Genomic DNA, 144,179 nt, shown 5'->3' on the forward strand with positions numbered 1-144,179 from the left:
ACATTATAGAGATACAGACTCGGATAACTAAACTAAATGTATAAGTCATCAAGATGAGGAATAATAACATAAATAAAGGCAACAGTAGTATACAGGTGTTCAAAAGTCATAAATTGATTGAGAGAAAACAAATCCGGGTTACAAACTTAAAGTCAGGGAAACACATCAAATATAAGAGGAAAACAACGAAACAACAAAATACTAAAGTGCAACAAAAAACCAAACGCCAATGCAACACACACAGAATCTAACTATAAGATAACAATTGCAAATTTCCTGACTTGGTACAGAAAATTTTAAGAAAAAAATGTTGGGTTGAACATGGTTTTATGGATAGCCAAACCTTCCGCTTTCATGACAATGTTAAATATAACACTAAAATGACAACATCAAATGACAGGACTACAATACAAATAAATGAATAAACATTCAGGATAGAGAAATACACAAATAAACAATGCAATAGAACATTACGACATGCTAATAGTTATTAAAGGTACCAGGCTTATAACTTAATATGCCATACGCTTGTTATTCTACACCAGATGTGCATTTGGACAATCAATATCTGTTCAGTGATGATTATGAATATTTCAGGATCCGCCTTTGCTCAATAACTCATTATAATGCAGCTTCGACCGAAATTTCATTTCTCTTCTGCGCTCATACAAAATATAATATGAAGACTTCCGACAAAATAACAATTGACGGTAAGATATACAGACAAGGTGAAAATTATATATAACTTTCATCTTGATTCGAGACCATAAGTACGATTTCTTATATATTTATTTTCAAAAGAAAACTACGGATGGAAAATACAAGACTAAAATTACGCAAAAAAAAAATAAAATATTCTGCTAAGTTTCTACCACTGCGTTTTTTTTCTGAGAAGTCAATAAATAACTTGTTTTACTATTATAACTTTTTGCACTCCCCCTTTTCTGCCAAGCGCCATCAAACGAGACGGAAAGTAAACATTCAATGTCCACATCATTGTCAGTAGAGTTTTCTATGGATGTATATCTGAAGGAAGGTTTGTCTCTTCTGTTGATGTTCTACATTTGAAATACAGAAATAATGGGATTGTTATCACTGAACATACATAATCAATTTGTATGATAAGATATAAAGAAAACGGAAATTCATTCAGGTACTGATCTTTAAGATTAAAATTTTGAGATGTAGCTTCATGTAAAGTTCTATACATTTAAAATTGGCATATAAATCCCCCTTATCTAACATTGTTAATACATTCATAGATATTTATAATATAATTCGTCTTAACATCAGCCAAACAATGTGATATCTGTAAATCTAAGATATTGTGGCACCAAATCGCTTTGCACTATGCCCGATTATTATAATATATATTTATATATACATGATTGAAAATTGGGAATGTGTCAAAGAGACAACAACTCGACCAAAGCAGAAAACAGCCGTAGGCAACTAATAGGTCTTCAACACGGAGAATAAATCTTGCATCCGGAGGCGGGGTTTAGCTGGCCCCTAAACAACATTGTCTACTAGTTCAGTGAATAATTGCTTGGTTATTTATTTTTCCTCATCGATTCTTTCTTAACAAGTATCATCAGCCTTTTTCTCTATCGTCGATCCTATTTCTCGTTCTTGTTTTCTTAGTGCTTTTACAGTTATTGAAGGACATTCATGGTTGAGAACAAATATCAACCGTGTTCGGGTCCTTTACCAGTATGTATCATTGCTGGAAACAAATAATAACTATTATAGAGTGTATGGCAAAATTATTAGTACATCCCATAATTACATTTAATGGCATTCACCACTCGGTATAAAGCTAAGATCACTTCGTTTGTTTAAACCCGGATTTCATTTACTTGTTGCTGTTGAAAAAATGTCAATAGCCAATGAGTTTCTTTTAAATAATTATTCATTTTGATTCAAAATAAGGAATTAAAACATCATTATAAAATGTAGATGCAATTTATTTTTTCTATTATTACTTCACGGAGTATTGACGAAATGAAGTGAAATATGCATGACATAAAAGTATCTACATGCACGACTATGTTTCTTGGACCAAAAAAACAACGTTTTTTTTAACTTATCTAGAGAACTTTTGATATTAATATCCCAGATTCCAAAGCCTTTTTTCTTTCTTTATTTTCATCTCTGTGTTGTTTTCCCCTGTAAACACTATTGACGGGTTTACATTGATGACAATTTATCTTCTATGTGCTACCGAGTACGTATCGACTACTTATTCATTTACATATTCTGCAATATCATTCTGAATGTTGCCGAAATGCTCCTTTTTTCATTCAAATAATTGTTTCTTTCTTCACAAGGTATCATGTTCAACACTATTCATTATTAATTTTTTATATACATGAAATTATAATTCTCTCGGTGCCATGGCATGACGTCATCTATGATGTAGTTTAGCATCTGCTAATTAAACTTTGATCATTTCCAGCTCATGACTCGTGCCATCCAGCAATAGTTCATACGTATTATGCTTCTACGTTAAAGTTGGTTTTTTATGCCCCACCTACGATAGTAGAGGGGCATTATGTTTTCTGGTCTGTGCGTCCGTTCGTTCGTCCGTTCGTTCGTCCGTTCGTTCGTCCGTCTGTCCCGCTTCAGGTTAAAGTTTTTGGTCGAGGTAGTTTTTGATGAAGTTGAAGTTCAATCGACTTCAAACTTGGTACACATGTTCCCTATGATATGATCTTTCTAATTTTAATGCCAAATTAGAGATTTCACCCCAATTTCACGGTCCACTGAACATAGAAAATGAAAGTGCATGTTTCAGGTTAAAGTTTTTGGTCAAGGTAGTTTTTGATGAAGTTGGAAGTCCAATCAACTTGAAACTTAGTACACATGTTCCTTATGATATGATCTTTCTAATTTTAAAGCCAAATTAAACTTTTGACCCCAATTTCACGGTCCACTGAACATAGAAAATGAAAGTGCATGTTTCAGGTTAAAGTTTTTCAGGTTAAAGTTTTTGGTCAAGGTAGTTTTTGATGAAGTTGAAGTCCAATCAACTTGAAACTTAGTACACATGTTCCTTATGATATGATCTTTCTAATTTTAAAGCCAAATTAAACTTTTGACCCCAATTTCACGGTCCACTGAACATAGAAAATGAAAGTGCATGTTTCCGGTTAAAGTTTTTCAGGTTAAAGTTTTTGGTCAAGGTAGTTTTTGATGAAGTTGAAGTCCAATCAACTTGAAACTTAGTACACATGTTCCTTATGATATGATCTTTCTAATTTTAAAGCCAAATTAAACTTTTGACCCCAATTTCAGGGTCCACTGAACATAGAAAATGAAAGTGCATGTTTCAGGTTAAAGTTTTTGGTCAAGGTAGTTTTTGATGAAGTTGAAGTCCAATCAACTTGATACTTAGTACACATGTTCCCTATGATATTATCTTTCTAATTTTAATGCCTAATTATATTTTTTATCCAATTTCATGGTCCATTGAACATGGAAAATGATAGTGTGAGTGGGGCATCCGTGTACTTTGGACACATTCTTGTTTTTCCATGCTTACAGCAACTTGATACTACAATAATTTTTCTGCATCTCTAATAGACTGCGGATTACATAAAAAAGGCCGTTAGTTTTCTTGTTTGAATTGTTTTACATTGTCATTTCGGGGCCTGTTATAGCTGACTATGGGGTATTGGCTTTGCTCATTGTTGAAGGCCGTAATGTGACCTATAGTTGTTAATGTCTGGGTCATTTTGGTCTCTTGTGGATAGTTGTCTCATTGGCAATCATACCACATATTCGTTGTTTTATATTTGACCAGTAAGGGCTGCATGAGGTCGGCCTGTGTTTTTGTCCATCATTGCTTTGTCAAAGGCTTTAGGGTCAAATGACACATGTTTACACTCTAGTGGATGTTGCAATTCGCTTCAAAATTTGGTTATGATCACCTCTTGCATAATATATAGTGTTTGTTGCTGGATCGACCACAGGAACATACAGATAGCATGTAAAGTCTCTACGCTCATGTTTCAATTTTTGAAATGCGTCTCTCTATATATATAAGTGACAACAACAGTTCTAAGCATGTCCAAATATGACTCTGGTGTGTCTTTGCAGAATGGATATCGTTCATAACAATCAATCTTCTCCGAAAATTAACAATACTGTCTTGAAAGGACAATCCTCCATCCTGCAAAGTTTTAATCTAATCTTCTGGAGAAAATTTCAAAACTTTAAAACAATGAGTTGATGAATTTTGGTATAAAACTGTAAGATTCCCAGTACTGAGATTTTCAACTAGCGTTGATAATTCTGATGTTGATAATCCAAATTGGTCAGCTTCATGTGATTCGTTGAAATATGATGTTGTAGATGTGCGTATATTAAAGCATGACTTTTTGGCAATGGCACCGGAGTGATAACTATGGTCAATGTCTGCTATAATTGGTATAGAAGAACTCTGAGGTTTTGTATTTGATGACTTTTGTCTTTTACTGTTAAAAGGCTTTTCTTGACAATAACCATGTTCAGCTTGAGGTTTGGGTTGTCTATATTTATGTGTTATGGTCAATCGTAGTACAAATTTAATTTTAGATGAAGTTTCAGAAGTAGAAGAAACTGCATAGCATGATCTAAAGACAGTAAAGTCATGTGCTAGAACAACCTGAATCTCATAATTTGACAAATCAAAAAATGGCAATGAAACCTGTGAATTTAAATGGGAATGAGTAGCTTTACATAATTCTTTAAAAGATTTTCTGTGGCATATAACACATAGGTATCCTTCAGATATATCAATATCTGTATATAACTTGAATAGATTTGACAGATTCTTTTCATTCCCTGCTTTAATGTTTAGCCATCTTCTTTCCTTCGAAGTTTTGCCACAGGCAGCACAAAGTATTATCGATCAGCTGTGTTTACATTAACGACGCCCAGAAAAGATGTCATTTGACAGGTGCTTATTACATACCTAGACACCAGAGAGAACACGAAAACAAAAAGGACAGCATTTCAAACGCTATAGGAAGACACCCGAGAGTAAACGAAATATAAAATCAGTTCAAAATTTTGATCGGATTCAGTGCTGGTGACCTGACGAACCTGATCATTTATAGTGATTAAGAAGAATATGATTCAATGTGGGCTGCTATACTCCAATTTATAACAATTTTACATCTCATGTCTGGTTTTTTTCTCACATATTGTTGTCAAAATAATAGAAATCTAAGTGAGAGGTTTAGCTAGGTACAAAACCAGAGTTGTTGAAGTTTAAAACTTTGAATTTACAGTTCTAAAATACAATAAGGATTTCAAGATATATTGATGTCATTTATTGGTATAAAATTCAAATATCTGATCTTTTATATTATCAAGACATATAGAGAAAGACAATATTTACAAATATATGCATATGTGAATTTAAAAAAATGCGATTCTAACAAACATTTAAAAAAAGTCATTATAAAATATAAACTCGAGAAAATAAACAAACATACATGGATTTTAAATGCATTCATTTGCCTGAATTCAATTTTATATATGAACAAACAGTAACAATTGGTGCTCAACTATTTAATTATATATATTAAATATGTAATAAAATTTATTTCAGCATAAAATCAACAAAAATCTTTTCTTGCAGAAACTATTGCATTATTTTGGGGATTATCAAGAAGTTACATAAAGCTTGCATAAATCAGCGTTAAAAATCATTTACTGGAATAATTTACAACATTGAAATTGACAATTAATGATTACAGATGTTTTAAAGTTATCCTTCGGGTATTTCGTGCATGCTTTCTTTAGATGATTGAATACTCTGAATAAATCATCTAAAAATTTATCATTTACATGTTTCAAAATGTACATCATGAATATAATTATCAAAGAAATACATCTAATGATTTATAATTACATATTTTTTTCTGAATGAAAACAATATAGTTAGTATATACTTAAGATATTCCATGAGAAAACAAATAATGAAGTGGTTTCAGACATTTTATGACAATATATTCATTTCTTTCTTGGTGTCTTATGTTACACTGAGCAAAACAAGTAAAGCTGTTGGTATGGTTTTAATTCAAGATCCAACTAAAATTTTGTATTTAATAAACCAAATTTAGAAAAATTAATCCTATACATAGAATATAAATTTATAAAAAAGTAAAAAAATTAACCAAAGTGTTGTTAAAATATGTACGTCCATGGTAAAGTTCATAAGTCATAAATCATTTTAAGTCGATTCATATGACAATAAAACTTTGAATTGAATTGAACTGAATTATTATGGAATAAACTGTTAAACTAATATCTTTCAAAAAGACATACACCAACTACAACTGAAACAGGTGCTAGATATCGATAAAGACAAGGTTAGCTCTGAGAGTAAACACTGAATCAGTACGGTATCAGATCAGTCTGAATATCAATACTGTATCCATAAAATAAGTAACTATATCAACCTGTCTAAAAACAAGTTTTACTGAAATGACAGTAGAAATACCATAACAAATTTGGTAAATCAGATATAGGAAGATGTGGTATGAGACAATTCTCCATCCAAGTAACAATGTATAAAAGTATACCATTATAGCTCAAGATACGGCCTACAACACGGAGAGTTTGCTCACACCGAACAAGTAACGTGTGAGAAATTATTGGTAATGTACCCTACATCTGTTCTTTTTCATATTCTTATGAATCTCTGGTAAGAACACATACGTTTTATGTATTCAGTTATATGTCAGAAAAGAAAATGATTAATATGATTTACTTTCATCAAATGGAGTTTGAATGAAAAAATAATGAATAAAACATAATGTAATACAATGAAATGCAATTCGGGATCTAGATCAAAAATTAAAAACAAATCAACAATTCAGTAAACAAATTTCGAATTCGGTGCATTTCCGTCAAAAACTTTGGTTTAAGTGAACATCATTCATCCGTTTAGGGGCGTCGTCACTTCCGTTCCAATGTTGAGCGAGTGGTTGGAAAACTATAAAACTATATTGCACGAACTATTCGGCAAATTAAATACTCATAATTGTCTTTCAGCACTGCTGTCATTAGGGAATCGTGATAAAGTACCTACAGAACAAATTTTATTTCTAGTTCATCCTGTACAATGACGATCACTAAGATGCTTGATGAACTTTACAGTGCAGGGATACAGGCAATCCGCTCTATCTGGTAAATGACGTCTCAAAGGCGCGCATAATTGACGAGTTTTTTTCCGGTGACGGACAAACTCGAAAGTTTTCTATTAGTCAACAATAAAAATATTACAAAATTTACTCTACACTAATTCGTGTACCTTTGTATAAAAAAATAGCGTCAATCATAATGCCCGAATAAAAAATGTCATCACTAAAATAAATTAACCAGATGTTCATTACTTTTTAGTCAAATCAAAAGAGCCTTTTTCTCCTCTACAACACTGAAAGAATATAGCTAGCAAGTAAAACAGTGCCGAAAGTAGACAAACAACAAGCCACCACACCATAACACCTAACGCCATCGAATCGTGACTGTATAACAAACAGTTTCCTTTGTGACCGCATGATCCTTCTAGAAATATTAAGCATGCATTGTCAATAGCCCATCCTACTAGAAAAGGCCCAGGTATTGACCCTGAAATGATATGTGGATGCAAGTTATTAATGTAACATAAATTTAATAATGTGGTTCTTAACAATAACAATTAATGTGTATACAATGAAATATAATGTTACTTAAAATACTATTTCGATCAACTTATAAAAATTGGTACAAAATGTAATTGTTTTAAATTTTCGCTACTTTCCAATATTTGCTTTATTTGGAGTGGCAGTTTTACTTTTCTAGTAATCCATTGTAGTAATCACTGGTGTCAACGTGATGATCGTAACTGCAGTTACAATCATCCCAATATGGCGGACTCAAATATAGTGAAATTTTATAAGGCTGATATCTCCACTTTAATAGCGTATTTTCAGATTTATTTTATGCCAAGAAACATCTTTATAAGCATTGCCATTTAAATATTTGTTTCGGTCAGGATGGAAAAGCAACAAGAAGAATGAAAATCAAGATAAAAAAAAATCACTTTGATGATCGTAACTTTTATTTCTTTTTATCAACGATGATCGTAACTTTTACTTAAGATGATCGTAACTGTCTAATCCAACGAATCGTTTCCTGATAAATAAGGACAAATAAAGCTGTCTAGTATAGCCTATCGAGGTTAATGTAGCAATCGGAGATTAGACGGATCGGCGGAATATAACGACTGACATTATTCAGGTAAGTTAATAATGAGGAATGATCACTGAGTGGAGGATGAATAATTTTGTCTTGCATTTTTTATGTTGAAATCTCTATCCTGCTTTTTTATTAATACTCTATTTGGTCCTGCTTTTTTCATCCTGATTTTTATTTACATAAATTGTCATCCTGCCTTTTTGTTTAGCCAAGATGTTCATCCGGTCTTTTTTTACTCAAATCTCCTGTCCTGCCTTTTTCCAAATTGCATCCCCCTTATAAAAATCAAATGGTAGATCCCTTGATGATATGTTTGGCTTAAAACAACTTCTTCGACTAACTTCAATAATACATGTCATATACCGTATAAATGTAAGGATTTATAGCTTGAAAAATCTATTATGATCTATTTCAACTTTTTCTTCTTCACATAAATAGCCAACCCATGGTAAATATAGGTATCAGTCGTCCAGTGACGTACCCATTGATTTTCATATAGGGATAGGGGACTGGCTGCCTAAGAGTAGACCCGCTACAGTCATACTTTATTGATTCCCTATACTATCAAACAAATTTTCCCCACAGAAAGGTGATGCGAGCACCTTGACTTAGTCCGCCTCTGTAGCCTACCAATGTTTAATAGTCATAGTTTGATTGAGAAAAAGAAAGACGATAAAAAGTCATCAAAATAATGTAACTTCATGACTTGCTTTACTTTATTCAGTGAAAGTTTTGGCCTGTATTCTTAAACTGTATCATGAGAATGATATTTATATATCAACTTCATATCAACGTAAATCCATTTTGAATTTTAACTTAATTACTCATAAGAAAAAAATATTGAGGACATTTGAATATAAGTCTGATTATCCCCCTTATGTCATTTCTTTTAAAAGAGGGACGAAAGATACCAAAGGGACAGTCAAACTCATAAATCTAAAACAAACTGACAACGCCATGGCTAAAAATGAAAAAGACTGACAGACTAACAATAGTACACATGACACAACATAGAAAACTAAAGAATAAACAACACGAACCCCACCAAAAACTAGGGGTGATCTCAGGTGCTCCGGAAGGGTAAGGAGATGCTGCTCCACATGTGGCACCCGTCGTGTTGCTTATTTAAGAAAAGCAGTTTTCTTTGTTTTATTTTAAAATTATAATGTTGTTGTTTTTTTTATCGTGACTGCTAAATAGGGTGTTCATTTAATGAAAACAAATCGTAAATTTTGAGTTCGATCATCTTTTTATAAAAACAAATCAAAGTTACGATCATCTATAGACGAAGTTACGATCATCATCGTGATTTTTTGAATCTCGATTTTCGTTCTTCTGGTTGTTTTTCTTTTATTTATGAAAAAAATATTCAATGGCAATGCTTATAAAGATTTTTCTTAATATTGTAACAAACAAAGTTTTGGGGCTCTCGTGAGGAATATTCTGCATCTTGGGGTTTTTCCTTTTTCTACCTCTAAAGACGAATGGATGCCAGGCAATGCACTCATATTTCTCAGTCCAAAGACGATAAGTTCGAACGTATATTATATTTATTATTACATGTTCATATTATATACACGGACAAATGCAGACATGCAGACGCTTAATCAGTAATCAGTTTTCGGGTCATTTTGGTCACTCAGTGTGGTGCAGGATAATTGCCGCTATATTAATATTTCCTTAAAAATACTTCATCTTATATTATTAAAGCATATTAACCTGCTTGGCTTTTCTGTTGGGCTAGGTCTGGTAAATATAAACTTTCAGGTTGTTAAGCTACTAGTTAGACTTGAGCGAACAAGTTATCCGCCATTTCACTGAGTGGAACCTTATTTATATACTTTTGAGATCCCTGAAAGCCAATCGAAAATAAGCCAGGGATCCCTGAGGGCCAATGAGAACCCTGTCAGGACTGACAGGAGAATGTCCGATAAAATAGGTGCTTGACAGGAAATCCTGCACATTTAAAAATCACACGTAAAATGGACAGTAAAATGCCTGTTCTTTAATTATTATACAAATGGGCCAAAGTCCTAACTTTTCCTTTATTTAAATTTAGCAAAAGAAGCTTAAAACTTCGTTACTACTTGTTTCCAATTTCTAGCCGTGCGTAGGACTAGCAGACGCCGGGAGTACTGATATTAAATTCCAGCAGTAAACTGGTTACAATATAATCCCTAAGAAACTAATCTTTAACAGATATAAATAATGGAGCCTTAATAAAACTATTAATGTTATGACTTATTTGTTACTCTTATAGAATACTTAAGAGATTTTAGAAATATAATGACAACGACAAAAATATTTCCTACTATGGTCACATGACCTGTAAAATGGCTCTTCACGGAGAAACAACAAAAATGGTTTGGACCGATAGTAAAACTTAAATATTTCCTTACTGAGACACTTTGAGGACTTATAATGGGTTGAAATATAATTTCAGGTATATGCATATTTGTGCCAGACACCTTACAATCTATAAAAATATGTTATCAAGTAAAACGAGTTTGGTAAACAAGATGAAGGGGCACTTGCCAAACAAAATGCCTAAAGTTAAAAAGTTGAAAATATAACAGTATGTCCAATTCAATTAAATGTTCATAAAGTCAATAATATTTCTGTTGCAGGCCATCATCCAATAAAGTTTTCATCCATCTGTAGTTTGCATAGTAAATTCCAGGTTGTAGAAATTATTAAATGTTATATTGTTCCAGTTATTACACTATCCCCTCCTTAGAAACGGAAATTCTCCTGAATTTTAGATATAATACAGTTAATGTATGAGACATTATTTAGAAACGCTAACAGATATATTACTTCCACTGTGATTTAAATTCTATCTGCTATATATGGAAAAGTAAGTACATGGTATGTTATTTCACAAAAAGCGTAACAGTATTTTGCTATGGTTGCACAGATCAGTAAATTTGTCGGTTGAAGTGTCCCTCAGATCCCTTGTGGTATACAACTGGTTAACTATTATTTGGAAGTCGGGGTTGTCTTTGTTGATGGTGGTTCTAAGGATTTCGTAGTTGTAATACCTACATTTCCTAACTAGGTTTTCCTTGCCTTTGATCTTCTGTTCTTTTGTGCCAGGAAGGGCCAGGAAATTGTACTTGTCCAACAAATCAACCCTATCCAGTTTTGGAAATTTCCCAGTGGAGTGATACTCCAACTGGGACGCGGCAAATTCCCAGGCCAACAGCTTGCTGTCTGGTGTTAGGGTTTCCCACTCCCTAGGTGGCCACTGCAAGAATGTGGATCATGTTGGTATCTTAATAGCTTTGGTTTTCCAGTCCCTTCTGGCAGGTGGTATGGCCGGCATGGAACCCAGGGTTAAGATCTCCCTGGCTTTCTTCTGGATAGGGGTTTCCTCTGCAACGGTCAAATCTGTTGAACTTGAAGGGGGTTGGACCACTAGAAGGCTGGCTATCAAAGAGGATAGTGTGGTGGGGGATAACTTGTTAGGTCAAGCCTAACTAGTAGCTTAACAATCTGAAAGTTTATCTTTACCAGACCTAGCCCAACAGAAAAGTCAAGCAGGTTACTATGGTTTAATTATTAGATGAAGTATTTTTAAGGAAATGTAAATATAGCGGCAGTTATCCCCCACCACACTGAGTGACCTGAATGACCCGAAAACTGATTACTGATTAAGCGTCTGCATGTCTGCATTTGTCCGTGTATATAATATGAACATGTAATAATAAATATAATATACGTTCAAACTTATCGTTTATGGACTGAGAAATATGAGTGCATTGCCTGGCATCCATTCGTATTTAGAGGTAGAAAAAAGATGCAGAATATTCCTGACGAGAGCCCCAAAAACTTGTCAACAGACCCTTCCACAATTACTACTGTGGCGGCGGTTTGTAACACTATCAAACAAATCTGAAAATAAGCTGTTACGGTATAGACATCAGCCTTCTAAAATATCCCTATATTTGTGTCCGCCATATTGGGATGATCGTTATTGCAGTTATGATCATCACGTTGACGCCAGTGAGCAATGGGACTTTGTTTTAAGACATTCTTTAATGCAGAGTATCTCATTGTCCTCTATATGCATATATTTACTTTCACACACACATGCTCATACCATAAACATGTTTTGACTTCTTTTTTGGTGTGACATAATAATATCCTAATAAATCAAAAGTAATTTTTAAAACATTTGTTATACAATAAAACCTTTACAATAGTTATTAAAGGTACCAGGATTATAATTTAGTACGCCAGACGCGCGTTTCGTCTACATAAGACTCATTAGTGACGTTCATATCAAAATATTTATAAAGCCGGAACAAGTACAAAGTTGAAGATTAATGAGGATCCAAAATTCCAAAAAGTTGTGCCAAATAAGGCTAAGGTAATCTTACCTAACAAACGAATAAACACCCACTGTACTCCTAAAGCAAATGGTCGTTGTTCATCTTTGACAACCCTAAATATAAAATATTCAAACTATAATGTGCACAAATGTTGCAATACTTTCGACTAAAATGAAAACAACAGCAACGATTTGGTTAATAAGAGTTTTGTCTTTTTACTTTAGTAAATGTCTGCAGTAAAAAGATGTAACGGCGGGTGGGTTTTTTTTTTTGTTGTGAATATACCTTTATGTGTTTAATCTAGGGGCCTCCCCCTTCTAAAATATTGAATCACTAGAACACACCCGCGAAATCGCGGGCATTTACAGCTTGTGAACTGTTGTAGAATGATTTTTTGTAAAAGATAGTATGCAAGGAGAATTCATAAAAGGTATCAAAAGCCCTCTTCCTTTTCTCCAAAGTCCGATATTTGTTTCCTTTCTGTTAAATTCAATTATTTTCGTGTGTCTGGCCTCAGACCCCAATTATTCTTTCCCTTTGCTACAATGCTTTTTTGGGGTAAAAGTCAAATCAAATTAAAAATTTGCACCGTTTCAAACATGAAATAAATGTAACTGCTTATATATAGATCATTATTAGTTTAATAAAATATCCTTCTAGGACAATCCATCAGTGCATTTTCTTTTCAGAGTTTTATTAACATGCCAATGGTAGGATATGAATCATGTATAAATGACCAAGACCGACTAAGGCTAATTTGTGGGATGGTCGCAGGGGTCCTGATCCCGAAATCCCGGGCTTAAAACCATGAAATCCCGAAATCGAAAAATATATTCCCGGATCCCGTAAGGATCAATCCCCAAATCCAGAGCTTAAAAACACCCGATCCCGACGCCCCGAAAAAGGTCCTGTCTGCCTCTTACCTCTACCTTACTTTCATTTTTGCCAAATCACTATTTTCCCTTTCAACAATAAATGTTTATGCCCCATTTATTTGCATTATGTTTTCTAGTCTGTGCATTCGTGCGTTCGTCTGTCCCGCTTCAGGTTAAAGTTTTTGGTCGAGGTAGTTTTAGACAAGTGATGTCATACAAGTGAGAGGTTAAGCTAGCTATAAAACCAGGTTCAATCCACCATTTTCTACATTTGAAAATGTCTGTACCAAGTCAGGAATATGACAGTTCTTGTCCATTCGTTTTTGATGCGTTTTGTTATTTGATTTTGCCATGTGATTATGGACTTTCCGAATTGATTTTCCTCCGAGTTCAGTATTTTTGTGATTTTACTTTTTTTAGATGAAGTTGATCATGTTTTACTTATTTTAATATATATGCAAGTGGTATGACCCCTTAAATAGTAAACATTTCAAAGAAAACTAGACAGAATCAGGGACTTTCTATTCTAACATGGAAAGTCCCTTACAGAATACAGAGAATCTCTATCTATTAAAGTAGTATAATCGTTGTGTACATGTAGATAAACGCGAATAATAATTGTCCTCTCTAAGGAGGTATAATAGTTGTGGTTCTTGCGATCTAAACACCATGATATGAAACGCGAAAAATAATTGTTCTCTAAGGAGGTATAATAGTTGTGATTCTTGCGATCTAAACACCATGATATGGAGAACGCACTGAATGGTTTATTTATTTTTCATTTTTGTTATCTATCATACGATTGGTTGTATCGTATCAAAGAAAACAGTAGACAGAATACAGAGAATCTCTATATATTAAAGTAGTACAATCGTAGTTTACATGTAAGTAAACGCGAAAAATAATTGTCCTCTATAAGGAGGTATAATAGTTGTGGTTCTTGCGATCTAAACACCATGATATGGAGAACGCTCTGATTGGCTTATTTATTTTTCATGTTTGTTATCTATCATACGATTGGTTGTATTTGTGCATGTTTCAAACCGGAAGTCTTATCTATGACTAAAAGTCAGTCCGATGACGGAATCATATCCGGACTCCTTTTTTGTCGTTTATCTCCCAAAATAACTCAATCGGAATAATTATAAGAATGGATGACAACTGCGACTATGCATGTTACCTATAGGACACGCAGGCATGATGATTGATTTATTGTGGAAGGAAGAGAAGCGACACACACAATGAGGTCTTCCGTTTATTAGTATAGATACACAACATAACTTTTATCAAATTAGAATATTATCTTCTATCATCACAAGTGATACTTAGAAAAATAGAAAATATACATCCTTCCTGACATTGCAAACTCTCCTTGTATCTTAAAGGAATAAAATAAATTACTGTAATTACAGATAGGCTAACAAATGGAAGGGATATTCTTTAAAAGGATACTAGTATACATATCCTCTTTTTAGGACCTAACTAATGTTAAATGGGCATTTTCGCAGGTGCAAAGTCGGAATATTTAGACTAAAACATTATTTGTTTTCACTCATTTTGTGTGTCTATGCATTTGTTTCAAAGTGTTGTGCTATTGACTGAAATATTTGAAAACTGTTATTATCTTCAAATATTTTCCAGCTGGAATGCAAAAAGCTAATACTTACCGCATGAGAGCCATGGAATTAGGAGTCACAGTGGTAAGTACACATATCATAGATATAAACATTAATGGCGCTACTATGTATAACTTGTCACATCCATCTTCACATCGTCCGGCGCTAACCATAGCGTTAGCGTGATCTGTTGGAATATTTAAACTAGCTGCTACACAACTGCAGTTATGATACGTCATCTGTCAAAGAGTCACATAAAATTAAATTAAATTAAATATCATTGAAAGAATATTGGACATTCCAAGCGAGATAACCCAAGTTGATTATGAAATGTTTATTAAAACTCTGACAGTTATAAATTGCTTACCGAGATATAATTTTTCATAATTTTGGTGAATTGACATAACATCGGTTTTGAATGTATTTGTGTTATTATATTGTTTATTTTTTATTGAAATATACCACGGTATATCAAATTCATATACAAAATACGTCATTTTGATTTATTTTTCCGTACCAAATCTCTTAAAATTCGATAGAACTTTCAATAACAATTACCACTTTTTATTTCTTAATAATGAAAGTGGGAAAAGCAGAAATTATTATTAAGTCAACCTTTCTTTTATGTCGATCCATTTGTATACGGTATATACGACATCTGTCGAACGGAGGTTTAGAGTTTGCATTTCAAAATGCAGTTGACAACAGAAAACATTGATTTAAAATATTTTTTTCTTAATAATTAGATTGTTTCATCATTTTTCAATCTTATCTGCTATGGAAAAATTAACTGCGACGAAAAATAGAATTTTAATGATTTTTTTAAAGCATGAATCCCTAGTTAAAGGTATAATTACCACAACAGAAACATAGGGAATTATTTTTTTTTAAATATCATTGTTATTTTCAAAGGCCCATTGACAACAGTACACGCTGACTTAAGTATATTTTTTTTTTAAAGAATCATATTTGGAAATCCTTCTCAAAGTTCACTTGCTTTGGATTTTTTTTTATCACATTTAAGGTAAAAAAAAAAAAAAAGATATATCAAAACTTATAACAGGGTATAATTGTTTTCCGTCTAAATTGGGCGAAAGATACCAAAGGGACAGTCAAACTCATAAATCGAAAATAAAATGACATTGTCTGGCTAAAAATGAAAGAAGACAAACAATAGAACACATGACATAACATAGAAAACTAAAGAATAAGCAACACGAACCCCACTAAAAACTAGGGGTGATCTCAGGTGCTCCGGAAGGGTAAGCAGATCCTGCTCCACATGTGGCACCCGTCGTGTTGCTTATGTTATAACAAAGCCTGTAAATAGTCTAATTCGGTATGTCGCATTCACGAAAGGGGAGGGGATTGTAGTTACGACGTAAGGAACATAACCGATATCATTTGTGAAAAGGTTATTCCATAACGGTAAACCAACTCGTGATGGCGTCCGTAAAATTTACGAAGGGATGATTTCAACTTCACCATTTGGAACTCTTGGTTTAATAGCTTCCTTGTGTTTAATGGCTTTCTTATAAAATAACCATTTATAAGCTTATAAATAACTTTATAAGATTTATCAATGACATATCACGTGTTCTGATTAATGTAAAAAAAAAAAAGTCCTTCATTCTTGTGTATGTCTGAGAGTTTTGCATGGCAAAACATAGTCACCAACGGTTCAAAATTATCTGTACTGTAATAAAATGATAACTTGATCTATACATTGTCTGTATGTAAGCTGTCAAACATATATATTCAAACATAACGGAAAAAAGAAAACATTGTTATTCGCGTGAATTCTCTATAAAGTCAATGACATTACTTCTGCTCAAAATCATCAGACCAGAACAGAATTCGTACTAGAATTGTAACTTGGCATGGATAAACTATTACTAAATATCAAAGCAATGTCTCGACGTTTCAAGAGCGTGGAATGCTATTTACACGAGGCATTGAATTTAAAGTCCAAATTCTAAACGAACGTGGCTGCGTACTCGTATAAATCCCGCACGATAAAACTCGCACTCTATTTTAGCAATGGTTTTCTGATAATAATTCTATACATATATCCCTTGTTATTGAAATTTTTAAGCGTAACAATTAATAGCAAAAAGTTCCTATAGAAAACGTAAAAATTGTACACTAAAAATCCACTAACGAGGTTAGGGACTTTTAGTGATTTTTTGTGTTATTAAAATTTGCTGTTACAAAATATTAGAAATTATTATAAATTAAGGAATGTATCTCCCTCATGCAAAGCTCTGATTCCTTTCACGAATTTGGCTATACTTTTTTGACCTTTTGGATTATAGCTCTTCATCTTTTATATAAGCTTTGTATATCAAATATTTTGGCCACGAGCATCACTGAAGAGACATATATTGTCGAAATGCGCATCTGGTGCAACAAAATTGGTACCGTTGATTTTATTAGTGTCGATTTTTCCTCTTCGTTCGGTATACTTGTTTTACTTTTTATGTAATTACCATGTGTTTATTTTTAATAAGTTTTCTATTTAACTATACCGCTAGTCACCAGATATCATCCCCTGCCATTGAATTAAAAAAAGGAAGCGTAACGTTATAACAGTATACTACTGATACATGCAGACAGTTTTCTGTAAATGGACCGTATATATACACGTGTTGGGACATGACATCATTGGCTCATGACTTCCTTGTTTTTGGAAAATTTTCCCTTTTGAGTATGATAAAAAAAAATATCTTATTTTACTTGAGAAATATACAATTTCTTTCAAAATATTTGTTTATCCCAGTAGTTACAGCGAATAGAAATATGGTTACTTTTGATTTACGGGACTTATAAATACGCAGTCGCGTGTGATATTAAAAAACGAATGGTCTTTTAAACGTGCTTCGAGATATCTGGGTTTATTTTATAGATATATTAATTTAACAAAATTGTGTATATATTGTAGAAAATGGTGGCTTAAACATGGTTTTATAGTTAGCGAAACCTCTCACTTGTATGAGAGTCGCATATAATATATCCTTCGTTCAAAGGACCAACCAAACCGTGATGGCGTATGTAAACTTTCGACGGCATGATTTCAACTTTACCACTTGAGACTCTTAGTTCGATAGCCTTTTTGCAAACAGTATTTGTATCAAGGAGGACATTATAGGAAATGTAAGATCTGTAATACCGCATCAACTGGGATATATATATATATACTCCATCTGCAGGCGCTGCTGGAGTATTGCTACATAAAAATGGAAAGTGCACAATTTGGAAGCTGAAGCAACCGGCCGGTCAATTTATGGATGCAAGTCAAGATATGAGGCAGACTTAACTATCCTTTGTTTCATTTAATTCCAGTTCGGTGGATTGAATGCGTTGAACACTCACCACATTTGAAATAAGAATTAGTATGAGAACACGTAAATTGCTTTGTCTATATGCCTTTTTATGTTTTTTTGTTACATATATGATGTGGCTCTGTACTTATACATCCCATCATTGTGTTATTGTTCTATGGTAAATTTGTGTATTCTTGTCTTTAATTTTTACTCAAATGCTTAGTTTGTATGCCATTTTGTGCTTCTTTGTTACATGTTTGTATGGGTTTTTTTTCGTTATTAGGATTTTAGCACAATGTTGCCTACTGTATTTTTTGACATTTTTCTATCTATAATGTCCGTTTGTTATGTTCACGCATCGTTGTCAATATAATGGAATTTGATGCGACTTTCGTACAAGATACAAGTGGGAGGTTTAGCTGGCTATAAAACCAGGTTCAATCCACCATCTTCGACATAAGAAAAAAATGCCTGTACTAAATTATGAATATGACAGTTGTTATCCATGACGTGTGTGAGGTTTTAATTTTGACATTTATTGACGGACTTTCCATTTTGAATTTTCCTCAGTCCAGTACTTTTTTTAGATTTTAGCTGTTTTTGTATTTTTTACATTTTAATCTGCAAATTTCTCACGACGAAAATATTTCGTAAGATTATTATTAAGCTTAATGTGTGGTTTACCTGTCCTGATTGAGTTGCGCATCCTGCATGACATGGTGAATGATATACAATATTATCTTTTCCACAGACTAATGACAGACCTTCATACTGGCACTGACAAGATCCTTGACAAACGTCATTATATCCAGCTAATGTACTGAAATAAAACAATATCTCAATTGATTTTACAAGTGTTAATTAGTGCATACTGATCAACCTCAAGGTTGACTTGGGTAAAGAAATATTGTTTTCCATTGTACTACAAACGTCTGTGGCGTTCGTTCGGTGATGCTCAGTGTATAAATATGCAGCTAAGTATGGTAGCAATTATTCCGATGGCTCGTATAGGATGATTTTCATGCTCTCTGTAGGTTAAAGGATCATTGCAATTACTTTTTGAGTTACCAAAAATACAATAGGTAGGTTTTGCCAGGTTTGGTGAAGGGCTAAAGTTTTACCTGTCTCTGGTAAACAGTAGAATGTTTGATTGGGGGGAAAAGTAAACATAGCAAGAGGGCATCTAAACACCTCACACAGATGGTATAATGGTTCATTTAATAGCAGTGAGTGTTACAGGATTTTTTGTGTTATTAAAATTTACTGTTACAAAATGATATAAATTATTATAAATTAAGGAATGTATCTCCCTCATGCAAAGCTCTGGTTCCTTTCACGGATTTGGCTATACTTTTTGGACCTTTTGGATTATAGCTCTTCATCTTTTATATAAGCTTTGGATTTCAAATATTTTGGCCACGAGCATCACTGAAGAGACATGTATTGTCGAAATGCGCATCTGGTGCAAGAAAATTGGTACCGTTAATTTTATTACTACCACTGGGTCGATGCCTCTGCTGGTGGACTATTAGTCCCCGAGGGTATCACCACCCCAGTAGCCAGTACTTCGGTACTGGCATGAAAATACGGATTTTTTGTGTTATTAAAATTTACTGTTACAAAATGATAGAAATTATTATAAATTAAGGAATGTATCTCCCTCGTGCAAAGCTCTGGTTCCTTTCACGGATTTGGCTATACTTTTTGGACCTTTTGGATTATAGCTCTTCATCTTTTATATAAGCTTTGGATTTCAAATATTTTGGCCACGAGCATCACTGAAGAGACATGTATTGTCGAAATGCGCATCTGGTGCAAGAAAATTGGTACCGTTAATTTTATTACTACCACTGGGTCGATGCCTCTGCTGGTGGACTATTAGTCCCCGAGGGTATCACCACCTCAGTAGCCAGTACTTCGGTACTGGCATGAAAATACGGATTTTTTGTGTTATTAAAATTAACTGTTACAAAATGATAGAAATTATTATAAATTAAGGAATGTATCTCTCTCATGCAAAGCACTGGTTCCTTTCACGGATTTGGCTATACTTTTTGGACCTTTTGGATTATAGCTCTTCATCTTTTATATAAGCTTTGGATTACAAATATTTTGGCCACGAGCATCACTGAAGAGACATGTATTGTCGAAATGCGCATCTGGTGCAAGAAAATTGGTAACGTTAATTTTATTTCACTCAACACGAAGCATCTGATTCAAATTCCCAAAATTTAATCGGACGAGGCAATGTATTTATACATCCCGCATTGTGAAACGAAATATCTTTAGCAAGGGTTTGACTCTCGGTCGAAAGAAATTCAAGGTGACAATATTTCTATATTCTTGTCGCATTGTGTTTAATTAGGTTATATTTTCCTATAATTTTAACATGGTTTAGAATGCATTGTTTACAAGTTAAAAAAAAGTACCCCAAAAAATGTTAGTGTTGTTGTGTTCTTTGATTGCCTTTACGAACGCTACAACTGTCACGGGAAAGCAGTGGTATGATAGCTAGGGAAAATAGTCTACCTCGTAACAGGACACCAGTCTATTTTATACCATTTTCTACATTTGAAAATGCCTGTACCAAGTCAGGAATATGACAGTTCTTGTCCATTCGTTTTTGATGCGTTTTGTTATTTGATTTTGCCATGTGATTATGGACTTTCCGAATTGATTTTCCTCTGAGTTCAGTATTTTTGTGATTTTACTTTTTATACTATTTTGTAGCGTGACACTACACGATTCAAATTTCAAAATGTAATCAAGACGTGGCAACGTAGTTGTACATCCCGCACTTTCAAACGTAATCCCTTCTTTAGCTAGGGTTTAACTGTCGATCGGAGGAAACTGAAGGTGACCATATTCCAACAACTTAGTCGCATTGTGGTTAAATAAGGTTATATTGTATTTTCCTATAAACTTAAAGAGGTTTTTATTAAGCCTTATACAAAACTTCAATTGTACGTTCCAAAAGTACGCTAAAAATTGTTAGTGTTCTAACTTTTTTCATCTGCGCGTCACTGGTTAGTCTTGTGTTGACGAAACGCACGTCTGGCGTATTAATTTTAAACCTGGTACCTTTTGTTAGCTATTTTTCGTGTTTTCCTCTGTCCTATATGTTCTCCCAATTATTTGTATTGTATTATGTTATATTTAACATTGCCTTAAAAGCGGGAGGTTTGGCATGCCACAAAACCAGGTTCAACCCACCATTTTTTTCCTTAAAAATGCCTGTAACAAGTCCGAACAATGGCCATTGTTATATCATAGTTGTTTCCGTGTGTGTAACATTTTAATGTTGTGTTTCTGTTGTGTCTTTGTTCTCCTCTTACATTTGATGCGTTTCCCTTAGTTTTAGTTTGTAACCCGGATTTGTTTTTTTCTATATCGATTTATGAGTTTCCAACAGCGGTATACTAATGTTGCCTTTATTTATATGTTCTTTGGTTGTGTTTTGATACTTACTTTATTTTATTCGGATATGGAACCTCTAACCCTGCAAGCTTTACTTCTGGACATCCTGCGATAAAAGCTATTCCAAGAACCCCAGATACAAATGACGCGATGAAACACATGTTCAGCATTCCCTTGATACCGAGTCCACACATTTTGATTAATAAACCACCTCCAAACATTCCAACAGATCCGACTAATATCAATCCTCCTGAGAAAAATGGTGAAAAGCATTAGGTTTTTTTTTTGTTGATGTTCAGCGTCCAGTAAACATCTAAAAACTTTATTAAGGGCAATTACATGTTCACTTGATATGCATACATTACATGAACTTTTCTTTGTACTAAGTAAACTGCTTAAGCTCACAAGGTAACAGTTATATAATGGCATGTATCTTTATATTCAGTCTATGGGTTTTCTCTGAGGTTATCGTAACCGTGTTTAGGGAGGGTTACATAAACGATTACCTTTGGAACAATTGGTGGTTGACCGTTTAAGTCAAGACATTGTAAAGGCGTTTTAAAATTAAATTGAACTCTTCTTATCGAATAGGTTGTGACTGCGTACTTATATATCCCACGCATATAAAATATTTTTGTGGTTATTTTTTAGTCTCCAATGGACTCTAATTAAACCGAGTGTGATTGTTTTCTTATACAATTCAAACAACCAAATGCTACCCCTTCGCAAGTTTTGAAGAGAATACCATATATGTCACAGCACGACAAAGCGAGTTTTGCATTAGCGAATAAAATGTCCAGATAACTTGATGATTTTAGACACAAAGCCGGAAGGTATTTTTTTTTTTTTTTAATAAATGTTTTTCTTTCAAAAAATAACTTCGTGATTAATTGTTTGCTAAATATCAAATGTCGAAGGAACGGGCGATCGAAACCAGAGGGATAGTCAACTTCACAAGTCGAAAACCATCTGACAATACCATGGCAAGATACGAGAAATGATCAAAACACAACCCGACAAAGTATGCTTTCTGTAATTTATCGTCCAAGAAACAGCAATTTTTGTTTTCTATGGATGACCTGTAGTAAAAATAAAACATTCGACTTTTTCAACCAACGGGACAAATGAAGAACATATGTATTATTCCTGACTTGGAATATGCGTTTTTCAAAAAATTGTGAGTTAATAGCTAGCTTAACCTTCAACGTCTAAGGCATTATTTTTTATGTAAGTGAGAGGTTTAGCTAGCTATAAAATCAGGTTCAATTCACCATTTATCACATAAGAAAATGTCTGTACCAAGGCAAAAATATGACAGTTGTTATCCATTCGTTTGAGCTTTTGATTTTGCCATTTGACTACGGACTTTCTGTTTTGAATTTTCCTCAAGAGTTGTTTTTTTTTTTTTTGTGATTTTACTTTTTTTATATATATATATACATCCGTTAGTTTGACAAATCCACACTTACCAATTAAATAACCTACAACGTCAAACTGCATGTTATACTGTTCCATTAGTAATTTAAAAGAAAATGCACCAACGCCAGAAATGATCAGTGTGTTCGTACTTCCTGCAAATGTTAGCATCATAAAGGTAGGATTCTTTATCTGAAAAAGAAAAGTTTATTATAAACTGATCCAAATCACGTATCATTAAATAGTGATCAAAGGTACCAGGATTATAATAAAATTTCATATTTACGCCAGAAAAGAGTCATCAGTGACGCTCGAATCAAAAGTAGTTTAAAAGGCCAAATAAAGTACGAAGTTGAAGAGCATTGAGGACCAAAAATTCCTAAAAGTTTTGCCAAATACAGCTAAGGTAATCTATTCCTGAGGTAGAAAAGCCTTAGTTTTTCAAATATTCAAAGTTTTGTTAACAGTAAATTTATAATTATGAACATATCAATGATAACTCAAGTCAACACAGAAATGCTGACTATTGAGCTTGTGATACCTTCGGGGAAATTAATCTCTACCAGCAGTGGCATCGACACCGCTGTTCGAAAGACATAATTGAGAGAAAACAAATCCGGGTTACAAACTGAAAAACCGAGGGGAAACACATCAACTATGAGAAAATATGTTATGGTCATGATTATGCATAAATTCTGCGACTGGCCATTTATTAATTAAATTGATTAAATAAGTAAGAAACCATGTTTCTACGATTGAATAAATACGGAAGAAACAAAGTAGTCATTCTCACTTAAATCGTGAGGGAAAAAAAGCACTAGCATTTGACTTTATAACTGCGTAAGTCTAGTTTTAAGTCTATTTTTCAGTTAGCAACCTATCATGGTACTGAGTCTGCTTACCGTTCCAGAACATCTGCGATCAACCCCGGTTTTGGTGGGGTTTGTGTAGCTTTGTCTTTATTTTTCTATGTTGTGTTTTTTTTTATAGTTTTCTTTATCATTTCGATTAAAACTAATCGCTTCTACGGGTAGATTCAACAAATTGCAAAGGCAACTGTCGCATCTTAAAAGGGTTCTTATGTATCATATTTCAAAATATCGATACGATCTATGAATTATATTGCATATATGAATATGCAGTTACATACCAGGTCTATAAATGAAACAAAAAATTGTTTGAAAATGTTTTCTGTTGGTGGTTTCTCCTGTTTTGGTTCTAGTTCTGTGGATTTTTCTTTTCCTATAATGTATACAGTTGGAATGCATTTATAGTGGATATTATCAAAACCGATTTCAAATTGATATCGAAATGTTTTATAAAACAATGAAGAACACATTTTTCATATTAAATATAAAATGTAGTAAATATTTGTTTAAGCTAGAAAGAGCTTTACTTGGCGTCCGTCTGGTGTAAACTATTTCAAGCATCTTCTTCTCTGAAACTAATGAACCAATTCCAACCGAACTTTAGCTGAATGTTCTTTAGGGTATCTAGAATATAGTTTGTGCTTCATATTTTGTTTCGTCAAAAAACATGGCCGCCATGGCTAAAAATAGAACATAGGGGTAAAATGCAATTTTTGGTTTATATCTCAAAAACCAAAGCAGTTAGAGCAAATCTAACATGAGTTCAAAGTGTTCATAAGGTAAAGATCTATCAGCCTAGAAATTTTCAGATGAATCTAACAACCAATTGTTGGGTTGCTGCCACTAAATTGGTAATTTTAAGGACATTTGGCAGTTTTTGGTTATTATCTTGAATAGTATTAATGATAAAGATAAGCTTAAACAGCAAATATGTTCAGCAAAGAAAGATCTACAAATAAGTTTTATATGACCAAAATTGTCAATTGACCCCTGAAAGAGTTATTGCCCTTTAAGGACAATTTTACACAATTTGTTTATCATGTTTTTCTAACTTTAAAAAATCTTCTCCTCTAAAACTACTGAACCAATTCCAACCAAATTCAAGCTGAATGATCCTTAGGGTATCTAGAATAAAGTTTGTGTTTTATTTTCTGTTTCTTTCCAAAAAAAAACATGGCCGCCTTGGGTAAAAATAGAACATAGGGATAAAATGCAGTTTTTGGCCTATATCTCAAAATCCAAAGCATTTAAAGCAATCTGACATGGGATAAAAGTGTTCATAAGGTAAAGTTCTATCAGTCCTGAAATTTGCAGATGAATCTAACAACCCATCGTCAGGACTCTGCCACTAAATTGGTAATTTTAAGGAAATTATGCAGTTTTTGGTTTTGAAGAAAGTATGACAAAAAAAATGCATTTTCAAACACTTATTAATATACATTAAACAAAAAACACAAACTACGATGAAATTGGACACTTAAACTCTTAAACGAAAGATAAATGCCAAAAAATCAAGGTGAGCGATTCAGGCTCTTCAGAGCCTCTTGTCTGTTTCAATTTGTCCAAAGATTAGCATGAATATTGCTATTACTATTTGGCATCAACTAGTAATTGCTAGCGAACGTTTGCGATTCACATGTTGTATGTTGGAACCCGGGACAGTGAGCTGATCATTTTCAGTATTACTTTCATTATTTGTCTATAGAGTGTCTATACGCAAATGTCTTGTTGAAATAATTAGTTGTTGTTAAAGTTATTGAGATTATAACACAATGTTGATTGCTGTTCCCCATTTTTGACATTTTAACCTATTATGTCTTTGTTTGGCTAAAACATTTTTTTTTCATTATAATGGAATTATAAAAGATTGTCCTACATATGAGAGTTTTAAATATCTATTAAACCAGGCAAGGTTTAATCCATCATTTTTATACTAAACGAAATGCTTGTCTTTCATTTTTTGCCATGGCATTGTCAGTTTATTTTCGATTTATGACTTTGACTGTCCCTCTGGTATCTTTCGTCCCTCTTTTTTGTACCAAGTCAGGGATACGTCAAATGTTTTCCAATTGTTTCAGCTTTTGATTTTGCCATTTGATGAGGGACTTTCCGTTTATAATTTCCTTGAAAATCGGTACATTTGTTATATTACTTTTTGCAAAATATAATGGGTTGATCGGTGTTTAAAATTGTGGAACACGCATGAGCCAAAGAGGGGTCCGTTTAGCATAGCGGAATGTATAAATACGCAGCCACGTACGGTAGAATTAGGGACTCTCACTATTATTTTTTTTGTATTTCGTTTTCTTCCTGAATGTGAATAAAGTATTTGTAATTGGAAGTAATAGTTATCGTTCAAATTGAGCTTTATTAGTTAAACCATTGATATCAAATTGCTTTATATGTATCAGTATATATTCACTAATTGTTGCTCATCTTAAAAACAGTATTCATATAATATTCATCATCTTCGCAGTAATATAGCATTCGTCTTATTTACCTGGTAGATATTTCGGATATCCAAAAATTGGAATGGCTATAACAATGAATCCTACTATGGCTATAATAAATCCAAGCCACCAGGCTCCGATCCACCTACTGTCTTTAGCATCAAAACCTAGACTAAAAAAATATACATGATTGTTGTTTGCTTAACGTCCAGAATCAATTATTCCATGCATATTAAAGACAACGTTGATGGACAAATAGAGCTGATACTGTAATGGTAAATGAAACATGTTAAAACAAGAATGTACCCAAAGTACACGGATGCCCCAGTCGCACTATCATTTTCAATCATCAGTAAACCGTGGGGTAAACTCTCTAATTTGACATTTAAATAAGAAAGATCATTATAGGGAACGTGTACTAAGTTTCAAGTTGATTGGACTTCAACTTCACCAAAAACTACCTTTACCAAAAACCTGAATCGGGACTGACGGACGGACACTCATACCAAAAAACATAATGCCCCTATGTTGGGCATAAAAATTCACTGTAAAAATACATCCAAAAAAAATTGTATCAAAGGAAGGAATTCTATTTCGTAATTCGAACGCTTCGACAACACCATCACTAGGATTAAACTTGTGTCCAGATATCAAAAGATTGCGGACAAAAAATAATATAGTATTAAGCACATTATTTCTAGATGTTATTGGTGTGTAAACCGGTGCTATTACTCACAAACTTAACATATCGGACCTAGGATATTGATGTTTAAACCGGGGCGATTAACTCACAAACTGAATAAAAGCTTTGATTTACCATCGAATTGATTATATTGAGGTGACGATATTTCTATATCCCCTACGGATCCATGGGTTGCGATAGGTATCAGGTTTATTTACCAATTTAAAAAATCTATAACAATATCTTGAACATACTGGTTATTTGCCTTTATTATAGACCTTTTGACTGGGCCGTCAACCGTTTGTTTTTTTTCCAAATTTTCAGTCTTTACGAAATCTGCTATGCCAAATTATGTTTTTGGTTGTTTTCGTCAAATGTGCCTACGATTCAAGTGAGGAAATATAATACATTACCTGTCTTGATCTACCCTGTCAAAATCAACAAAATAATTCTGACCCAGTTCCCCACCGACGAAAAATCCTGCAGCAACTCCTATGGCTGTCAGTGCATAGGTCAAGCCTGAAATGAGATAATAAGAACAAAAAATCTTAAACCATAAAGTAATATCTAATAACTTGACAGGAGCAAATTTACCCTAAGGTTAGTTGAAAGGTATAGGTATGGTTGAATGGATTTCGCCTAACACTATAAGACATGTTCTAATGTTAAAAGTCTCAAAGTTCCTGCTAAATCATGTTTATGAGCTGATTTTAATTCCCCAAACTCGATTGAGATTCTGAAAGGTTTAAATAATGTAAAATAAAGTTTTAAGATTGCCACAGGATGTAAAAAATGTCTTAACGAAAAATACAAAAATGTACGAACTCAAAGGTGAATTCCATAAAATATAAAAAATTCAAAAGCCCGGCTAAAAAATACATGTACATGTAAAAAGACGGTACTTGGAATCATATTTACCGATAGAATTAAAAAAAATCCTTTTTCTGTCTTTGATTTCTTGAAATTTGTAGCAAATTGTTTAACTTTCTGGGAAGAAAATAGTTTCCTGTATTAACGATCAGTTTATATCGCTTCGATAAAAATACAAATAAAACTGTTTTGCTTTACTCACTTTAACGATAAGTTCGCAACTTCCTTTTTAGGTTAATGGAAGAAATGAGGGAAGACTATACATTATTTTAAGTTTGATTAACTCGTGTTTCGTCCATTTTGCATACTTTAGCATAACTCTTGAAATTTCATGTTTTATTCTTAACTTACCTATATATACTGCTGCTAAGGAATGCTCTTCATTCTCGTCTATATAAGCTGTGCCTAGGGTGAACATCGGAGTAAAACCCACTCCGTGTACGATCTGTGCTGCTATAAACACGACAAGGTACTGTTCTCCTCCTACGTCACAATCTCCCGATGGAGGGTTGCTTATTGTACAGTTATAGGATGACTGTGTTGTGGACTCTGGAAACGATTAATTTATAAACAAAAAAGTTAATGTACTATAATAGAAGTCCAAAAACATGATTTTTAATTAAACCCAACAGTCATTTTCCACCATGTGTAAATAGGGACAATACCACCATTGACTTCCCCTATCAAGTCTTTGATAAATTGGGAATTTTTCAAACCGTGAAAATTAACAGAATGTTTCTTCGTTTTAAAAAAGAATAAAGTTTTATTCTGTCCAGTACTACAGAAAAAAAAAGTGAATCTGTAAAAAAAACTTTTCACCTAGAAGATGAAACGCTTGCCATGCACTCAACATCAGTTCTTCAGAACGACATGTGTATATTTCGAACAGCGGTACACTACTGTTGACTTTATTTATACGTACCTGGGTATACATATTTTTCTAAAAAGTGTGGAACCATAAATAAAAAGGATCCAACAGCCATAATGAGTGATCCAGAGGCTACCCATGATGCTTTATTGTATCGGCCACCAATAAAACTAACAAACAACACTACTACCAATGCCCCAATATCTTGTGAACTTGGAATCAGTGCCGACTTTGTGGATGGTAGTTTGAACTGTCTTTCTATCGCTGGGATTGCAGCATTGGCGACACCGTTTACTGCGAAACCTTCTAGGAAACACATTATACATACAAATAATGTAAACAGTGACATTCTGTTTAAGCCTTGGAGACATCTGAAAATATAATTGAGAGAATGGATGAGGTTCAAGGCTTAAGGGCAGACGATACAAATAAATACGTAATCAAACCTAATGCAATTTTAAAAAAGAAGGGTCCATGTATTCGTTTTCAAGTTAATTCAGTTTAAATCATGAAAAACAGTCAAAAGACGCATTTTCAGCCCCGAGAAAGTAGGTTTCAGAAAAAAAGACATTAATTTGTAAGCTTGTTAATAGATTCCCAAAACTGCGTGGAAAGAATTATGCAAGTGCATAATCCTTTACCGAAAAAAACAGTGAATCTTTCATCAACACAACATTTCCTAAATACAAAAAAAACACATTAAAAATACAACAAAAGACAGCCACTGACGACGCTCATGACTTGGGTAGAAGTATTTGTACTACTGTGACATCAAATACAGCCATGTCATTTATGTGTGTCAAACCAGTAACATGAGTCTTTTATTTACTGTTAAATAGCTTAAAATTTTATTAAGATCAAATCTTTTTGAAAAAATAAAGGTAGACTTCGTGTACCCATAAATTAATTTAACCTGAAACGACAAGTATAAACCCAAACCATGGTCGACTAAAGTAGAACATAAAAATTATATGATGTCAATTAAAAGGTTTTCTTCAAATGAAATTTAAATAGTCTATATAAACCGAAATCACCCATATAATATCGACCTTACTTTTATACACCCATATAATATCGACCTTACTTTTATAACGTATGGTTGACTGCTTTTGCCTTTACTGAGGACAATATTTCTTTTTTCTTTTTTTTTTTTTTGAAAATAAAGATCTGATGTCACCACATCCAGAAAAGCGTCTCGGACGCATGACATTTATATTGTGTTGTTTTTGTTTTTTTAAGCACTGGGTCAATGCCTCTGTTGATGAACTTTAAGTATTAGATGGTAACATCAGCTCAGTGGTCATTACCAACGTACTGACCTAATTATAACAAACTCTGAAAATGTCCTTTTATAAATTTTGAAACTATAAAGAAACTAAGGTTTTTAACACCCTCAGGCAAAGTTGACCATAGATGGTTTTTGCTAAAAAAAAAATTTAAACTTTATTTTTGGTCACAAAGCTCTGATAGCTGTTTCTGTTTTTTGTACAGCCTTCACGTTCAAATATAAGGATTTCAGCGTTCCTGGTGAAAATAAATCCAGAAAAGTGCATCGATCTCAGATTTTAAAAGAGGGACGAAAGATACCGGAGGGACAGTCAAACTCATTTTATATAACAGAAAAGTCGTTTAGAGTCGGTTTCACACACAAAAAACTTACGACTGAGATTGATCGCAAGTATACCGAATCGTTCATGACTTTCAATCAATCTTAGTCATATGTTTTGTTATTGTTGTTGAGATCTGTAATTAACGGTTGTGTAATTATGACGGAATGTTGATTAAGTGATGCATGTATAGAAGGTCCATGCGACCTGTCGCGGTCTTTTGTTCGAGTTTATCGGATCTCTCAGTTTTTGTGTTGGTTTTCTTTTCTTTAGTTTGTATCTTCTTAATGAAAATATGAAATCTTTTAAACAAATATGGCAGACACAACCACTGAATTATAGGCTCCAGGTTTTTGGATAGACAAATAAAGGATATATAAGGTGAGGATGTTTGTGTACGTTCAACCTAAATCCTGGTACAATGGTTTAACAGCACAACATAAGATTAAACTGAAAAATCTTTTAAAATGGTCATAAACTGTCTGATAGGTACTAAGCACAAGGATAAAACACGTAACAAGAAAAAGTACAGATCTAAGAGTATCTACAGTTCCTGAAAGCTAATTCAAATCTAATTACAACTAATAACTAAATAAAATTGAGAATGGAAATGGGGAATATGTCAAAGTGACAACAACCCGACCGAAGAGCAGACAATAGCCGAAAGCCAACAATGGGTCTTCAACGCATGATCTCCACACATAAGAAAAGCACTTGTTATGCGTTTTTAATTATTCATTTACTGAACAACTCGACAAAATATATTTTATTCCAAGTTGTATATATTAAAGATAAGAGTGCAAATTTTAAGCAAGGTAAGTTATTTAAGAATTGAATGGGTTTTTATTTTAATTTTTATCAGGGTTTTAAAGCGTTGACCGAAGCACAGAGACGCTTTATACATACATATTAAACATGATGAACACTTTTAAACCGCTATTATAAAACAAAAAAGCAATCAAGTCTCATCATAACAGTTGTATGTTACAACCATAAAACTACCATAAACATCGACTAAAAAGTACAAAACGTGCAAAGAGAAGAATAAATACATGTAAACCACAGCTACTATACATGTCGACAAAAAGGGTCGAAAATGCCTATTATGATTGAACGTGCAGCGTTTTCGAGAACATACCTTGGTCTGAACGAACAGCATCCCCATCTTGATTCCCCTGTTGTAGTGTCACTTTTTGGAGGCAGCTAAAAATGAACCAAACGTCTAGTACAATGAATTGACAAGGTGGTGATATACGAATGAAACATGAAAGGAGTTACAAAAAAAATCTTCATTGAATTTTGAGTAATTTACCGATCACCAAGAAAAAAGCCAGAAATGCTGCCGACAGTGTTTACTAATCAAATAAAATTTGGATACAGAAAGTGAAAAAATAACAAGAAAAGATCTTTTCTTCATAGTACTTAAAAATATAATGTTCAATCTTGCGAAATAACATTATTTGAGAAATGTTTGTCAAGAACTTTAGCAATAAAAAAAATTGTATTTTTCTTCAAATTTTCAATAAAAATCGAGATATTATTTTTTGTTCACAAATATTTCGGGAGGGGCCGTTTCGAGATATCCGACAAATTGATGAATTAAGAAACATGCCGGACACTACAAATATAAATGTGCATAAATGCATAAATTTGATAATTGAACTCTTAAAATATGCTGTATTGTATTGTTATTGTATTGTTATTGTATTGTATTGTATTGTATTGTATTGTATTGTATTTATTGTGTTGTGTTGTATTGTGTTGTGTTGTATTTTTGTTGTATTGTATTGTTTTTGTGTTGTGTTGTTTTGCATTTGTAATTGTATTGTATTGTATTGTATTGTATTGTATTGTATTGTATTTATTGTGTTGTGTTGTATTGTATTGTTGTTGTGTTGTGTTGTTTTGTATTTGTAATTGTATTGTATTGTATTGTATTGTATTGTATTGTATTGTATTGTATTGTATTGTATTGTATTGTATTGTATTGTATTGTATTGTATTGTATTGTATTGTATTGTATTGTATGACTCTTGAAATCATCTCTTCGTAAATTTTACGGACGCCATTACGAGTTGGTTGACCGTTATGGAATAACCGTTTCACATATGATATCGGATATGTTCCTTACGTCCTAACTACAATTCCCTCCCCTTCATGAATGTGACCTACCGAATTAGACCATTTTCCGGATTTGTTATCACATAAGCAACACGACGGATGTCACATGTGGAACAGGATCTGCTTACCCTTCCGGAGCACCTGAGATCCCCCCTAGTTTTTGGTGGGGTTCGTGTTGCTTATTCTTTAGTTTTCCATGTTGCGTCATGTGCACTATTGTTTGTCTGTTTGTCTTTTTTCACTTTTAGCCATGGCGTTGTCAGTTTATTTTCGATTTATGAGTTTGACTTTCCCTCTGGTATCTTTCGTCCCTCTTTTATTGGTGTAATTTTGCTATAAAGGTTAATAAAAAAAATTACTTACACTATCCTTTGTTACTATAAAGTTAACATCATCAGTAGACGCTGTGTAAGCTGCGTTGTCGTGAGCTTTTACACCGTTCTGTCAAATAAATTATACAAACATTTTATATTTGCAACAAAAACAAACACCAATGCAACATACATATAAATGAACTTTTAAATAACAACTGCCAAATTCCTGATTTTAAAGGGACAAAATGGTTGGTTGAAATGGTCTAATGGCTAGTCAAACCTTCTGCTTTTATGGCAATGTTAAAACAATGCTACACATTGGACAGTACAACAGATAGCTCGACTTGGTACAGATCTTTGGTTGACATGTGTAAATCCCTACTTTGTCAATGACGTTTATTTTATTACAGTTCCATACACGTGCTGCACTGTTTAAAGGATTTATGAAAAGTAAGCAGATTCATACTTTTAATAGGTATGATGAAAGAAATAGGGCGTAGTGTATTTTCTTAAACATGTGAATCTATATAAAATTCAAAAGTGTTGAATTTCCTGATGTTTTGAATGTGTAAAGTAACCAAATCCTTACAAAAGTTCAACTGGGTTATATTCATTTTCCTTTAAGTAAATAACAGGCACTCCAATACATTAAGTAGTGTATAGATTTATTCATAATTAGGTTGTTTACATCTCTGAAACCTGAAAATTTGCTACTCCTTAAAGCTCGACCTTTTTAACAGTGAATAAACAAAATTATATAAATAACATATCAACTTACTTTTTTTTAAATCAAACATTTTGAATGAAATTTTGTTCAACCCAGTTTTTCTTGTTATTGCTTTAGCTAGTAAACATTCTGCGGTAATACGGTCAATAAAAGGTGTCAGAGCACCAATTAAAATTCCCTATCTGTTCAACCAAATTTTTCAATTTTCACAGCTTTATAAATATTTTGCCTTAAGTTTAACTTCACAGAAACCAGGTATATCCTGAATTATACATGTACCACCTTTATACATGCCAATTCTCAACCCATGTTTAAAATCTTCTAAGAAAGAAATGCCTTTGGGAAAATAACTACATGTACTCCAAAAAATAACCCCTGGTTTCCTGGAAATCTTATATTAGTATACTATGTAACGCATTAATCCTGATTTTTTAATGCAAACTCATAGACAAGTAAATTTTGACTCAAAATAGTCTAAATATATTTCTCTTTCACCAAAAGTTTCATTTCTGCAAATTTGTTAGTTAGTTTAAGTAAACAATGACATCAAAAGCACTATTTTGTGTCGGGTTAGGGCTACTTTTACATACTTTTTAAATTGTAGGGAGTAATTTGTGGTCTGACACCTAAAAGGTTAAGTTCAAAAAGAAGGAAAAAAATCTTCTGATCAGTTATATCTCTTGTTTGTTAAAATAAATGTATCATCTCGTAAGGCAAGAAAACGAAACTCTGGTCAGTGGGCAACCAAGAGAGGCAAAAGATACCAAAAGGACCTTCAAATCATAAGTCGAAAATAAACTGACAACGCCATGGCTAAAAAGAACGGAGACAAACAAAAGTTCACAAAACACCACAAAGAAAACTTAAGATTGGGATCACGAACTCCACCAAAAACTAGGTGATCTCATGTGCTCCGGAAGCCGGGTTAGCAGATCCTTCTGCTTCACATGCGACACCCGTAATGTTACTCCTATAAAATATGTTAATAGGCTTTTTCAATTAAGTTGGGTTTTTTAAAAGTTGATAAGAAAATAGTTTACAATCAAAGTTGTAATTATCTTGAAGCCTTAATTTGATAAATATTTTGGTAACCAAAATACTACTCTCGGTTTCTGACGAGTTGTTCCGACAGTCTTTATTTATGTGAACTGTTGTTTGTCTGTTCATCTACATTTTTAGACTGCCTTTGGTCAGTGGCCATTCGTGTTATGTCTCTTTTAGTCATATAACTCCAAACGTAATGTTTTAAACATCCTTTGCTTCCAACTCTATAATATTGAACGTTCCTGTCACAGTGAAGGTCGGGCGAGAAAAGCGGTTGGGTTTCGCGAAATTTTAAAACGTTGGGTTATTCATTTAACCCGAAAATGTCCCGGTCATGATCTGCATCGGTAGTTTTGAATGCGTTCATGGCGTTGATTCTTTGGAAAATTTGTTATGTTATTGCAGTCGTATGGAAATTATATTATTTAGCTATGTATTAATGAAGGTGAGATGTATGATGATGTAGGTATGCCTAAGCACGGATTATTTAAATCGCGTTTAATATTATAAAGCCAAATTCTTACCACTATAGTAATTGTCACAATTAACAGTTATATAAACTTTTGTTATGATAAACTCTCGCGACTAAGATATTAACCCCTATTAAAGTTTACAAAAAAAGGGATGAAAGGGAACTTTCGATTAACTGCTGCATTGCACGATGGCTTTACATATAAACACAGCTTGGTCCAGTCTTTTCAGAGCTTTTGCATGTAAAAAAAAACCGAACAGCAATTATTTCACCAAAGTAAAACGGTGTGGTGTTTTAATACTAGGTCAAGTCCTGACTTATTAGGAATGTAGTTCAAAGTCACGTATCCTCGAGAATTGACTGTGTATAGAGAAATTGTCATCCCTGGACTTCTCATGGTCGACAGGAAAACCCCGACTAATGTCGCATATGCCTTTAATAGTGTGGTCGGAATTCGGACGTTAAATACGATGATCCCTACGGGTGAGTGGCGCCCTCTCTGTTCGTTGTAAAACAAAACAAAAACTTGCAATAACACTGAGATCTCCTCTATCGGCCTCTTACCAGACAAAACTATTGTCTTCACTAAACATTCACTTTTTACAAGCAGCAGGTCAGCCCTACATCTATGTAGACTTATCTTGTCAACCCTAACTATTGTATTAATTGTTCCAAATAAGCATGAAATATTTGCCACTGGACGTTAAGTAAGCATCAAACAATCAGTTAAAGTCACGTGTCAAGAGAATGTCCGGCTCCTTGTATTATAATTTCCAAAAAATAATGCGAATACGTAATTTTTGTAGATAACCCAAGCTGTATTTTCCAAAACCTTTAGGAATTTTTACTTTAAACATATATACATATTTTATTTCAAAAAATCATGTACATGACATCCACATATAAATACAGTGATACAATATTACAAAGGGATTCGGAAACAAGGTTTCCCTTATATTAATCCGTCTCCCTGTAGGAATTTTTTGGTCCTCAATGCACTTCAACTTCGTACTTTATTTGGCCTTTTAAACATTTTTTGGTTCGAGCGTCACTGGTGAGTCTTTTGTAGACGAAACGCGCGTCTTGCGCCAAAACAAAATTTCAATCCTGAAATCTATGATGATATGAAAAAAAAGAAGATGTGGTATGATTGCTAATGAGGTAGCTATACGTCACCGTACGGCCTTCAACAATAAGCAAAACTCATACCGCTTAGTCAGCTATAAAAGGCCCCGAAATAACAAATGTAAAACAATTCAAACGAGAAAACTAACGACCCAATTTAAATACAAAATATGATCGAAAAGCAAATATGTGACACATCAACAAACGACAACGAGAATAGCACTAAATGTTAGGTTGAAGTATAAACCTGGTGCAGAAAGGTGTGCGTCAAAAACTTATAACTTGTACAAAATCCCTTATTTAATTTGTACAAACTTACAACTTGTACACAACATATGCATAACATTTAATTGGTTATTGCCTTTGCTTTTGAAAACAGATATCTTAAATATTGCAAATTTGCTTCTCTTTCTACTGGATTTTTACTATTGATATTATATCTTTTTCCCAAGTTTCCTATAATAAAGGTGCTTCAATCCATTTTCCTTAAAGGCTTTGAATAAACAGTAGCACATGTTATCACAAATGTTGTTTTGGTATATTTCTGTACATAATACAGATATGATCAAAAAGGACATTACCCGCTTCACAAGTGAACATAGCTTATTTTGTAAATATAACAATTCATATCCTTGGGCTGTGTTTTAATGGACATTGGTTTTCAATACAAGTCTACAATTAAATTCATGTTTATTTAACACCTGAAGTACACAAAAGAAATAAGTGGTCATTAATTTTTTAAAAGCTTTGTCTTGGCATCCTTAAACGACGGTCCAGCCAAAAGATTTTTCCCACCTTGGTTTGATTCTGTGTGATTTTTTAACGACTAAATTATAAAGATTGTGAATTTTTACGGCTTTTTTGTACCCCGTGATGGCTTAGTGTCCAATAAAACGAACGAGTGGTTTTAATTCATTAACTTTAAAGTAATTTTATAGATATATTAGGTTTTATTATTTTACTACGCAGGCTCTTGTCTGTGTTCTGCTATTAAGGTATTATAAGACCTTGACTTCTTATGAGAGACTAACACAGTCGGTTACGGTTATATTACGAAAGACTTCCTTTTAAATATCACTTCATGTAAAAGTCTAGCCAGAATTAAAAAAAAAGTCGTTAACATTGTTTCATAATCCATTAATATACCATACACTAAAGCAGAGTTTACTTTGGATGGTTATAATTTAGAAAAACTTAAGTATTAAAATATAAATATTTAGGTAATATTATAGAGGCTTCTGGTAAATTCCATACATCATATATGGAACTATAAAAAAAATGGCACAAAAGTTATATTCAGTTTGTTTAAATATTTGAATAATATAGAAAATATACCTATAAATATACATAAAAACAATTTTAATCTTTAATAAAACCAATTTTAATGTATAACTCATAAAATTTGGTATATGGACTACTATGAAAAAATATTAAGATCTCAGAGTAGAGCAATAAATAATGATATAGATTTTGATTTACTTACATCAATTAATAATAGCTTTATTGAAAAGGTGAATTTAAAATTCTGCAAATTAATTCTAGGTTTAAGTAAAAAAGCAGTAAAGAGTGCATCAAGGTCAGAGTTAGAACAATATCCAATAGATGTATATGTAAAGGTTCAAGCACTAAAATATATGGCAAGGGTATCTAACACAGAAATTAATCCGTTGTTATATGATGCATATTGCACAGCTAAACTGTTGGATAAAACAGGAACCTATTCTTGGTATGCCTTTGTAAAAAAAAATAACCCATGAAAATAATTTAAATATATCTGATATACAAAATATTGACTTTATAAAAGAAAAATATAGAATGAATAAACACATGAAAGAGATTATGCATTATTAAGAAAACTATAAAAAGCTGTTCTTTAAAAAATTAAATTCTTTAACAGAAAATAATAAATTATTTATCTATAGTAAATTCAAAAAGAAATATGAAACTGAGCCTTAGTTACTTAAAGAGAACAACTTTGAAATAAGGAAAAAATTTACTAAATTATGGGTAAGTGACCATATTTTGGAAATTGAAAGGGGTAGATACAAAAATATAAAAAGGAAAGAACGTTGATGTCAACAATGTTGTCTAAATAAAATAGATGACGAAGAACATTTTTTATTTACATGTACAAAAAAATTAAGATTTGAGATTTGAATTTTTGCAGAAAGTTAGAAATATCTATTCCGATATAGATAATATGGATAATTTGGATAAATTGGTTTTATGTCTTTCGTGTCCGTCAATTATACAGTATGCTGCTCCATTTGTTAAAAAGTCATGGTCACTGAGAGGAGGGTGGACTCAACAACTGCATGATTGATACATATATGTATATAATGTTTTGTTCTTTTGTTGTTGTTTTTTTGTATGATGTATTGTAAAATTATTATGTTGATTTATGTATGCCTTCAACCCATATGGGTAAACATGTGCATTTATTCAATAAACATATTAATAAATCAATAGCATTTATATAAATGGAAATCAGTCATTTGTTTCAAGATCTACATCAAGATGTCCGTTGGATTATTACATAACAACAATGGCCTATCATAATAACAGAGTCCGTTTGCTATTCGTGATATATAAATATTCAACCAAGTTGGTTTGTATATGCCGATGTAAATTGAAAGGTGCGTATTATGAGAATACCACAGTAAGCGCATAAAATAACCTAAGCAACGACTTTTTGGGGCTTGTCTTCAGGTAACGGTGACATACATGTATTAGGAATAATTTTGTCACTCTTCCAAAAATTCTTGGCGTAACCATTCCCCGAGGAAATTAAAATAATAAATGAAACCATATTTGGTATAAGTCAATTAGACAGCATCTCGTTAATGAAAGAGGATGAGAATTGGGTTTACATATAATAAAGAATAATGGGCCAAAAAATAAAGAATAGAGAAAAATGGACCAAAATATATAGGATGGGGGTGCTAAGATAAACTGATTACAGAATAGAACAATGTCCGGAATTTAGTAATCAAGTAATTTCAGAATAGCCATTATTTTAATAGAATAGAGAATTACCCTCCTCATTCAATCTAGAGGGCCAACTTTTTTTTTAATTTTGTCTCCTGATATCTTGTATGCTTTTTTTCTATGTCAGATAGATGAACCAATTTCCCCGGAATTGGTGTCACTCTAATGCCTTCAAAAAGTTGTCAAATCTTCAATTAATTCACAGTAGCACAGCTCCATCGATGTAATTTAAAAGTTTAGCAGAAATATGTAATTCTTTGAAATTTTGTATCAAATTGCCTTTAACAGCAATTGTAAACCACTACATCACATTTGGACATAATGGTAAAATTTATTAAATTTGTTAGAAAAATGATTTTAGAATAAGATAAAGTTTTTGTAATATTCCAAATCCAGAATAACTTGTCACTTTTAAGATTGCACCATATGAGTCAAACAAATTCAGAAAATTTACCCTACCTCTTTATTTAAGGCGTTAATCACTCATCATCTAAACGATTTAAAAAAAAAAGTACGGGCTTGACCCACAAGGAATAATCACTGGTGCCCAATCCTTATCTTTCTTATTAAGCGATGCATCAAATATCTTTATATTGTACTGTATACACAATACAAACTTATTGAAATGTTTTACTACACCGACGAACATGTGCATGTATAATAACATGTATAATAATGGATAAATTAATAAACGCTAATACTTTCTAGTTACATAATCTTATTTGAAAATACCTGTAAATTTTCAATTTTACATACAAATTAATCCTGTCTGCAGGTAAAATAAGAAGAAAATTAACAAATAGTATGTCACAATTGATTTTGTTTTAAATATTAATAGGTTTTAGTGTTGGGTTTCTGTTTATTTTTATAATTAACGTTTGTTCAGTCACGTCTCGTCGATATGCTTCAATTTATAAAACGAATAGTTCCCATTACTTCACAGGCCAATTTTTTATAACGAATAACTGGATTTGATGACTAAAATTTTGGACTGAAATTCGTTTCGTACGACCAAATGCAAATATGTTGTAAAATTATCCCTAAGGGTATAAGGTATAAAGAAGCAACATGCACTGGAAAAGGGCGAACGTTACCTTCGGGACTGGCAGTCTACCTACCGCTGGCTGCTATACGAGTTTTACTTTTAGACAACTGTACCAGAAATCATATAACTTATCGTTTTCTTTCCTTCCTTTTTTCTTATTTTGAATTAACACAATCGCTCCCTAATAAAATAAATAAATGTATAACTAACCTGCGACATCTTTATTCCAGGTGTGAGACATGAATTGTCATATTACGTTAAAAGTAGAGGTTTTGTTGTACTGGTTACGGTTGACTGCCTCGTAAAATTAAAGCTTAGGGTTAAGAAAAGAAACAGAAACATCTTTATTTTCTTTATTGTAATTTGGTTAACGGTATTGTGTAAATATATATTTATTTTAGAAGATCAACACACCTTTATGGGACTGTTTATTAGTAGTAATTGGTATACATATGAGATGTACATGTATTGTTAAATGTAGTTTTAATATCAATTGAAAGACTATAAACAGACATGGTTGTGTAATCTTCGATACATATATATTTAACAAAATAATTGAATTCGTCTTTAACTTGAAAAAAATAGTCCAGTATTAATGACGGTCTAAGTTGTTTAGTTTATAAGTCAATCACTGTCTTTTGGGGGGGGGGGGGGGGGGTAAGTTTTTGTTTCTGTTTTGTTGTATTAGGTTATAAGATGTATTTATAACTTTAGAAGAATGGGAAAAAGCTTTTATTCACTAACCACTTTTGTTGAGTCTTAAGCTTTATGCATCGATACCAATCAAAGATAATAATATGTGCATAAGATGACAAACTATCGTATTGGAGAGGCATCGGTGACTAAGTGGTCATAGTAAATTATCCACTGTATTCATTAGCCTGTCAACTCGTGCAGGTTAATTGGCGGTGATTGCCACTTTTCAGCCTGCCGATGGATGGTGGTTCTTTCATCCGGGCATTCAGCATCTTCCACCATGAATACAGATTGGAAAGTCTAACAAGATTAAATTTCATAGTATCGAATTGACAAATATTTCAACACAACGAATGACCTTTGTTAATGTCATTATTTTTAATCAAGTTTTACTTTGTGGTATATAGGTCACTTTAGACTATATTTTTCTTGTTTGTGCATTGTTATATGTATATAATATTTATCATCAATGATACTGTCAAAGAATGTCTTACCATGCTATTACTAATTAAATAAGTATATATTTGTTTTATTATAGTGACATGTGTAATAACAGCTTAACACAATATACAAATACAACAAAATACATCGTAATCATTGGGTCTATAATATATTAAGTCACTTTCAAAATCATAAAACATTTTCTTTTAACAAGATTTTATAGTAGGCTAAATTGAATTAAATTGATATGCATTTTAAACTTAATAAATAAAAGTGTCTTTACAGGAATATGTGTGTGTATTAATTCTCTTGAGTTTGTAAAGTTTACATGTAACAAATGTGTCAAAAATACTTATTTGAATGCTAGCAAGGTGTTGTATTGTTGCTTGGTCTAAAAGAAAGAGTCTTTTGATACAGTTTTTTTCTTAATCTTTTGATAAACAAATTTGTTAGTTTAAATTATAAATCACATATAGCCAAATCCGGAACAAAACACACAGAAACAATGTTTGATTGAAACTTATCTAAAGATCCTGAATTTCTTAATAGATAGATTATTCAATGCTCCGATTCAATAATTCCAAATTTCGATTTACAATCTTTATTTACTTTAATGACGTAATAAGTTTTGATAACTAGTATATTGTTGATTGACAAATAAGCAAACACTAGGACAAAGGGGCCATACATCACTTGACAATGTTTTTTTAACAATACAAGTCACTTGTTCTATTCTTTTATATGTCTTGTGTCCTAATTTTAATAGTTGAACAAAAAAAAATAACAAATTTTAATCATAGAATCATATTCAAAACAGTGTAGCTGTGGCCATTGATTGACAACCTTAAATTATCCCATTGACTGGGGCAGATTAGGTGAACGCGTGTCTGTAACGACAACTGCTCACCACTTACTTATTATAGAATTTAAACTGTGGGGTCACCAAAGGTTCTTAACGCCTTTAATATTAAAATAGTTCGAAAAATTAATCAGGAATAACTTCATGTTTTGATTTATATTATTGATATAAATCAAAACATCGTGTTATTCCTGATTAGTTTTTCTAATTTCTTTATTTAGGTGTTGAGAACCTTTTGTGACCCCACAGTTTAAGTGCCTTTAACAAGTACATAGTGAGCAGCGGTTGTTACAGACAAACGTTCACATAATCTGCCCCAGTCAATGGGATAATTTAAGGTTGTCAATCAATGGCCACAGCTACACTGTTTTGAATATGATTCTAAATATCGAGTGAGGTTTTTTTTGTTCATTTTCATATGAAAACACATTATTAAAGGATGTTTTAATTTGTGTTCCCTTTGATATGCAGTATAATATTAGTCTTGCATTATTTTATTTCATTTCATTTATATGCTATGGAGTTTAATAAGACGTCCATTGTCACTGAACTGATATACATATTTTTGTTAAAGGACCAACTGAAGCACTCCTCCGGGTGCGAAATTTTCTCGTTGTGTTGTACACCCATTGTTGGCTTTTGGCTGTTTTCTGCTCTTTTTCCCTATTTCAATTCTCAATCTTATAACTAAATTAAAAGCGATGTTCAATGAAGTAATTGTAGATCAGCAGAATATATTATTCGTGTTTTAAACCATTCTGAAAATAAATGGTGGCTTGAGAAAACGAATAACAGTAGAGAATACTCTTTGAAATCTGCTTGTGATTTCGACACCAGGTCTACGTGATCTGCATCGTGCTTTAACCTGTAATTCAACATGACGGAGAAAGTTTTACTTATACATGATACCTCTGTACACTTCATGGTCGCTTCTTGATCCTCTATTTTTGAAGATTCTGTTACATATTCATTTAATATTTCATCCCTACTTGAAGCTTTGCCACTTTTAAATTCAAGCCACTTTTTAAGGTTTCTTCTTTTTTAACTGGACCAGACCATTCAAGATCAATACTACAAATATAAAAAAGATGTGGTATGATTGCCAATGAGACAACTCTCCACAAGAGACCAAAATGACACAGAAATTAACAACTATAGGTCACCGTACGGCCTTCAACATAAGCAACGCTCATACCGCATAGTCAGCTATAAAAGGCCCCAAAATTACCATGTAAAACAATTCAAACGAGAAAACTAACGGCCTTAAAGTCTATTTGATATCGGAGTAAAAATCTGATTCAATCCTTTTAAAAAAGAAATCGATTTTTTCATTTTTTTTACATTTGGTGTTTTAAATTATCATACAACGTTTGTAATAGTATTAAAACATTTGACTTTTCTACACTTTACATAAGTATTCCCCATTCCGAACTAAAAGACAAATTGAAAGAGTTGGTATTGCTTTGTGCCATAAAAAGAATGGTCAACGTAGATACAAGTATCTTGTCTTAGGGAGGGATTAATCCTACTTTGTAAAAGATAACTCTGATTCAAACAAAAAATTCCCTGAAACTGACATTATGAAGATGCTTTATTTCTAGATTAACAAAAATGCCCATTATTAGTCAGGAATATGACAGTTATTATCAATTCGTTTAATATGTTTGAGCTTTTGATTTTGCCGTTTGATTGGGAACTTTCCATTTTGAATTTACCTCGGTGCTCGGTATTTTTGTTATTTTACTTTTTAAGCTTGTTGGCATTTCCTAAAACATATTCAAGATCTCGATGATAAACGAATCTTGCAAAACATTCTGTTGAATCCCCTGGTTCTAAATCGATATTACCAGACCTCGTAAGACCAGATCCAGCAATATAAGGTGAAGAAACTTAAAAATTGCCCGGAATATATAGGAGACCCTCAGCGAGAAAGGCGAAGCCAGTGACCTTCCTGCAATCATGTTTAATGTCTGTGATGAATATTAAATAGTTTTTGCTGCTGAATCCCAATTATTGTCATCCCAATAAAGTATATCTGTTTGGATTTATCATCCAATGTTGTCGTTAGGACGGAACTTTTAAACAATTGTCATACAAGTAGGAGGTTTAGCTAGCTATAAAACCATGTTAAACTCACCTTATTTTTGGAAAATACCTGTTCCAACTAAGGAATATGATGATTGTTTTTCACTCGATCCGTTGTTTGATAACGTTTGATTTTGTCTGTTTTTATGGACATCCCTTTTTTAAATTTACCTCGGTTATACTTATTATGCACCTGCTATTAACTACATAACAATACCAACTGTATTTTAAAACTTCTCCGAAAGATGTAATACAATCAGAATGGGAGTTAGCCAGTTGCTAGTATCGCACGAAATAGTGTTTTATTAATTTACTAGCACTGGATACCTTCAAACACTAGTCGTGTCGAAAACAAAATGATCAAAGAAGCCAGTTCATTTAATTTCACATTCAGCTAAATTGATGGTGTCCTTTCCATTAACAATCCAACTTTTATGATTGAGTTCCGTTAATATATTCTCCAAGTCAGGAATATGACAGTTCTTGTCCATTCGTTTTTTTATGTGTTTTGTTATTTGAATTTGCCATGTGATTATCGACTTTCCGATAAGATTTTCCTCTAAGTTCAGTATTTTTGTGATTTTACTTTTTTCTCAAGAACTAATAACTAAACGAACAACATACACGGCTTCCTCTGCCTCATTTAACACTTATACCTCGAATTGACTTAAACAGCCTTCTCAGTGCTAGAATCTATGAGAAACGAGATAATTATTATTTTGAAATTATCAATGTTCTTCACCTTAGTAGCAATATACCAGATTAACCTGCATCTGGGATATATATGTCCGAATTCATTCGTTATTCGAGAGCTTGCAGCTGCTATCCATACTTTTTAAAACGTCACCAGTGTCTAAGCAGAAAGTTGATGAACCAGGGGCATGTCAAAGAAGACGTCTCGTCCTTTTCTAAAACAAACATTTCATTAGAAGATGAACCAAGACATTGTTTGTTAAAATTCCGTATCATCTTCACAAATAATACATGGTATAGGTTATAAACACTGACGTTGTTTGTCGTCTTATAAATACGCGTTATAGGGATCTTTTGTTTGTCTTTGTAAATTATTAACCTTAACTATTTTGTCCATATTTGGTAATATCTTTTTGACCTGGCTTAGTACTTATACATCCCCTTCCATGTGTTGTTGTGCTGTGGTAATTTATGCACTATTTTCTTTCATTTTTAGTATGTGCTAATTTTATATGTCATTTTGTTTTTCTTTGTTGACATATTTTTTTTTCTTCCTTTAAAGTGATTAAGATTATAAAATAATGTTGACTGCTGTAACCCTATTTTGGAATTAATTACCTGTTTTGTGTTTCTTTTGTTCACACATTGTTTTCGATATAATGAAGTTTTGGGAACTGTTAAATAAGTGAGAGGTTTAACTAGCTATAAAACCAGGTTGAAGCCACCATTTTCTACATAATATGAAAATGCCTGTACCAAATAAAGGCAACAGTAGTATACCGATGTTCAAAACTCATAAATCGATAGAAATCAAAACAAATCCGGGTCACAAACTAAAACCGAGGGAAACACATTAAATATAAGAGGAGAATGACGACACAACATTAAAATGTAACACACACAGAAACGAACTAAGCATTAGACAAAATCCGACGAGAATAACAAATATAACATCAAAACTAATTACATGAATTTGGGATAGAAAAGAACCGTGACATGTCTTATAATAATGTGAATTCACACTCAAATATAAGAGGAAACAAACGACACAAAAGAAACACAACGTTAAAATGTAACACACACAGAAACGAACTACAATATAACAATGACCATATTCCTGACTTGGTACAGGACATTTTTTAAAGAAAAAGATGGTGGGTTGAACCTGGTTTTGTAGCATGCCAAACCCCCTCATTAATGGCCATGTTAAATATAACATTAAAATGACAGGACTACAATACAAATAAATAGGAGAACATATTTGAAAAAGAAACACACAAATAATAGCTAACAAAAGGCATCAGGTTTAAAATTTTAATACGCCAGAAGTGCGTTATGTCCAAATGAGTCTTACTAGTGACGCCTAGATACAAAAGTTTGAAAGCCAAAACAAGTACAAAGTTGAATAGCATCGAGGACCAAAAGTTAAAAAAAGTTGTTCCATGCAAAAACGGCCAGGGTTTTCTGTTTGGGACCAGAACATCCCTATTATTTAGAATAATTTATACTTTTGCAAACAGTAAATTTTTATAAAATGACTATATAAAAGATATACATGATAAAACTGAAGTATTAACTCATTACAGAAAACAAAGTCAGGACTAAGACAATTGATATTTGTTTCAGCTTTTGATTTTGCCATTTGATTACAGACTTTCCGTTTTGAATTTTCCTCGAAGTTCAGTATTTTCGTTATTTTATTTTTAACTTTACAAGAATAACAAAACGAAACAACACACTTCTCTGGAACAGACGAAGGGGCAATGATTCATTATTTTGAAGAGAAGATTGTCAAAATATCTAATGGAAGAAATTTATACATGGCTGACTTATTATGGCAAGGCTAAAATGGAAACATGTCAAAATGCCTGTACTACAGTCATGTACAGAACAAATGCACATTTTTTTTCTTAAATCGCCTGAAGGGAGTAATCAACAATGCCCTTCAACATAAAAATGAAAGCATATGCTATTAGTTAATTACTTTGGAATAACATAAGGCATATTTTGTTAATAGGGAACAAAAGAATAAAGCATGCTATAAAGGGGAACAAATGATCAGTATGCTGGTCTTTCTTATCGACAACATATTTGTTGAATTTAAAGGCAAGACTTTTTCAACAAATTGTCGGCATTCTTATGGAAACGAACTATGCACCTTTCCTTGCCGATCTCTTCTTAATTTCATATCGGAATCGGAGTTCCTTCAGACAGTTGTCAAAAACAAGAAGATAAAAAAAGCCAGGTTATTTGATTTCACTTTCAGATATATTGACGATGTTATTTCCATTAACAATCCAAACTTTTTTGATTGGTTTCCATTAATATATCCCCCAGAACTAAAAAGTAAAGAAACAACAGACACGGCTTCTCCGCCTAATTTTTAAACTTATACCTCGAATTTGACATATACAGTCATCTCAGTACCAGAATCTATGACAAATGTGACGATTTTGATTTTGAAATATTTAATTTCCCCCACATTAGTAGCGATATACCAACTTCACCTGCATATGGGATATACATTTCTCAACTTATTCGGTATTCAAGAGCAAAAACGTCACCAGTGTCTGATCAGAAAGTTGATGAACCAGGAATATATCAAAGAACGTGTCGTCCTTTTTGAATTTCTAAAAAAAAGTTCATCGGAGGGTACCAAGACCTTTTTGATAAAATAATCCGCATCAACTTAACAACTAATATACGATAATTTTGAAGTATCGATTCTGCGTACTGACGTTGTGTATCATCTTAATACATGTTAAAGTGTTCTTTTATATGTCTTTATTGATTGTGTTGTTTGCATTATCTTTCATATTTGCTTTGTCCGTGTGACTTTTTGTGTTTTTTTTTTTTTACATATGACGTGGCTCTGTAATTAAACATCCTGCTATTATGTTATTGTTCTATTATAATTTTTGTATTCTGGTCTTTCATATTTGCTAATGTTTTGCCTAAATGCCCCTCAGTTTTTTGTTTCTTTTTTACATAATGACGTGTCTCTTTTTTAGAAGAAATGCACAATAAGCATATAGACAAGCGACAAGAAGGAAAGGTAAACTTCTATTTTACTTTCTACAGAGGTTATGCCTAAAGAACTATAGACTATATTATTTTTCATACTTTGAACGAAAAAATTATTTTATATCTATCTGTGTGACGTTTACATTCTGACCTAAAACGTGCGATTCTACGTTAGAGTCAATGTTAATCTTACCATCCGGTCCCAGTACTCTGAATCTTTCTATCGTTTATGGGTGGATTTAACATACATAAATAAAATAAGAAAATAAGAAAACAATGAATGAGGTTGTTAAATCTTTCTGTGCTCCTTTATTAAATATTCGTTTGTTTTTATTGTGATTAAGATACATGTGGTACTTATACATCCTGTCATTATAGTTTATGATATTCTCGTAGTTTTGTCTTTCATTTATGCTAATGTACTTTGACTATATGCATTTTGGTGTTACTTCGATACATATAGTGTGGTTCTGTACTTATACATCCCGTTATTGTGCTATTGTAAAACTTGTTTGTTCCTTGTTTTTCGTTTGTTTGTTTTTTTGCTATGTGCTTTGTATAAATATGTCTTTTTATGTTTCTTTGTTACATATATGACGTGGTTCTGTACTTCCCGTCATTGTGTTATTGTACTGTGGTAAATTTGTGTATTCTTGTCTTAATTTTTTGCTGATATGCTTGGTCTATATGTCATTTTGTACTTCTTTGTTACTTATTTGTTTGATTTTTAGTGATTAAGATTATACCACAATGTTGGCTGCTGTAATTTTTACATTTTTACCTATTATGTCTGTTTGTTTTGTTCATGCATCTTAAACAATTAAATGGAATTTGATGTGTACTGATTCATCATTTAGTCTTTGATGCATGATTTTTTTTATATTAGTTGTTATTGGCTTTGAACTAGCTGCCAGTAACTGCGAGTACAAGTACCCAGTCACGTCCACATGCTTTTGTTGTATGTATTTCAGTCTATTTGTATCCATCTGATGAGTCAAGCCTTTTCAAACTGATTTTTATAGTGTGTTTTTATGGTGTTCTATTACACCGTTGTCCCTGGTTAGGGGAGGGTTGGAATCCTGCTAATATGCTTAACCCCACCACATTCTGTATTCATGTGCCTGTCCCAAGTCAGGAGCATGAAATTCAGTGCTTGTCGTTTGTTGCTGTGTTACATATTTGTATTTCGTTCATTTTTTTTATACATTAATTAGGCCGTTGGTTTCCTCGTTTGAATTGTTTTACATTTTTGATTTCTATAGCTGACTATGCAGTATGTGCTTTGCTCATTGCTGAAGACCGTACGGTGACTTATAGCTGTTATCTTTTTTTTGTCATTTGGTCTCTTGTGTAGAATTGTTTATTGGCAATCATACCACATCTTCTTTTTTATACAATTCTACTTGTCAATAAACAATTTCATCAAGGAGACCTAATACTAAGCATTTTATAGACAAATCCAATCCAACAGGAAAACGACACAACACCAAAAAATAAAATCGAAATTATCATGAGAGATATGAACTCAAGGGAGGAGCTGATATTGGAAGTGATTATCACTTGGTAGCAAGTGACTTCAACTCAAACACAGGCCTAGTTGAAAGTGCACAAGATTTTGGAAACAATTTTACAAAGTTCAAAAGGAATATAGATCTACATAGTTACGATATTTTGGAAAAATTTAACGACAAAGAAGATATCGAATCCATTGATGATAAATGAGGGAAATCTCTGAAATATTCAGTCAAAGATTAGAAGAACGTATTAGATTTAAACAAAAAACTTTTAAATAAAGATTGGATCCCACTTGGAATGTGGGATTTTACTATTAGAAGAATAACAAAGAAGAATTGAAGTAATGAGGCAAAACCGCAGTTTGGAGCAAAAATTCCAACACGAATATAACCAAATATCCGGAGATATCAGTAGAATGGTACGTAACGACAAAAGTGCATACATGGATAGTGTTGCTGAAAATCCAGAAGAAGCGGCTAGCAAAGGTGAACATAGCAATCTCTATAAAAACACTTAGATATTATGTGGCAAAACACAGCACCATCAAATGTTCCTATAAAAGAGGGACGAAAGATACCAGAGGGACAGTCAAACTCATAAATCGAAAATAAACTGACAGCGTCATGGCTAAAAATGAAAAGGACAAACAGACAAACAATAGTACACACGATACAACATAGAAAACTAAAGAATAAACAACACGGAACCCTTCAAAAACTAGGGGTGATCTCAGGTGCTCCGGAAGAGTAAGCAAATCCTGCTCCAAATGTGGCACCCGTCGTGTTGCTTATGAGATATCAAATCCGGTAAATAGTCTGAATCGGTATGTCACATTCATGAAAGAGAAGGGGATTGTAGTTACGACGTAAGGAACATATCCGATATCATTTGTGAAACGGTTATTCCATAACGGTCAACCAACTCGTGATGGCGTCCGTAAAATTTAAGAGATGCTTTCAACTTCCCCATTTGGAACTCTTGATTTAATAGATTCCTTGTGAGCAACAATCCTCTATCAAAAAAATCATAATAGGAAATACAAGCACAGGAATATCGTATCAATTGGAAGATATATATACACCATATGTAGGTGCTGCTGGAATGTTGCTACTTAGAAATGCAAAGTTCACATTTAGAAAGCTGAAATCATTTCTTTTGTCGTAAAGTTTTGTTTTTAATCGACCCTCATTGTCAATTTCTAGATGTAAGTCAAGATATGAGGCCGACTCAACTGCATATGTTGTATCCTTTATCTCTAGTTCAATGGGATAGATGCATTCGATATAGTCACCAAATTTTGAATTATTTAGTGAAAGAACATCATCTATATAGCGGAAAGTACAGTTAAATGATAATGCTAACTTCTTATCTTTCTTCCTAAGAAGTTCCTGTATGAAGTCAGCCTTATAATAATAAAAAAAACAAGTCGGCAAGAAGAGGGGCACAATTCGTTCCCATTTGAATGCCGATAGTCTGTTGAAAAACACGTTCTCCGAACGTAACAAATATGTTGTCAATCAAGAAATCAAGCATCTTGATAATGTTAGTTTCAGAGAATTTTTTGTTTGAATCAGAGTGATCCTTTACAAAGTAGGATTTATCCCTTCCTAAGACAAGATACTTGTATCTTCGTTGGCCATTCTTTTTTATGAAAAAAAGCAATACAAACTCAGTTAACTGCTCGTAGTCTGATGTTATTTATGTATTATTGTCATTTTGTTTATTTTCTTTGGTTACATCTTCTGACATCAGACTCGGACTTCTCTTGAACAGAATTTTAATGTGCGTATTGTTATGTGTTTACTTTTCTGCATTGGCTAGAGGTATAGGGGGAGGGTTGAGATCTCAGAAACATGCTTAACTCCGCCGCATTTTTGCGCCTGTCCCAAGTCAGGAGCCTCTGGCCTTTGTTAGTCTTGTATTATTTTAACTTTTAGTTTCTTGTATACGATTTGGAGTTAAGTATAGTGTTCATTATCACTGAACCAGTATATATTTGTTTAGGGGCCCGCTGAAGGACACCTCCGGGTGCGAGAATTTCTCGTTACATTGAAGACCTGTTGGTGACCTTCTGCTGTTGTCTGCTCTATGGTAGGGTTGTTCTCTTTGGCACATTCCCGATTTCCATTCTCAATTTTATCTTTCAATTTGCCTTTTAGTTTGGAATGTGGAATACTTGTATAAAGTGTAGAAAAGTCAAATGTTTAATACTATTACAAGATGAAAGAGGTTTTGATTGTATGTACTTTAAAAGATCTTTGGAATTTTTAAGTATCCACATCTGATTCACGCCACCTCTAGAATAGGCAGTTTCACAATAACTTCGAAGCCCGTCTTTGATTGCTGACAATAGACAAGCGAGGGAATTTGTTAACATCGGAAAGTGAACGAGAAAAGATGGATTCAACATTTCAGTGAGCTGCTAAATAGACCAACTCCTACAGAAATTCCTATTTTAGCAGGGAATTATAATGAACTAGAAATATCATGAAAAAAGTAAAATCACAAAAATACTGAACTTAGGGGAAGATCAATTGGGAAAGTCCATAATCACATGGCAAAATCAAATAACAAAACACATCAAAAACGAATGGACAAAAACTGTCATATTCCTGACTTGGTACAGGCATTTTCAAATGTAGAAAATGGTGGATTAAACCTGGTTCTATAGCGCTAACCCTCTCACTTTAATGACAGTCTCATCAATTTCCGATATATTTACATTGATGTAAATATAATAGTCAAAATATGGGTACATCAGTCATCATCGTTTAACAATTTTAAAAGGAACAATTTAACAGAACACAAAAACATCTACTATCTACGAACACATTTATTGAGTGTCTGACGTCAGAAAATTTTATACGTCACATTAATTTGTCGTTCAATGTGCGTACAAACAATTTTAAAATTTTCATGGGAATGTTAGCATACAGGGTTAAAAAATCAAAAGTATGTAAGAATAAATTTAAGAAATAGACCGAGATTTAAACTAGTCCAAAAGTTATATATAGAATTTATAAGAATCCAAAAATAAATTAATTCCACTACGCGATTGAATGGTTTTGACGTTTGTGGTTCAACGTATATTGTAATTCACAATAAAAATATATCATAATGACATATGTAAACCAAAACATGAGTTAATAGAAGCAATTAAGTTTTTACAATGGAAAATCACATGGAAATGACAATCTGAATGCCAAACTTTTTTTGTTTTTTAAGTAAACCAGCTCTATAACATCTTTAAAAACATACAACTGGAAAAATGGCCCTATAATAAAAATACCATAAGGGGAGCACTAAGATGACTGTAACAACTGGCGCGGCAACATACTACTTTTGATCCCAATTTAGATAATGCACTTAACTTTTTATCAGACGAATTGAACTCAATTGATGACATCTGCCTTAAAAAAATTTGAGAATAACTTTTAAATTATCAATTTCACCACCTTGGTAGCAATATACACACCTCACCTATAAATGGGATATACATTTCCCAATTCGTGCGGTATTCAAGAGCTTGTAGCTGCTACTCAGACTTTGTAAAAAGTTACCAGTGTCTGAGCAAAAAAGTTGATAAACCAGGGTTGTATGTCAATGAACGTCACATCCTTTTTCTAAGAAAAATCATAGGAAGTACCTAAGACTTTGTTGATTAATATTCTGTATCGACTTTACAAATAATACTCGATGATCTTTAGATTCTTGGTACTAAAGTTGGTTATCGTCTTAATAACGTGTTATAGTGTTCATTTTTTTGTAATTGTAAATGATTATTTTTAATGTTTATCACTTTCGGTGATATCCATTTGACTTACCTCTGTTCTTAATTTCTTATACATCCTGTCTTGTCTTATTGTGACATGGTATTTTATTTTTTTTTTCATTTTTGTCTTTCATTTTTGCTAATGACAAATGTGCTTTGTCTATATGCTTTTTCGTTATTCATTGTTGACATCTTTGTTTGTTTTATAGTTATGAAGATTATAACACAATGTTGACAGCTGTATCCCTAATTTTGACATTATACCTATTATGACGGTTTGTTTTGTTTACATATTGTTGCCAATTTAATGGAATTTATATGCGACTGTCATACAACTTAGTTGTGTGACAGTCACATAAAATTGAACTAAGAGGTTTAGCTAGCTATAAAACCAAGATTAGTCCACCATTATCTCCAAAGAAAATGCCTGTACCAAGTCAGAAATATGACAGTTGTTTTCCATATGCTTAATTTCTTTGTGCTTTTGATTTTGCCATTTTATTAGGGACTTTCCGTTCTGAATTTCATTTGGAGTTCCGTATTTGTATTATTTTACTTTTTTTGCATTGACGGAAATCTTTACATTATTAAACACTTAAGAACAACTTGCAGAATGACCACGGAAACTGTATTTAAATTTTATCGACTTTGTGTATACGTTTAACAGCATCCACAAGGACTGTCTTTTGGAGCTATGCATTCCACTACCTCTTAATTCACTCAAAAAAGCATCATACAACAGCTTCAGTTGCAAGGATTTGTACAGCGATATATGCTTTGAAGTTTTAACAGGAGTAGGAGAATGATGTGTAATGTCATCCACAATTTTGATTATACCAATATACCGTAATGGATAAAAAGACAACAACTGCTGAAACCTCATGCTGAAAGGCATTAAATGGGTAATTTTTACCATTGTTGATGAATAAATAAAGGCAACAGTAGTATACCGCTGTTCAAAACTCATAAATCCATGGACAAAAAACAAAATTGGGGTAACAAACTAAAACCGAGGGAAACACATTAAATATAAGAGGAGAACAACGACATAACACTAAAATGTAACACACATAGACAAAATCCCAGATGTTGCTGACGACCTATCATTTATATCTCATGCACATCCACATATTCAAGTCTACAAAAATACTTTAAAAGAATCCAGGAGAATTGGGGCTGAAAACTGAAATCATTACCCTAAATGTATAAAACCCAGGGCTAGTTGAATCAAACCGGCCCTCTATGCACGCTGGATTCGCTACTGAAGACTGAGAATGACATGAAGGCGTACTGTAGAAGCAGATGCTAATCATCATCAACAGACACGGGGCATATTGCAGAAAACTGCCAACAAAACTTGAAGATATTGTTACTGCACTACGTGCAAATGGCATGCAGGACAGTTAGTATGTAAGTAGATTACCAGCAGAAGTTTTCAAGTCTTACAATACATCAAATAAAAAAATTTAATAAATAATTGCTATACTTTTTTTTACAGAAATTTCCTAGTCTTATATTACAACAAACTTAATTAATTAAACTATTACTACATTTGTACTTTCTTTAACACACATTTTTCAAATTACATACATAATTGAACTTTACTCATTTAAACTCGTTACAATATCACAGTCAATGAAAAATGAACAAGCATTCTGAGAGTATTGCATGGCAATACATAGTCCCCTACCGGATAAAAATTACATTATACTAGAAAAAAAATGCTAACTTGTTCTATAACTTGTCATGGTGTAAACAAAATGTAAATATCAAGTCATTATATTAAAGCATGACTATAAACAATGTGAATAACTGATTATATGAGTGAATTTTTCAAGGCCAATGACCATAACATGAAGAAAAATGTCAGACCAAAACAAAAATTTGAACTTGATCTGGAACTTGTCATGTTAAAACTATATACCAATTATCAATCAATATCTTCAAGCATGATGAAAAAAAATGTGGGTAACAATCTTAACATTGGATATAATTAATAGTTCTCTAAAATTAGATATGATGTAATACAATGTATATCTATTTTCAAATTATAATCAAATATAATTAATCTATTTTCAAATTATAATCAAATATAATTAATATTTCCAAATTTGTTTTTTCATTTGTCACAAACTAATATAGATTTGTAACTTATCTATAAAGTGTCATCAACTGTTATCTACATAATGTAATGTAATGAAATATATACTTAATAAAAATAGATTATTATCTAATTAAACGGATTTCACTTAGTAATATTTTATATATATATTTAGCATTCAGAAAATTAGTTAATACAAAATAACAAACAAACAAACTGGCACAAATTTTTCAAACAATTTACTAAAGAATTTCTTTAAAAAAAATGAGTTATCTCTCTTTGTATAGAAATATGGTTTAACATCGTACTCTAACATTAGATATGGATTTTTTTTATGGACCATAACTTGGAACTAAATCATCAGAATGGAACAAAATTCGAACTTGATCTATAACTTTTCATGATGAAACCATATAACAAATATTTAATCAATATCTTTAAGAACAAAGAAAAAAAGTGTGGAAAGCTGATTTGCTGGACTGACAGATGGACAGACAGACAGACGGAGTGCAAACCTAAAGTCCCCTTCGACTTTGTTGGTAGGGGATTAAAAACATAACAGCAATTGGTCAATTAATTAAGACATAACCTCATAATTAGCATATAACCTGTCAATTGTGGGTTTTTTTCATAAATGTAACCTCATAATTAACCTGTATTCCATAAACATAACCTTGTTCTTTATTCCATGAATATAACCTCATTATTTGGCTAGAGTTAATAAACATAACCTCACTATTAGCTGTTAATTTTTAAACAAAGCTTCATAATTAGCTGTAAATTTATGAATGTACCCTCCTTATAATTAGCTGTTAATTTATGAACAAAGCCTCATAAAAAGCTGTTTATTTATAAGGATATCCTCATAATTAGCTGTTAATTCATATACACTGTATATAGCCTCATAAAAAGCTGTCAATTTATATACATTGTATATAGCCTCATAAATAGCTGTTAATTTATATACAGTGTATATAGCTTCATAAATAGCTGTTAATTTATATACATTGTATATAGCCTCATAAATAGCTGTTAATTTAGATACATTGTATGTGGCCTCATGAATAGCTGCTAATTTATATACATTGTATATAGTCCCATAAAAAGCTGTTAATGTATACATTGTATATAATCCCATAAATAGCTGTTAATTTATAAATGTACCCTCCTTATAATTAGCTGTTAATTTATGAACAAAGCCTCATAAAAAGCTGTTTATTTATAAGGATATCCTCATAATTAGCTGTTAATTCATATACATTGTATACAGCTTCATAAATAGCTGTTAATTTATATACATTGTATATAGCCTCATAAATAGCTGTTAATTTAGATACATTGTATGTGGCCTCATAAATAGCTGCTAATTTATATACATTGTATATAGTCCCATAACTAGCTGTTAATGTATATACATTGTATATAATCCAATAAATAGCTGTTAATTTATAAACATTGTATACAGTCCCATAAATAGCTGTTAATTTATATACATAATATTGTATAAAGTCCCATAAATAGCTGTTAATGAATATACATTGTATATAGTCCCATAAATAGCTGTTAATGTATATACATTGTATATAGTCCCATAAATAGCTGTTAATTTATATACACTGTATATAGTCCCATAAATAGCTGCTAATTTATAAACATTGTATACAGTCCCATAAATAGCTGTTAATTTATATACATTGTATATAGTCCAATAAATAGCTGTTTATTTATAAACATTGTATATAGAAGGATTTCATTTTCTAATAAACTGGCTAATACTAAAACAATAATTTCCATTAAAACTACATATATCTAGGTAAAGAAAACAACTATCAATATTCTTATATATAAATTAAATATCATTAAAAAACATAACAAAAAAAATAGCTGCCATATGAATATCACAATTTGTATCAAAAATCCTTTCTCTCCAACAATGTCATCAACACAACATAAATGTTTCTTAAAAAGCATTACATTTTTTTTTATTTTTGGAATATTTATTCCAATCATATCATGAATAATATTATATCTTTATTCTGGTAAAGTTCATGGCACACATTCAACAGCACATAAATTATAAATTTATGTATTAAATACAAAAAAGTTGTTTTGTAAAACAAAACTTATGACTTTTGTTAACAAGAGTGCACACGCTGAAATGTCTCGCCTTCTATACTAATCATTGATATTATGTTGATAGTCCTAAGTATAAAGCTAAGCTTTATAACAACTGTACCATAAACTTAACATTAACCAAGATAACTAAACAAAGACCAATGAACCTTGAAAATGAGGTCAAGGTCAGATGAACCATGCCAGGCAGACATGTACAGCTAACAATGCTTCTATACAACATATAAAGTTGACCTAGGCCTATTACTTATAGTTTAAGAAAAATAGACCAAAACACAAAAACTTAACACTGTGCAAAGAACCGTGAAAATGAGGTCACGGTCAAATAAAACCTGCGCGACTGACATAAAGATCATTAAATATTTCCATACACCAAATATAGTTGTCCTATGGCATATAGTATTAGATAAAAAGACCAAAACTCAAAAACTCAACTTTGACCACTGAACCATGAAAATGAGGTCAAGGTCACATGACATTGCCCGCTAGACATGTACACCTTACAATCATTCCATACAACAAATATAGTAGACCTATTGCATATAGTATGAGAACAACAGACCAAAACACAAAAATTTAACTATAACCACTGAACCATGAAAATGAGGTCAAGGTCAGATGACACCTGCCAGTTGGACATGTACACCTTACAGTCCTTCCATACACTGAATATACTAGTCCTATTGCTTATAGTATCTGAGATATGGACTTGACCACCAAAACTTAACCTTGTTCACTGATCCATGAAATGAGGTCGAGGTCAAGTGAAAACTGTCTGACAGACATGAGGACCTTGCAAGGTACACACATATCAAATATAGTTATCCTATTACTTATAATAAGAGAGAATTCAACATTACAAAAAATTTGAACTTTTTTTTCAAGTGGTCACTGAACCATGAAAATGAGGTCAAGGACATTGGACATGTGACTGACGGAAACTTCGTAACATGAGGCATCTATATACAAAGTATGAAGCATCCAGGTCTTCCACCTTCTAAAATATAAAGCTTTTAAGAAGTTAGCTAACGCCGCCGCCGGATCACTATCCCTATGTCGAGCTTTCTGCAACAAAAGTTGCAGGCTCGACAAAAATGTTAATAATTCTGACATTCATGCAGAGGTATACAACTCAAAAGTTCCAAACGAAATTTGAAACTTTGTTTATTTTCCAGATGGATATATAACTAGCAACATCTATGAATAAGGCATATAAACAAGTTTGATAAAATTACATCTCCCATGTGATCAAATTTTGCTAACAAGGATATGTATGACACTTGTTCTGTTATATCAGCCAATGAAATTTCTGTTATCCAATTTTTAAAGGTGAGTACATTGTATTTTGAAGGAAAAAAACAGAGGATCCTGAAAGGTCTTTAAAACAAAGAGTAGAATGTATCTTTTTAGATGGATCCTTGTAAGCAAAGTGTTGAACCAAGATTATATTACAATCAGATTTTGTTGCACACAGCATTTTTTAGTTGAGATGTTGCTGGTTGGAAAAAGCATCATTGGAAAAATTTCCAATCCTGGCAATAATATTGGTTGATTTGGCAGATTTTCTAAAAACCTGCGTGAGGGGTCTCATAAATTTATGCAAGGAGGGATTGGGGTGTCAAAGTGATCACATAATCACTTATGTTTTGCCAATATAGTCACACTATCAGTAATTATATTTTTAAACAAGAAAATCAAAAAAATCAAATAACCATGAAATATTTGGTTTTGTGATCAAATAATGACTATAAAAACAGGTAAGTAATCACATGATCAAATCAAAGTGCTTGAAAGTACTGAAAGGTAAAGATTGCTTCAATTTATTAGTGAGAAGTAAAATTAAATATTGCATTGGTTGTTGTTGATTTAACAGCTATTCTAGACAAAGGAAGATAACTCCATTTTTTAAAGAGGAGGTTAACAATTACATAATTTATATTTTTAGAACTGATATTGGATTCCTGCACCTTGCAAAAGTTGGAACATTTAGATATCAAGTCAGTCCCTTAAGGTTTTAATTGCATTTCATGCAATCTTTACCTAAATACCGAAGAGTAGCCTCAAGTATAAAACATACATTTAAATAAAACTCAATTATATTATTTCTGATATCTATCTTTCATAATCATCCATGTCATCATCATCATCATCATCTTCATCGTATTCTTCATCTTCATCTTCCTCTTGAGCAGCAGCAACTACAATAGCAATAAAATACTGTCTTTATCAGCTATAATAGAGGGTCAGGATGGGGTTCACAGAATATAGATTAATGGGCAACAAATAAAATAAGGAAAAGAAAAAATAGACCCAATAAGATTTAAGAATAGAGAATATTGAGGTATAGAGGATAATCTTCCCAAAAAAAGGAATACAGAAATATGCTAAAAATAAAAAAATACAGAAATGTAGACCCATCCAGGCCCTCATATAGTAACAAACAATTAGATTTATGAAAGAAATATAATATATAACATATTAACAAAATTACTTCAATATAAAATACTGTATATTGCCATTCTTATACAATGTAAACAAACCTACCAGCACAAAATAAGGACCCATCAGACCCAACAGGACCAAATAACTAACACAGAAAAATCTTTGGCAGGACAATCTAACCATATTGAGATAGAAATGTTTATATATACAGAGCTGCAGATTGTTTATTTTGGTATTTTTCTTTACTTATTTTCAGCTTTAAAAAAGGAGGATGCTTTCATTGTAGTGGACTAGAACTTATCATGCAATTTAAATTTCAACATATTTTTAGCATACATGTACCTATTTACTGTTGTAAGTTGTTTGTCAAAACATGATGGCAATACAATATGATACAAAGATGACTCATGAAATGACAGACAGTCAAATTTCAGATAACTCTTTTTCAGTATTAAGCATTGACTTTAGTTCATGCTGTACTAAGATTCATAGATCAATTTTATACTTACATTCTTCCACAAGTTTTATAGGATCAAACTTTAGGTCAATTTCAGCACATTCAGGATGATCATGTAGATATTTCTCTTTAGCTGCTACTGCTGCCTCTTTCATTTCCTTCAAATGTAATTTCTTCATACTGTCTTCATTACAACTAAAAAATAAACACACATGATTTTTTTTTTTAGCAGCTGCGACCCTGACCTTTGTCCTTTGTCTTTAAATTGATTTCTTCTCTTCTTTATATTGTTCGTCTATGTTTCCCCTTTAAACCAAGAAAAGGAAACCAAAAGAACCATTCAGAATCCATTTTTTTCAAATATTTCTATTGTCTTAGTAACAGTGACCTTGAACTTTGAGCAATTGACTCCAAAAATCGACAGAACCCTTCCACTTTTTTTCTATTTTAAATGTGGTTATGTTTCATTCCAATAAAGCAAGGATATGCAAGTTAACACCCAGAACTGTTTGGTTTGGACACAGGCTGATGAACTGTTTAAGTTATGACTAAAGGACTATCTTGAAAATGATTCAAAAGCCTGTATCAGACATTAAATTTATAATTAAGTATTAACATTCCACTATTATGGAAATATACTGGTATAAATACAGGTTGGATGCAGTGCAGAACATTGGTGAGAAGATATGCATTATGTGACATTCATTGCAGCTGAGACCAAAAACGTAGATATTTACTTACTTATCACCACTAAAGTGATCATATCCAATGCCTGGCTCCCTACACACATAACACATATGTGCACCACATACACATGTCATCATGTTACATCCCACTTCTTTCATAAATCTTTTGCCACATTCATGACAGGTTCGTAACATGGCTTCCGTGAGCATGTTCTCTATAAAGGTCCTCATATTTGTCTCACCTTGCTTCTCAACTTCATCACAACGGTAGGGAACATGATTAGGTTCCTTACATAATCTGTAAATAAAATGATTTTTAATTATTTTAAAACTTCCTGGACTATACATAAATTAAAAGATGTGCATTGAAGATAATAAAATGTTTCCCTTTATTTTCAGCCTCTGACATAAAAATACAGGTTAACCTCATAAGGGGCAGGAGGATTTTGAAAATAAATAACTCAGCCTTGATAATCACAAAAATAAATGGTTTGTTCTGTGGTAGTTTGAAAATAAATTACCTGACTTGTAATGTATGGAAAATAAATAACTCAGCAGATCTATTCAAAAGTATTAGATGACACCAGATTCTTCATAAATTCATCCTTTTTCCACAAAAAAAAATCGGGAAACACTCCCCAAATCTTTTAATAATAAAAGTATAAATATTATTTAAATACATACTTGAAATGTCTGAAAATTGGTTTCATATAAATTTTCTCAGGAACTCTTACCTCACTTTTATTTAACAGGGCCGTAACTAAATTGAGGCAAATGCCTCATGTAGGAAATTTCAAAACCAACGCTTGTCTCCATATCAAATATTATGTTCACGGCGAGTGCCTTGCAAGAAGTAAGTTCTGTTCTCCCTCAGACTTAGCCCCTGATTTTTCGAAATCAATGGTTCTTATTTATTTGTGTTTTGTTCATTGATTGCCCTTCTGTATTCTGTTAGTGTTGCATTCCTTTTGTAATTTAGTAATTTTGTTATCAACTTGATCATGAGTTTAAAGAAAATCAGCAGCCACAGACTTAACTATGTGAATTACAATTTTGCTTTATCATGCATATTGGTCTTTTGATGTTGTCCAGAGAAACTTAAGTCTTACACTGAATCTATACATTTTACTTTGAGATCAAAATATTGCCAAAAAATTATTAAAACAGAACTTGCATTTTCAGATTAAAAAAGAGTCTGGGGAACACCCAGAAAGCATGATTTAGCATAATTTCTTCTATAGCTTCTTGAGCCTTCAGCGGCTCCAAAACCCTTCAAAAATTTTTTTTGCCTCGCTACGCTTGGCGAAACATGTTTGCCAATACTTTTAAAACAGCTAGTCATAACCAAACTTTAATACTGTCATGACTATGTATACATGCATGTAGTAAGGGATTATAGAAGATTAAATCCTGCAGAGGATGATGATTAATTCTGATTAAATGGTACATAATAACTTGACTATACATATTATAAATAATACAATAAAAATAATATAATTTACAAATTGTATGTTTTCGAATATTAATAATATAGTTGTGAAAATAAATAATCAGTCCCTGGCTTTTATGAAAACGAAATATCTTGCTTCAAAAGTGCAGAAAATAGATAATCTGTCCTCTTAGTTTACAAAAATAAATAATCAATCCAAAACAAATCCTCCAAACTTTAGTGTGTCCATCCTATCCAAACCTTACCTGCATGATTCTTTTAAACATTCTGGATTCATACACTTGAAAACCTTATCTTCATCAGACATAATGGTAGCAAAACTACAAAATGGACAACTAACAAGGTCAGGAATGCCAGCTTGTTTTATCTCTTCCTCTTGTAGTCGCCGTAATAATATAGAAAACATATTTGTAGGTAATATTTGCTGCAGGACTGACACAGGAAATTCCTCCGTACAAGAATCCAGCAGACATGGGAATTTTGTTTTACCATCTCCTATGATTACTTCAGACGACCTTCGAATGCACTCTTTACAGAATAAATGACCTTCAGCACAGACTGACATTTCTTCAAACATACATTCATCATCAAAACAACATCCACATTCGAATAGTTCTCCATTTTCTTTGGCTTGTTTCCTCTGTAGCTGTAGAAATCTTTCCTTTTCTTCCAAGTGATCTACAATGTTAAGGTTTAAATGTGCAATTAACAATTTATCTAATAGCAAAAATAAATCCATTGAGGAGAAGACAAGTAAGGAGCCTGTAATTCAGTGGTTGTCGTTTGTTGATGTGTTTTTTATATCTTTTTCATTCATTTTTTGTACATAAATTGGGTTGTTTGTTTTTTCTCATTTGTATTGTTTTACATTTGTCATTTCGGGGCCTTTTATAGCTGAATATGCAGTATGGGCTTTGCTCATTGATGAAGGCTGTACGGTGACCTATAGTTGTTAATTTCTGTGTCATGTGGTCTCTTGTGGAGTGTTGTCTCATTGACAATCATACCTCATCTTCTTTTTTTATATTATTACATGCATATGAAATATCAACAACTATCAAATTTTAATGATAGTATTGTTTATAGATATCTTCCATTCATTTTCATGTTATATTTAATTCAGGATAATTTTTACCACTATTTCTTTTGGTTTTTTTTGGATTCTCAATATGCTACAAACATAGAAGATATTTGATTACAAATCATAAATTTAAATGAATAGTTTGTATATTGCATTTTGTAATTTGTATTTCATGCACATAGAAATCAATTCTAAAAAAATCTTGTCAGTTTTCACCCTTTTAGGCAGATTTTTTAATGCATTACTGTCACACTGTGTGGCTTGATGAAAGGGGCATTAGCTACAACTTAGACAAAAATTTAACATACTTTTTTTGTTTGTTTCAAATATCTACAAAACCTGAAATGTGAAATAATATTTGTTAAAATAGGCTTTAAAACATTGCTTATGTATTTTAGGCTTGCAAGTCAATTTCTCATTTGAAACTATATCATGTATATTCATGTGATCTTCAGTTTTTCCCTTAGCTGGAGATTGTTATTGCATGAGATAAGTACATAAAGAATGCACAGTTATTAAAAAGAAATGAATGTCAACATTGAAAAGTGAAACAAATTTTAAATGATTAATCAGTCGAGAGCTTCCAGTGTAAAATACACATGAAATGCTGTCTTCCTGTATGGACAGTGAGCATTGAGGTTAAATAATTATAATTGGGTTACAGTAATATTCACTCTTTTATTAAATTCAGTTCTTGACAACTTATTCCTTAATCTTACCTTTGATTAGAGGTTCATGTTCACAGTACAAAATTTCATAATAGAAGAACTCATCTGGGTCTTCTGGAAGGTTAACTGTCTTAGTTCTAGGTTTGGATTTCATTTTCTTTCTTTGGTTTCTCACTAAATATAGACAAGCAATCAATTAACTGATGGTGCAAATAAATTTAATATCATAGTATTACACAACAAACCTTGATTCCTTTTTTATAGCTACAATATAAGGTAATATAATTTGTCAAAATGTGTTTTTATTTGCATTGTTCATCACTGATTATGTTAAAATTTAAACATTACAAAAATTACTAGTTGACTTTCCTGTCTTTCAACCTGTTAAAAAATGTACTGTACCCTTATCAATCTACATATCACCCTAAATAAGATTGAGAATGGAAATGGGGAATGTGTCAAAGAGACAACAACCCGACCAAATAAAAAACAACAGCAGAGGGTCACCAACAGGTCTTCAATGTAGCAAGAAATTCTTGCACCCGGAGGTGTCCTTCAGCTGGCCCCTAAACAAATATATACTAGTCCAGTGATAATGAACGCCATACTAATTTCCAAATTGTACACAAGAAACTAAAATTAAAATAATACAAGACTAACAAAGGCCAGAGGCTCCTGACTTGGGACAGGCGCAAAAATGCGGCGGGGTTAAACATGTTTGTGAGATCTCAACCCTCCCCCTATACCTCTAACCAATGTAGTAAAGTAAACGCATAACAATACGCACATTAAAATTCAGTTCAAGAGAAATCCGAGTCTGATGTCAGAAGATGTAACCAAAGAAAATAAACAAAATGACAATAATACATAAATAACAACAGACTACTAGCAGTTAACTGACATGCCAGCTCCAGACTTCAATTAAACTGACTGAAAGATTATGATTTCATCATATGAACATCAGGCACAATCCTTCCCGTTAGGGGTTTAGTATCATACCATCATAAAATATATGAGAAGAACATAACCCGTGTCATGCCAACAACTGTTTTTAGAATAAATGTGTTTAGTTCCGATGCAAAGACCTTATCAGTGACTCAATATTAACGCCAAAATATGCAATCTTTAATGACTTGACAACAGTATCGTAATTATATCCCTTCTTAATAAGTCTATTCAAAGGTTTTGTAAGTTTCTGAGGTGAATACTGACACCTTTGTGCTTTATAAAGAATATTACCATAAAAAATTGGATGTGAAATACCTGAACGTATTAGAAGTCTGCATGTTGAGCTATATTTACGAATGATGTCTTTATACCGATGATAGAATTTAGTAAATGTTTTGACTAGTTTGTGATATCGAAAACCCTGGTGTAATAATTTTTCAGTAATACATAAATTTCTCTCATTAAAATCTAAAACATTGTTACATACACGAGCGAATCGTACAAGTTGAGATATATAAACGCTGTAAGATGGTGACAAGGGAACGTCACCATCTAAAAACCGATAATTAACGATAGGAAATGAAAAATCATCCCTTTTATCATAAATTTTAGTATTCAGCTTTCCATTAGTGATATAGATATCAAGATCGAGAAAAGGGCTGTGGTCATTGTTAGTATTAGCTTTATTTAAAGTAAGTTCAACAGGATAAATTTCATTAATATACAAACTGAAGTCGTCATTATTGAGAGCCAAAATATCATCCAAATATCTAAAAGTATTATTAAATTTGTTTATCAGATGTTGTTTCGATGGGTCTTTGCTTATTTTTGTCATAAATTGTAACTCATAACAATACAAAAACAGGTCCGCAATAAGTGGTGCACAGTTAGTCCCCATTGGAATTCCGATAACCTGACGATATACGGAATCCCCAAAGCGAACAAAAATGTTATCTAGTAAAAATTCAAGGGCATATATAGTATCAAAGCATGTCCAATCAACATAGTTTTTTTGTTTATTGCTACTAAAAAATGACCTAAAAGAGTTTGAACATATATATTCACATTCTGATTTTTTGAATGCCCATTTAATTAGGTGTGTGAATTTTTTCTTAATGAGAATGTGAGGCAATGTGGTATACAGGGTAGAAAAATCAAAACTTTGAACAGATTCAAAATCACCAATATAAGCATGCAATTTATCAAGTACTTCCAACGAGTTCTTGACACTCCAAAAGTAACTTATTCCACTATTTTCGAAGGCCTTATTTGAACAATTTATTATCAGGTTTTTAATTGTACCAAGTGTGCTGGTAAGAAGAATAGACAATTTAGTAGTTGAACAATGGCTTGAAGACGAAATAAATCTAAATACATATATGTGACGATAAATCTAAAGATGATTTTTTAAATTTTTAAAAAATTGTTTAAAAATTGTTCTATGTTTAAGAATTTACTGTGACTTTCAGATGAAGAATAGCAATTATTCCTTTGGTTGTTGTGCAGAGTGCGAAAAGATAATGTGTCATGAATTAAAACCATATTATACCTTCTTTTCCATTTTATAAAGGTGGTTCATAACCCTACAGGGAGATAACTCTGTCAAACCTGCTAAATGTCACATTTTATTGTTAAGGAATTTGTCAAACGGTTTATATGTACATGTATATATCCAAGGCAATATTTTTTTAGGTCCAAGTTTTTGAAATTTTGATACTTTTTGTCAATGGACCAAAGTAAATATTTTGTGAAAATTGTATGAAAATTAAACGAGCCAAATCAATTTTAGTCAAGTACTGACACCATAATACATACACTGTGCGTCTGCTACATCAGCTTGTATATCCTTCCTTGTTGTTGTGTAATGATGATTATGTTTATCCAAAATTTTCTTTATGTATTTCCCTTTAAGCTGAGGAAAGTCATTTCTTATTTGAATATCTACATGTTTAGAATAATTCTCATTCATTTTTCTATTATCATCTTCAAAGAATTTAACTGGCTCTGGAAATTTCTGCATGAATTCCTCCATGTCAAATTTCAAATTTTTAATTCTATTACGAGTTGATATTTTATTTTCCTGTTCTTCTCTTTCCTTTAATTTAGGATACTTTTTATCTTCAAACATTGCCATGGCAACAGTTTTCATTCTTTCTTTGTCATCAGCTTTTTTTTCTAACTCATCATACAAATAATTAGGATCGCAATCAGGGAATATTTGTCTGAGCTCATCTACTTCATCTTGGATATTGAATATTCCTTTACTTGGTTTAGGAGAAGTTATCAGGCCATCAGTTGTAACATCTAAGGACGCTAGACTTTCTCCACCTTGTTTCATTTTCATCAATTCTTCAATGACTACTTGAATTCGATTCTTTTCATCATGATGTGCTTCTAAATAAGCATAAATCTCGTTTCTATCAATGTCTGGCATTACTTTAGCAATGATACGTGTATCTTTGTATAACAAGTCATTAGCCAATGCAGAAACACTAACAACTGAATCAGATTTCTGTAAATCAGTTCTCTTTGGTACAAAATAGTCTAAAACTTGCTGTGTTCTGTCTGTATGTGTTTTCTTTTGTAACATCATTTTTGAAATTTCTTCAAAAGGGATACCAGGACACCGGACAATAACTATTTTCATGTCTTTAATTACATCACCGTTACCTTTACGTTTCAGAAAATGCAAATTAAGAATCTGAGAGAATACATGGTCCACACGGTCTTTTCTGTTCTGAGATGCAACCAACAGTTCCTCAATATCCTCTGCTGACACAGGTAATGCAGGCATATTTTTTGTTGCTGAATCAATTATTTTCACAAAATCCTTCATGAGATTTGCTCCTGTCATTGATGGTTTAGCCGGAGCTTTTACTTTTGATCGTCTTTCTAGAAGTTGATTAGTCACAACTTCAATTCTATTTTCATTTGATCTAATATCTTTTAATTTATCATAAATTTCAGATACATCCACATCACTCAGAATGTCAGCAATGAAGTTAGCATCTACCATTACAGATTTTAATTTAGTCATTTTAGGTACAGACTCGTCTCCATCAGTTTCATTGTATGCTTGGACTTCATCTAAACCTCCAACATCTTGTGAATATGCCTGAGTTTCCTGACTGAAAATACTATCTGCATTGTACTCTTCTGTACCCTCTAATGATTCTAAATCCTCTATCATTTCATGACTACTTGTAAAACCATTGTCGGATAATCTTCTCTGCTTGCATTTTGATATTCCATCTTCTGTTCTTTCCATTTCAAAGACTCTAAAATCAGAGCAAAAACACAATGCAAATAAGCATAGTATAATCTTCATTTTGGTAAAGTAAAAGAAAATTCTGTCATTTTTTTTCTATACTACAGAACTACATGTACCTTAATCTGGGTCCAGTGTAAAATAGTCACCACTCATGTTTTTAAAAGATTCTCAAAGAGAGTTTTTTGAAGGGGAAATATATTAAAAATGGGTCTTGGGATTTTTTGGGGGGTATTTGAATTAAATAAAACCTGCATAGCTGTTATATGTCAAAAAAATATGACAAAGAAAACTAGTGTTTTTTGTGGAATTTTTATGTTTGAACAAAATGATAACACTAGATACTTTGATGCTTTTAAATTGTTAAAAATTGCCATAAACGTCACATGGCAAGAATTTTTACCATTTCCCGTCATGAAGGTACTCCCATTACGACCCTCTATTATCTGAGTCTAAAAATCCGACAGATGCAAGACCGCGAAATAAACGCACAAGAGATGAGCGACACCTTCAAGAAAGAGCTGTTTAAAAGCATGGACAAACATATCCCATCTAAAGAAATCCGCTCAAAAAATAACTTACCCTGGATAAACCACAAAATTAGGAAACTATTCAAAAAGAAGCAACGGCTATACCACCAAGCTAAAAAATCTAAAAAGTGGACAAATTACAGACATTTTCAAAAAGAAGTAAAACGGCAAATCAGAAAAGCAGAATACTCATACATAAACGATACCATCATCAAAGGCCTAGAAACAAACAACTCAAAGCCATTCTGGAAGTATATTAAATCCAGAAAAACAGATAACATCGGAGTATCACCGTTAAAAAACAAAGGGAAGCTGGTCAGTGACAGCAAAGGGAAGGCTGAAATACTAATTCAACAATTTAGATCCGTATTCACAATTGACAAATCAACATCAATACCGAAAACAACAAAATACATCAAAGAATCAATACCACAACTTATTATAACAACTAAAGGTCTCGAAAAACTACTTAAAGATGTAAACCCATCAAAAGCATCTGGACCAGATGGTATACCAAACAGAATACTAAAAGAATGTGCATCAGAAATAGCACCAGGACTAACTTCCATCTTTCAAACATCAATAGACACTGGACTACTACCTGAAGACTGGCTAAATGCAAACATCTCGTGCGTCTTCAAAAAGGGAGACAAACACGCCGCAGAAAATTATAGACCAGTCTCATTAACATCGGTACCTTGCAAACTACTAGAACACATCATATGCAAGCATAATCTAAAACACCTTGATAAACACAGAGTCTTAACATCACTTAATCATGGATATAGATCTGGCTATTCATGCGAAACACAACTGTTAGTCACCTTGCAAGACTTCATGAAAGCATTTGACGCCGGACTACAAACTGACATTGCAATCCTTGATTTTTCCAAAGCTTTTGACACTGTGCCACACAACAAGCTATTATCAAAAATGGAAGAATATGGAATCCGAGGACCACTTAACAACTGGCTAAATATGTTTCTTACACAGAGGAAGTTGAAAGTTGTAGTAGAGGGGGAACAATCTGAAGAAGTAAAGGTGGACTCTGGAGTTCCACAGGGAACAGTACTTGGACCATTACTATTCTTATGTCACATAAATGACCTCCCAGACACTGTCAAGTCATCAGTACGGCTGTTCGCCGATGACTGTCTACTGTATAGAACCATCAAAACAGAAAAAGACCACAAACTGCTGCAAGAAGACCTAGCAAACCTAGAAGATTGGGCAAATAAATGGGGTATGCGATTTAACGCTAAAAAATGCTATATCTTGAGCATCAAAAACAAAAGCCAGAGATTCTACACTCTCAACGGCCAGATACTCCAACAAGTCCAAAACAACCCATATCTAGGAGTGCAGATTTCAGAAGACCTGAAGTGGAGCACACACATAAAAAATGTTGCAAAAAAGGCAAGTTCAACCCTTGGCTTCCTCAGAAGGAATTTAAGATACTGCCCGCAGGAATGTAAGAAAACCGCTTACATTGCCTTAGTTAGATCAACAATGGAATATGCGGCAACAGTATGGGACCCCTACAGTACAATAGATGCAAACAAACTGGAGTGTATACAACGACAAGCAGCACGCTTTAAAACAGGCGACTATAAAACCAGAGAAGATGGCTGCGTAACAGACATGCTCGCCAAACTTGAACTTCAAGAACTAAAAGCCAGACGCACTAGCCAAAAACTTATATTTTTGTACAAGGTGGTTGAGGGATTGGTACCTGCTATCGATCCAGACGACTTTTTAAAATCAGCCAGACCAAGACGAACCATCACAGCGAAAAAGTTCGAAAATTACCAGGCAACAAACATAGTGGAAAAACAAGTGAGGAACAATACTAGGTGCTTTGACATTCCCACCAGTAAAACTCAGCAATACTCAAACTCATTCTTTGTGTCCACAGTTATTACCTGGAACCATCTTGAGGACACTATTGTGCGCGAAACGAGCGTTGAGAGCTTTAAAGCTGCTCTCACGAGACGTCAGTAAATCGACGGCGCCTTCACCCCGTTGTATTAAAGCCAGAATTGGTAGCTACGACGTAACCATACAGATACAGATACAGACAGAAATATTATTAAATTATACCTGTCATGCCTGTTCTGTGATGCAGCTGGATTAGCCAGTTAGCTCAAGTAAATTTTTAATTATGAAATATAAAGGACAATTATTCAATATTGTTGTCATTTACGAATGATATATGTCAACACCTTGAATGATACAATGACAGCTTTAAAAATAATACATACTAACGATATTTAGCACTAACTTTTATACTGAGCTTGCCTGTACTAAAAAATTTCTGCTTACTAAGCAAATACACCTCCTAATTAGAGAGCTCTATATTGGTCAGGTCATGTTTTCTTAACTTCAAAAATATTTTTTTCAATTTCTGTTCTAATAATTATTTAAAAATTGATAAAGCCTTGCTATGTTTGAAATATTAAATCAATTCATTGAGAAGTACAAGAGAATTCATCATTTTTCTATCGATCTGGACCAAACTCGGAACATAGCAAATTAGGGGCACCCAGAAAATATTTACTTCCGGTGACAATTTTGGGGAAAAAATGTGAAACAAACAAAGGTTATATTTTAGAGTAACAAACACGAATAGTATGTCCCCTGGATGAAAGCATTTGTATTCATCGTTATAAATAATGAATTCAATCAAATAAGTGATGAATCGGTGTTTTTCTTATGTGAATGCATTATAATTCTGAGAGTCGTTTTGATTTTTTTGCAAGAGTAGGTTATTTTTACTTTCATTATATTTAGATTTCACGATTGTCAACCCCACATAAACTCGCTACATTGCATATCATAATTTATTTATCTACACAATGGTGTATAACATGTCTACCATTGTTGTCAGAATTATTCGTAGCAGGCCTCTGTAAGTATGACAACCATAATTATTTGGCAGTATCTGCGCGTACCTGCATGCGGGTACGATTAGTCAAATTGCAATTCTTAGACTATGCGTACCCACATCCAGTTTTATAATAAAGTGCCTTCGGATCGGGAATATAACATGAAATAATATGAGGCAGGCATTACCTGTAAATGGGGACGAAATCTGTATGAATTATTTTTTTGTAACTTAGGCATTATTTGTCAAAAAAAAAGAAACGGAAATACCGTAACGTTTCCGATTTTGGTTCTGTTGTTAAGGATTTTAGTTGTGACGTTATTTAAATTATGACGTCATATGCAATGTAAACAAAGAAACGCTATCATCAGGTAACGTTTTTTCATATCAAGGAATTATTAAAAATGAAATTGGTATTGCGCGTTTCTTCCTATTTTATACTAGACTGATAAATATATATTTTACTCAAAGTTTCATACAAACGAGACCGGAAAAAGGAAGTATATTGTACATTTCTGCGCAGGTCCGGGATTTCAAAACATGACATAAAAAAAATTGAACGATTTTGAGTTCATTAGTTCAATGAAAAATTCGGGAAATTTTCCCGAATTTTTTTTTTATTGAATTTTCTACTGTTATTGGGGACTTCGTCCCCATATAAACAGAAAAGATCAATAATATGGAGATTTCGTGGAGAACGAGTGAAGAGTATGATATATAATATTTTCAAATTGTACTTATTAGATTTTATTTCATATCGCTTGAGAATAAGATTCTCTTATTGGATAAAAAGGGGTCACATGACATTCATTAATCTTCAGTATTAAATTCCATCGGTCATTAACAGAACAAAACGGACCAGAAAACCGGTCGTTAACGAACTTTTACATGATAATGACCGGTGGGGTGTGGTTTCCGTCTGATAATGACCGTTGGGGCGTGGTTTCAGTCTGATAATGTCCATTGGGGCGTGGGTTTTCTGTTAATGACCGGTGGGGCATGGTTTCTCTGTTAAGAGAGATGTACCTTTTATAAAACATGTTCCTGTTTTTAATATTATATTTAAGTTGTTGAATTGTTTATTATATTTTTTCGTTAATTATAAAATTAAAGAGAACTTGATTAAGTATTTATAATAAACTGAAAAGTTGCACTAAAATGAATGACAGTATTACTACGACTGGTCTTCACTCTTTGCCATAGAAATTGTACAACTACTGGAGTTCGCTTTAGGCGTTTTGAATTTATGAAAATTTTGCAAAACATGGTTTCTCGATGAAATAAACATAATAGTTCTTGAAAAACTGGTCATTATCGTGATACATGGACTGCTCAGTCATTATCACTATCTTAGTCAATACCACTGTCCTGTGGGCAGTCCATATATCACGATAATGACCAGTTTTTCTATATAAATAATACATAATTAACATTGCTAATTAAATGCACATTGATGGCAAATGAAACTGTATATAGTCCCTGTAAAAAGAAAAAAACATAATAGATAAAAGATAAAAATTAATACAATATTTTAAAATGTAAATGCAAATTTGAAGAATTAAATTTTACAAAGGATTTGTATAGTTAGAATGAATAATGTCCTTTACCATTACAACATTGTCTATGCGTGACAAAAATAAGGAAACAACTCAATACATATGAACAAAAAAATCATTCCGATATCGTAAGTGACAAGTAGTAGAAGTGACGTGTAGCGAAGTTTCACCGCGATAGAGATTACGATATAGACCATGAGATAACAATCCTTCTAACTATACATGCTATACAAATCCTTGATTTTACTGATTTGAAAAATACCCATATGATATTAAAAAATAATCTTTTAATTAAATCATTTTTTTTAATGTAAAACAGAAACTGAAATTTAAGTTTCAAGTGTAAAGTGGAAACAATATTTCATTTGGAAATTACTGAAAGTAGACATGTCCTTTAAATCCTGAACGGTTTACAACAGAAAAACTAGAAGTATTCGACATGCAAAAAATAAACTTGACTAATGATTGAGCAATGCAAATTCCATTTAAAACTTGCCTCCGCCGGTGAGTACAGGAAAATTTTATTTGGTTTAACTTTAATTCCTCTTTAATTTTCGTGTTTCCAGTTCTTATTTTCTCTGCAGCTGCAATTGACTCCGAGTTTATTTTATTCAATTGTATAAAATAAATCAACTGATAGTTTTGAACAAATTGTTCCAATTCATGATAACTTTGAAATGTCTTCCCCACATCCCCACAGGTATAAAATTGAGAATGGAAATGGGGAATGTGTCAAAGAGACAACAACCCGCCCAAATAAAAAACAACAGCATAGGGTCACCAACAGGTCTTCAATGTAGCGAGAAATTCCCGCACCCGGAGGCGTCTTTCAGCTGGCATGGCCCCTAAACAAATATATACTAGTCCAGTGATAATGAGCGCCATACGAATTTCCAAATTGTACACAAGAAACTAAAATTAAAATAATACAAGACTAACAAAGGCCAGAGGCTCCTGACTTGGGACAGGCGCAAAAATGTGGCGGGGTTAAACATGTTTGTGAGATCTCAACCCTCCCCCTATACCTCTAACCAATGAAGTAAAGTAAACGCATAACAATACGCACATTAAAATTCAGTTCAAGAGAAATCCAAGTCTGATGTCAGAAGATGTAACCAAAGAAAATAAACAAAATGACAATAATACATAAATAACAACAGACTACTAGCAGTTAACTGACATGCCAGCTCCAGACTTCAACTAAACTGACATGTATCACTCTATTCTGTTTTAAAAATATTTTTAATTGAGAAAAACTGTTCCCTTACTTAAATATAGATATTTATAAAACTTTTGAGTAGTTAAGTTTTAATCAATTTATTCACTAATTGCGACAAATTCCTTTTATATTTCATGTTTCATTCACGATTCGATGCCATTTTATTGTAAAACCGGATGCGGGTAAGCGTAGCCTACGAAAGGAAATTTGACTTTTCATACACGCATGCAGGTACGCCCAGACACTGTCTAATTATATTGTATACCTACAACTGATAGGAAAGCTGTGGTTAACGCACCAGACTACTAACACAGAAGGTTCCTGGTTTGATCTCTGCTCTGGCGAGAAAATTTCAGGGACTGAATTTTCGGCTCTCCCTTGACACCATTTGTGAGATTAGATGTAGTCCGCTGGAAGGGGATGATAAATGGCTGATTTGTTTTAAGAGAGAGCCATATCTTTTGCATGTGAAAGACACCCTTGTAGATTTCAAAAAAGAGCAGGCTAATGCTGCTACAAGGCATCACTCCCACCTGCAGATATGAAAGAGATTTTACCAGACTACTAACACAGAAGGTTCCTGGTTTGATCTCTGCTCTGGCGAGAAAATTTCAGGGACTGAATTTTCGGCTCTCCCTTGACACCATTTGTGAGATTAGATGTAGTCCGCTGGAAGGGGATGATAAATGGCTGATTTGTTTTAAGAGAGAGCCATATCTTTTGCATGTGAAAGACACCCTTGTAGATTTCAAAAAAGAGCAGGCTAATGCTGCTACAAGGCATCACTCCCACCTGCAGATATGAAAGAGATTTACATAAGTTGCAATATTAAACTTGTTTCCCAATCCACTATAAACAAATATATGCTTAAACTAACTGATAGGAAATATAAAACATACTTGTTGGCACCTGCTGCAAATGGTTCCAACAACAAAGGTATGCCTGTTATACACCACTGTGTTGATAAATCTATTTAGATATACAGCCGGTTAGAGGTATAGGGGGAGGGTTGAGATCTCACAAACATGTTTAACCCCGCCGCATTTTTGCGCCTGTCCCAAGTCAGGAGCCTCTGGCCCTTGTTAGTCTTGTATTATTTTAGTTTCTTGTGTACAATTTGGAAATTAGTATGGCGTTCATTATCACTGGACTAGTATATATTTGTTTAGGGGCCAGCTGAAGGACGCCTCCGGGTGCGGGAATTTCTCGCTACATTGAAGACCTGTTGGTGATCCTCTGCTGTTGTTTTTTATTTGGTCGGGTTATTGTCTCTTTGACACATTCCCCATTTCCATTCTCAATTTTAGCATATCAAGTTTTAGTGGGATTGACAACTGGGAAATCTTAATGTAAGGGAAGTTTGCAACTGGGTGATAGTTTTCAAAAATACAAGTCAAGTAGCTTGTGTAGTATTAAGGTTTTTTTCTAAGACAAGTTCCTGTGAATTTTACTTATTGTCTCTATTGAATCACTATAAACTATTGTGACATAGTTATTATTTAAATTTAAAAAACAAAATGTACATATATTTTTTGTCTTTTACAAGACAAGATCTACAGATAAATTAACATAGCTTAGATGGTCAGCATGGTCAGTCAATTCATTACAAGAGTTATTGCCCTTTAAATGATGATTTTAAAATAGTGTCACCCATTCTAGAGTTATGCCCCTTTACAAATAGAAATATTGCTGAATTTTTCGTTTCAGTTCACTTACTTAAGTTTTCCTCAACAAAATGTTATGAAACTTATGCACTGGCTGCTTATTACCACAAAACAAGTACAAATTTGCAAAGCTTCACTTTTACAGTTCCTGAGTCATTATTTATTTACCTCATATTATCTTGAAAACTATGATCATGATGATAGGTAGAAACTTTAAATCCAAAAATGGTCTTCAAGACATGATTTACAAATATGTCAACATGGCTGAAATTGTCAATATACTCTTTATTGAGTAATGGTCCTCTAAACTTGATTTTTATCAAAAAAAAGCAATCATTGATGTTATTTTTGAAGATGCAAGTGAGTGACAAGTGCTCTATATATCCTCTAGTTTTACAGCTACAGGTTCATGTACAAAGATATGTACAACATACCTGTAGTCAAGGCAAAAAATTTGGTTATGATATTCAGCATATAATTAATAGATTAGTTTATGGATATGCATCTCTTTCTTTATTTTTGTAGTCCATTCAATCATTGTCAATTTTTTCACTTATTAATATTTTTTTCTTCATTGTAATTTTAGATGCTGCAGTTGATCTTTGAATTGAGTAAATGGCAGATTTGGTGCACTGATAGATAAAAAACAAAATGGCTGAAGAGGCAGATAAGGAAAGTCTTGTTGACGATGTTGTGTCTACATTACAATCATTTCATATCGGTGACAGTCCTACAGATGACACAAACAGAAATAATTCTAACAGACAAAATGTATTCCAGAGAACACAACACAGATTTCAGTCATCAGAACCATCTGCCTCAGCTGGTATAATATCCTCAGAATATTCTTCAGATGACAGTCAGTCATCAAATGAAAGGAAATCCAGAAGCTTAAAGCAAAGAATTCAAAGGAAATTAAATCAGAAATCTGAAAATTCAAATATCGGTGGAAATCAAAACTCTCATGTCCCTGATGTTGTTCCTAAAAGTGATCCATCAAATGCTGTCAGGTCAACAACTGACGATTCACAAAATAACACAAACTCTTTAACAGAATCCTCTTCACAAGCTATTTCAGAAGCAAGTAAGGAAACAGTACCTAGCGTAGAAGTAAATCCTAATGTTCAGTCATCAGTTACTGCAGAAATACAACCTCCAGTATCTAATACTTCTCAACCAAACACATCTCCAGATAAACCACCAGAAAGAAGAAGGAGGAGGTTTATCACCAGAGAAAAGGAACCAGAAGAATCAAACACACCTTTAACCCCTGACCTTACTCAGAAAGTAGGGTCAGAGTCTCCTGAAACTAGTACTACCCGTGTAAGAACAAGGAGTAGGACAAGATTACTAAATCAAAATGAGGACACGAAAGGTTCTCCTGAATCAAGTCAGACCTCTGACCTTACTCAGAGAACTGGGTCAGAGTCTCCTGAAACCAGTACTACCCGTGTAAGAACAAGGAGTAGGACAAGATTACTAAATCAAAATGAGGACTCGATAGGTTCTCCTGAATCAAGTCAGACCTCTGATTCAGCAGAACCAGGAACAAGAACCAGACAGAGAAGAAGTGTACTAAATGAAAGTTCCTATTCTGGTATTCGAGCAAAGTCTGTTGAACGCACCGTTAGGGTAAGATCATCTGGGCTATTGAATTCAAATCAGGATGCTTCTAAATCACTTAACTTGACATCTCAAACAAATAATTCTGTTGACAACCATGCTTCAGGTGAAAACACTGAAACCACAGAAAAACCAGCAACGTCTAGGAGAAGTGCTGCTGAATGTATACGTTTAAGGCGTGTGCAGAGTTTAGAGAGGGGGAAAAGGCCAAATCTATCTTTCTTGTCAAATGTTAATAAAAGTTGCGATGATAAACAATTGAGTCTACCAACAACTCAAGTCACACAAACACCTGTCATTGGTAATCCATTGATTGCCAAACTTGAATCGACCTATAAACTTTTAAGAACACGGAGAACAAGATCAGATACTCCATCGAAAAGTGAAGAATCAAGTAATTCTGTGCAAAATAGTCCTGAAATTCAGTCCTCGCCAAAAAATGGAAATACAAATATCCATCAAACCGAATCAGTGCCAAATATATTGTCTTCCTCAAAACCTATGGCGGAAAGCTCGAGAGTACCTACAAATGGTCAGAGTACCAATAATATGGAATCTCAGAATAATGATAGTAAATCAGAAAATCAAGATGGAACAACATTGATACATGACGTTGAGACTAAAGATCCGACTCTTATATTTAAATCTAATGAAACTATGGACAAACCCACAAATCCAGATATACATCAGCCTGAGAACAAATCGTCCAAACTTAATCCCTCCATTTATCCACACCATGACATATCACAAACTTTATCCGATCAAAACATATCAGACAAATCTCCACAAAAACTTTTATCTGGGTCAAAAACTGAGCAGGGCTTATCTGATGAATCTCCCCAGAGAAGTAGACATTCATCTGGAACAAGAACTGATCAAAACATATCAAACACTGACAAAACTCCTCAGAGGAGTAGACATTCATCTGGAGGCAGGTCGTTAAGTGAATCAACCGAAATCAAGCAAGTAATGACTCCAAAGGGAAGTAAATCATTAGACATTCCCGACTTAGCTCTCAATAACTCATCATTAAGACGAACGCCAGTCACTGATTTAGATCAAGCAATGAAACAAAGAGATGAAGAAAAGTTACGAAAGTTGTTTAAAAACACTGAAGCAGGAATAAATGATGTACAAAAACATGACGATAATTCATCAAAAGTTGTATGCCAAAGTGAGGCTGTAATGGAAACTGATTTAGATCATGTTCCTATTCAAAATAGTCGATTTAATCGAACAGTTGATGGAAGTTTACGAAATAATAGTTTATCATCACCGTCAAGTCCAAAAGTGTTTCCTGAACAAATAAGGTCAATAGACAGTCCTAAGGCATTTACAAATCAGATAAGATCACCAAGTAGTCCAAAACCATTCGTTGAGCAGCCAAAGACTTTTAGTAGTGTGAAACCACTCAATGATCAAACGAAAGCTTTGAATAGTCCTAAACCATTCTTACCTATGGCAGAATACAAACCTGTGACGAGTGCTGTGGCACAACTAATAACTGAAAGTATCAACAAGGAGGATGAGGAAGTAAAACCCAATGCTAAAGAATATAGTCCATATCAAAACTTAGATGATGCTGTCAAATGGCCAGCTTCAGTACCTGGAACCCTTGATTTCAGTCGCATGGAAGTTTTTGAAGGTAATTGGACTATTAAATTGCTTGAATTAGTTTGTTTCAAACATTTTTGTATATTTTATTTTAAGGAAAGTACAAACATTTTTGAGATTGTTCATAAAACTCCATTTTTATCACACAACACAATTTGACCACTTTACTGAATGTACAAAATGTAAAGGTATTTTTTTTTTCTTCGCAATTTGATTTTGAATTGAAGTAAAGTGCATTTATAATGAAAATTAATTTTTGAAAAGAAATAAGAGATTTTGAATAAACCCCATTCTGGTACATTGTACTAAATATACGTAGTTAATGTTGATATATATTTTTAGGGAAGATGTTACTGTCGTGGCTGTCTTCATCTATTGATGATAACCATTACCTCCGATTGATGTTGACCCGTCATGACCTGCAGGTTATCGGTTCACAGTATTGTACCTGTCTGATCGCTGCTGGAGTAATCAAAGAAGTTAATAGGAAGGACTCACAATGGCTGTTTAAGGTGAGAAATGAAATCAATTTAATTTTTGATTAATTTTAATATCCAAAATACAATTTTAATTATTCTAGAGATATCGTTGTGACCCTTGATAATATGTAAGAATATTTTTTTTTGTAATGATAAGCAGTGATCTCCCCAGATATTTCATTTAGCGTCCTGGTAAACAGGGGAAATTGAAATACCATCGAATTGAATGTCCATACTAAAATCGTGTCACCTTAAGCTCTGTACATGACTCATCTAAAGATTCTGGTTAAAATTTTCTTGATCGATTGTTAGCTGCTTAATATCCAGTAAAATTTCTTGAAAGCTCAGTGCTAATAACCTTTAAGTCATAGATAATGATATTTTTCAATGTATCCCGGTTAAACACCAATATACACTCACTAAAAATATTCTGTTGGCAAAATCTTTGTGAAGGTCAGTACAACAGTCAGGTCTCTGTGACAGTTGACCTATTTCTTGTGCATTTGAATATCAAATGCATTTGAATATCAAAGTTTCAATTTATTTTGTTTGTTAAGGGTAACGTTAGAATGAATGCAAATCTTGGCATTTAATCACCAATGTAACAAACTGAGGGTTAAGCTCATATATGATATTTCCATAACTGTATTTCTTTACGGCAAAGTCATTCATCTCCTAAATAAAAGTCTTATGTGTTCTGCTACAGTCATGACAGTGGGGGTGCCAACAAAAATAAACAAAATGTATTGCTAGGATTTAACTAAAAAAGATATTATTTGCTGTCATATAATTTGTTCCTAATCATTTACGGAAATGCCCATCAAAATGTATATATATTAAAGAGAGCATATCCTAATTTAATTGCTGGTGTTGAAATTAATGTATCCATCAGTCTCTTTGTCTGACCCTTAAATTGTTCAAAGTGGCCCCTTGCTATCATGAGTTATATAGCTTTTTATGGCCTAGTCATAGCAAAGGGACAATATGGTTTAACCATGTCTGTCCATACATACACCTTGAAATAGGTTTCCGTTCGCTAACTTTTAGATTTACCAAAATCAAATGAAACTTATACATAATGCTTATTACCACAAACTCTAATGAAGCTTGAATTTACATGATTTAGCTATAGGTGGCTTCACTTTTTACCGTTTTGGAGTTATGCCTCTTTATAATGTTATATATGCAAGCAGGGGCATCATCTGTGTCCCATGAACACATTCTCCATTTATTTTTAAATTCAGATGCTAAATATAAAAAAAATATAAAAAAGTAAGGAGATGTACATGTAGAACGATTACTATCAACAAGGGTTGAAATGAAGTTGATTTTATCAATTTAAGGCAACTGTATAACCTCCATTAATAAGAAATACACAGGACAGCCCTTGGTATGAAAAATGTGAAACAATTCAAACAAGACAATTAATGATCTAATTCATAACAATATAATTTATGAGAAACAAATTTGATAGACATGAACCAATAACAGCCACTGAACTACAGGCTCCTGACTTTGGACAGGCACTTAAATAATGGTGCAGGGTGGAAACCCTTGTCCTTACTGTGACAGTGGTGTAACCAGGCGCAAAAAAAACTAACATAAAAACAATAGTCACAACCAATGAAAGAAGAGTACTCACTTTGTCACAGTTACTGAAAGCTGCATGACTAACAAATATACTTACATTAGCATCATGGAGGCCTGCGTAAAAAGGGGTATTAAGAGTTCATCAACAATGAACACTTGCCTGTCAAATTGTCAGTACTAAGGTTGAGAGTTGGAACCCAATCATGGCACAGTGATTATTTAAGACTTTTCTCCTACCAATGTTTTTCACCAGTTACTCTTGCTTTAGCCACCAATAAAAAACTGGTGGCCAGGTTTTTACCAATTTGAATGAAACTTTGGTGAATTGTTTAAATCTATTGACGTGACCTCCATTTTGTTTCTTATAAATTTTAGATTATATGTTTTCAATGCAAATTATGGGTGTTTTATTCATAAAAAGGGGGGATTTACCAGTTTTCGGACAATAACTCAAAAACTCTTACAGCAGTTTTCATGAAACTTTAGTTAATTGTTTATAGCTATTGTTGTAAACTCTCTTTGAATTTTTATGTATTTTAGATTTAACAATTCCGAGTTATGGGATTTTATTCGAAAAAAGGGGTGATTTTCATTTTTTGGTTGACATCCTTAAAGTGCTTTGAGCAGTTATCATTAAACTTTCGTGGATGCATTATACCTATTAAGATAACCTCCAATTAGTTTTTTTTATAAAATTTTAGATATAACATTGAGAAATTATTGAACTTTATTCAATGAAAAATGTGACAAGCTTATCATGCGCTCATCTTGTCCATGGTGCAACTGTTTATTCAATATGTAATATAAAAAAAATGTTTTCAGTATTTAATATTAAAAAGTCAAAATGTAAAGCAAATTCTTTTTTAATTATCCTAATTGTGCAGTTTTGAAATGAATAACTAAAAAAAAATTATGATGTATTGTAAAATAAGTACATTCAATATTTAAAAAGACATGGATATTTTTAGTTTTAAAAATAGATAATTAAACCCCACCTTATAAAACATGATAAATAATATTCGTCCATCTCTGTTTAACACGTGTATGATATTAAAAAGGCAGAATTCTGTATAGTGACATTCTTGTAATTTTTCAGTCCCTAATATACCTCAATCAAAATAACCTAATTTGACAAAGTCTAGTAAATCATTACCCTAAATAACCTTTAGTACCTCTTAATTTGACTTTTAGTCGTGGATAATGACCACTATCGCATCACCTGTGGCTATTGATGAATTGTCACCAATAAAAATCTGTTCCGTTAGGCTGACCACAATACACTTTGTGTATTAACTTTATTATGGTATCAAATTAAACGTTATTATCTGTCTATCGTGGATGTATATTGACATTTAACTAAACGTTCATTAAAGGGGAGGTAATCCAATTGTCATCCATTGATGATGATGTGAAATGCGTGTGTCATCACGGTTTTCTCCTATTAGGTGTGATGCTGGATATACTACATCAATATTACTCATGAAAAAAATCAGGAACTATTATTCATAAAATATATATAAAGTGGACAGAGAATTATGTAAATGGAAATATTTGTATTGAAAGAAATAAAACGACTGTGTATTCTCATAAACCTGATTTTTTATTAGAATGATATTCTAATGAAGGAAACTATCAGAGAAAAGGTATGCCCATTATACATTTTTATAGTATTTAATTAAGGACATTTTTATATAATGTCATACACATTTTCAAATTTTGTTGCTGTTTTTCAATCTGAAGTTAGATATATACTTATTTCATACTGTAGGCATTTCTGAACTCATGGGACATTTGTACAGTTTGTCTTTATGATGTTAATATATATTTTGTTGAATTTCAGTCAGTAGATGTATCTTAGATTTTTTTGTAAAATTTGATTGACATAATTTATGATCAAGGTCTCTAAAAATTGAAAGTAAAATCTTAAGTCCAAGGCATTTTGCTTTTTATTAAAGGAAAGGGTTCAGGTGTTTGAAAACAATATAAAAGTTAAGTTGAGATTTTTATTAAATTCTGAATTTTCAAACAACTTTGAACTTTGTAAAAGGATGGAAATGTTATGATACAAATCTTAATTTGCCTTTGAACATATCATATTAAAAAAGCAGTACATAGTTCTTAAAAGAAAAAGTAGGATACAGCTAAATTGCAATAGTTCAGATTTTGTACCTCTTTTTTCATTAAGAAAATGTTATTCTTATCATGAAAATCATACCAAAGATTTAAAGTTAAAAGGTGTGTTTCTTTATTAAATTTAATATTTATAAAATGACACAATACACAGGAAGATGGCAATGCCTTAATTGTTTAAACATTGATAATAAAGATAGGAAAATATTTTTTTTAACGATAAAGATCAAGTCGGTGATCTGGAAAAACCAAGGTTTTCTCTCGACATACCTAAGATTTTTTCCATGTGATCATTTAAAGTTAATGTCATTTTAAATATGTGATTATGAAGATAGATGATTGAATTTTAAAGTTATTTTAAATTTTCAAATGATTTAATCAATCAATTATATTTAATGTAACTTATTAGGATGGGCATTGATTGTTACACGAATCATCTATATATGATTGGTAAATGTTTTAGAAGGACCAATTGTTTTTCCAATATTTTATGAGTGGGCATAAAAATTTGTATATACATGTAGCAACTATTGTTTTATGAATGACATTTTTATAACAATATCGAGAATTATGATTGGGAAAAAATATAATTCTTAAGCAAGAACCCCAAATTGTATACAAATTTGTTCATACATGTAGCAGTTATTGTTTTATGAAATTTGAATGACATTTTCATAACAATATCATGGATATTGAGAATTATCAATAGAAAATAAATATAATTCTTACGCAAGAAATCCAAATTGTATATAATGGATTGTTGAGTAAATTTGTTTTGAATACATATTATGAATGATTTACAGGTCCTAAATCTTTGAGATTTATTTCTGATTCTAAAGAAATGGTCATAAAATAGAGATTTTGATATGACATGTTGCATTCCCTTTGTACACAACAGCATGATAAAATTCTCAATATATCTATATTAAGGTCAGACTCACAGATGCATATATATATATACATATATACTTGTATGGATGACTGTTACAATTTGCCTCCACTTAAATCCATATTTATTGTAACTGTTGTACAAACACTGTTGATTTTCCTGTAATAAAGACATGAAATGAGTGACCTGGACAAACAAATCTGAAACATAGTCCTCGTAAAAGAGATGTGGCAAAATAAAGACTTATAAATTTAAGATTACATTTTGTTGTCTGTTTCTAAATTTTGAAAACATTGCTTTCACCCATAAATTTTTATCGAATGAAAAGGATGTGTCAACTACAGTTCTGACACCATATACAGCCTTCAATAATGAGAAAAATAGTGCTGTATACTCTTCTTTTTATTGTACCCCTGCACATTATAAAATTCAAGATGAAGGATTTATTCCTATGAGACAGACTGGCCAGAAAACCAATTCAATAACAAATTAGTCCTCATAGGGGATTTGTGGCAAAGACATATCTATTCTTAGAAATTTTGTTGTCTGTTTCGTAATTTCAACATCATTGTTTTCAACCTTTGTATATGATTGACTGAAAGTCTGAAAGCTTTACCAAGTAACTTAAATATATAACCCTAATAATGATAATGGAAGAACTTATTACACTCAATTTGTCTGATTTTCTATGAGAGATGTTTATTTAGTATTCAATTCTATAGGGTTATTGCATGAATATTGGGGAATATTGTCCCGAGTAGAATTTTATATTGCACGAGCTTGCGAGTGCAATATATGTTCTACGAGGGACAATATTCCCCAATATTCATGCAATAACCCTTTTATTGTATAGCAATATAATATTTAAAAGGAAAAATTGGTTTAAACTAAGATTTTGTTGTTGATGACGTCATGAATTTTGAAGATTTATTGCACTAGTGCAATATTAGAATTTATTGCACGCTAACTTTTGGTTACTTTCTGTGGGAAATATTATATTGCTATACAATAATATAAATAACTTGATGATTATTTATAAAGACCCAGAACTATAATATAAAAATTGACATTATAACGTCATAAACTCAATTAAACAAAAGTCAAGAGATCAGTCTGTATAATCCTTCTCTCTAGTGACTAAAAGATTCAGAGCCTGGAGTTTCTTAGAAAAAGGATGAAATTTGATTTGAATGACAATCTTTGGAAAGGGCCACATTGGCCTTGAGCTTCTTATACATTTAGAGATAAAGTGATTTGATAATCAAATTCATCTTAATTTATTGTTTATCTGTCAGTTGCATATTGAGATGAATTGATACAGATATTGAACTATTACAAAATTATCAAGCTTGACTGAGTTTTAATAAGACCTGTCATTCTGTGTTTAGTTTGGAGTAGATGAAAGGAGATAGCATTTATCTCAATTTATCTCCAAGGAAAATATAAACAACATTCAAACTATGTTTACATTGATCTAGAGGTTTCACATACTTTAAGACTTTCATTCATGAAAATGTCAAATTCCTTTCCTAGTGAAATCTGTCTTATTTGACTAATAAGGTATTAATTTTCACACTTTGTTGTTAGTTAATTTGATAAATAGACCCTGTCGCTTTAATTTACAGAATATTTTATGTTAATTTGATATGCGATTTGACTTACGAGGAAATTAGAATCCATATTATTAAGATAGGGATGTATATTTAGTAATTTTGACCTCATAAGATGTAAATAACACCTTTGATATAGTACACCTTGTAATACATTAAAAGGACTGTAAAATCAGTGGTTAATTTATAAACTCAGTAAGGCCAATGTTCATGGGAGACCAAAATCCTGTTTTTGATATGAAGTTAAGTCATACATATAGGGATAAAGGATTTCTTTGGTAAGAACCCTCTTTTATTTAATTTCCAGTATGCAACAAACATTCATCCCAAGTTTTCACTCTCTAGAACATCCTAAAAAAAAACTTTAATAAATATATCATTCTGGGTCTGAATCTGGTATAAGTGTCTGTTCATATGCTGTAAGTAAAATAAACTCCAATAAGTCTCACTAGAACATACATTTCATACTTTTTTTACATGAAGATTTCTTTGGTACTATAACCATGAATGTAATGCCATCTACTGATAAAATGTATTAGGAAAAGTTATGTCTTAGTACCATATTAAGTAATGCCATTTTGATATCCATATTAAACATATATTTAGTTAAAGCTTAGTTCATTTTCCTACAACCTACAAAGATTATGACATATTTATCAATATAAAAGTAAATCTATCGGGTATATGAGACAGCAACCTCAATAATCAGAACACATCTAGAGGTTACGGTACATAGACATGTGTTAACTGTTTGTACAATACATCAAGTTACCATTTCCCCTTAGTTGTAAAAGTTGTGAATACCCAAAGTGAAAGTAAGTCATTTGCTAGTTGATTGACAGGTTCAGATTGTTTTTACATGAACAATAACTCCTGTTAGAATATACAATGCATATATAAGGAAGTAGCTTGCATAATGATTAGTTAATTCATGGCATTCTTTATTAAGCACCTTATTATTTTATAGAACATAGGTCATATTTGTAAAGCTTAACTTATGTGTTTTACTTAAAACTAGTGAAACAAATGCTATAGTAGATTTTTGTTTTTTTGTTTTCTTCGTACAATTTTTATTCTAGCAAAAGTTTTCATGACCATTTCAATTATTTATTATAATCTTTCTGCTAAATTTTTAATACTTATTATTGATTTTAATTCTATTATTTTTCTATCAATATAATTATTTATGTTCATATATCTTTCATATATACGTTTTTAGTTCTTTTAAACATAACATTTTTTTTTTTTATTTCATTTTGTTTTGTGGTTAACTTAATATATTTTTATCATGTATATATGTAAAGCGCCTTAGAGTGATTTTATTGTTATATAGGGCGCTATAGAAATTTTTACTATTATTATTATTATTATAATTTGAATTATTTATGTAATTTGTTTACTTTACAAGCATTTATTTATCTTTTACTGAACTGTTACTATATTGAGACCTCAAGGGGATTTTGATTAAAGAAATGAGGAACCTGCAGTTTCTGATAAAAAAATGTATTTTTGGTGATAGTAAACATTGACTTACAGACACAATTCATGTCAAAATTTATCTCTATGATACAATAAGTGGACTACTATTATGTAAAATTTTAATACAAATGCATTTCAAGGGGTCTTAACAAACTTTAAAAAAGATAGGTTGGTCTATCGTACTTGTGAATATATTTAGGATAACCAGTTGGCTATATGGTCTCCCAAAACAGTAATGACAATCTTCCTCAACCTAATCTTTAACTTAGAGGCAAACTTTATTATAATATAAATATTTATTTCTCCAGGGTGATTGTATGTACTACTGGACCCATACAGAAGTACCTGTAACAAAACAACAAAATGAGATCGGTAAACTTACACCCTCGTGGCCCCCACCACAATATCTGAGTGAAGAAGATATAAAGGCAGGACGTAAATTTACAGAGGCTGGTAGGTAGCTTTTCTTAAGAAACCTTTGGTATTATAAAAAAGGAAGATGTAGTATGATTGCCAATGAGACTACTCACCACAAGAAACCGTCTGACACAGAAATACTCTTTATAAAAATCTCAGTAGTATAGTCTTTTGCTGTAATATGGCATAGGACAAACATCAATCTATCAATCATTATTATAAAATAATAATAATAATAATAATAAATTCTTTATTTAAAGAGGGTAAACACAGTTAGTTACAATTACTAATCTTCCCTGAGGCCCTCATATACATGTATGCAATACAAGTAAAAACAAAATGATAATAATAAGAGAAAAAAGCAAACATACAAAATTCTCTTGTTAGTCATAAATAATGCAGTGTGCTATTCAAATTTTTTTGGACTTATAGGATTTCCGAAATCTCCCCTGCGGTTTGTTGCTTAACTCCTTTAGCTATACAGTAAAGAAATTTTTTTATATAGAACCATTTGATTTTATATTTTTGAGCAGACATTTATTATCAATTGTTTCAAACAATTAAATTTGTTTTGACTTTTCTAAATAATACCTGTATACTAAGGGTAAAATTAGTCCTCTTTTGTTTTGTTTTATAGACCAGCAAGCCATGTTGGTACATGTGAGAAATGAATATAAAACAGAGCTGGATAAAGTTGAGGTTAGTATTTTAAAACAGCTAATCTCTAAAAGTATGGAGAGCTATTCGAGTAAACAAAATGATTTGGGTAGAGGCCATCATAATACCACCATTGGGCCTTTTTTTTTTTAATTAGTTGGTTTACGGACAACTAGTGTCAAAGGTTAGGGTCGGAGGAGGTAAAAAAAATAAAAATAAAATAGCAATCTTAGATTTTTTTTTGTTCACGTATAACTGTTCTGAAAAATTTGAGTTGGAGGGAAAAAAAAAAAAAAATGCTGTTCATTCATGACATTACAGGGGTTGAGGAGGAGAAATAGTTTAGCTCTTATCTTGATATGCTTTGCATTTGATGGATGGATGGTCAATTGTTGTTTAATGTCTAGTGGCTAATCAGATGCATAATTAGGATGAGAATATGATAATGAGAAATGAAATGCTAAACTGACACACTGAGCCAGAATTTAAATGTGGTAGCTCACAAGGTAACAGTTCCCCCAAAGATATGTTACCTTACCCAAACACATTATTCTGACTCCTTTAATAATTGCAATTGCAGCGTGCTTGGCGAAGAAGCAGCAGATACCTGGAGGTGCTCCTTCATTTACATCAACAAATATAATTTTTGCCCCAAAGGACGCAAGCACTTCTACGGGTGTACTGGTAGGGGTGTCTGCCCTAGTTTTGTTTGGTGGCGAAACTGTTTGTACCTTGACAATGGCAACATTTTCATCAGCCATATTGTCGAATATGGCATCGCCGATTGTTTGCTTAGGTTTGCATTTGATAAAAGTGCTCTCAGTACGTTGACCATCAAAGTTAATATTCAACTGAAAGTAGATGAAGCCGTCAGACTCCATGGTCCTCCCTCGTTGGGTTTTTATACGACCGCAAATTTTGAAAAAATTTTCGTCGTATATTGCTATCACGTTGGCGTCTGCGTCGTCGTCGTCGTCGTCGTCGTCGTCCGGCGTCCGAATACTTTTAGTTTTCGCACTCTAACTTTAGTAAAAGTGAATGGAAATCTATGAAATTTTAACACAAGGTTTATGACCACAAAAGGAAGGTTGGTATTGATTTTGGGAGTTTTGGTCCCAACATTTTAGGAATTAGGGGCCAAAAAGGGCCCAAATAAGCATTTTCTTGGTTTTCGCACTATAACTTTAGTTTAAGTTTATAGAAATCTATGAAATTTTGACACAAGGTTTATGACCACAAAAGAACGGTTGGGATTGATTTTGGGAGTTTTGGTCTCAACAGTTTAGGAATTAGGGGCCAAAAAAGGGCCCAAATAAGCATTATTCTTGGTTTTCGCACAATAACATTAGTTTAAGTAAATAGAAATCAATGAAATTTAAACACAATGTTAATGACTACAAAAGGAAGGTTGGTATTGATTTTGGGAGTTTAGGTCCCAACAGTTTAGGAATTAGGGGCCAAAAAGGGACCCAAATAAGCATTTTTCTTGGTTTTCGCACCATAACGTTAGTATAAGTAAATAGAAATCTATGAAATTTAAACACAAGGTTTATGACCATAAAAGAAAGGTTGGGTTTGATTTTGGGAGTTTTGGTCCCAACATAATAAGGGGCCCAAAGGGTCCAAAATTAAACTTTTGTTTGATTTCATCAAAATTGAATAATTGGGGTTCTTTGATATGCTGAATCTAACTGTCATGACTGTGTATGTAGATTCTTAACTTTTGGTCCCGTTTTCAAATTGGTCTACATTAAGGTCCAAAGGGTCCAAAATTAAACTTAGTTTGATTTTGACAAAAAATGAATCAGTTAGGTTCTTTGATATGCTGAATCTAAAAATGTACTTAGATTCTTGATTATTGGCCCAGTTTTCAAGTTGGTCCAAATCGGGGTCCAAAATTAAACTTTGTTTGATTTCATCAAAAATTGAATAAATGGGGTTCTTTGATATTCCAAATCTAACTGTGTATGTAGATTCTTCATCTTTGGTCCTGTTTTCAAATTGGTCTACACTAAAGTCCAAAGGGTCCAGAATTAAACTTAGTCTGATTTTAACAAAAATTGAAATCTTGAAGTTCTTTGATATGCTGAATCCAAAAATGTACTTAGATTTTTTATTATGGGCCCAGTTTTCAAGTTGGTCCAAATCAGGATCTAAAATTATTATATTAAGTATTGTGTAATAGCAAGTCTTTTCAATTGCACAGTATTGCGCAATGGCAAGAAATATCTAATTGCACAATATTGTGAAATATCAAATTTTTTTTTAATTAGAGTTATCTTTCTTTGTCCAGAATAGTAAGCAAGAAATATCTAATTGCAAAATATTGTGCAATAGCAAGATTTTTTTTTAATTGGAGTTATCTTTCTTTGTCCAGAATCAACTTAAATCTTTGTTATATACAATATACAATGTATATTCACTTTTTACTACCAACTGATAAATTAAAATAATCTTTACCATTCAGTGATAACAAGCAGTTTTTTTACATCTTAATATTTTATGATGTATTTAAATGAGTAGTTATTGTTGCAAACTCCATTAGAAATTTTAATTGAGATTAGTTTTGGAATAAGGGAAAGGGGGGTGTGATTAAAAAAATTGGGTTCAATTTTTCTCATTTGAAATTTCATAAATAAAAAAGAAAATTTCTTCAAACATTTTTTTGAGAGGATTAATATTCAACAGCATAGTGAATTGCTCTAAGAGAAACAAAAATTTTAAGTTCATTAGAACACATTCATTCTGTGTCAGAAACCTATGCTGTGTCAACTATTTAATCACAATCCAAATTTAGAGCTGAATCCAGCTTGAATGTTGTGTCCATACTTGCCCTAACCGTTCAGGGTTCAACCTCTGCGGTCGTATAAAGCTACGCCCTGCGGAGCATCTGGTTGAATTTGTCTGCGTCATTTCGAAGCTTTTCAAAATACGCAGTTCACTACAAACGCTTTATTGACACAGACAAATCGTTTTGGAACGCCTCGGATTTTTTTATTCACAGCACTCGAAAAATCGGGTCGGCGGAATAAAAAACAACACGAAATCAAAATTTTAATTTTATTTCACTTTTAAACAAAATCGGGTCGGCGGATCCGTAAACCAACTAATTAAAAAAAAAAGGCCTTGCATATAAAAAAAAGTAGTGTTCATCACATTTTAATTATATTACTATCTTTTGAAATATGAAAGCTTCGATATTAAATATGCATGATCATATAGTTCTACATGTTCTTAGTGCATACAAAATTTTATAAATATCTGAAATATCAGCTGATAACATACACTTTTGCATGAATTGAAACTCATCGGATATTATTTTTTAAATTTTGTTATTGTTATTGTTTTCCACTTTGAAGCAAAACTATGGGGAGACCATAAACATTGTCTTTATGTTTTTTACACTTTAAACTGAACAAGACCAAGTTAAACACAAGAATTGATAAAGTTTTCACTGTTTACTAGAATAATTTTATATTATTGATCAATTACATTTTACAAAACTATACAGGTAGGACACCAAAATGTATTAGACCACTGTAGAGAGGAATATCAAAGTAGACTACAAAACTGTGTAGAAAAAATAGCTCTCCTTGAACAGGAAGTTGCACGGTATAAAAAACTAGCTGGCATAGAGGAACATTCACAATCTGCTTTATCTGATGCAAATGCTGCTGAAAAAGAGGCTGGTCATGTGACAAATGGTTACTATGACAGCCAAGGACAATTATGTGTAGCAGTGACAGGGACACCACATTTGCAGCACACTTTGGCTGCTGTTACACCAGAGTGTATTTATGGATTAGTACCTACAATACCTGAAGAAAATGGGGAGGAGGGGGACATGCCTGTTGAGAAATTAAAATTTTCTCCTGAACATATAGGAGTACCAACAATACCAGTGCCACCACCACCTCCACCTCCAGGAATACCTCCTCCTCCACCTCCTCCGTGTCCAGCTCCACCAATACCAGGAGCACCTCCACCACCACCTGGACCCCCTGGAGCTCCACCAGCACCTGGAATGCTTCAGAGAAGAGGTAAATGATAATAAATTTAATACTCATGTTATTGATGTAAATTATTTTTAAGACATCTTTAGTTATACTTTAAGGGTTTTGATTTAAAGAAAATGGACATTTACACAAAGATTTGTTAAATTTGATGATTAGGCAGTATTTACTTATTTAAATTTCATTGATCTTTTTTCATTGAAATTTAAATCATTCAGAACAGGGATGTTACTATTTTTGTGCCACAAAAAATACTTATCCATGGCCAGCATAATTGGTGAAGAGAAGGATGTTCATTGTTCTAGACTTACACCAAAAGTTTCCACACTACATATTTCTCCATGATTTTCAATTCCTGTGGCATTTAAAAGCCCATTTCACATCCCCTATTCATTTGATGTTACTGTTTCAATTTTTTTGTTGCATCAAAGTAATACAAATTATCCTTATATGTTGGTTGAAGAGTATCCCACTTTTAATGATAAGGATTCCTCAATATACATATATGTTTCTAGAGTGTAACCCAGTAACAGATAGAGAGATGGAAGAAGGGATAATTGGCATTTTAAGGAAACCTTTATTGCTCCCTACAGTTGCCAACTGCAAATGGATATTTCCAACTTGTAGTAAATAAATTTGCTACACATGTTACTAGAATGTAGTCACTCAGCACTTTTTCTCAGTTTTAGTTTTACAGGAATAAGTCTGAAGTTCAAATACTTATTCTTTTAATAAGTTCTTTATATATATATCTCAGTACATGGTACAGAGATTAATGTGCTGCACAATATATATTTTCTACAATGAAAATTTTATCATAAAATTTTTGTCACTGAATTTCACACATTTAACTCACTACCCTATCCAGGGAATGTTTTTAGAAGTGTGTATTAACTTTTTATTGTGTAAGCTAACACTTTGAAATGTAATAAATGTGATTTTGTATTTACTAGTTTAGAAAGTAAAAAGTTTGAAAACAATAGCATTTCATTGTAAAAACAAATTTTCCACATTAAGTGATGTAATTTTGAGGTTAAAACATTAATTTAGCTCATGACTTTCTAAAGGCATCCTTTTGAAAAGATTAAGGATAATGGTATTGAAAGTGTTAAAAAAAGAATTTGAAAGGTAAAGCAAAATTTAGCAAAATTCATAGATTTCTTCAAAGACTATTTACCAGTCATAGGTGCTCAATTTTAACAGCTGATTAAGAAGAAACTAGGATTTGGTTTTTTAAACAAGCCTAATAGACTTATTTTAGGACTGTTTATATTCGTAATAATTTTGATAAATAAACAATGTTTTGCAGGTTCTTTGAAGCCATTGATCAGTACCAAGTCTCCAATGAAACCTCTGTTCTGGAACAGAATTGTTGTTAATGAAATAAAGTCACCCAAACATAAAGAGTAAGTAAAATTTACATCTCAAACTTGAAGGTAAAGAATATCTCATAAACACACAAATTAAAGATTTCAGCACAGAAAAACCATTTTATTATGTTTTAGATCATTTGGTTCAATTTTTCTAAAAGAGAGTCCCATTATTTTTAATGAAAAAGAAGACACTCTGTTCGATAGGCCATGCATAAGTCCTCAAAAAGCCATCTGCTATCCAAAATGCACAAAACTAATTTATCAAGTAAACGGCTAGCAGTGATAGCAGAAGAGTGGTTCAATTCCATTAAATGTGAAAACAATACTAATCCTTGTTGTTGTGACCCCGACCTTCAGTAAAAAAATAAACCCAGTTAAAAATTTAAAAAAAAAGTGTTTTTTTCAAATTACCCACCTTACATTAGTGAAAAATGGAGAACACTGTGATAAGTCTCTATCTCAAAATCTGATGGTGTAAGCTAGGACTCGTCTGTTACTGTTAATTCACTTAAAGTAATATAAATTGTATAGCACCATCATTCAAAACAATTCAATTTTTGTCTTAATAGAAATAAGAATCTTTACTTTTGATTGGATGACAGACACTGAAAGCAATAATGAGGCATTCAAATATAACATTCTATTTCTCAATAAAATTCTGAAAAAAAACAGCTTTGTTATTGTTGTATGTCAATTCAGAAGTACTTTCTGCAAAATGAAGAAATTAAAAAAAAAATTGAATTGGCCTATAAAGTAATAATTTCTCTTTCGCCAAGCGTGATGCAAAAGAAATTCCTTTTCTTTGACTTTTGTGTTAGTACAATGTATGTAAATGATTGAAATAACAACCATGTTACAGGTACGCCAATGCCAGACTTGTTTGGGAGGAAATAGATGAAGCTAGAATTAATTTTGATGAAGTGGATGAGCTGTTTTCTAAAGTGCCAATTGATAATACCAGAAAGTCTCGTCTTACCAAAAGTAAATCACCGCCAAAACAGGTTTGTGATATTCTTTAGGAGAATTACTGTAGCCATTTTATTTTTGTGAGCTATATATTTTTTGTGACTTTTGTGAGTAGAATATTAATGCGAATATAAATCGTCTAGAAAATGTAAATTTTTTATCTTTCCTTATTCAACTGCTTCAAATGAATTTGAAAATTACAAATGATGTAAAAAGGGATAGAAAGGGGTTAACCCAAAATAAAGTATCCACAAAAAATAAATTGGTTTAAAAAAAGAACATTTTAATATCTTTTCTACATAACCGAACATGGAATGTTGAAACACATAGTATCTGCATTCTTTAGTATAAAAATGGCGAACAAAATGGTGAATAGGTGTGGCTTTACATAAATATTTCTTATTGACAGTTTCTCAGTAACGTTAATAATATCAATGATACCTAAAAAATTTGGGCTAATGTATTGCCGTTTTTGAAATTGGGTTGTTTTGCAGACAAAAGTCTTTTGAATCTAAAGTAAAATGTGCTAAATCAAGTTGTGCCACATTTATATTTTGATTTCTGTGTAAATACTGGCAGATTTTATTCTGTTAATAGAAACAACTTCTTCAAAGAATGAGTGGCTGGTAAATAATTATACCCCACGCAACGAAGTTGCGGACGGTATAATGTTTTTGACCTGTCTGTCCGTCCGTCTGTCCTGTTTCTTGTCATCGCAACTCCTCTCAAACCACACAACAGACTTTCACAGAATCTTTTTAGATTAAAAGGACCTATTATGTAGTTGTACATATCGACAGGAAATTACGATTCATTTTTTTTTTCTAGGCGTTATGCCCCTTGAACTTATTTGCTTCAATGTACTACTGCAACAGTTTGTCATCGCAACTCCTCTGGAACTACATAACAGAATTTCATGAAACCTTTTAAGATAATAAGGACATACTATGTAGATGTGCATATCGACAGGAAATTACGATTCATTTTTTTTTCTAGGCGTTACGCCCCTTGAACTTATTTGCTTCAATGTACTACTGCAACAGTTTGTCATCGCAACTCCTCTGGAACTACACAACAGAATTTCATGAAACCTTTTAAGATAATAAGGACATACTATGTAGATGTGCATATCGACAGGAAATTACGATTCATTTTTTTTTCTAGGCGTTATGCCCCTTGAACTTATTTGCTTCAATGTACTACTGCAACAGTTTGTCATCGCAACTCCTCTGGAACTACACAACAGAATTTCATGAAACCTTTCAAGATAATAAGGACATACTATGTAGATGTGCATATTGACAGGAAATTGTCGTCGTCATCCGTCGTCGTTAACTTTTACAAAAATCTTTTCCTCTGAAACTACTGGGCCAAATTAAACCAAACTTGGCCACAATCATCATTGGGGTATCTAGTTTAAAAAATGTGTGACGTGACCCGGCCAACCATCCAAGATGGCTGCCATGGCTAAAAATAGAAGATAGGGGTAAAATGCAGTTTTTGTCTTATAACTCAAAAACCAAAGCATTTAGAGCAAATCTGACATGAAGTAAAATTGTTTATCAGGTCAACATCTTTCTGCCCTCAAATTTTCAGATGAATCCGACAACCCGTTGTTGGGTTGCTGCCCCTGAATTGGTAATTTTAGGGAATTTTTGCTATTTTTTGGTTATTATCTTGATTATTACAGATAGAGATAAACTGTAAACAGCAATAATGTTCAGCAAAGTAAGATCTACAAATAAGTCAACATGACCAAAATTGTCAGAGAACTCCTTAAGGGTTATTGTCCTTTATAGTCAATATTGAACAACTTTTCGTCATTTTTGTAACTTGTACAAAAATCTTCTTTTCTAAAACTATGGGCCAAATTTAACCAAACTTGGCCACAATCATAACAAGTGTATCTATTTTAAAAAAGTGTCTAATGACCCTGCCTGCCAACCAAGATGGCCGACATCAGTATATACAGTAACAGGTGAGCGACACAGGCTCTTGAGAGCCTCTAGTTTTTTCTTACACTTATTTAATTTCTCCATTGACAATGTGGGGACGAGGGGTATGAGAGCGTGCTCACTAAGGTTCTTTAATTTTTTATATTTTTCAGTTTGCCAAAGTAATAGAACCAAAACGATCCCAAGCAATTGGTATTTTGTTATCAAGTTTGCGGCTTGAGTTTTTTGTTATTGAAAATGGTAAGAATGATTTTTAAACTTTGGTTGATTAAGTGTGAATATGTTCTAAACAGACAGAGAGTAAAACAGGTTCAAAAACACTGCCAATCAATAAGTCACAAATTACAAATTACAGCACAAAATCCGGATAAAACTTAGTTATACCTTTTTGAAGCTAGGTTCTTGCAAGTTGTCAATTTAAGAAGCTATTGAACAAAAATATGGCTATAGCAAAAATCAAGTTGATATATTCCGCTGTCTCTCTGGAATGTTGTTAATTTCAATATTTTCAGCAAAAAAATCTGGAACATTTGTTTATAAAATTTTCCCTTTTCAAGAATATAGATTAACAGATAAGGGGTACATGCTAAAATTATTTTTTAAAATAGGAATGGATGCAGTTAGAATTTTTACATGAAAAATATTAAAAATAGAAATAAGTTCTTAAAAGGCAGTATTAATTACAATCATTTAAAAAAACTTTACATTGTATTTGATTAATATTTGAACTTTTATTCTTTTCAGCCATAATGCATTTAGATACCTCACAACTAGAAATGGAGAAGTTGAAAGCTATTTATGACAATGTAAGAACATTTTTCAATTGAGAAATAATGAAAACAAATATAATGAATTATATCCACACTGCATGTTAGTTTTATAAGGCATTATTTAAATCGTAGGTCATACATAATCAATTGTATGATTTTCTGAACACAAAAAATGAGAATGCTTTTTTCTCTTTTTTTGGGGGAGAATTAAAGTACAAATGTACCAGCAACTTTATGACATGACAATGATAAAGAAGCCAAGCCATCTTAGGGTCATGTTTTTCGGTTACCTGCATTGATAATTTGGACATCTATGTATTAGTATTTTTTAAATTAAAAAAAATAGTACAATTAACAATGAATATCTACTTGTTTATTGGACACTGAACTGATTTTGGTGATTTAAAAAAAAATCATAAATAAAAAATGGTAAATATACTGGTGTTTGGAACACAAAATTTTGTGTCTTTTATGTTAAAAATACATTATTGTTGCCTTGTCATGGCATATGATCAATCACTTATGTACATGGTTTGTCTGCAAACCTCTTTAATTTGTCTATCTGCAGTTATCAAGCTAAACACTTTTGTTTTACAGAATATTTGTTCATATATCAAAGGTATGCATTATTGAGGATTTTGATTCTAGTCTCAAATTCACAAAATTACTGGTTCTTGAACTTTTTTTAAAATTATTGCATGTTTGGCACCTGCTTTGCCCACCTTATTCTTCTGACAATTTTGCTAAAAACTTCATACTATGACAAATATTTGTACATAAACAGAAAGTATGCATATTTTAAAATTTGTGTTTCTAATGAATTAAAGGTCAAGTTTTATTGATCATAATACATGTACTGAACAGGGTAACATTTGTCAAGTTTGGCATATGGATTTTTGAGCTCATTGCTTGTTTTGAACTTCTAAGCTAGAACCCTTTTATTTTGTAGGTGTTTGCACATATATGAGATTTTAAAAACTTTCTTTTCTCAAACTTTCAGGTTTTAACTCAAGAATATGAAGTATTCATAGCAATTTTCCTAATTTTAAATATAATTTTGATTATTATTTAGTGTCAAAACAATACCTTAGCATGACTTCTGCTAAACAATTAGCATACCTTTAATTGCATTTAAGAGCATATTGGTTTCCAAAGATCTTAATTACAGAATAGGCAAATCATGCCCTTTAATTTCTTGAATTAAATAAGTTGAATATAAACAAGGTTTCTTCAGTTCTAAAGCTTTAATTTGAAACCACAATAACCCCAAAAAAGGTTTGCATAATAACTAATTTGTTTTAAAATGTTTTTCTTCCTTGTTTTTCCTGACCAACGATTTTATGACTAAGATTTTTTTGAATGAAAAACATGTACTGCAGTGACTTACAGAAACTGCCGCTTGTGATAAAAACTTAGTATGATTGCATGGGGAAAAGCCATTGTGTTGATGTGTTTGGTTCATAGTAGGGTAGGATCTGTCCTCTATTCAGCTTGAAATCTTATTCTCTTGCTTTATATGTTATTAGATATGAAATTTACTTGTATGTAAATATTTTCATTCATGCAAGATAACAATATTCTTTATTTTTTTATACAATTTTATAATTTCAGAGAGCAGATGATGAAGAAATTAAAAAAATAAAGAAGCATATAGATCAAAACCCTAATGTACCTCTTGATAAACCTGATCAGTAAGTAGGAATTATTGTATATAAATAAACAACAATTTGTGTGCAGAACACTGTAAATTCAGAAATTATTGTGTGGTTTTTATGAATTGGAATAATGGAACTTGGTGATTATTACAATAATAAGAACTCGCATAATTGTTTTACTAGATAACTATAGACATGAAAGTTTTATGCTCCATTATGGGCATTATGTTTTCTGGTCTGTGGATCCGTTCGTTCATCTGTCCGTTCGTACGTCCCACTTCAGGCTTCAAGCCGTCAATTCCCTAATGGGGTTGGCCAGAGTATTATTCCCTCACGTCAATCATTTTGTTTTGATAGTTTGGAAACCCCCTCAAAATGTCATACTGAAATTGATGACAAGGAGAACAGACTGACTTTAAATACATTTTTTACACATTTCCCTTCTGTTTCTTCTGAAATTATCGTATATTGAGCTTTCCCTTACACTATATACCTTTCTTTTACAGTCCGGAAAAATCAGTATTACGAAATATTCTAAATATATCTAACCTAGTGACGTCATTGTTGGAATGCCACACAGGGATATCCTTTATTCATTATAAAAATCATTCACAGTATTTGTATACTAATTTAAAATCCGTATTTGTTAAATGTAAACCCAATGATGTTTGCTGTAGTGTAGATCATTCACACACTAACATGCAATGCTTTAATCTGAGGCTATAATCAGATAATTTGTAGGTCAACTTTCGCGGTAAACAATGTCAATGGGGATACATGAGATTGGGGAGAGAAACAACAGTTTTCATTGTTTTTGTAAAGTTCTGTTTTTAGAATCTTCCTCCAATTCAGGAGCACCTTCATTGATGAGTAATTATTCACTTAAATTAAAGTAAATGTTTCTGAACACTTAAAATGTGACATTTAGTATATGATCTTCAATCTTCAATCTTTGTCGTGATGACAGTAATCTCTCTTGTGAATTATCCTCTTTTGTAAAATTATTATCACTAATGAAGTTTCTCCTTTGTACTTAGATATTGTAGGTGGCGCTTTAAAAATATTATAGAATTATATAAATGTATCAAGTGAAAAAAAAAAAAGAAAAAAAAAATATGATAAGTAGTCTTCTTTATAAAAAAAATTTTGTGTACCAACATAATTATTGAAATGGTTAAAAAAAAATTAAAAAAATAAATGTTGCTTTTTGTAGTTTATACCTATTGAGATTTGGGAGAGCAACTGCAGTTTTCATTCTTTCTGTAAAGTTATGTTTTTAGAATCTTTCTCCAATTAAGGAGCACCTCAAGTGATGAGTAATTACCCACTAAAATGAAAGTTAATGTATCTGAACACTAAAAATGTCACAATAAGTATATATATGATAAGTAGTCATCAATTAAAAAATAATTTTGCGTACCAACATAATTATTGTAGTGGTCATTTTTTTTTTCATTTTTTTTTTAATATAGCTTTTTGTAGTTTAAAGGTATTTATTCATGAATTTTACAGATATATCAAAATGTGGGATCTGGAAAAAAACTTCAAACAGCTTATATCAATCATATTTGATTTTATGAGTGCATGTATCCCTGTGATGAGAGTTGTAACTGGGAACTATATCAATGGAAAATTAAAACTGAATAGATTTTTCAGTCCTCACTTTCTTGAGAATACTGTCACAAAAAATTGAGAATGGTCTTAGCCTGCCGTTCATTTGTACATAATTAAAATTCTAAAATATATTGTAGTAGTTGTTAAATTCAATTGAATTTTAGATAATTAACTCCCAACTTTAATCAAATGTTTTGATTTAGAAGGTGCAGATCTCATTGGTCCAAATTGTCTCTATGATGAATTCCTGACTAAGGAAATGAAATAACAAAGTCAATAAACAACAATTAGTTTCATTATTGTTAGCCTTTCTATATGTTCTAGCTGTTCTTTTGTTCATTCTTTGTATGTAGACTATCAAAAGATACCCCCTAAAAATTGAAACAATGGCCGTCTTTTCCCTCAGAGCACTTCAGCTCTTTGATTGATGAAGTGGAAGTCCAATCAACTTGAAACTTAGTACACATGTTCCTTATGATATGTTCTTTCTAATTTTAATGCCAAATTAGAGATTTTCCCCCTTTTCACGGTCTATTGAACATAAAAAATGATAGTGCGGATGGGACATCCATGTACTAGGGACACATTCTTGTTTATCATATATATACTTAGACGAAGAATATTTTTTATTCAAAATATGTATTGTATGTATATGGATGCTAGTTTTTATTTAAAAGCCCTTATTTTTACTCATTTTTTGTGTTATTGTTATTATTATACCTTACATATATTTAAAACAATTCTATTGGGTGAAACGTTATCACATGGCATGGAATAATTCAGTTGTTTTTCATTCAATTGCGAGGAAGGACGAATAACCCTAAAACATTCTACCAGCGATGAATAACCCTATTATTCACCGGCAAATAACCTTTTGAGTTGTTTGATTTGTACTTAAGTTATCTCCCATGATTATGTCGTCACAGACGTAAATAAACAAAATGGCAGCGTTTACGTAACACTGGAAGCCCACTGAGAGACGAGGAAATAAGGCATTGGACATGAATAGAGTGCCAGCAGCCGATGATATCTCTTATAAACAGTCCTTTTCAGGGCCATCAATATTTAACAAAAAGATTCTACCTTTGTTGTACATTCGAGAAATTCTAGAACACAAATGTATTTTCAAACGTCAGCTTGTCTTTGTTATGTGAAATCTAAAGAATATAGTAAGTGTTCGAAAGGCCTTTCTACTGTTAGTTCGGTATAATAAAACAATTGTGGCCCCTTAGAATCGATGAATATCCAAAATTGTCAACCCTTAAAAGTTATTTCACTTCGGGCTGCGCCCTCATTGAAATAACCTTCTCGTGTTGACAATTTTGGATATTCACCTTTTCAACAGGCCATAATTTTATATTGTACAATAACTAGATGTGTAAATATGGTAAGAATAATATGAACAAGTCTGCTTTAATACAATACATAGGTTATTTATTTTAAACTGCCAGAAAAGCATTGATCTTTAATACTTAAATTTCCATAACTTTGCACACAATAAGTGTAGATTTCTTAAAATATATTGATGTATTTTCTTCTTCAGGTTTCTGTATGATTTGACTGTGATACCAGATTTTGCAGAGAGGATGTTTTGTTTTTTGTTTCAAGAAAGTTTCCAAGAAAGCATTTCTGTGATAGAGAATAAACTCAACAATTTAAAAATGACTTCTGATGTAAGATATTATTCATGTTTGGTCATACTTAGAGAAAAATAGATTTGCATATATAGTATAATTGTTATCAGTTCAGTTTGTAAATGTTATTTAGTAACTGTGGATCCATTATTATTTGTTGAATATAAATTTTTGTAGATTTCGTGGTGTAAGTATAACAACAAATTTAAATATTGAATGACTTTCTTTGAGCTTATAAGCAAAAGTTAACAACCATGACATAAAATAAATACACAATCCTTAATAAATCAATTGAAAATTGGTACCCACGAAAATAGATGAATCCACAGTGACTCAAAAATGTATGGCTTAGAAAATAGGAATTCTAGTCATTACTTCTTGTATGCCATATTTTGTTAGTAAATATATAGTATAAAGTAAACAGTACAGGTCTGATGAGGAGGTATCAACAAATACAAAGTTTCAATTTAGTTAATACAGGCACATCTGCTGTCACGACAAGAAATTTTTCTCGTCAAGAATGATTCCTTTGCCATTCCTGATTAATGTATTAAATATGATTTCATTGTATCTGCCATTTGAGGGTTTTCCTTACTTTTAATCTTGAAGGTACCTGACGAAGTTAGTTCAAATTTCGTTTATTGCAAATGGAAGTCATATCATTACTTTAATACAACACTAGAACACACCCGTGATATCACAGGTCCGTGACTGAATTAAAGTATATAACAATGAACAGCATTGTCCTATATTAGTTATAAATAAAGTTGAATTCTTTGATTCACTGTTTTAAGTCATGCCGGCTAACAAATTGAAAACTGTACCTTTACGACTTATTTTAATCTTGATTTTTAGTATTTGTATGGTCATCTTAGAAAGTCTTACTGATTAAAATACTACAATAGGGAACAATTTGACAATGATTGAATTTAGTAGTGTCAACCCTGTGATTATGACCTGTGTATATAGCAAAATCCTAAATACACCATTTTGTGTTGAACCTGTCAGATGCAGAACGTACAGATAAGGTAATAGGTAACCGGTGAATGTACTATTGGTATCGGTATCGGATACGACCTGGAACTTGTTAATTATTGGCAATATTAATTATGTGGAAAACAAAAGGGTCTGGAGTGGTTTAATTTTTAATCAACACCGTTGTCCTATATTAGCTATATATAAAGTTGAATTCTTTGATTTGTTGTTTTTACCCCATGATGGCTGACAAATTTTACCTCGTTATTTTAGTATTATAGTTGTATTTGTTTTTGTAGACATTGATGAATGGCAAAGGAGTGAAAGATGTGTTAGGTTTAGTGTTAGCTGTAGGAAATTATATGAATGGAGGTAAGTTATTGTTAAATGATTTTTCATTAGTCTGCAAAGAGTTTAAAATACACTAAAATAACTAGATTTATGTTATACTTTTATTGATTTTGCCAATTCATCTTTTCTTCTGTCTCTCTCTTCTTTTTTTTGACATTTCCTACGTCAGTTTTGACAAATCTAAATCGTATTTTTATGCCCCACTTACGATAGTAGAGGGGCATTATGTTTTCTGGTCTGTGCCTCCGTTCGTTCGTCCGTCTGTGCGTCCGTTCGCTTCAGGTTAAAGTTTTTGGTCAAGGTAGTTATTGAAGAAGTTGAAGTCCAATCAACTTGAAACTTAGTACATATGTTCCCCATGATATGATCTTTCTAATTTTAATGCCAAATTACAGTTTTGACCCCAATTTCATGGTCCACTGAACATAGAAAATGATAGTGCGAAGTTCAGGTTAAAGTTTTTGGTCAAGGTAGTTTTTGATGAAGTTAAATTAAATCAACTTGAAACTTAGTACACATGTTCCCTACGATATGATTTTTCTAATTTTATTTCCAAATTAAAGTTTTGACCCCAATTTTCACTGTCCACTGAACATAGAAAATGATAGTGCGAGTGGGGCATCCGTGTACTATGGACACAATCTTGTTTATTTTGTTATGAAATGTATTCAGTTAAAAAATATTCTTTTCGTTCAAATTTAAACACCTTTACAGAAATTTAGTCAACATGATTGTATAGTGATATTTTTTAATTTTTTATTTTAAAGAGTTTTGACAGGGTTTTCCTTTTACCATATTCTTTGATCAATAGTAACTTACCATCGGATACCCTGGAATTTTATTATTTCCTTAGAAATCGAAACAACTTTCCTTTTACTGAATTTTGCTTTTTTCAAAAAATAGATCTTTAATATTCAATGTGTTTCTTTAATATGAAATATATGTTTTTTTAATTGAATTTTAGGGAATAGAAGTAGAGGTCAAGCTGATGGTTTTGATATAAGTATACTCCCTAGATTAAAAGATGTAAAAACAAAGGTAGGTCGTAGTTTTGATATAAGTATACTCCCTAGATTAAAAGATGTAAAATCAAAGGTAGGTCGTAGTTTTGATATAAGTATACTCCCTAGATTAAAAGATGTAAAAACAAAGGTAGGTCGTAGTTGCTTCACTACAGCAAATTGGTTTCCCTTCCATATATCTTTATGTTCACATCTTTTAAAACATTAAATGGATTTGAATAAAACTTTCACAGAATTTTCAGTATGCTCCAATCTTTCGCTGAACACAATGATTTGAGGGGGTTTACAATAGCAAAACATGAATACAGATTCATGTTACTCTTGAAAGACTGAAAAATATTGTTGAAGCAGATTTTCTCCCTGCGTATGAGTTTCAATATTTCTATACCAAGTGATGCTGGTGCTCAAATTTTACATTTTAATATGCTCGTTTATTAAACACACAATCTGAAAATCTAAATTTGGACTCCTGCAGTAGAGAAATATCATTGCTAACTGGCAACAGAAGGAAAATTATTGATTCATGTTACGGAAATGCTGCTTATTTTTGAGAGCAATTTATTTTTGCGTCTCACAAGAAGAAAACTAATGTGAATAAAAATTATCACAAATATATAAAACTTGGATCTTCCATTATACAGAAACATATGGAAAAGTAGAAAATCTAAAAAAAACAAATGCAATTAAAGTCAGCTAGAAAGTGCAAAATGTAAAACAAATATTATATATCCATGGATTAACCTGGTTTATAGTACAATGTACTTCATTACAATACCCTATTAAAGATAGCATTTTATTTCCAGGATAATAGATCCAGTTTACTACAGTTTGTTGTAATGACTTATATAAAGAAGTTTGATTATGACAATGCTGGGACAGAGAAAGCCATTTTACCACTTCCTGATTCTAGTGACATCTCACAAGGCATGCAGGTTAACTTTGATGACATTGATAAAGAATTAAAGAGAATAAAGAAAGATTTTGATGGTAAATTCATATTTTGACATAGCATTTTTTAATCAGATTTTTTTTAGCAAGACTTTTGAATTGAAATAATTGAATCAATGATTAATGAATTGTTTGATTAATAGTTTAAACCATACCTATAGATACTGAAAGGTTTGTTTTTTTATAAGATTTATATTTCAATATGATATTTGTTGTATTAGCTGATAAATACAGTTAAAGAACTATGAAGATGGTCTGGATGGGGTTACATAAAAGAGAATAATGACAAAGGAAAAATAACAGAGGCCTTTAGTGAAAAACAAAATATATGGAAAATGGCCTTAAAAGTAGTTCAGAAATGATGACACTGACTCATGATTTGTTAGATTTGGTTTCACTGTACTTAAATAGTTTGTAGATGACACTGACTCATGATTTTGTTAGATTTGATTTCACTGTATTAAATAGTTTGTTAGATTTGGTTTCACTGTATTAAATAGTTTGTATTTCCTTATCTTTCAGCTGCTCTCAAAAGATCAAACAAAGTAATTAAACATGCTCATGAAGATGATCTTCAACCATTTAAAGCTGTCATGGAGGATTTCTTTGAAAAAGGTATGTATTTATCATTTTTACTGACCAGGTGCTTATTAAAATCATCTTGAGAATAAAACACTCCAAAATTAGTTTTTGTTTTAAGTTATATTTCTTAATATATCTTTAAAGAAGAAATTTTATTATACATGTTATATGAATAAAATTGATTTACCCATTATAACCTTATATAAGTGCTGAAAAATTTGGCATTCAAATATTTTTTTTTGTCTCTTTAAATAGCTTTGAACAGAGTAGTTCCAACAAATTACAATATTTAAAAAAATACTTGACATAGATGATACATAATGTGTGTGTTATAATTATACAAATATAATTATGCAGCATCTTTAATTTTAGAGTATTAATGATAAAAAAAAAAATCTGCATATGTTTGCTTCTCGTAAAATTTAAGGTCACTAATTGTATGTATGTATGTATAACTATGAGATACTTAACTTTCCTTTCCAGGTAAAAATGACTTACAAGAACAAGATGATTCTATCAAAGAAGCTAAAATGATGTAAGTAAAAAGTCTTTTGGTTATTTCTCATGTATTTGTTCATGTTTCAAGTGAATTGAAATTGTGTTTTTCTCTGAAATAAAATTTATAAACTTCTGGCATAAAAAATATTCTGAAAAATAAGAAAATAACAAGTGGGAATTACAAAAAAGTTGAAAAAAGACATACAAAACAAAGTAAAAAAATATATGCAGAATTGAACAAAACAAAGAAATTCAATATCCTAAAAAATAAAAAATAAAAAAATGAATCCAATGAAATTCTTTTACAGTTGGGTATAGATGCCTTATTCCTTATATAAATGTCTAGTAATTTTGTGTGTTTGATGAAAAAAATATCCATTTCTATGTTTTAATTTACAGGTTTGATGAAATTGTGATCTACTTTTGTGTAAAACCAAAGTCAGGAGATAAGTTTGTCACTCCAGAGTATTTCTTTTCCTCCTGGTCGGCATTCTGTGGAGACTTTAAACAAATGTGGAAGAAAGAACAACAAAAAGTCCTTAAAATAAAGTAAGCTTACCTTTCAGTCATACTCTGCATAATATGCTTTCTAGATTTGATTTTGATTTTTGGCGTTTTAACACCACTTTTAAGCACCACTCTTAGGCTATTTTGTGGCGGCCAGTTTTAATTGGTGGAGGAAGCTGGAGTCCCCGGAGAAACCCACCGACCTTTGATAGGAAAACTGATAATCCTAGTCAATTAAGATTGGAGTCCAGTGCACCCGCACAAACGGGGTTCGAACTCACAAACTCAGTGTTAACTGGCTAGTGATTGCAGTAGTAACTACTTAGACCACACAGCCACCGAGGCCTCTATATGCTTGCTAGATGATTGATTGGTCTAATAGTAAGATGTTAAAGCTTGCATGATATCATTGCTGTCAATCTAAAAATAATCTGTGAAATTAATTATCTACAATGGGCCCCATTTTAAATGTTATAACTAGTTTATAATGGGATGAAATTTTCATCTTTCGGTATAAGAAAAGAAAAGAGGAGAGAAAAATTACATCCCTCTGCCCTAATGACAGTAAGATGAAAGTAGAATTACATTGGGAATTATATAGATTTGAACTTTGTTACAAAAATTAAAGACTCTACATTTGTTTGACCTTTTACACTACGTAAAATATATGTATGGTACTGCATATTCTTTATATATTGCTTTTTCATTCACCAGAATACAAGAAGCAGAGAAAAGATTTAAGCAATTACAGGAGGGCAAGAAGGCTGCCTTATTGAATACAAGAACAAGAAAAGCTGGCAGTTTGGTAAGTTGGAAATTGTTTAAAAAAAATATTAAATTTAGATAGAAACAGTGTCCATGTAAAAAGGAGAACAGTCTTACATTGAATACAGGGAATAGATCTGAGAGAAACTTGTATTAAAGTCAGAAAGTAATTGTTTTTTACAAGAACAAGAAAACTTCTTAATAAGAAAATATTAGTGGTTATCTTATGTCATATCTTAACTTTGTTGAACATTATATTTGGCCCTGTACATGTTTATTGATTATTTGTGCCGATAGGTCTAATTGATGTATACCAATCTTCTCCTTTTATTTATACTTATTCTTGACAATAAAAAACAGAAGAGAAAGTTTTACAAAAAAAACATAACACTTTAGGATTGTCAAATAAATAAGGCAGAACTCTAGATTTTCAATAGATTTTGAATAAAGACCTGCAATAAAAAAAAATGTAATTTCATCTTATATTTCCTATATGATTTAAAAGCTTGTATTTTGACCGAGTCTTTTTTTATTTTGCAGAAAGACAAATTGGCCAGAAAAAACATGTTGTGATGAAAGAACACAGGAAGGGACACAACTCTGTCTCATATTCCATATGAATGATACTTCTTGTACAATGGAGGGTACAGTTGTTATTTTGCTGCAGCTAACTTGCCAGACTTTATACCACTATAAAAGGTTGTAGTCAAAGAACTGTTTTGTAGTTATGGTACAGTCCAAACCCTTAAAACTACAGTGACATACTTCCCAAGTATGCAACATTAAAAATAGGTGGTTTCCCATTCTAAATATAGTTGAAATTTATCAATGATAGAATCAATCTTTTTCTGTTCTGTCAAGCTGAAAAATTGGGATATTGGTGGAAGTACTTTCCAAGACAACCAATCTTGCTCACAGGAACCTTAATACAATGAAATATCATATGAAGAATTAAAGAGGTTCATATTTTCCCATTAGAACTTTACAAGATCAATCTGAACATCTTACTTATATCTGATTTAAAGATGTCAAAAAGACAAAACTAAATACTGCTTTTAATTAGGTTGTGTGATAGATTATCTATTAAAATGTAAACAGAATATTGAAGATTGTTAAAATAGTTGTGACTTTATGCATTTATTTTTATAGCATTGTTTTTTGCTGTTATTTTTTTAAAGTGTTTTGTGATGTAAGATATTTGTGATATTTATTGAAGTTTTGCTTCTCTCTTGTTATGCTCTTTTTGTTGACTGTCATGACATTTTTATTTGAAGGCACTTTTTTCATCTTTGTAATAGACTCTTACTGGTTAGTAATTTATCTATTTAGAGTTAAAGTTACAAAGAAATCAGGTTTAAAAACAATAACTTAATTTTTGACCTATGATGATTTATATATATTTTTTATCTAAAACATGAATCTAAACAGACATAGAAAAATTGAATTAACAGATTATATGACCATTCACATTCTTTTGGGATTTTTTATGGTTACCAGTATTGGGTAATTAGGTGAAGTTAAGATTAGATTACTAATGATATGCTGATATATTATAACAGGTTCATGCATATGTTAATTGTTTCTTTTGAATTTTTTGTAACTTTGATATAAGTTTTAGTATGCTATAAATCAAATATTAGAAATAGTATTAGAAATAGGTTTGTTACATTCTAATCACTTTGACCTACATTTTACACTTCAATAATTTTTTCTTAGTTTTACATGTAGGTTAATATCCCTGAACCCCATTGAGGTATAATTGTATTTTTTTTTTACAACTACAGGGTTCCTATGCAGGACATAGGATTTCTTCGAAATGTTTTATATGCTGGGTAATTTTCATCATTACAATACTACAACTAATTTCAGAAACATTTTTGTACCCATACAGACACATTTTATATCATTGTTTCTGAGATAAGTTTTTATAAGATACTTGCAATAATACAATCTGAAGCATCATCATGTATGACTTATGATGATTTGTAGTCATGTTAAAATTACAGTAATGGCAATCGTTGCAAAATATTTATATTTTGGCATATTGTATTTTACTTTCAACATCATCAGTACACTGAATTTACTCCACATATATTTACAGAAAAAGGTGGGGGTAGATGACTTTACTAAATGATAAGGTATTTGTGATAGAAATTTGTTAATGCTTTATAAGCATGCATTCATGTGAAACAAGAGTGCTACTCACAAGATTACAATATGTACATGAAAATGTTTGACACAATTGTACTAAAAATTTAAAAGAGTTATGTCCCTTAACTTGGATTAATCTCCCATTTACACTTATTTTTGTTTTCCTCATTTTACCATTAACAGAAGAAAGCTAACCACTTTTATCATTCAAAACCTGGCCATCATTTGAATCTCTGTATTTTTGTGAATTCTAATTTCTTTTAGATATATATGTGTTCCTATCTAGTTTTTGCAATCTCAATTTTGATATTTTACCTTTATAGAACTTTGCAATCCTTTTTTTTTCTTCATTTCATCAGTTTACTTTGATAAATACATGCAGAAATTTTATATACATTTTCATCCTAAAAAAAACATTTTTTCCCCATTTATTTATTGACCCTCTCAACCCTTCATCACTAAACAATCATTTACACAGTCAAGTTTAATTTACAATCATGAATATCATTTTAGAAGATTTTTATAAAGTTATTACAAAACCCTCAATATTTTACTAAATTTATTCTTTCTCATTTATTTGTTTTGTATCTAGAAATAAAATTGAGAACTGAATAAAACAATCTATAACCAGCTAATGGTTCACACTAATAATTTTTTTTTTATTATTTCTGAATAAACAGAAGTTATGCATTTCCATTGATGATCATTATTGAGCAGTTCACTACATTCCATTTGTTGCTGTATTTGTCGTGTTGCAACATTTTATCTTTGCATTCCATGTTTTGTTTAGGAATTATTCCATCAGTAGCCATTTTGGTGTGTTATAATACTAAATCATTGATCCCATGTTTTATTTTGGACTGTTTAGAAGGAGGTTGTGTGCTTATTTTGTGATATGTGTTTTTTTGAAATCCAGATATGTAAATATGAGTTGTTTAGTTCTAGTCATAACAAATTAGGTGCCTTGTTGACTAATATATATCACTGTTATTTATGAATGGAACTTTTTGCTTCATGGTTTCAAAGAAATCATTTGCTAAAAATATCAAATTCCATTTTTTCATCCCGTTTTCATGCATTCCATTTCCCCTATTCAACTATGTTCACTGAATGCATAGATTTTTAAAAGTATTCCTATTTTTGAGGAAACATTTATGTTGAATTTATTGATTACAGTGAAACATATTGTAGATAAAGATATATTGTTTAGCTTTTCTTTCCATTACTTAGAATTGATGATGTTCAGCATACAAAACTCATTTAAAAATTTTATCCCTGTATTTACTACCAGTAAGAATGAGGCAGTTGAAAAATGGTACATTGCAATATGTGTACAAATCATTAATCTTTACATTTTATTTAGAATACAAACATTATGATCATATTTTTCTAATTAGTAATTTGAAATTTATAAATAATTTTAATGATGACTTTCTCAAAAAATTATCAAAAGATATGCTAGATAAAAAAAATTGTAGTTTCTAATCCCCAAACTGAAATATTCATTAATCTTCATCACAGAATTTACATTTAAGTGGTAATTGATTGATATTATCATTTGTTGTTTTTTTATTAAACTTACCGGATATGGGTTCATTCAAAAAGACAGGGTCAAATAGCCCAGCAATTTTTATATAGACAACTGATTAACATCTTGATATTATATTATGTATGTATCAGCATCATTACGTAGTAGGGGCATCGTTGGGTAAGTGGCCTATAAAGGTTCATCTGTTGTGTCAGTAGCCTGTCAACACTGAGGTTGTGAGTTCAAACCCTCCCCCATGTGGCAGGTGTGTTTGACTCATCATCTGTTGTGTCACTAGCCTGTCAACACTGAGGTTGTGAGTTCAAACCCTCCCCCATGTGGCAGGTGTGTTTGACTCATCATCTGTTGTGTCACTAGCCTGTCAACACTGAGGTTGTGAGTTCAAACCCTCCCCCATGTGGCAGGTGTGTTTGACTCCTCATCTGTTATGTCACTAGCCTGTCAACACTGAGGTTGTGAGTTCAAACCCTCCCCCATGTGGCAGGTGTGTTTGACTCCTCATCTGTTGTGTCACTAGCCTGTCAACACTGAGGTTGTGAGTTCAAACCCTCCCCCATGTGGCAGGTGTGTTTGACTCCAATCTTAATTACTAGGGTCCTCAGCGTCTTTTTTTTACAGGGCACTCTGGTTTCCTCCACCAATATAAAAAAGGCTGCCACAACAGGCCTGTAGCTAGGAATTTCCAAGGGGGGGTTGTTGGACTCATGAACTCAACTTTAACAGTCACAATTTGAACAAAACGTTGACTTTAACAGTGCTTATTGGTTCGGACAAACCCCCCCCCCCCTCCCCCTCCCTGGCTACGGGTATGCACAAAATAGCCTATAGTGCTGAAAGTGGCATTGAACACCAATTAATCATTAAGAAGGGATATGGAGTATTTGGTGGGAGTTATGCAATACATGTACTACTGTTTTCAGTAGATAATTAAAAAAAAAAACAGGATTTTTTTCTCCTCAATGATTTTTTCTCGGTATCAAAGAGAATCATGATAATATAATTGTTTAAGACATTCAGGGTTACTTTTTTTTCAGATAATTTAAATCTGTTCTTTAGATTATTTAATGGTTGTATATATTGTGAAAATGGCACAAGTAAAAAATTATTCTATCACAACTCAGAATCAGTAGTTCTAGACATAGTCTTATAAGTTACTGAATTTGTAGTGAAGAAAAAAATTATAATAGAGGGGGAGGACAGGGGGGTACCCTTCTCCCTTCTCCCACCCCTCTTCTCCTTTCTCCTACCCCCTATCTCCTTTCTCCCACCTCCTTTCTCCTACCCCCTTTCTCCCTGTCTCCCTTACCCCTGTCCTCCACCTCATAATAGCCGTTCAAGATGTCATAATTATTTGGACTACTGATTTTGTAGAGTTATTATTTGTTAGCAGATACATATGTTACACCTTGTTAAAGAACACACATGTATATTGCATTTATATATTTTATTATTGTTTAGTTAGGTGTATCCTGCTACACAACATCTGAAAATACCATTGAAATTAACTATATGGTTCAATTCATCTAGTTTTGTACTTTTGTTCTCTTTTAAAACAAAGTAATGTTGAATAAGCTGTCAGTCATTTATTATTATGAAATTTAATCTGTCATATTGTTTGTATTGGTGGCAAAAAATACAGATTCACTGTTGGGGCCATGATTTGTAATGGGTATAATTAATGTTTCAATGGTATTTTTACACACATTGTTTCAGTACAGGACCCAATTTCTCAAGAGATCTATAAATCTAATATTGCTTTAGGAACTTGTTAAAAGAGCAATCTCAGACTTCAAAACATCATACAAGAACAACTTATATATTTAAATTTTCAAAGTTCTGAAGAATTTATGACTGGTTCAGTCTTTGAACCATCAATGAAACAATAGCTTGCCGCCTTTTCTTGAAATATTTTGCTACAGGATTTTATAACTTTGTGGTATAGAATGTGAAAACCATAAATACAGAAAGTTAAATGAACTAACACTATCATTCCATATGCCAGTTTCTCTATGAGATTTGTTACTTTTTTAAATATTTTTATAGAGTAAGCATTGATACTTTTTACTAAAGGCAATAAAGCATTTCATTATACTTATGTTTTCTTCCTTTTTATTGGGTATTTAATACAAATATATATTGTCTAAAATTATGAAGAAAGGCAAATTACAAATGTCCCAGACTTCAAGGCAATTTACATAAGTCTCAATGGAACATTGAATCCTTCAAGAAGAGTGCAGGGAATGAGCATGTTTAAAGATCTCTTGCAAACAACTCTCTGGGAGAGCCATAGATGACCTGTTCCAGTAATAAATACTGTGTTCTCCTATCAAACCTGATGCACAATGGCAATCCAAAGTTTATTGATTGTATATCCTGGTTATGCATGTACATGTACTATTAACCACTGGTATTGAAAATAAAATCAGTCATCAATCTTTAGTAACGATCTCCAAAAAAAAAAATCTCAACATACCATCAAACAGTGCCTATGTTGCTGACTTCGTATAGAGGCTTTCTAACAGTTATATGGTTCAAAACTGTCTACATTGCCTCATCATGTGATGTGGTGTACTATGTTACTTTGATATATCAACACTGTGACATCTTTTCCTTACATACTTAGACCCATTGCCTCTTTATAGGATTTTCCTGTCTGCTCGATTCCTATTAGCTAGAATATGTTCCTCTTTTGTGGATTTAAAAAATGTACTTACTTAACAGGGTCGGATCCAGCCATTTTGAAAAGGGGGGTTCCCAAACCATGATAAAGGGTTGTTCCAGCTGTATGTCCCCATTCAAATGGATTGATCGACAAAAAAAAGGTGGCCCTGGATCCACAATGCTTAGCAACTTCCTAATTTTTACAAGAACATCTTTTTAAAAGTAATTTCTTACTTTTTATAGGGACCTGGTCTCATTCTGATTTGACCTTCCAGGGACAAATCCAAGGGACTCGGAGGACAGAAGTGGATGTGTGTCCCTATTAAATATGGGGGCAGGATATCAACAAAATGCTATCTCTATCTGCACAGCAACATATTAAGAGCTGGGCTCCTTCTAAACTCAGAGTTTTCAACAGCCACGGGCAACATGTGATTCAGATCCATGATTTCTGTATATATATATCTAATCTTATGATCTATGAACTAGGATGTCAGTTTTTTGTGGCTTTGGGGGTGGGGGTACATTAATGATGTGTACCTCACATCTTCAATTCACAGTCCTGTAATACAACCTATCATCAGAAAAATTGAAATGCAAAAAAAGTGTATTGACCAGTTCAATCAAGACAATCATAAAAAGACAAACATTACACAGGCAGAGAAATCATGGTAAAGCAAAATGAAACAGTCAAAAATCTTTTGAACAATATGATCATGGCAATAAATTAAAAATAAAAACTAACACTCTTGAGGATTATTGTCTGGATTAACTATGTAGAAGATAAAAAAAAACTACTAGTATCAGAAATCTATTGAACAATTAAGACCAAGACTTGCACACAATTCTACAGAAGAACATACATGCATGTGAACAAGTCAGCACTTTAAAATTTAAAGCCGCTTAATAAAGGATACTAAATACTAAAAACGCAAAGGATAACTCGTTTTATACCAAGTTTTGTTGGCAAACAACTTATTAGAACTTATGTTTTGTCCTTGTGTACACTAAGCCGACTTTAAATAAAGCTTATTTATCATTTATTGATATGATGACACTTTACTTCATATATGTATGCGTTTTGGGACCAGAATTTTAACTTTCAAGTTAACAACATGTCAACCTAATTACTTTGTATTATTTCAAACCCTTTCACCTTTTCACAGAGGTTTGGGTTCTTTGAAGGCCTCAGTTGGTCAAAGTGGCCCCTTACTATGACTCCTTTGGTGTTGGATTGGGGGTTTGTCCGTGGTGGTTGGTTGACTGGATGACTTCTTTTATGTGATATTCAAGACTAATCTAGGATATCATAACTGATGAATGTTAACTTAATTTTCATATCTCATAACACTATTGGCCTTATAAAGTCGTTTCTTTTCAACATTACAATTGTTTTCCTTCAGTTTTTTTGGATTGTTTTTTTTTTTGACACGCAAATTGTGTAAAGTTTAAGAGAGGTTTCTGTGGAATAAATCACAGCTGATCATATTAATCCAAAATGCTCCTTCAAGTGTCTCCAACCTTTGAAATTCATTTGGCGAGTTCAAAAATGAAAATAGATATAGAAAGATGTGGTGTGAGTGCCAATGAGACAAACTCCATCCAAATAACAATTTTAAAAAGTAACCATTATAGGTCAATGTACGGCCTTCAACACAGAGCCTTGGCTCACACTGAACAACAAGCTATAAAGGGCCCCAAAATTACTTGTGTAAAATCATTCAAACGGAAAACCAACGGTATTATCTATATAAAAAAAACGAGAAAAGCACGTTTTCCCTGTGTTCATAGTGGATCATAGTGTTGTTGAATTCTATGGATTTCGATTTTCTTGATGTACAATTGGTTTGATATTTTTCTCTTTTCAATCGCATTGTTTTTCGTTGAATTAAATATTTTCGCCGTTTTTTAATCAGTTTAAAATGTTTTCGTATGTACATGGAAGTACTACTAGCATATTGACAATATAGTACTTCTATGTTATTAGTGACTTCTCCTTATATTATTTTAAAGGCCAAAGTAGTAATTATCCGATCAGTGGATATTTCAATGATAATTAAAGTTAAGTGCCATGTTTAACGATCTTTAAATCAATGAATTTAAATATATAGATTGAGTTCGAATATAAAAAGAAAATCAAGTTGTCACATAATTTGAATACAAAATATATGCAATGTTTGCTTCAATGAGACAGCAACCCAACTACAAAAATGATAAAAAAAACTTTGTAAAAGGAAAGATAAATTTAAGTTATCAACAAAAGATGTGCGTCTATAAAAAATGGTCTCATCCAAAGGGTTAACTTGGGTATTTTAAAACATGGACATTCTGGGATTTCTACCGTTCGAACATCCCCTTCCTCAAAGGGATGTATTAATCGCAGTCTGTTCGGTCGGAAATAGGGAGAAAAATCCTTTGACTCTTAGAAGGCAAGTGTCAACCTCTCTCCTCGCTAAAGAATCATTGCAACACGTATAGTGCAAGTCCGTTTAGGTGATCTGTTGCATTGTAAATATGTCATGCATTTAGTTTTTCCCACTGAACATTACGCTAGCAACAACAATCGTTCGATCCAATTCGTCCCTTTAATCTGGGAGATCATTATTTCTTTATTAGATAACCGATCCTAAAATTCTTAATCGTTTTGAATTTTGTATTTGTCTACGTGTTAGTATTTTTTGTTTGTGCATGCTTTGCGTTCGCTGAAATTTTCAACTGGGTTATACATTTTGTTCTTCTGTCTCTTTTATTCACATTTGTATTTTGTTCATTTTTTTGTGATAAATCAGGCTGGTTATCTTTCATATTTTATCATGTCGGGGCCTTTTATAAAAGAGGGACGAACGATACCAAAGGGACGATCAAACTCATAAATCTAAAATGCTTGCTTCATAGTTTCGCTCATTTTTAACGCCCGAACGGTGACATTATGGTTGCTTATAAATCCATTAACCTTGATTTAGAGTCTGGTTGATAGCTCTCTCGTTTTCAATATCGTTTGCAGATAAGTGATCACTGCATAGTAAATGTTATCGGACTGCAATTGCATAGATTATTAAACTAGTATCTGCCGTAAAACTCTATGAACGAAAAACGAGAACTTCAGTTTTCTGCTTCTTGTGCAGGTTATTCTTCTTAGAAGAGAAAGGTACACATAATTATGTAATGACAAAATAATTCATACAAAGAGTGAAAACAAGCTATCGTTTAAGCACTTTAGCAGCATTTCTATTTGTCAAATATTTATCTTACTTTGCGCTTTCTGCTTAAGACTTCCATGTTGCTAACACAAGTCAATCGGTTGTATCAGTGTATAAGACTATTTGCTAGTACTTATATTTCTAATTTACCCTCAATTGTCGATGAAATGAATGAAAAACGACAATTTTAAGCACTTAACTTGAACACTAGTAACAACTGTCCATATTTTCTTCAATATTCCAATGTTTTATATGAAATCGAAAGACTTCTTTTTGAATATTATATCACAGATTACTTCTCTAACCATTCGGAAATTGATTTTTCGGTTTTAAATGGAGTGAGACACACAGTGACATGACTTGACTATTAGTACCTTTTTCCTAATAACTTTATATGACTTTCCCGGACAAAATAATTTAACTCGCACAAATTTGAATTTATCTGGACGACATTGTCCACATGTACTAAATCCCGTCCCACCTGGAATGTAAAAAGAGTAGCAGCGACCATAACACAGTCTATTTGTCAATTCAATGTTAAAACATCCTGGGTATCGTATAATCTGTTTAAATTTCTTAGTCTTGCAAACTTCTTTCCTGAGGGCTAACGACTTCGATAAAATAACCGAACCCGGTCCACTTTTTAATAAATTGTTCTTGTGAGTATTAGAATTCAAAAATGCCATGTTCTTAGAAAACTGTTGTCTTCTTTTGATCTTCTCAAAAATTGTTTTACTGCTTATCGTCCACACTGTCACAGTCATCAGAAAATATACACTAATAGAGATCTTCATTTCTGAAATAAAATATAATTTGTAATTTATATTCATGAATGCATTTTTAGAGATACGAATCTGCATCGCTGATTGTTGGACTTACGATTCTATCGGGAACTGACTGTCTGGTCGACTCAGTGATGGTACTTTTATAGGTAAGATATAAAAACGATTTGTTTATCCCTTCAAATATAGTGACCATTAGCTAATTAATACGCATATCGAATTCACAACTTATTATACTTGAAGTATAAGACTTGAAGAGGGATACACAGAATGGGAAGTAAAATACATAATACGTTTTGGCTTACCATAACACAAGCAGAATAGTAAAAACCATACACCCAAAGCAAGCTCTCATCCTTATTAATGTTATTATTCGTGACAATACAAAGCACCAAAAGCGGCAACCAAAATAGTGCAGGTTCAAATTTATTTCACCAATGAAGATGCATTTTTAAATATTTGGAGCGAACAGGGTGAAATACGGGAAATTAAGACGGTCACTGAAAAATAGATTTGGAACAAAATTGTAAAAGTTTACCTTTCAACAGGCCACATACATTCAGAGAGATAGTTGTAATTGCATGATACCCATCATATACATGCAGAGAGATAGTTGTAATTGCATGAATTGATACCCATCATATACATGCTTTATAATAACCATTCCAATTAGAAGCCTTTCTATGTAGCAAATGCCATTGGAAAACGATGACATATTTGGTAGGAGAAGGAATTTAGCCTTGCAACAGGCCAATTACGGAACACAAGGAGTTGCTGCGATTCTAATGTGCTATAAACAACTGAAAATACCTTTCTGTACTTTTTCTATTTCTAAGCTTTTTTTCCTAATCTTTATATTTTAGCAACCCATTATTCTCTATTCTTAATATAATTTTTTTCTTCTATTTGTCATATTTTCGTTTATTTTGCCCCTTTATTCTCCATCTCCCCTCCTATTCTTTATGAATCTGTAGACCCAATCCAGAATTTCATAGAAAAACCAGAAACCATGTTTTGTTAAAACAACTACAGATTATAACATGGAATATTTTGAATGGAGATATATTATCTTTATAATAATGTTTTAAACTTGTTATATATAGACTGGTTCTTATCTAAATATTGTTCGTACATAAAGTGAGCAGATATACAACTTGAAATTTACTAAAGTCTAGCTCAGAAAACGAAAAATTCATTAAAACTTATACCTACCTTCATTTGACTTAAAACCAATGTATTCCAAATTTTACATCCATCTAGACTAAAATCTGTCGACAATATGTACATAAAATAAAGCAAAATACTGAAATGATTTGTTATGTTTGTGCGTATTTAATGAGACTTTGTAGAAATTAATAATTATGATATTTACATAAACAAATTCAGGTTTTCTGATGGCGCCAATGTATGTAGTGTACCCATCACCCACGTGGCGTAGGTCCAATACAGATATAGTAAGAGTAGGTTTAATAGCTACATAATACTATTATGTTTACTTTAACTATCGTAATTGGCTCCGCGGTTCAGTATTTTAGAGTTTTAATCTGAAATAAAGGAGACACAACTCCGGATCATATTCGATAGCGTGTCGCCAAGTTAAACGTGACACAAGTATACAATATTGTCAAGTTCTGCTGAAGACGGCGTGCTTCTACTCGCAGCGATATCATAATTTGTGACAGATAATTTCTTTATGATCGATTAATACTTAGTGTCTTTGTTGTTAGTATAATATTGCACTTTATTCCTCTCGAATAATACTTTAATTAACAAACTGGCATTACTGTAAGAGGAGTGCGGTTTATATTATGCTACTATATAGTACACACTTTTTTCATAGGGAGAAAGTATTTTCGACCCGTTATTTTTAAAAGCGAAGAGTAAACTCTACACAAATGATAACATAGCTTTTTTGTACATGTACAAAATAAAAAAAAAACATTTGAAATACAAATGCCGTATTTTCTTTAGTTTCCTTGATTTTTGTCGAGCCTTCGACTTTAGTCGAAAAAGCGAGACTTAGCGATCCTACATTCCGTCGTCGGCGGCGTCAACAAATATTCACTCTGTGGTTAAAGTTTTTGAAATTTTAATAACTTTCTTAAACTATACTGGATTTCTACCAAACTTTGACAGAAGCTTGTTTATGATCATAAGATAGTATCCAGAAGTAAATTTTGTAAAAATAAAATTCCATTTTTTCCGTATTTTACTATAAATGGACTTAGTTTTTTCTGCGGGGAAACATTACATTCACTCTGTGGTTAAAGTTTTTAGAATTTTAATAACTTTCTTAAACTCTCCTGGGTTTGTACCAAACTTGGACAGAAGCTTGTTTATGATCATAAGATAGTATCCAGAAGTAAATTTTGTAAATAAATAAATCCATTTTTTCCATATTTTACTTTTAAATGGACTTAGATTTTCTGCGGGGAACCATTACATTCACTCTGTGTTTAAAGTTTTTAAAATTTTAATAACTTTCTTAAACTATCCTGGATTTGTACCAAACTTGGACAGAAGCTTATTTATGATCATAAGATTGTATCCAGAAGTAAAGTTTGTAAAAAGATTACTCCGTTTTTTCTGTAATTTACTTTTAAATGGACTTAGATTTTCTTACAATCATAAAATAGTAACAAGAGGAATATTTTATTGATTTTTTTCCTCATTGTTGTTGAGTCTGCGATTTACAGCAAAAATAGGCGAGACACTGGGTTCCGCGGAACCCTTACAAATTTTTGAATTAATTGCGGTCTTGCAAATGTTGATACCATTAAAAACTTTACCCGAATAACGTCTACCGACCATTATCTGTTCTCGGAAAGTACCCTTTAGTCGCCCCCTTTTTTGCATTATAACTGAAACCACCCTTTTAATTTGGTGATTTGTTATTAATTATCGCATTTTTATGGTATATTATTCAATACATTTGCATGTACCATTCATTTTCTAGTTATGCAAATATGCATATGCTGACAACACGGCATACAGGTAGAGGCTGTGATTCGCATAACACTTCTTGGTCAGGATGGTTTCTTTTCCAAAATGGGCGCATGATGGTTCACGGGAAGTAAGGTCTTCATATCTAGGAACGTTTAGTACAGTGATTTTGTCATAGTTTGGATAAGTTTGATCTGACGGTGTTAAGTGTTTTTGATGACAATCAATGCAAAAATGTAAACATTCGGATATTTTGTAAAAGGAACTTCTGATCAATAGTTCAAGCTAGTAAGTACCTTTGTATAAAGTAAATATGTTAGTACATCACAATTTGTATCATATAGTTAATGATTTAAAACAGAACAAAGCTTGCGTATGTCAAAATTTAAAAGTTGTTAATTGGTTTACATCATATTCCAATGAGTATGTAGCTAAAGGTAATATCTTTGGTTAGCTTGCTTGCTAGCTGAACCGTGAAGTCAGTGTTAGCTTAGTTAAACTACCCTCCTTTAAGAGTAGACTAGTCCGACAGGTGACAAATCTTTCTGTCTGTAGGACTATGCTACTTCGATAGGAAGGTAGTGTACCTTACCTAACAATGACTTCGCGGTTCAGCAAGCAAGCTAACCAAAGATATTACCTTTAGCTACATACTCCTCGGAATCTGCTGTAACGTGCATAAAAAAGTCATTATCTTTCTGTCTGTTACATTACATATTTCTTCGTGATATAATACTGCCGTCAATTATTCTGAAAAATACCTACTTTTACACTCAATTCAAAATTACTGTGTCATGGTTTAGTTCATTCGTGTCATGGTTTAGTTCATGTTCGACATGGTTCAGTTATGTAATTCTTGTCGTTTATAATGAAGAGTTACAATCAACAATTGAACAACAATTGTTTCATTTGAAACACAATAGGGCATAAGAACGCACATGCAATGTAGTAATATGTTATAAGGGGGGGACAAGGGGTTTAACTGTTATGCTGTTATGGGGCATTTTAATTCTTTGTTATCTGTTATTCTGAAAATATATTTACTGTTAGCTGTTATTGTATTATTCTTTGTTAGCTGTTATAGGACTATTATCTATTTTGTTATCTGTTATTGTGAGAATCTATTAACTGTTATTGAAAATTGGAATGTTAGCATTTTGACAGCCAATCTTCCGTAGAAATTGAAGATAATTGAAAATTGTGATTTGAATGGATAATAGTCTCATTGGCACGCTTACCACATCTTCTTACAATGTATATCTATTTGGGTCTTTCTACTGGTAATATCGGGTGGCCCTGTATTTGCAGAAGAATTTCAGTAACATACATCACATAAACATATTAAAATCAATTGGATCCAGGACCATTCCAGTATATATTATTATTATCCTTTGTAATAAATTCCGTTGTCTGTGAACATGTAGCATTTTGTACAAATTATAATTCACTTATTACTTGTACAATAACTTATATTATTTCATATCGATTGGGAATAAGATTCTCTTATTGGATAAAAAGGGGTCACATGACATTCATTATTCTTCAGTAATAAATTCCATCGGTCATTAACAAAACAAAACGGACCAGAAAGCCGGTCGTTAACGAACTTATACATGATAATGACCGGTGGGACGTGGTTTCCGTCTGATAACGACCGTTGGGGCGTGGTTTACGTCTGTACTATTACACCACTGTCCCTGATTAGGGGAGGATTGGACACCAACTAGCATGCTTAAGTTGACGCAGTCACATTCTGTATATGCCTATTTCCAAGTCAGGAGCCTGGATTCAGTGGTTGTAGTTTATTACTGTGTTACTAAGTTTCTCGTTCACTATTTTGTGGATAAATTAGGCAGTTAGTTTTCTCCTTTGAATTGTTTTACATTACTAAGTGGTATGGGTTTGAATTATGGCTTTGGGAATTATACAACATCTTTTTCTTTTCGCATTTATATTATAAGTGCTACTCCCTCTATTTTCATTTAAATGAAAGAGAACCCTGACCACCATATTTTTAAAAGCTTTTTAACTGCTTCACATGGCGAAAATTGAAGCTCAGAAACCATTGATGCAAATAAAGATGTGTCTTCAGTTTAATTTTTCGACAAATACCCTTTTAAAAATCCTACAGCTTCTACAATGCTGTATCCAAATTTTCCATATTCTATAATTTCACATAAGATGCATGATTGGTGTTTCTCTTGGTGTCATCCAAATTTTCACTAGGTCCAATTTCTATTTTACTATCAGAATTGTCACTTGAGTCAATTTCTATTATCAGAATAACCGTAACTGGCATGCGTGTGTCAGTTACATGTCCTGTCTCCACTGATCTGGGTATTTTTGTATTTTATAAGTAAGTTTTATCATGAGGTCATTAAATAAAAAAAATATATTGTGCATCAATGTTTTTTTTTACTACTTGTAAAGTACAAATGTATATATATTGCTTTTCAGAAATAAAAAATCTAAAAATCAAATTGATAATAAAGTGTCACTGGCTGCACTACTTTAAAAAATTAAATAAAAAAACCTAAATCATTAAAAATTGATCCCTCAAATGCCTTAGATTAAAAATATCCGTATATCAAAAACAGAAACTAGTAATTTCGTTCAGAAAAATTCAACATCCATACTATAACTTATTGTACAAGTTACGGAAAAAAATCAACCAAGGCAGAACTGCCTCAACGGCCGAAACGTCTTGTTTACACAAATTACAATATTCTAGGTCCATACCACAAGTTATATACTAAGATCTACGAGTCATCTACTGGATGGGTCCTGGACAGATTTATTTTCATATTTCATTTACTGTTATCTGTTATTGTCCCTTTTCAATTCCTTGTTATCTGTTTTCCACCAAATCAATTCACTGTTTTGCTGTTATGGGGACCCCCCTTGCCCCCCCCCCTCTTATAAGTAGACGCAATATGATTGCCAATGAAACAACTATCCACCTAAGATCAAATGACGTAGATGTTAGCAACTATATGTAATCAAGAGGCCTTCAACATTCATCAATGAGCAAAACCATACTTCTTAGCAAGTTATAAAAGGCTGCGACAAAATTCAATGTATAGGAATTCCAATAAGAAAGCCACCAGCTTGATTTCTGTTAAAAAAATAGCAAAATATGATATACAGTTACAAATGATATTCACGGCATTACAGAAACTTAACTTCAGACAGTATATACAAAATATTGCGGAGTTAAACATGTTTGCGGGCTCCCCAACCTCTTCTTCGTCTTAACAATGGCAGACATGTAAGATTTACCAGATCGGTTTTAAACAATAAAATCAAGTTGATTTAGTGGGACCTAGTTTCAAACCAATAACAAATTATAAAAAATCATGATTCCAAGATAGCTTCCTTTTAAATTTCAGGATGGAATTCTGCTGCCAATATTGTGAGCTGTATACAATCTAGACATATTTTCAATTCAGGACACACCATACTAAATCATTACATAAAAAGTAAATGATATTTGAGAATTAAGTGATACTATACACGATGCATTTATACAATATTACTGCCATTGTGTATAAAGTGCGAATCCAGTTTGTTCATTTTCACTGTTATATGCGAGTATGTCTATTTTAGAATAAAGGATGGCGGGAAAAACTACGTTTGTTTACTTTTTGAAAGTATGAAATAACTGATTTAAATGTATGTCTTCAACAATGAGCTATAAATGCCATTTTTACGGCATTTATTGATATATTACCTTAGATTGTCACTCACAAAGTATGCATATAATAATACAATTAATCCTTCTGACTTCATAAGTTATGTAAGAGAGTCGGCTGAATTACGACTTTATATGATGAAACTTAATTAAAATCTTTCTGTGAAAATGCATCGTATATACAACAGTAATGAATCGGCCTACAGTGAGAATGAAATTTTGATATCATTATTCAACAGTAAACATGAATCGCATCACAAACAACAAAGTCATCAGGGGCGTAGCTAGAAAAAACGATGTGGAAGCAACTACCGCCGAGTGGAGCGAGGCGAAAAAAATTTGGGACCCTATTATGCAGAATTTTTTTTTCGGTTTTCGGTCATACACCGGGACGGTTAAAAGAGTAGCTATATGTAGATAAAAATTTATGAATGTAAAACTATTAATAAATCTTTTGAATATAGTAATACATAAACAACACATATTTGTGATACAGAATTTACTCAAAATTGTCCAAAATCTGCTCTTCAGGTCTGGGCAGAAACAAACTTCTCTATTACTTTGTCAACATTCACACTGAAATCCCGATGAATATGCAGTAATGCTATGTAACTTTCGTTGTTCATTGTTGATCGTACATTTGTTTTCAATTACATACGAAGTACCGTGACTGATAGATCTCAGGGCCATCATGGCATTGGAGCACTCGCGAGATGTTATAAACCAGCGTACGTGTTCGGCATCGAGCGACCTCCCAATTAAATTCGTCAAAATTACATGCTATGTCAGTTTCCTCTGTTTCAGACAATATTGCGATTTTCTGATAACTTGACGCGACTCCACTCTCCAGTTGCCTTATCATATGGTCTATGAACGTAAAAAATAATGAGACTTTCCAATACTGTTTTGGCGTGGTTGCAGGGTGATTGGCTCCGGTAGTCTGTCAACCACATCGCCTCGGCATATTTTCAACGATATCAAAGGGATCTGATAATTCTAATGCCGATTGGTACATCTCATTCCAAACTGATGAACTGTACACTGTAAAATGTGCTTCAAAACTACATATCTTAGACTGAGTATTACAAATTCAAAAGTATAAATCTTGTAAAAGATACAAGTAACCTTCCGATTTTGTCATAATCTCCGTTATTCAATGATACTTCATCAATTAAAAAAAGTGACAACATAGGTGTTTCCTTTAACATTCAATTTATAAATTTTTATTTTGCCATTTCTTTTTTTGCATGCCGAATCAATGTGCACGCAACTTCGGAGGTACGATCTTTTTCTGAATGAACAGCTTCACTTGTAACTAGGTTGTCAAACTAATATCCGGGATAGACGGAAAAGACATCAACAGTCTCCGATTCCGATTGACCATTTCTTCTGCTTTTTTTTTTTTTTTATTTTTTTTTTTTTTTTTTTTGTGAAAACGACGTGGATGCACGTGCTGTCGTGCCTCCAGGTAGCTACGCCCCTGTATAGTTGAAGAATTGTTAGCTGTACATGCCTGTTTGGCATGGTTCATCTGACCTTATTTTGTCTTGTTGAGTATTCATGATCCGAGCCAGATTTTTCTAGTTAGTTTAGTTTAGTTTAGTTTAGTTTAGTTTAGTTTAGTTTAGTTTAGTTTAGTTTAGTTTAGTTTAGTTTTTATAAATGAGCAATACACGTTTTCAGAGTATTCATTTCAATGTGTTTGTCTAATCTTTTTTAAAATATGCATGATTTGCCACTAAACCTTTCGCAAACAAGAACCAATGAAAGCTTCCCGGAATTTGGGCTTACGTTCGGGACCAATTGGTTTATTCTCTCTAGCAGACTGGTTCGCTGTTCAGGTAACAATAAGGAAACCAGAAACCCGCTGCGACGCCAAAACAACTTCAGAAAACATTGTTTATTTCATTTTAACTAACATATTATGCCTAAAAGACCAAATCCGTTTGGAGATGCCTCTCCACTCCAAATGAAGACTCATGTTGGAACGAAGGAAATAAATCTGATGGGCATGGACGGAGACAAGAACATGAAAACTGTTTATGGTAAATTATCCAGGAAAATTATTGGCAATAGACAACACTCAACAGGGTTCATCTTTAATAGCCTTATATATTTGTCAACAAAACTATTCCTACTTTGTATGAGGGTAGTAATAGCCCTCTAACGTCAGGCGTCAAACAGTCATTTTCGGCCACCGTTAGCGGCATATGATATTGGTTAAAATTTTACAGTGATTCTTCAAAATATCCTTACTGTGATTCCTCAGAGGTCTTAAATAATAATCCTTACCATCATTTTTGGAAGAGAAAAAAATTAAGTGATTGGTCAAAATCAGTCAATGTTTTTTTATTGTCGAAAAGAAAGTGTACATTTTATTGTCACACACCAAAACATACTGTAGTCCGAGATTACTCTGATGTCCAACGGCTGTTTTGCCAGACAAGCTGGGGCCGTGGGACGTCAGAGCTCGTCCCATATCAAAAAGTGGATATTTGCCCACCCAAAATAGATGCGCTGCTTCGTCGCTTCTGGTGCCGACTGACGGCCTTGGAATTATATAAATCGGGCATCAATCTGTTCATTTTTCATTTATCTTTTCATTAATGTAAGTTTCACCTACCTGCCAACTTTTATTTTTCCATATTTTAACAGTTTTCACAGAGACCCATCGATTTCTGCATTTTGACTTACACTTTCAAATGGACGTCAAGTTACGAGAGAGTTCGTGGCCACGAGACTCAAATATGCAAATTTTGTAGGAGATCGATGTTTAACATTTAGTAGCCAACCACGATTTTTCACCTCCTTTACAGGAGATCGGTATTAAGCATTTAGTTCCGACCACGAGAACAATCGGAAGCTCTCGGACATTTAGATAACTTGCATAGTAAATGAACGAGGTGTTACATTATGGTCATTTGCATAAATCATCACTGTTTTCTCGTGGTCACGTGATAATCTTTGAAAATGAAAGGCAAAATGCAGAAATCGATGGGTCTCTGTGAAAACTGTTAAAATATGGAAAAATAAAGGTTGGCAGGTAGGTGAAACTTACATAAATGAAAAATGAACAGATTGATGCCCGATTTATATAATTCCAAGGCCGTCAGTCGGCACCAGAAGCGACGAAGCAGCATCTATTTTGGGTGGGCAAATATCCACTTTTTGATATGGGACGAGCTTTGACGTCCCACGGCCCCAGCTTGTCTGGCAAAACAGCCGTTGGACGTCAGAGTAATCTCGGACTAAACATACTGTAAATGTCATTTGGCAAGAATTTTAACCGTTATTTGTCATGGGGGTACCCCCATCACTACCCTCTTGTATTTCATACAAATCAAGTGTTCTCCCCAAGCTGTTTTAGCGCTGCGATTTTCAGTCCTATCCCAATTTCCTGCTGTTCTATTTCACTGACCGCAGCTCTATCCAACGCAAGCATGTCACTATATTTTTTCGTAATTTTTTCAAATTTCCAACTTATTTTTCACTTAGGATCATGTGATCAACTGGTTTACTATTTTCTGAATGAATTATTTCTGTTGTATTAAGTAGCTCCGCGGAACCAGTCCAATAAATTTTATAAAATGGCGACATTGAAAGATCAAAATAAACAAAGATTTCAACATTGACATCTATTTCTTTAATTAAAAGAATATATAGAGGCATATATGAATGAAATGAGATGAATAAATTGACTGCATTTCCTGATGAGACTCACAAACTTGATTTACGAATTTTGAACAAACGATTTTAAAAACGATCAAACATACATGTAGGTGTTTGTTACAAATTATTTGCCATGTTTTCTATCCATACGAACCCGAAAATGAGGAAGTCAGTCTTTTAAGTAATAATTACATTTGTATCACCTATTCAAACTTATAATTGTTTAGTCAGCAATTTTACCATTTGAAATCAATTGAGAGAATATGATTAGAAAAACATGAAACCCCAAGCTGATACGACTTGAAAAATTCACTTTTTCGATGTCCAGCTTTGATGAAGCCATTTGAATATTATAAAACGTTAAGTTTAGAAAAATGAGAAATCATTACGCTAAAAAATGTCAATTTTTTAGCATTGTAAGGTCAACAGTTCACTGCTACAATGGGTTACAAAACCAAACACAAAAGCTGACAATGACTTTAGTCTTTCATGTCTTTATTGTTGGTCCTACATGTTCTGCAAGATCCGCTGTAAGTTCTTAGAAATCTTCACATAGGCAGTCTGGTATAGACCCATCAAGGAAAAAAGACTTATCCTTGGGTTTTATACACAGATAATATGAGGATTATATTAATTTACAATGGAGAAAAAAAGACTCTTCTTCTATATTCAGATAATACATGTAACTATGGTCAGGTTGCTGTCTCGTTGACACATTCCCGATTTCCATTCTCAATTTTATTTTAACAAACAAAGGGGTAACTTCCATGAGCATGATGAGGACATCATTACAAGAGTAAACATCAATAGCATAACATAAGAAAAACATATAACAAATCAATTACAAACAAACCGCACCATGACAAAGTTACTGAGAATTGTTGAAAATTACGCGCTTACCACAGCGCTATCCAAAAATCCTGGGAAGAACACTAAAAATCAATAAATTTTCTAAACATTATGATTTAAATTGCAAGCTTGTGTCATCCAATTTTCACATTACAATATATGTTAATAAACCTTATCGCTATTTGGTCCATTCTGAGGTTTATTCCTTGAATGCCAACATCCTTTGATTTACCGACAATTTACCTGTAAAATTATGTTGGCATTCAAGGAATGGGTGCAAAAAGTTATCACAACGAAAGCACATGCTTATCAAAACAATCATACTAATTAAACATAGATAAATTCCAGGTAGTTATATCAAATTCATGTTTGTGAAGTTGTTGAACATCAATTTCTGCTGTTACTGCTTGAACCGATATGATCTTTTCTCAACATAAACCTTTGAATTGTATTTTAATTGTTGCATCACAAAGCCTCAACATATGCCTATTGCCAGGAATTCCCGGTTTGCACAAATTCTACAATAGACTTTGGACTTTGATGTTTCTTTTCAATATTTCTATAGTTGTGTGTTCTGTAATATCCTCCAGTATTACTTGATGGAATTTCTCGAAACTTAGTATCCGATGTTAGATTACACTGTTATATTTTGTTCAGTTGTTCAGGATACTTTTCTTGGTTATGATATTACACCCTTTTAATTGTAAGTGATTCATAATATATTGTTCAGGTGTTATGTTTGCTAATTTTGAAGAGCATATTATTTGTTTGTAGACAGAGCACACAGAAAACAATACATTTATCATAAAATAAGCAAACATATTAGCAGATTGACAAAAAAACACTTCTTACGTGATCTGATAACAGTTGTTGAATATTTTATACAAGCAATTTTCATATTTAACAGTCTATTATAAGTGTAAAGTTTAATAAATTGTTCATTTGAAAAGATCATATTAAATAGTAAAATATTCAAAATGATATGGAACTGAATAAATCTCTTTCCTTTTGTTTTTTAGATTGAAATAATTATATTTAACTTGAATTCCTTTAATATTTGTAATATGACTTTTGTTAATAAACAATTCCATTCCCAATTTTTTTTTTTTTTTTAAAGTAATAAAAAATGTTTTAATTTCTTTATTTCTGTAAAATTCATAATAATTTAACCAAAAAATCTACTACTTTTTAATGTTGCAATTTTATCAAATTCACTAATTATTTTTTAATTTAAACACTTATAAAATAAACATCTATTGAAATATTTTTGTTGGCGTTCAAGGAATAGGTAACACATAAAATGTTTGCAATCGAGAAGACACCCATTCCGATAATAAAATCATTTAGACAACTTCCAGTGTGGTGGTCATGGGTGCCCTCCGTTGCTGTGTTCTGTCTGAACAGGCTCTGTCTGTTTAGAATCCAGATTGGAATAGGAGTTAAGTTAAATCTAAACATTGATATCTATAGAATCTTTGTTGCTTCATTAAATCAATATGAATGCATTTCAATCACGTTTATTATATACATGATATAGGTCCACATCTAAATACACAAGTTCTAAATTTTCCTATCAACATCAAAATGATTCTATGTTGTATGATTCTATTTACTATACAAATGCTTTACATACATCCTTCACCATGTTTACAAGGGTTTAGTATAAATAAATTGACAAATACAATGCCTAACAATGTTAAAATGACCATAGAGCTTTGCATGAACAATATATAAATTTGCTAAATACTACATAGAAGCTGGGACTATTATACTTACTGTTAGTATAATAGTCCAAGGTAGAAGCCACATTATAATGTATATGATTTAATGCAGAGAAAATTATTTTTCAGAAAAGACCAAGCAGCTGTTGTTTACAGGAGCTCAGAAACAATTGGATGATATCAATATAGATGCTAATGACAACTGTGCTTCGATCCCAAACCAAAATGTTTCAGGACAAATGTGCTTAGACAATACTGGACATATAGTTGCCCCATCAGTACCCTCTGTACAGCCTCCCACACCAACTGATGATGATAATGATGAGGATGGTATGGATGTTGATGCTGTTCTTGTAGATGCAAACTCAAATAAGAAAATATCAGATTTTTTCACTGTCAAAAGTATGTACATATCATTTACAAGTTTTTTAACACATCAATAACTTGGTCACACATTTATGATAGATTTTATGAAACAGATTCTTTTTTATTGTTTATTTTTTTTCAGTTAACATTTCAGACTGGCATTTGCATACAGTATGTCAGTATGGGATTCTATTTTAAGACATCAAAAGTTTATAAAATCTACATAGAATGTTTATAATATGACAGATTCAAGATTACGAAGAAAAATTATTGAAATTTATAACAAAAAAATCCTTATTTTACTGTTAAAAAGACTGTTTGGCAGTCAACATTACACTTTTACACTGACAACAGCAATAGCAGGATATACACAGGGTTCTTTGGCACTCTTACAAATTTGCATTTCATCTGATAAATTTAATAGTTTTAGTAGAAATCTGAATCTGTTCACTATCATCAGTTTTCTGATTCTGAGCAAACATGTACACAATGTAAGCATTCAAAACAAAAATATCACAATTTACTCTTATTTACACAAATGTTGTCCTCTGTGTTTGCAGTGTATTTTATTAATTTTTTGTGCAAATTTATTGATATTTGATGAAAATTACAGCTACATTACAAACTGCAACTGTAATCAAATTCAAAGTTCTTCAAGCTAAAAAAATATTTATTCATTTTAGATATTGCCGAACAAAGACAAAAAGATATTCCACAGAAACCATCAGTAAGTCATTTTTGAATAAAGGAAATGTGAAATATATATAATAAAAGTACAGAGATAGTTATTCAATCCTATCAAAAAATAGAAAAACAGATATACAAATGTACAATGGCAAAATGTAGAAATGAAATGAAATGGCAGACTTTTGTCATGCAGGAGCAAGGATTAATAATGCTTTTGATGTCATTTCTGTGCCATTTCTCATGAACTGTTCAACCAATTCTTATCAAATTATTATAAATTGCTACTGATGACAAAATTGAGATGAAGTACAATGATTGACTATTTTCACTATTGATGTCAGGACTTATTGCCCTTGATCATTATCGATTGGAAATTTGCACATTAAGTCATTTCTCTGCATTTGCAATAACTTCAAATTTTAATATTTTGTTACTAATGACAAAAGAAGTTTATTTCAACTCTACCTTTCCTCTTAGGGACGACCTCAAAAGTTCAATGAAGGATAAAAAAACTTAATTCACATAGTTTTTTCACTGACCCCCACCCCCCTCTTAACTTAATTTGGGAAAAATTAATTTACCTATATGGATATATGTAAAATAGATTTTAAATTAACAAAACTTGCAGCAATGCAACCCCACCCCCACCCCCAAACTATTTGATTTAAGTTTTTTATCCTACATCGATCTTTTGATGTCGTCCCTTATTATGATGAACAATGAGCATGGTGAGTACCTTAAAAATAAAGAAAATCATGTTTTTTGTCAATCTGACTGCATATTTAACCCCTAATACATTTGTAAGTTGTCAAGGTTGTTAAAAAACCTGTTGTTATGTTTTAAGCTATTATGTGTACAATAATAATGTATATTTCAGTTATGATAGAAGAAATGCCACCAAAGAAATGAACAGTGACTAGGTTCAACAAACAGACACAAGTCAAGCTGCTAGATGATTTGATATACAATTTATTGGAAAAGATGGACAGCATTTTATAGTTTTGTATAGTTATTTTTTTATGAAAACGTTTCCAATCTCTGCTGTGCAATGCATTTATTTCTTAGTATTCATCTGAGGGAAGGGTTTATTATAGATATAATACAACAAAAATTATAAAATCATGTAAGAAAGATGGTAGAAATATATGTTTGCATTATACCACTTGACAATCCAACTGCTATTATGGAGAATTAAATGAAAGGTATAGGTTATGCCAATTTTGGCGGAAACAATGTATTATAAGACTTGCTGTATAGTGTGAATTAAATATTATTAGTGATTATATGATTGTTCGTTTTTATTAAAATTGCAGTTAAAATAGTCCAAAATAATAAATATTTCTTTTGGCTCTTAATTTTTAGGACGTAAAAAAGTGCTAATATGTACTTATGTGTTTTGTAGTCTAAGATAAAATATGCTGCTGTCATGGCTGTTATGTGTATTGTTCTATTTTTTTCTGTGTTATATTAAAAATCATGGCTATCTAAATGATTGAAATGTATATTGAACTTAAAGTTAGATGTGTTCAAAAACATTTTGTGAAACTTGATAAAGCTACTTTTTGTTTGTACATTTTGATTACTGGGTAATTATAGTAGACATAGATTGAATACATGTTTTCCCCTTGAAAAAAAGATAATTGTAATGTGCAGTGTATTCATTATTTTAATACTGCATCTACTAGATAACTATAGGTCCAAATTTTTAGTGCTATTTTCCAAGTGTGCAGTTGATATATATTTATTGAGCCAAATAAAAAAGTATGTGTGGTTCCAGTCACATCCGAAAAAAAGTTAGGGTAGGTAGGTAGGGATTTTTTTTTATTTTATGGTTTTTTTTTACATTGAGTCTATGAGAGCAACATTCTGACTTTAACAGTGCTTAATGAAAAATGACAATAAATTTTTTAGGGAAGGCTATTTTTAAGCCGAAAAAGTAGGAACGGTAGGGTTACTGGAACCACACATATATTTTTATTTGGCCTTATAATGGTAAATTAATGCTATATGGAGAAGTTGGGTTTATGGAATTGTTTCTCTTGTTGACAAACTTGTTTGAAAAGTTTGAATTTTGTCAATTGAGTAGAAGTAGTTTAGGGCTATTCCAGAAAAAAAATATAGGGGGGGGGTTGGAAGGCAGTTTTTGTCAGCACCCACCACCCAGACAATTGTAATTGAGAATTATAGTGCATTGTAGTGTGAAAAGTTGCTCTGATACCCATCACCCATGTATTATTAATACGTGCCTTCCAACCCCCCCCCCCCCCCCCATACCTTTTTTTCTTGAATAGCCCTTATTTAATTTTATGGAATAGCTTCTATCGTAGATAAATTACTTTATGACTTTAGTTTTTTCTCGTTTTTTTTTTCTATTTAGGTTATGTGAAATATGATAGATTTAAATATGTATGTTAACTTATTGAAATTACATCACCATCATTTAATAGTTTTTTTTCTAAATCATCATGATACATTTTCATTAAATTCCACACACATGTAAATAAAACTTATCTTAAAAAAGGGTCACACTTCTGTTATTCATCAAGGCTAATTAACAATTTCATTAACTTCGAAGTCTGTAAATCGACAACAAAATTAAGATTTTATAATTATACATATATTGTTAATTTTATCTTTATTCTTATACAAATATGAATATACATGCTTTAAATTATCACAGTGAAAATGACAGTGTCACATTTTTCCAAAACAGTATTTAAAAATATAGGAAGAATATAAATGTTCATTTTAAGGGTTGATTTCTGTAGATATCTTAGAATTGTTCATCTATTTTTGACAGATTTCTGCCCATCATCCATTTTGATGTTCTTCTGTTACATTTTATGCCTCATTCCTGGTTAGAATCATGTATTTCATTAGTAGTCAACATATACTTTCATTGTACACAAAGAAACTTATAAATATTCATACAGTATTACTTTTATTCATAATTTTGAATTTTGCTGTTTTTGTGTCAGATTCGAATTGGTAGATGTTGATTTTTAATTTTAAAAGTAATTTTGCCTAATGTTGTTATTGCTTCTAACCGCAAACCCCCATGTGTGTCTTTCTATAGTGCTCATAATTCCAAATATGCAGTGTGTTCTGTTAATTTGTTTTAAAAATGTAATGTACTTTTTTTTCTGTAATTGTAAGTTTGCATGGTGCAAGATGTTGGTTTTTTTCTCCTCGTTTTTGACTACTATTTTAAGACAAATGTGTTGACAGTTTATTAAAAGTAGATTTGTCAGGAAACAATGAATAACCTGCTTGGTGTCAATTCCAAACAGTACTGTGGATTCATTTATTTTCGTGGGTACCAATTTTCGTGGTTTGAGGAAAATTTACATATTCGTGGATATTTAATTTCGTGGTTTTGGCAAAGTCTACACTCATTCCTTTAGAAAATTTGTCATTCGTTGAACATTTGAATTCGTGGTTCTCTTGTACCAACGAAATCCACGAAAATTGGTATCCAACGAATATTAATGAATCCACAGTAATTGCTTAAAAAAAAGGTCATCCAAAGAGAATTTAACTTATACCCATACACAAAAAATCATGTTAATGTTTGAAAAAAATTGGGAATGATGACCCATGGATTACACAGAAACACTACACCTGTGCCACTGAATGTCACAGTATAAACATTTTTCACATTTTTATCAATTTGGTCACAATAAGCCTCAAGGCAATCTTTTCCAGCCATGTTTTAAAAGTGTTTCATTTATAAAAGTACTGTACATTGTCATTCCAAATATTCACTGAACTGAAATAATGCTGAATTAGCAAAACATGTTCTATTTAATTATTTTCAAAAAATGTGTTCTTTCAACCTGGGACTGTTAAACTAATATGATATTCTAGTCCTAGTTTAATCCAACTTTATAACTTTTACCTTAGGGTGTAGATACAAAAAAGACAACAGAAAAATGTCTAGGAACTTTGATGTCAAGTATTTGGACATGTACCCCGGTATAAAGAACTGAGAATAAATTTTTGGTAACAAAATATTGAACAGCTAAGACCATTTTGAACAGGCTAAGAGTTGGAGATTTTTTTTAATGGAAGTTTCAATCAATGGACAAGATTGAAATGTAAGAATTAGATTGAACAAATATTATAGAAAATTTGAAAAAAGGCTTAGAGTTTTTTTGTAATGTAAGTTTCAAGAAATGGACATGATTGAATTGCAAGATAAAACAAGTGTTAGAGAAAATTTGTCATTTGAGGTTGTTACTTGGTTTGTGGATTGTTATGGCAATTTTTGTTTATACTATTTACCTATTATAAATTTATATTGTTATATGTACTGTACTAAAGTTGAGCAGGCAAAACAAAAGTACTCATTTACTGTTGTAAGTAATATGTTTCTGCACAATAAAATTATAGGTATTATTATTGTATAAGTAATTATGCTATATATTTGGAATGGGGTTTACAGAATATAGAATGAGGGGCTAAATGTGCAAAATAAAGGGATATAGACAAAGATAATTAAAAAAAGAAAAGAAAAGAGACTAATGAGGTGTTGAAGCATAAAGAAGAAAAACTAATGGGCAATAAAGTTAACTAATGGACAATAAAGTTTACTACTAATGGACAATAAAGTTAACTAATGGGCAATAAAGTTAACTAATGGACAATAAAGTTAACTTATGGGCAATACAGTTAACTAATGGGCAATAAAGTTAACTAATGGGCAATACAGTTAACTAATGGGCAATAAAGTTTACTACTAATGGGCAATAAAGTTAACTAATGGGCAATAAAGTTTACTACTAATGGGCAATAAAGTTAACTAATGGGCAATAAAGTTAACTAATGGACAATAAAGTTAACTAATGGACAATAAAGTTAACTAATGGGCAATAAAATTAACTAATGGGCAATAAAGTTAACTAATGGACAATAAAGTTAACTAATGGACAATAAAGTTAACTAATGGGCAATAAAGTTAACTAATGGGCAATAAAGTTTACTACTAATGTACAATAAAGTTAACTAATGGACAATGAAGTTAACTAATGGGCAATAAAGTTAACTAATGGACAATAAAGTTAACTAATGGGCAAAAAGTTAACTAATGGACAATAAAGTTAACTTATGGGCAATAAAGTTAACTAATGGACAATAAAGTTAACTAATGGACAATGAAGTTAACTAATGGACAATTAAGTTAACTAATGGACAATGAAGTTAACTAATGGGCAATGAAGTTAACTAATGGGCAATAAAGTTAACTAATGGGCAATACAGTTAACTAATGGACAATAAAGTTAACTAATGGACACTAAAGTTTAACTAATGGACAATAAAGTTAACTAATGGACAATAAAGTAATGGACAATAAAGTTAACTAATGGACAATAAAGTTAACTAATGGACAATAAAGTTTACTACTAATGGACAATAAAGTTAACTAATGGGCAATAAAGTTAACTAATGGACAATAAAGTTAACTAATGGGCAATAAAGTTAACTAATGGGCAATAAAGTTAACTAATGGACAATAAAGTTAACTAATGGACAATAAAGTTAACTAATGGGCAATAAAGTTAACTAATGGACAATAAAGTTAACTAATGGGCAATAAAGTTAACTAATGAACAATAAAGTTAACTAATGGACAATAAAGTTAACTAATGGGCAATAAAGTTTACTACTAATGGGCAATAAAGTTAACTAATGGGCAATAAAGTTAACTAATGGACAATAAAGTTAACTAATGGACAATAAAGTTAACTAATGGGCAATTAAATTAACTAATGGGCAATAAAGTTAACTAATGGGCAATAAAGTTAACTAATGGACAATAAAGTTAACTAATGGGCAATAAAGTTAACTAATGGACAATAAAGTTAACTAATGGGCAATTAAATTAACTAATGGGCAATAAAGTTAACTAATGGGCAATAAAGTTAACTAATGGACAATAAAGTTAACTAATGGACAATAAAGTTAACTAATGGGCAATAAAGTTAACTAATGGGCAATAAAGTTTACTACTAATGGACAATTAAGTTAACTAATGGGCAATAAAGTTAACTTATGGGCAATAAAGTTAACTAATGGGCAATAAAGTTAACTAATGGGCAATAAAGTTAACTAATGGACAATAAAGTTAACTAATGGACAATGAAGTTAACTAATGGGCAATGAAGTTAACTAATGGGCAATGAAGTTAACTAATGGGCAATAAAGTTAACTTATGGGCAATAAAGTTAACTAATGGGCAATAAAGTTAACTAATGGACAATAAAGTTAACTAATGGACAATAAAGTTAACTAATGGACAATGAAGTTAACTAATGGACAATAAAGTTAACTAATGGACAATGAAGTTAACTAATGTGCAATGAAGTTAACTAATGGGCAATAAAGTTAACTAATGGGCAATAAAGTTAACTAATGGACAATAAAGTTAACTAATGGACAATAAAGTTAACTAATGGACAATAAAGTTTAACTAATGGACAATAAAGTTAACTAATGGACAATAAAGTTAACTAATGGACAATAAAGTTTACTACTAATGGACAATAAAGTTAACTAATGGGCAATAAAGTTAACTAATGGACAATAAAGTTAACTTATGGACAATAAAGTTAACTAATGGGCAATAAAGTTAACTAATGGACAATAAAGTTAACTTATGGACAATAAAGTTAACTAATGGGCAATAAAGTTAACTAATGGACAATAAAGTTAACTAATGGGCAATAAAGTTAACTAATGGGCAATAAAGTTAACTAATGGACAATACAGTTAACTAATTGGCAATAAAGTAAACTAATGGACAATAAAGTTAACTAATGGACAATAAAGTTCACTAATGGGCAATAAAGTTAACTAATGGGCAATAAAGTTAACTAATGGACAATAAAGTTAACGAATGGGCAATAAAGTTAACTAATGGACAATAAAGTTAACTAATGGACAATAAAGTTAACTAATGGACAATAAAGTTAACTAATGGACAATAAAGTTAACTAATGGACAAAAAAGTTAACTAATGGGCAATAAAGTTAACTAATGGGCAATAAAGTTAACTAATGGACAATAAAGTTAACTAATGGACAATAAAGTTTAACTAATGAATAAAGTTAACTAATGGACAATAAAGTTTACTACTAATGGACAATAAAGTTAACTAATGGGCAATAAAGTTAACTAATGGGCAATAAAGTTAACTAATGGACAATAAAGTTAACTAATGGACAAAATATACCTAAAAGAATAAAGAAATGAAGGACCCCCATCTCTAATATACAAATCTCATTTCTTTTTGAGAATTATGATATTTGCGACTGGACTCATACCAAACAAAAGTTATCTACAAAGAAAGTTGAAGGATTTAATCAATTTTTATTGGTACGTTACTTTTGCTCTTCTGTGTTCAATAATGAGCTTCTGTGCGGCAAAACTGACATTGTTTGTAGTGATTTTGGATTTTTTATATGGCTTGATACTGTCGATTAACTAACTTCTATTTTGTGTAATCAAGAAAATCATGTTTTGTGGATCCTTGCTTGTAAGGTGTCAACACATTTATAAAAAACATGTTATTTGGTCTAAACTTTTATTCATTGCTCACGAATAGCCACAAAATTGATAAAACTTAGTACCTTTTACATAAGAATGAGATCTAAGTATTAAATTGCAGGTTTCCTGTTATTCTACAGTCGCTACAATATAGTAAGCTGTGAATGAATACCTTGAAGGCATCCGTACCAAATCCATTCAATGAAAATTATGGTACTATTTAGCTAGTACTATTGTATAATTTCTTGAATTTTGGCTCATTTCAAATATGCATGAATTATTTTCCACTTGATATAAAGCAATCAACAAACATCTTGAAATAAATATGATATGACCAAACAAGGTGCGTATATACAATCACTCTTCCTTAATACTGAGTGATATCTCTTGCACATAAAAGACTTCATTGTAGATTTTGAAAAAGAGCAGGCTAATTTTGCTACAAGGCAGCACTCTTACCCACAAAGTGGATGGGGATTAATACAAGTTGCAATAACTTTTTTCCCAATCCAATCAAAGTACAAAATTAAAAATATTCCTATTAGAATCGAAATAATTCTAAAATGCCATGCTAGGGCTCAGAAATAAGATATTGTCAAATATAATGCCCACCCATGTTAAAATGAGCATAGAGCATGGCATGAAAGAAATATTTCTTAATGAAATTGTGTGTCCAAATTTTCATTTACATCACAGCCTTTGTAGGAGTTGTGTGGACAATTATAGTATGGATTCCTGTGTGGTGAAGAAGAGTTTGTGTAGAATTAATTTCATTTCCTATATTGCAAAAAAAACTAGGTCTAGTTAACAACAAATAGGTTAGTCAAAGTAATTCGATTTCTGGTGCCAAAAGTAAATATTGATTGTTTTAATTTCAGTACTGTATTTTTCATGATTTCTTGGTTTCCCTTGACAGGGGAGTTGGATTTGTAGAAAAGTGATATATAAATGACAAAAAAATTCTCTTGACAATATTCGGATTATCTTTAATGCATGGCCATTAAAATTATGGAAATTAATTCAATTCAGTTCAATGTTTTATTAAAGTCTCATCTCTCAACAAGTACAATCAATCTTTATACATTGTAAAATAACACTAAATAAAATGAGAGCCATTCTATACAGAATTATAAGAGACTAAATTATGATAGTGATATATTATTTATATTTAAACTTTCTTTATATGTCTGTTCCATGCTAACTAAATCAATAACTTATACAGTGGCGGATCCAGCCATTTTAAAAAAAGGAGGGGGGGGGGGGGGGGGTTCCCAAGCCAGAGTAAAGGGGGGGGGTTCCAACTATATGCTCCCATTCAAATACATTGATCGACCAAAAAAAAGGGGGGGTTCCAACCCCCGGACCCCCCCCCCCCCCTGGATCCGCCACTGACTTATACATGTTATAGTACTTTGAAGCCTGACTAGAGAGGGCTCCCTCTTTATCAGTCTGTGGGACAACCCCTTATGAAAATTTCTGGATCCATCCCTGGTTGGTGAAGCTGAAACTTAAAGTAGTTGGACAATGAGACTTTTGAAATGTACAGTGCAGTCCAGTGTATCCACACACTTAAGACTTTTGGCCTCAATTTGGTAATCACATAATCGGATAATATGGTGTGAACAACTGAATTCATGACATATTTTCGCTTCCTCAATTCTTTATGTATAGTTTCACCCTTAAGATTTTATGTAATTTGTGTCCAAAGTTATGGAAACCATTGTTTTAACAATTATTCAAATGTCTGGTGAATTTGTGCATGCCTTCTAAAAAAGCTATTTAATTTTGATATCAGGAAATATTTCATACCTGGAAATGTAGTTCAGTTTGAACCAAACAAACTGCCAGGGATGAGGAGCAAAATATCTTTCATTTAGATACAAATCAGACTTTAAATGAAGCTAAGTTTATCTGATGCAGTAATTTTTCCTATGGAAAATGGCTAAATATGGTTACTCAGTGGATTGCAAGTATACATTTATGCTTTTACTGTTTAAATCCTCTTGTTATTTTCGTCATTTTGCATCCTTTGTTCTGTTCATCTTCTTACCATCTATGTTCTGTGCATCCTCTTATATGACTATGTTCTGTTCAGCCATCATCTTTCACCCTTTGTCCTGTTCACCATCTTACAGTCTTGTGTTCTGTTCAACCATTACACCCTATGTTTAATTCATCAACTAGTACCCCTGTCTTCTGTTCATCATGCTTAGTTTTGTTCATTCTCTTACAACCCAGTGTTCTGTGTATACTCTCACGTCCTCTTGCAATCATTTGTACTGTTTATTCTTTTACACGTTATGTTTTGTTCATCTTTTTGTGTCGTTTTGTTCTGTTCATCCTCTTGCAGTCCTTTGTGCTGATCATCATCTTAAATCCTTTGTTCTGTTTATCATGTGGCCTTGTTTTGTTCTGTTCACCATCGTATATCCTTTGTTCTGTTCATCCTCTTGCAGTCCTTTGTTCTGTTCATCCTCTTGCAGTCCTTTGTTCTGTTCATCCTCTGGCAGTCCTTTGTTTAGTTCATCCTCTTGCAGTCCTTTGTTCAGTTCATTCTCTTGCAGTCCTTTGTTCAGTTCATCCTCTTGCAGTCCTTTGTTCTGTTTATCCTTTTGCAGTCCTTTGTTCTGTTCATCCTATAAACCCACATGTTCTGTTCATTCTCTTGCAGTCCTTTGTTCTGTTCATTCTCTTGCAGTCCTTTGTTCTGTTCATTCTCTTGCAGTCCTTTGTTCTGTTCATCCTCTTGCAGTCCTTTGTTCTGTTCATCCTTTTGCAGTCCTTTGTTCTGTTCATCCTATAAACCCACATGTTCTGTTCATCCTTTTGCAGTCCTTTGTTCAGTTCATCCTCTTGCAGTCCTTTGTTCTGTTCATTCTCTTGCAGTCCTTTGTTCTGTTCATCCTCTTGCAGTCCTTTGTTCTGTTCATCCTTTTGCAGTCCTTTGTTCTGTTCATCCTATAAAACCACATGTTCTGTTCATCCTTTTGCAGTCCTTTGTTCAGTTCATCCTCTTGCAGTCCTTTGTTCTGTTCATTCTCTTGCAGTCCTTTGTTCTGTTCATCCTCTTGCAGTCCTTTGTTCTGTTCATCCTTTTGCAGTCCTTTGTTCAGTTCATCCTCTTGCAGTCCTTTGTTCTATTCATCCTCTGGCAGTCCTTTGTTTAGTTCATCCTCTTGCAGTCCTTTGTTCAGTTCATTCTCTTGCAGTCCTTTGTTCAGTTCATCCTCTTGCAGTCCTTTGTTCTGTTTATCCTTTTGCAGTCCTTTGTTCTGTTCATCCTATAAACCCACATGTTCTGTTCATTCTCTTGCAGTCCTTTGTTCTGTTCATTCTCTTGCAGTCCTTTGTTCTGTTCATCCTCTTGCAGTCCTTTGTTCTGTTCATCCTTTTGCAGTCCTTTGTTCTGTTCATCCTATAAACCCACATGTTCTGTTCATCCTTTTGCAGTCCTTTGTTCAGTTCATCCTCTTGCAGTCCTTTGTTCTGTTCATTCTCTTGCAGTCCTTTGTTCTGTTCATCCTCTTGCAGTCTTTTGTTCTGTTCATCCTTTTGCAGTCCTTTGTTCAGTTCATCCTCTTGCAGTCCTTTGTTCTGTTCATTCTCTTGAAGTCCTTTGTTCTGTTCATTCTCTTGCAGTCCTTTGTTCTGTTCATCCTCTTGCAGTCCTTTGTTCTGTTCA

The 144,179-nt window shown here is 32.2% G+C and overlaps 5 protein-coding genes and 1 long non-coding RNA gene across 8 annotated transcripts in view; 3 read left to right on the forward strand and 3 right to left on the reverse strand.

Moving 5' to 3' along the window:
* Positions 1-5,485: 5,485 nt before the first annotated feature.
* LOC139516416 (solute carrier organic anion transporter family member 4A1-like) lies at positions 5,486-40,760 on the reverse strand. The gene is made up of 14 exons (XM_071306492.1): positions 40,606-40,760; positions 33,044-33,121; positions 31,698-31,762; positions 29,007-29,323; positions 28,436-28,633; positions 27,628-27,733; positions 26,583-26,704; positions 24,364-24,455; positions 23,267-23,405; positions 21,849-22,047; positions 19,065-19,200; positions 15,109-15,296; positions 12,615-12,679; positions 5,486-7,623 (listed from the first exon to the last, which is right to left on the reverse strand). The coding sequence occupies exons 1-14, from the start codon at positions 40,612-40,614 to the stop codon at positions 7,385-7,387; spliced, it is 1,953 nt and encodes a 650-aa protein (XP_071162593.1). The 5' UTR covers positions 40,615-40,760; the 3' UTR covers positions 5,486-7,384.
* LOC139516417 (uncharacterized) lies at positions 10,578-19,222 on the forward strand. The gene is made up of 3 exons (XR_011662965.1): positions 10,578-10,675; positions 15,083-15,141; positions 17,999-19,222. It is a non-coding gene; the product is annotated as an uncharacterized lncRNA (long non-coding RNA).
* An 18,044-nt stretch (positions 40,761-58,804) lies between the features above and the next one.
* On the reverse strand, positions 58,805-83,157 carry LOC139516441 (E3 ubiquitin-protein ligase RNF216-like). Of its 3 annotated transcripts, none has more exons than XM_071306557.1 (7): positions 83,046-83,157; positions 67,262-68,724; positions 64,550-64,672; positions 62,995-63,427; positions 61,355-61,597; positions 60,666-60,808; positions 58,805-59,912 (listed from the first exon to the last, which is right to left on the reverse strand). In XM_071306557.1, the coding sequence occupies exons 2-7, from the start codon at positions 68,712-68,714 to the stop codon at positions 59,827-59,829; spliced, it is 2,481 nt and encodes an 826-aa protein (XP_071162658.1). In that variant the 5' UTR covers positions 68,715-68,724; positions 83,046-83,157; the 3' UTR covers positions 58,805-59,826. The 3 variants fall into 3 exon arrangements, with proteins under 3 accessions (XP_071162658.1, XP_071162657.1, XP_071162656.1); XM_071306556.1 differs by lacking the exon at positions 83,046-83,157 and adding an exon at positions 71,506-71,588; XM_071306555.1 differs by lacking the exon at positions 83,046-83,157 and adding an exon at positions 71,526-71,583.
* Positions 71,780-112,047, forward strand: LOC139516440 (formin-J-like). Its single transcript, XM_071306554.1, has 20 exons — positions 71,780-71,843; positions 77,154-79,835; positions 80,147-80,316; positions 88,290-88,434; positions 89,036-89,097; positions 92,567-93,095; positions 94,378-94,474; positions 95,301-95,442; positions 97,515-97,602; positions 98,107-98,168; positions 99,744-99,823; positions 102,945-103,074; positions 104,310-104,382; positions 105,326-105,399; positions 106,187-106,370; positions 106,854-106,946; positions 107,397-107,448; positions 107,811-107,960; positions 108,633-108,723; positions 109,224-112,047. The coding sequence occupies exons 2-20, from the start codon at positions 77,219-77,221 to the stop codon at positions 109,254-109,256; spliced, it is 4,872 nt and encodes a 1,623-aa protein (XP_071162655.1). The 5' UTR covers positions 71,780-71,843; positions 77,154-77,218; the 3' UTR covers positions 109,257-112,047.
* A 15,439-nt stretch (positions 112,048-127,486) lies between these two features.
* LOC139516453 (uncharacterized) lies at positions 127,487-134,063 on the forward strand. The gene is made up of 4 exons (XM_071306589.1): positions 127,487-127,705; positions 132,029-132,301; positions 132,949-132,992; positions 133,830-134,063. The coding sequence occupies exons 1-4, from the start codon at positions 127,585-127,587 to the stop codon at positions 133,833-133,835; spliced, it is 444 nt and encodes a 147-aa protein (XP_071162690.1). The 5' UTR covers positions 127,487-127,584; the 3' UTR covers positions 133,836-134,063.
* Positions 134,064-142,863: 8,800 nt separating this feature from the next.
* LOC139515241 (golgin subfamily A member 6-like protein 7) overlaps positions 142,864-144,179 on the reverse strand; it is a 1,693-nt gene continuing 377 nt past the window's right edge. Inside the window, exons 2-4 of the mRNA XM_071304803.1 lie at positions 143,921-144,179; positions 143,303-143,455; positions 142,864-143,133 (exon numbers count right to left, since the gene is read on the reverse strand). The exon at positions 143,921-144,179 is cut by the window's right edge and continues 47 nt beyond it. Coding sequence (XP_071160904.1) covers positions 142,864-143,133; positions 143,303-143,455; positions 143,921-144,179 — 682 coding nt within the window. The remainder of the gene's footprint in view (positions 143,134-143,302; positions 143,456-143,920) is intronic.

Source organism: Mytilus edulis, chromosome 3 (assembly GCF_963676685.1).
Source record: "Mytilus edulis chromosome 3, xbMytEdul2.2, whole genome shotgun sequence".
NCBI lineage: Eukaryota > Metazoa > Mollusca > Bivalvia > Mytilida > Mytilidae > Mytilus > Mytilus edulis.

What these genes read in the sequence shown, in the direction of transcription:
- LOC139516453 (XM_071306589.1), top strand. Translation starts at nt 127,585, where the DNA reads ATGCCTAAAAGACCAAATCCGTTTGGAGATGCCTCTCCACTCCAAATG. An exon ending in GAACATGAAAACTGTTTATG is followed by an intron (nt 127,706 to 132,028) that starts GTAAATTATCCA and finishes ATTATTTTTCAG; the next exon opens with AAAAGACCAAGCAGCTGTTG. An exon ending in AGATTTTTTCACTGTCAAAA is followed by an intron (nt 132,302 to 132,948) that starts GTATGTACATAT and finishes TATTCATTTTAG; the next exon opens with ATATTGCCGAACAAAGACAA.
- LOC139516440 (XM_071306554.1), top strand. Translation starts at nt 77,219, where the DNA reads ATGGCTGAAGAGGCAGATAAGGAAAGTCTTGTTGACGATGTTGTGTCT. An exon ending in CAGAGCTGGATAAAGTTGAG is followed by an intron (nt 89,098 to 92,566) that starts GTTAGTATTTTA and finishes AAAACTATACAG; the next exon opens with GTAGGACACCAAAATGTATT. An exon ending in TGAAAGCTATTTATGACAAT is followed by an intron (nt 98,169 to 99,743) that starts GTAAGAACATTT and finishes TTATAATTTCAG; the next exon opens with AGAGCAGATGATGAAGAAAT.
- LOC139516441 (XM_071306557.1), bottom strand. Translation starts at nt 68,714, where the DNA reads ATGGAAAGAACAGAAGATGGAATATCAAAATGCAAGCAGAGAAGATTA. An exon ending in TGATGTAGCAGACGCACAGT is followed by an intron (nt 64,673 to 67,261) that starts GTATGTATTATG and finishes GTCTATATTTAG; the next exon opens with TGAGAAACCAAAGAAAGAAA. An exon ending in GATCACTTTAGTGGTGATAA is followed by an intron (nt 60,809 to 61,354) that starts GTAAGTAAATAT and finishes TTTATTTTTTAG; the next exon opens with TTGTAATGAAGACAGTATGA.
- LOC139516416 (XM_071306492.1), bottom strand. An exon ending in TTGTTTCATTTATAGACCTG is followed by an intron (nt 23,406 to 24,363) that starts GTATGTAACTGC and finishes TTTCTTTTTCAG; the next exon opens with ATAAAGAATCCTACCTTTAT. An exon ending in CGTTGTAGGTTATTTAATTG is followed by an intron (nt 22,048 to 23,266) that starts GTAAGTGTGGAT and finishes CATTTTTCTCAG; the next exon opens with GAGGATTGATATTAGTCGGA.